Source organism: Chrysemys picta, chromosome 2 (assembly GCF_011386835.1).
Source record: "Chrysemys picta bellii isolate R12L10 chromosome 2, ASM1138683v2, whole genome shotgun sequence".
Lineage (NCBI taxonomy): Eukaryota > Metazoa > Chordata > Testudines > Emydidae > Chrysemys > Chrysemys picta.
The window spans coordinates 264,870,938-264,986,308 of NC_088792.1; the positions used below are offsets into that span (position 1 = coordinate 264,870,938).

Sequence of the window (115,371 nt, forward strand, 5' to 3'; positions counted from 1 at the left end):
GGGTTAGGGGTAAAGCTGGGGTGACAGCTCAAGCGAACAACGCAGTGAAGATAAGAGAGTATTATGCTGGATGGAATAACTCGTAGTATGTGTAGAAGGAAGATATGTCTTACTGCACATCATTAATTATAGCTCCCTCCTGATCAGCCAGTCCTTCAGGGTTCCCCACCATTCTGAAGGAATGCTTTGTAATGATAAAAAGGGTTTTCTTAGGATTTGAGGCTAATGCTGTTGGAATATTTAATTAAAATCCCTTTAATTTAGGGTTGTTTTTGCCTTGTCTCCAGTTGATCAGAGAAAACCAATTTGGAGTGTTATTACAATTTTTATTCAAGAGCACAAGCAACCACAAAATTAGATTATTTCTTATATTTCCCTAAAGTATTAAATAATATGATAATAAATATTGCTATGACAATAATTGTCAAGTCAAGGAGTTAACAATAATACAATTTAAAATTGGTTAACTATAAAAAGAACAGCATCAGACCAACAATTGGCCAAGTTATTGCATAAGCATAATCAGTAATCAAATTACAAAGTTAACATAATACCAATGACTTATTAAATTAATTTTTTTATCCCAATGCAATTTACTTAGCAGCTTATACTTTCCCATGTGTAAAGAATAGGTTAAAGTTTAAATCTTTATGTATGCCCGGTGACTCTTAGAAATCTGTAATGAGATTTGCCTCGAAGCTAGTTTAATCAGTACCTAATGGTAACTTACCCTATGAGTTTATATATGCACATGCTATTACTATTAATGGCCACACACGCACACACCTCCACACCTAAAATTGTTAGGACACATCTTGCCTGGCAGGGGTCCATTCACTGGTGTTTAAATGTCCTTTGAAAGAGACAAAAATGATATAAAGAACAAGTATCTGTTCTTTAGCTGGCTTGTATGTAGATATTCAGAATCAGTTGGGAACTGCACCTTGGGGAACCAGGTAATGTCTACTGGCTCAGGTACTATCTCGCTAACAAGCATCATTCTTGGGTCAGCAGGCTGGTCTGTGATGTCTTTGTCTCTACTTTCCTTGGGAGAGGAAGTAGGAATATCAGCCATCGAGTTGTCATTGTGGTGACTTCGAGAGGAGCACACTTCTTCCTCATTTATCTGGTCTTTTATGGCTGAAACTCAGGCTGGCATCATCCCACTGGGCTTTGCCTTACGACTTTCTGATCCAGTTGGGGAATCACAGGTTTCTCACCCCAACTGCATTGTCCAATCCTGAATAGATGTTGTCTGTCTGACTCTTGGTCCATTTTTGGGGTTCTCCTTTTAGGTTACTGTTTCTTAGTCATGTCTGTGAGTGTGTCCCCCCCCCCCCCAAATAAGCAACATTGAAGGAATAACAGGAGATTATGACTTTATCAGTGTCATCTACTTGTATTTAGGTGAACAACTGAGACTCTTCAGTGGCCTCTTGACTATTGGGTTTTGTTGTCTTCCTGGTCATTCTTATGATCCATTGTTCTCTGATTTACAAAACTACAAAAGTAGTTCCTTGCCCATTCACACATCTCACACTTCCTCTAGACAGGCAAGCTTTTGGAAACAAAATAAGAATTTGTGACATCATCATCACATCTGGGATACTGGGTAAAAGGTTATTTCGCTCTATGGCTCAAAATCAAGCTGCTTTAAAGCTTCTTATTAAATCCATTAACAAAGTTTTTAGAAGTATGCCCCATTCAAATTTATACTCGATGTCTACACGACTATATGTGTATATGTCCTACATCATTTTTTTGTGGACTCAGTTTTCTTTTCCATCCATCTCGACTCCCAGCACTTAGTTGAAAAGCATTAAGCAGGACTCATGACTCATAAAATATTTTCTCCTTAATCACTAATAGTCATAAACATGATTCTCTCTCAATCCTCATTAGGCATTTTATTTAGCTCCTGGTCCTATTTTTTTCTCAGTCCATCTATTTAAGAGACAGTAGTGCACGTAGAAGGTGCACGAATGATTGCACTGAAAACCACTTTTGCTAGGGAACACAGTGTAGGGAATGACTGAGCACCTTTCCATACACTGTCCCTGCAGTATATCTCCACCCTCATCTTTCATTTTAATAAGATTTTAGAAAATAAAACTTGTTCAGAAGGTTTCATATTTTATAGATGTTGAAGCACTTATTCAAACTATAGTTTTATTAAAATATTTAATGCACTAGTGTTAAGCATTAATAATATTCAGCATATTAATGTAGCACTTTATGCTGTGGTGGCATTAATAAAGAAAAACATGAGAGTTAGGCGAGATCTTTGTTTCAAAATTACATAATATCCGATTTTCTCTTCAGCAAAACTCAAATACCCAAGACAGTATTGACATTCTATATATACTTTTTTTTTTTAATGGTGAATGTAATCGACATTTATAACTTCTTACTTTCAGTTACAGAATTAATGATATTGCAAAAACAAAGCTAAAATTGTTTTTCAATTATTTATCCTGGATAATTTGTGGATATAGACATTAGAACATAATAAGAACATATGAACGGCTGTACCGGGTTAGAACAAAGGTCCATCTAGCCCAGTATCCTGTCTACCGACAGTGGCCAATGCCAGGTGCCCCAGAGGGAGTGGACCAACAGGCAATGATCAAGGGATCTCTCTCCTGCCATCCATCTCCATCCTCTGACAAACAGAGGCTAGGGACACCATTCCTTACCCATCCTGGTTAATAGCCATTAATGGACTTAACAACCATGATTAATAACACTGGTCTACAATTTTTGAGAAGTCGTCTGCTTCAGAGATAAAATGTGCTATTTATTATGTATTTTGATGTGCTGAATTCAAATATGACAATTAAAACAACTGATTGGCCACTATTTCTAAGATATTTAAGTTTTTACATTTTATGTCTATGTATACTGTGTAGATAGTAGAGTTTTAATCATAAATTGTAAACCTAGGTCTTTTCATGTGTTTATGGTTGCTTTACATGATGATAATATTTCACCTGTCCTGTTTATGTAACACTTTAAAAATCAGCAAAAGGGTTATATAAATAAAATTTATTAGGAAACAAAAGGCAAAAAACTATTATGTACATAGTTTAGTCCTATTCAGTGTCTACACGGCGCTTCTTGCCTTGTCTCTTGTATTCATTAAATGGAGCATCTCTTGTCACTATCCAGCAATAGTCTGCAAGCATTGATGGGCTCCATTTGCCCTGATAGCGTTTCTCCATTGTTGCAATGTCCTGGTGAAATCGCTCGCCGTGCTCGTCGCTCACTGCTCTGCAGTTCGGTGGAAAAAAATCTAGATGAGAGTGCAAAAAATGTATCTTTAGTGACATGTTGCAACCAAGGCTTTTGTATGCCTTGAGGAGGTTTTCCACCAACAACCTGTAGTTGTCTGCCTTGTTGTTTCCGAGAAAATTTATTGCCACTAACTGGAAGGCTTTCCATGCCATCTTTTCCTTGCAACGCAGTGCATGGTCAAATGCATCATCTCGAAGAAGTTGACGAATCTGAGGACCAACAAAGACACCTTCCTTTATCTTAGCTTCACTTAACCTTGGAAATTTTCCACGGAGGTACTTGAAAGCTGCTTGTGTTTTGTCAATGGCCTTGACAAAGTTCTTCATCAGACCCAGCTTGATGTGTAAGGGTGGTAACAAAATCTTCCTTGAGTCAACAAGTGGTGGATGCTGAACACTTTTCCTCCCAGGCTCCAATGACTGTCGGAGTGGCCAATTTTTCTTGATGTAGTGGGAATCTCTTGCACGACTATCCCATTCGCAGAGAAAACAGCAGTACTTTGTGTATCCAGTCTGCCGACCAAGCAAGAGAGCAACAACCTTCAGATCGCCACAAAGCTGCCACTGATGTTGGTCATAGTTTATGCACCTCAAAAGTTGTTTCATGTTGTCATAGGTTTCCTTCATATGGACTGCATGACCAACTGGAATTGATGGCAAAACATTGCCATTATGCAGTAAAACAGCTTTAAGACTCGTCTTCGATGAATCAATGAACAGTCTCCACTCATCTGGATCGTGAACGATGTTGAGGGCTGCCATCGATGTTGTTGCAGGCTACAAGATCACCTTCCATGAACAAGAATGGGACAAGATCCTTTTGACGGTCACGGCACATAGAAACCCTAACATCACCTGCTAGGAGATTCCACTGCTGTAGTCTGGAGCCCAACAGCTCTGCCTTACTCTTGGGTAGTTCCAAATCCCTGACAAGGTCATTCAGTTTACCTTGTGTTATGAGGTGTGGTTCAGAGGAGGAGGATGGGAGAAAATGTGGGTCCTGTGACATTGATGGTTCAGGACCAGAAGTTTCATCCTCTTCCTCTTCCTCGTCTGACTCAAGTGAGAATGATTCTGGTGCATCAGGAACCGGCAGTCCTTCTCCGTGGGGTACTGGGCGCATAGCTGATGGAATGTTTGGATAATGCACAGTCCACTTTTTCTTCTTTGACACACCTTTCCCAACTGGAGGCACCATGCAGAAGTAACAATGGCTGGTATGATCTGTTGGCTCTCTCCAAATCATTGGCACTGCAAAAGGCATAGATTTCCTTTTCCTGTTCAACCACTGGCGAAGATTTGTTGCACAAGTGTTGCAGCACATATGTGGGGCCCACCTCTTGTCCTGATCTCCAATTTTGCAGCCAAAATAAAGGTGATAGGCTTTCTTAACCATAGTGGTTATACTGCACTTTTGTGATGCAAAAGTCACTTCACCACAAACATAGCAGAAGTTATCTGCACTGTTCACACAAGTACGAGGCATCTCTGCTCACTTTGGCTAAACAGAAATGTATCTCTTTGCAAAATCAAACACTGACAAATAAGAGAGCACGACACTGTATGATTTCTAGAGCTGATCTAGGGCAATTTGTTCAGCAGAGTGATGTAAGCTTCGTTATGATTGCATCATCCATGACTTCTAGGAATAACATGATGCAATTCTAGCAATTCATATCATGTATGACGCAATACCAGCTTCAGATTGCATCATTCATTGTTTTGCCTAAAAAGCAAGTACTGTCCAAACCCAGTCATAGATTTATTCATAGATCCAGTCAAAGATGTATTTTAGTCCTTTCTGGTTTAAATTGAGATCCCTTCCCTTTATAACTCACTTATCCTCCGCCATTCCCAAGTCAAGGGTCGTATATACTGACCCAATAGCATATCTTGAAAACTAGAGCCAATCAACAATTTTAAGCATCATTTTCGTTCTCAGTGACCCAGAATTAGTAAAGTTTGACTACATTTATTTCAGAAGCATTTTGGCTGTAGAGCAGTGTAATACATACAAAAAAAACCCCTTGAAATGTTAAGATTGCAATGTAAAGCACTCAAAAGTTAGGAAAAGCCATTATTATGGCTGCGTGTTCAACTAAGGTTCAGCTGCCATGTGCATATATATTATGTTTGGTCTGGTCTACACTTAAAATGTAGTTTGACATAGCTATAGTGCTCAGGGATATGGAAAATCCACACCTGTGAGTGCCACAGCTATACCAACCCTTGGTGTACACATGGCTAGCTAGTGTTGCTCAGGGCAGTGGTGTTCCTACAGCAATGGAAAAACCCCTTTCATTTCTCTAGGCTGCTTCTATGCTATGGAGTTACAATGGCATAGCTACGGTGCTGTAACTGGGCATCTATACCATCCATGGTATAGCCATGACCACAGTCTCTCCCAACTTCACATACGAAGTCTGTGGCTGAGCCACGAAGATAACCTCTCTCTCCTGGGTCCCAGTGCAGTGGTCAGAACAGAAGAACGTCCTTTCTCTTCTTGCAACCATCTTCCTGATTTACTGTGATCCAGTGTGCTGAATTAGGCAGAACCTCAGCACATCTAAGGTGTGTATGTAGGACTCAATCTTGCCAGGTGCTGCGCTCTGTGACTCTGATCCAACAAACCACTTAAAACACATGTTTAAAGTTAAATCCCAGTGGGACTACTCACATGCTTAAAGTGTTTTACTGGATTGGGACCATAGTGCTCAGCAGTTTTCAGAATCGAGCCCCATATTAACTAATAAATTTGCACCCTTTTGTGTGTTTCAGCTTATATATTTCACAACATCATACTGTTTTCTTGAGGATCAGCTATTTTTCCTTTCTTTTCCTATCAATTTAGGAAGTCTGTTTATAAGTATCCACTAGAGAAGTCCACTTCTCTAATACAGAATTTTTTGGCTATCTATAAATAGCCAGTAAGAAGAGCATATCACTTGAAAACTTGGGTTACCTAGGGAGGTGGTGGAATCTCCTTCCTTAGAGGTTTTTAAGGTCAGGCTTGACAAAGCCCTGGCTGGGATGATTTAGTTGGGAATTGGTCCTGCTTTGAGCAGGGGGTTGGACTAGATGACCTCTTGAGGTCCTTTCCAACCCTGATATTCTATGATTCTATGAAAACAGGATGAGAATATTTTCCTAACATTTTATATAAGTTACCTTTATCTTTCCATGCAGATTTATCTATCTGTCCTATCAAGAATCATGTAGCAATTTAGTTTGATGGTTATCTCTACTCATAAAAATCTCCTCTTTTGTGTTTCTAGCTGGAGATTCGCTCTCAGAACCATCATCTTGCCAAAACTTTACTGGATTTAAACATGGAAATGCAGAGACTGAGAAATGAAAATGAACTGTCAGCAGCTTCAGAATCCAAGGCACTGAACATTGCTGTAAGCCCAGAATAATAAACTGCATTTCAAGACATAAACCCTGAAGATGAAATATACATTCCATAAATGATTCTGACAACAACATTATGGATAAGCTGCAAAAACTTCTAGATCTAATTTGGTAGCAGAATACATGGCATTATTTGAAAATTACAGCAAAGTTCAAGTGTGAATCTTGGGGGTGGGGAATGCTGTATGTATTAGGGTTTGAAATCTTCCTGTCTTGTGGGAAATGGGGGTGGAGGGAGAAGTAATGTCTATAAAGTGTGGGATCATTCTGCTTCATTCCCCATTCCTCTATATGTTTACTGTTCTGCCAGTTTTATTGCCTAGGGTTACCTTAGCATTCAGAACCCAGGCCCATTTTATTTCATTACCGTCACTTCAAGTTTTCATTAGTTTAAATGTTTTTTCCTCCAGAGTGAAAATTTTTAAGTGTGCCCTGGAATTAATTCATTTTATGTTGTTTTTTTTAAAACAACATATTTTAGTACCAAATAACAATTTAATTTTCTTTACTAGACTCAAATAACTGAAAGATCTGAGGATGATTCATAAAAGCAGACATATCTAGGCCATAAAACTCCAGTGTATTTAAAATGTATATAACTGTAATTGAACTTTTAGCAATAAAAACTAGTGTCTAAATGCTGAGGAGAAGGTGACTTTTTAACCCTTTTATTGCACTCATGGCCTGTATTGAAGTTGGTAGAATGAACATGTTTTATGTTCATTTTGGTAAGTATGCCAACAAAAGTCTGTATTATCTTCTTCGGGGAAAAAATCTACTAGAAACTCCATATTTACCTCCAAATTATCTTAGAGTAGATGACCAGGGCATGGAGGAAGCAGGCAGCTTGTCTTTCGGAACATGTAGCTGTACTAAGATCTGTGGGATTTCACTGCAGAGCTGTGGGCATTTGTAGAGGGCCGAGAAATTTACACACAGGCCCCAGTGCCTCTATGCTGCTCCTTTTCCCTGATAGTATGGTTCCCTAAAGAACGCTGCAGGTCTTGGCATTGTTCGGCAGGTTTCAGTCTCTGGAAGGGGAGAGTTTGTAAGATAATGCTGATACGATTTTACTGCGGAGGATCCTTATTGGTGTGCCGGAGGATGATGCTATGTCACAGTCCCATTTTTGGTGGGATCAGGAGGACAGAGCATGCTGCATTGTTCCTGCTCCATCCTTCTTCACACCAGGAGTCCTGGTTCTTTTAACTTTGGCTTCCCTCTGCCTGTGGTAGCCAAAGGGAGCATAGAAGCCAAATGTAGCTGCCGATAGTACAGCCATTACACACATGTGTAATTCGTATTTAAATCAGTGTGAACTTTGGCTACCTCAGTGCTTCAGGGCCCTAACTTACCTTGTGAACTTTTGGATGAGGGGAGCTAACAAGCATTTTACTTAAGTGTGCAAATGCTTCAGGCTTGCTCCTGCTGATGGCAATAAGAGCTTTTATCATTGATTTCAGTTGAAGCAGGATTGGGGTTATGATGTTATTTCCTACACAGTGACAACTGTGACTGCATAGGATTGGGGAGAGGATTGGGCCCAGACTAGGAAGAAGTTGTAATCTGTGAAAGAAGCTTATTGAAACATCTTTGAGGGTGAGATATTACCAGTAATCAGTTTCTTAATGTATTAGGCTTAGACTGGGGTGTTTTGTTTTATTTTGCTTGGTAACTTACTTTGTTCTGTCTATTATTACTTGAAACCACTTAAATCCTACTTTTTATGCTTAATAAAATCACTTTTGTTTATTAATATACCCAGAGTAAGTGATTAATACCCGGGGGAGCAAACAGCTTTGCATATCTCTCTATCAGTGTTATAAAGGGTGGACAATTCATGAATTTATCCTGTATAAGCTTTGTACAGAGTAAAATGGTTTTATTTGGGGTTTGGATCCCATTGGGAGCTGGGTATCTGGGTGCTGGTGTTAGGTACCTGCTGAGCTGTTTTCAGTTAAGTCTGCAGCTTTGGGGGTGTGGACCAGACCCTGGGTCTGTGTTGCAGCAGACTAGCGTATCTGGCTCAACAAGACAGGGTTCTGGAGTCCCAAGATGGCAGGGAAAACGGGATCAGAGGTAAGTTTAGCACATCAGGTGACACTCCCAAGGGGGTCTCTGTGACCGAACCCATCACAGGGCCCTTACATACTATAGGAACAGGGCCCATATAGGTACCAAAATAGACTTCTGCCAAGCTTCCCTACCTTGAACATGTGCTAAGAATATGCAAAATGTTTTATTGGATGTACATCTTGTTAGGGTTTGACAGTTTTGTTGTGACCAAGGAATCTAATACTGCTTCACTGAGGTTTGCTCTTGATTTCAATAGGATTGAACTACGTGTGAAGGTGCGTACCTTTCAGACATCGTAATGTGTCAAATGCAAGAAATGTAACATGCTTATTTGGATGTCAGGTGCAGAGCTCCAAGCATATGCACACACTGTACACACTGACTTAGGTATATCCACGTGGAATCTATATATAAATGCAGGTGTGGTACTCCAGAGGTTTGTGCATCTGCATGCAGTTAAATAACGGTGCATTGAAATAAATACATTCATGTCTGAGTATATTTGGAGCACCACACCTGTATATATCATGAGACAGCCAAGTATATCCACTAAGTATAAAAACTTGCCTGATGAAAACAGATGTCCTACTGCTTGGCTCCAGACATCTGGGTGTTTTATCCAGTATGGTCACTTGGCTTATTTTAGCTATGAGCTCTATCACTCTGGATAGGTCAGGGGCTGGAATTCTTGGTAAGGCTGGGTGAGTGGTTGAAAAAGAATTCCTAACTAGTTGCCAGATGCAGATATTTGGGTCCTGGGGCGGCAAAAAAGCCAGAGCCGGCCCTGTTACCTAGTAAATAAACAAAACCACAAACTGAGTTTAACATATTAGGTAGGTAGGATATGAATTAGCAAATTCTCATCCTAAGTGATAAACAGGCTGGCAGTTTTCATACTCAGGCTAGAAATCCCTTTAGCCTGGGACCATAGATTCATAGATTCTAGGACTGGAAGGGACCTCGAGAGGTCATTGAGTCCAGTCCCCTGCCCGCATGGCAGGACCAAATACTGTCTAGACCATCCCTGATAGACATTTATCTAACCTACTCTTAAATATCTCCAGAGATCGAGATTCCACAACCTCCCTAGGAAGTTTATTCCAGTGTTTAACCACCCTGACAGTTAGGAACTTTTTCCTAATGTCCAACCTAAACCTCCCTTGCTGCAGTTTAAGCCCATTGCTTCTTGTTCTATCCTTAGAGGCTAAGGTGAACAAGTTTTCTCCCTCCTCCTTATGACACCCTTTTAGATACCTGAAAACTGCTATCATGTCCCCTCTCAGTCTTCTCTTTTCCAAACTAAACAAACCCAATTCCTTCAGCCTTCCTTCATAGGTCAAGTTCTCAAGACCTTTAATCATTCTTGTTGCTCTTCTCTGGACCCTCTCCAATTTCTCCACATCTTTCTTGAAATGCGGTGCCCAGAACTGGACACAATAGTCCAGCTGAGGCCTAACCAGAGCAGAGTAGAACGGAAGAAAATGACTTCTCATGTCTTGCTCACAGCACACCTGTTAATACATCCCAGAATCATGTTTGCTTTTTTTGCAACAGCATCACACTGTTGACTCATATTTAGCTTGTGGTCCACTATAACCCCTAGATCCCTTTCTGCCGTACTCCTTCCTAGACAGTCTCTTCCCATTCTGTATGTGTGAAACTGATTTTTTCTTCCTAAGTGGAGCACTTTGCATTTGTCTTTGTTAAACTTCATCCTGTTTAACTCAGACCATTTCTCCAATTTGTCCAGATCATTTTGAATTATGACCCTGTCCTCCAAAGCAGTTGCAATCCCTCCCAGTTTGGTATCATCCGCAAATTTAATAAGCGTACTTTCTATGCCAATATCTAAGTCACTAATGAAGATATTGAACAGGACCGGTCCCAAAACAGACCCCTGCGGAACCCCACTCGTTATGCCTTTCCAGCAGGATTGGGAACCATCACTTCCCCCAGTTCAGTCTTTGTTCCTCAGGTGTTTCCAGGTGTGTGGTTGTAGGGAGAATGAGATACCATCATGATGTCATTTCCCCCTTTTATATCTTCTTCCCACTTGCTGGAGAGTTCTTTCGCTGTGACCTGGGACAAACAGTTCCTATTGTGTAGTGCTATCTCTGAGAGGTTTCTGTTGTACACAGTTCCTGGAGTAATCCTTGTGCTTGTGTGAATTTCCTCAATAAACCATTAACATTGTTTGACCTTTTTACTGTTGTACCCGAAAGGCTGCTTGTGGGTGTTTTCAACATCACAGCTTGTTTCAGTAACACATACATAGCCAAACTTCATAACTTCACATACAATCCAATGAGATATTAATGTCTAGCAGATCAAGACTTTTAGAATGATACCTCACAAGGCATACTTTGTGCAAAGCATATCCTAATTATATGACAGTGGTGAATAAGGGGTTGCTGGGGTGTCACAGTGGATACCTGTGAGCTCCTGCCAGCATGTCACTGGTTTTAACGTGATCAAGGTAGCAATGCAAGCAAAGTAACAACGCAACACAAGCATAAAAGCAACAGAATGTCTCAGAGGTTTGTGTGTGCAAAGGGAGTGTTGGAAAAGGACACTAATAAGAGAAAAGCATAGAGAAATGTAATGGAGAAACAAAATAAATATACTCAGACATGTAGGTCTTAGGTTAGTGATCATATTTATTCATATTACTTCCACCTTTTATCATTGTTAACCTAATTATTTTAGCTCTGGATTTTTTCTTCTGTTGTGTATCATCTTAGAATTATCATAAAAAGCTATATTATTATTATCATTTGTATTTGTATTATCATAGCAGCTAGCAGCCCCAGTCATGGACCAGGATCCCATTGTGCTAGGTGCTGTACAAACACAGAACAAAAAGATCGCCCTTGCTGTAAAGAGCTTACAGTCTAACCCAGTAATATCTGCAAAAGTGTTATATCATTAGTTACAGTATAATAATGACTAGAAGCCCATTGTGCTAGGCACCACAGAAACAAATACATAGTAAGAGACAGTCCCGGCCCCTCAAAGAGCTTACAACCTAACAGCTAGATCCTGCAAATGAATCCTTATATGCATAGGCGCCGACTTTTACTGCCGTTGGTGGGTGCTCGACCCCCACTGCCACCGCCCCCTTCCAGGGCCACCAGAGGATTCAGGGGGCCTGGGGCAAAGCAATTTTGGGGGCCCCTTCCATAAAAAAAGTTGCAATACTATAGAATACTATATTCTCGGGGGGCCCCTGCGGGGCCTGGGGCAAATTGCTCCACTTGCCCCCCGCTCTGGGCAGCCCTGCCCCCTCCTGCCCCCATTCCAATCCCTTCCCCAAAGTCCCTGTCCCAACTCCGCCCCCTCCCTGCCCCATTCCGACTCCTTCCCCAAATCCCCGCCCCAGCCCCCCTCTTCCCCACCTCCTTCCCTGAGCTCACCACGTTCCTACTCCTCCCTCCTCCCTTCCGGAGCTTGCTACAGCTGTTTGGTGATGACAAGCACTGGGAGGTAGGTGGAGGAGTGGGGACGTGGCACGCTCAGGGGAGGAGGCAGAGGAGGAGGTGAGCTGGGGCGGGGAGCTTGGCTGCCGGTGGGTGCAGAGCACCAACTAATTTTTCCCCGTGGGTGCTCCAGCCCCGGAGCACCCACTGAGTCAGCGCGTATGCTTATGTGTGCCCTGACAGATCCGTTTGTGGGATCTAGCCCTAAACAAACAAGATAATGGGTGGGAGGAAAGAAGGAGTGTTACTCACCACCATTTTGCAGATGAAGAACTATCTATTTTACTGTGTGTGTTTCCCCAACATGCACATACTTTCAAGAAAACAATTTTGTTCAGAGCAGCAGCGTGGCAACCCACAGGGTGAGGAGCACCACAAGTCACACACAAATTGTGAAATATTTTTGCATATGAACTTTTAAAATTAAAATTGCTGCTCTCACCCTACTACTGGTGGCAGCTGTAAGATGACAAATTGCAGCATTTGCAACACAACGCAGTAGGGTGCTACACATTAGAGATTATAAAGCAGTATTAAATCTGTGAGAAAGCTGGTTTACAATCTCTTACACAGGGATCCCACCTAAATGATCCCATCTTTTAACACCGCTGCCACCAAGCTCAGAAATACCATAGTTATGAGGCTAGTGAGGCTTACAGTTACCCATATACTTACATACAGATCAGGCCTCTACATTAGATATATAGATAATAATAACATAGGACCCTGCAATGTGCTCTGTGTAGGCAGACTCCAGCTCAGATTTGATGGCATTTGCCATGGGAATAGGATCTCATGGCAAGACTGGGGCCATAGTTTGCACTTCTATACTGCCTTGCATCTGAAGATCTCAAAGTGCCTTTTATTTATTAACATTTATTATGCCTCATAACATTTATTACACCTCTTAACACCCCTTTGAGACACTATTCTACACATTTTGCATATAGACAAAGTGTGACCCAGAGAGTTTAGGGATCTTGCCAAAAACTGCATATTAAATTAGAGAAAAAGCTGGGAATAGAATCAGTCTTGAGTCACAGTCTCGTGGTTTAAGCTCTAGGTATACTTGCCTACTAAATGACCAATACCAGTTTGCTTCTTCCTGGCTCCAGGGGAAAAGTGAAGTGGGAACTGTGAGCAATTCCCTCAGTAGTCTGCTTCTGGAACAGTGCAACTATGCATTGCCCCTAACTCAGGATAGACTGTAAACTGACCTCTGAAAAATATTACTTATGCAGTGATGAGCACCACTGTGGTATGATCCAATTTTGTTCAGTAGGGGGTATGGAAGCAGAGAGGTTCAGCATCTTGTCTTAAGTCATAGAAGAAGTAATTGTCAGAGTTGGGATTAGAACTCAGAGTGTCTCAACTTCTAGTCCTGGATTTAGGCTAGGTCTATACTACCCGCCTGAATCGGCGGGTAGAAATCGACCTCTCGGGGATCGATTTATCGCGTCCCATCGGGACGCGACAATCGATCCCCGAATCGGCGCTCTTACTCCACCAGCGGAGGTGGTAGTAAGCGCCGCCGACAGAAAGCCGCAGAAGTCGATTTTGCCGCCGTCCTCACAACGGGGTAAGTCGGCTGCGATACGTCGAATTCATCTACGCTATTCACGTAGCTGAATTTGCGTATCTTAAATCGACTCCTCCCTGTAGTGTAGATGTACCCTTAGACTATGCTCCTCTCTCTTACTTATTAGCATTGTTAAATGAATGCAAATACACTCCATGATATCTAAACTGTTCAAGAGGGCAGTGTGGCCCCTGCAAAAAGCAGCTGGAAGTGGGGGAGGAAGGAGGAAAAGGGGAAAAAAATCAAAGATAAATTTCTCTAGGGTGTGTTTGTGTGTGTGTGTATAAACAGATAGATAGATAGATAATGTTAACTTGTTGACCAGCAGAGTTTCTCTCCGTCTCTCCTCATGCAGAATCCCTGCTGATTTCTCCAGGAGTTCTGTGTACGGAACAATGGTGAGGTATTGCCATTTAATTTATTTTGTCACTTTTCATTTTCAGAAAGTGCTGTACTAGAAACTAAATAGACACCTGCAGTTCATCTTCCTTCTCATCAAGGGCTGGCTTTTAGTCCTTCGCCTCTATTCTTGCATGACAAAATTGTGAATGTGTGATCAGACTTGTGCCTGCACTTCATAGGTGCAGGCACTGTGCATGTCCTTTAAGCAATCTAGTGCCTGAAGTTGCACAAGCCTTACACCTTTTGGTGCAAACTGTTTAAGAGGCATGGATGAGTGTTTGTACCTGCAGAATACAGGTGTGAGTTAGCTCATGCAAACTTTTGGGAGTCTCAATATCCCTAAGAAAACTGTCTTCTTGGGACAGAGACTCTTCAGTTCTCAGGATACTCCTTCAAAGAATCATTCAGCTCCATTTTAGTCTAATTTGCTATAGAAAACCCTTCTCTTTTCTGTCTCTGGTTTGAATTCTGACAAGGTTGTGAAAACGGAAAGTAGCTAGCATCCAGCAGCGGTTGAGTGGCCTGTGTACAATGATTCGGTGTTCTCAGTCCACGTTCTTCCTAGTGGCCAAGTATCCACATCATGAAAACCACCGCTCCCACTGGCATTAACTTACACTTTTGTTAGCAGCCTCAGCAAAGGTCAGCAGTTGAGGGAACATAGGGACATCACTGTCTCATCACTTCCCCTAGCAGTGGCCTCTCCAGGACAGAGTTAAAATAATTTGGATGAGTGGATTGGGGAATCTGGCCCTGTCTTTGCTCTGTCTGTTCTGTGGACAAACATCTGCCTTTTTGACAAGCTCTAACCACACTTATACATACATTTACCTTTAAAAAAATAAAATGGGTTTTAAAATATTTGGGACTTGCTCCAATGCCCGTCGAAGTCAGTGGGAGTCTCTGCATTGTGACTCAATGGGTTTTGGCTCAGGCTCTTAAGTCCTTAAGATTCTGTTCTAAAATGGTAGCCACCTCTGGTGCTGAGCTACTGAAGTGGGCATCCACAGTGACTGAGCACAAAGCTAGTGCCGGAGAGGGCATGACTGGCTGTATGGAATCAGAAGTGATGACCTGCATAGGAGGTGAATTATGAATGATTATTGTTTGTTGTTTGTATAGTGCCAGTAATGGGAGCACTGAAAGACCCCTCCCATGGATGACCAGTGCACAAACTGGTGGGTTGTATTAGAAAAATAACTTCATCCTAGCTCCAGGAAAGAAGACGTTATCATCTTTCAGAGGGGTAGCCATGTTAGTCTGGATCTGTAAAAGCAGCAAAGAGTCCTGTGGCACCTTATAGACTAACAGACGTATTAGAGCATGAGCTTTCGTGGGTGAATACCCACTTCATTGGATGCATGTGCCACAGAAGGTCAGTAACTTCTGCTGCTTAGACCCCTTCACTCTGGTCAATTGTAATTTGCAGTTAATTATTTTACAATACTGGCCTATTTAATTAGATTGGATTATTTAATGTACCTAAAGTACTTTGAAAATGTAAATCACACTGTGGGTCCAAACCTGCAAGGTGATAAGCACCCTCTGCCAGATTTGGAACACCCTGAATTTTTATCTAACAGGATAGGACCCTCTAGAAAAGCTAAATATTATTAGTCTTGAACAACTACTATATGTGTGAACTCTGTTTTAATTCCTTGCTCATATCACGTACCTTTAGGGAGAGAACTCTCAGAAATCAGTATTCTTTTGATGCCTGTTAAAATTGATACCCACTGTAAATGTTCTATTTGTTATCTGGACTATTTATAATTGTATACAGTTTTAGAAATTCTTATACTGTGTATGTACAGTACTAAATATAACAATCACATCAAAAATGACATGAAATACACTTATGGCAACATTATGTTATGGAGTGAGACTCCTGATTTGAGATGTGCAAAGCCATAGCTGTTTGGCAAGTTATCAGTAGAATATCATGGCATTGAACTTCTTCTGTAGGAGACCTTCCAGGAAGGCAATTCATGAAAGACAGGCCCTGATAACAAAACAACAGGGCAGGCACCTTCAGAGCTGGAATGGTTGCCGGCTGTGTCACAGTCTGACTCTATTGCCATCAAGTCACTGTAGTCCTGTTTCAGGTCTTGGATACCAGCATGAAGTTCCATTAGCTGTTTAATCAACATTTGGTCCAAATACCGAATCTCCATCTGTACAGATAAGAGAGTTCATTTCAACATGCTCATAGGATTTGATATGTATTTGGTCTCATAATATATTCATACACTATGTCAAAGGCTATGGTAGGGCAATGACTAGCAGTGTCCAGTGACTGTGTAAAGACAATTATGGCAACTCATGTATCCTTGTTACTGACAATGAGTGAACCTTGTAAAATTGCGAGAAGTCCTTATGGCACCTTAGAGACTAACATATTTATTTAGGCATAAGCTTTTGTGGGCTAAAACCCACTTCATCAGATGCATGGAGTGGAAAATACAGTAGGCAGGTATAAATACACAGCACATGAAAAGATGGGAGTTACCTTACCAAGTGGGGGGTCAGTGCTAATGAGCCAATTCAATTAAGGTGGAAGTGGCCTATTCTCAACAGTTGACAAGAAGGGGTGAATACTAAGGGAGGGAAAATCAAGTTGTAAAATTGGTTTCTCTGAGCATTAGGTTTGTGTGAAACATCTGCAAAGATTTCACTTGCAACCAGGATGGGTTTGAGGTTCAACTATGACTTTGAACCTTAACTCCGTATTTGTGAATGTTTGCCAAACCTCATTGTACAGTTTTCATAGTCCTCTTCGAGTATCCCTAAAGTATCCTTTCACCAGTCCCCTTGCCTCAGATCTTCTGTTTATTACTGGGGTGAACAGGGATTGTAGTTGCCTGCCCCTTCGGGCCCACTAGCAGGGCCTTTGATGATATTGCCATACCCTCGCTATTGTAAAGGATCTGCATGGGCAGGCAGGTATAGACAGCTGGAGATAGGTGGTGCATCCTGTCCTGATACAAGCAGCTCCCTAGTAGCCATATACTTGGAAAGCTGTATAATCCCTAGTTGCTTGAAGATTCCTGCCTTAATAGGGATTATGGGGCCATAGATTATCTGCAGCCAGCACATAGGGAGGAAAGGGAACATGTATAAAACTTCAAGAGTCCCTGCAGAGGTTGAGGGGTCTTTCCTGCTGTGAAAAGACCATCTGATTAATGTAGCTCGCATAGTTGTAGCCCTCTAACAAGCACCCCAAAGTAGAGATTATTATGTGAACAACCTGAATCTACAAAATTGGACTGGAAATCTTGGGGAGGTAGAAGCGGGAGGTTTTCTTGTGTGATTTCTAGGATGTCTTGGTTCCAGTTGGTCCAGACATGAGAGGAGAACAGGGAAGTAAAACTGGCTCTGAGATGATGGTCAATTAAAAGGCTTGCTTGCATGACTACATGTGAAAGAGACCCACAGGGAGACTTCAGCTCCAATCATTTGAGAGTCCAAAAATTATTAAGTCAGAGGAGGGACCGCTGACCAGCCTGATCCAGGGCCATCCATTTTCACAGCAGACAACCTGCCCTCCAACTTGGCAGGCATTACTATTGACAAGCCAGGGACCAAAGGGCTGTAATAATATCTTCACTTCAGCAGAGCTATAAAATTAACTCAAAATTTATAGCAATGGTAAAATACTTCTGTCTTTTTATGCTAGTTATTAACTAAGTGTATTTCTCACTGGAGATTTATTTTGCTAAAAAGCCCTGAAATTACTTGCATCAATGAACTATATTATAGGTAAAGCTCTATATAAATTATTTAGTAGGGAATTCAAAAACAACAAGATGGTGAAGCTTTGAAAACCAGTCTGCTGCTTTCCCCCTTTTGGTTTTGATTTGATTTGGGCCTCTCAAGCAATTTAGCTGCTTTTCTGAATTTAGCTACCAAGCAAAATAGAATACAAGAACAATTCCTGAATGTTTAACATGTACAGTTTTAATGCATTTGGGGCCACGGTAGAGCAAGTATCACATTATTTTGCATGGCTCAGAGGTCTCTTTTAATTAATACCAAACACTGCTATTTAGGGGAAATACATTAAAAAAGCAACATTAGATTTTCCCTCTCAATATTTTCTTGTTGGATGGGCTTTATCTTTTTGACTTGTGCTGATTAATAGCACTCCAGACATTAATTCTGATGATCCTGTGTTCCATATCTTAAGAGGCAAAAATGATCTGGGAATTAGAGCACAGGATTTGGTGGCAGGATTATTTATGAATTTCTTCCAGTGCATGACTTTGGATGATTACTTAAACCCTCTGTGCCTTAGTTTACCTGTCTCAAATGAGTTTAATAACTGCTTGCTTCACATGAGTGGTATGAGGGTTAATTAATGGCCCACATTTCACTTCCAGGCCCATGATAGCTTCTGCTGTCATAGTCCTTAGTTAAGAGCTCCGGTTGTGGAGAGCCTGAGTTGGGGAGGTAACCGCAGCAGAAGGGCAATAAACTGAAATCTCCCCATCAAAGCCTACAAAAATGGGTGTTGCTGGACAAGAAGAGGGTGTGGCCAGGGAATACAGTGATTCAGCAGTATGAGCACTGAAAAAGAAATGTGTTTTGGAATGTACATTACCCCAGGGCTCTCCTGAGTGAGGTGCAAGGTGTGCAAAAGGGTTATTAAAACAGAAGGAAAAGCTAAGTGACAGATTTTCAACTCTGGGCAGCTTAGTTGCAGCTTAAAGTAAATGCATGCACAAAACTCATTCTCTGTTTTGTGGTGTGCATGCAGTTTTTCTAGCTTCAAGTTATGTGGCTACATTTGAAAATGTAGCCCTAAGGTTTAAAGAAGAAATGTTGTGTTAAGTATAATGTTGCAATTGTTAAACAAAACCTTCATGGTTTGGGTTTATTTATTTGTTGGGGCCTGACATTTAATTTTGAAGATAGAACTACACAGGAGATTGGAGACATGGCCAAATTCCACGTGCTTTATTGCGTTGTGCCATTTTCTACATAGGAGACAATTAAAATGCAGCAGCCTATGCTGTTTCACTGTGGTGTAATCATTAAGCTTCAATTCACACTTAAGGATATGATTTAGCAAACAGAATATTTGCCATGGAAGACTGAACAAGAGAACACTAATCCCTGAATCCACACTTTTTAGGGCCTTGTGCTGGCTCCTGGAATGCTAAAGTATGGTGTGTGTACTGAAAAGGGATCTTAGTTTGACTTTGAACTTCAAAACTTTATGGTCCTGAGGCCAATGTGCAGCCAGGCCAATTGTTCTTTAAGGATTTTCATAATTAGATGGGAATAGAAGCACTCCTGATAATCTAATCTATAATTTATTATAGTTGAATGATAAAGTGGAAAAACATTAATTTTTACAACTCTGTCATTATTTTAAACGTTTCCCCTATTTCCTTAAGCAACTTCCTCTACCAAATGAATGGAATTGTTGCAGATGCTGGATTATTTACAGGATTATTGCTGTATAGTAGTATACTCCAGCCATTTAAAAAAGGAATAAAAAGTATAGTTAATAGTTCGTTTCTAATTTTTTCCTTGTTTATACAGCTCCCCAAGTTGAAGTTAAGATTGTGGCAACTTTCCTGTGATGGATCCTATTTTTCCATGGGTTTAGAGTTCAGCTATAAAGCCAGCCAGCTATTCCTGGCTGAAACGATCCTTATAGAAATCTTAGCCTGAGACCTTTTTTCTTTTCTTTTAGTCTCAAAACTAAAATTCTATGCTGAATAGGAAAATGTCAGGGCAGGTAAGTCGTGCAGGCATACCTGTACTCGTTACATATATCTAAATGTGTGAACTGTATTAATTTTTGGCTGGACTCTGAGTATAATGATTTTTCAATTCTTTAATAGTATGTTAATTTCCAGCTTTTCCTGCCACCACATGGTCCAAAGAAGTTGGCTGAGGGTTCTAAGGTAGTATACCTAGTATGGCTAGGTACACAGAAGAAAGTGCTAAGCATGTGGAAGTTGAAAGGGATGCTTCTTAGAGCTGGTCAGAAAATGTTATTTTTCTGCAGAAACTGTTGGGAAAAAAAACAAAACAGAAATCTCATGTCAAAATTTTCCATGGACATTTTTGAGTTTTTGGTGAAAATCAAAAATTGAATTATTTCAGCTGAACACGGGAACATTTCAGTTCTGAACTTCTTCCCTGGTGCCTCTTGGGTGTTGTTCTTTGACCTGGGAGTGTGGCCTGTAGAGGAGACTAGGAATATGTGGCAGCATACATACATCTCCCATGATGAACTAGTCTCCTTTCTTGGTGCAATGCATCATGGGAGTTGAAGTCCATCAGGGGAGCCTGGCCCATAGAAGAGAATGGGAACATGAGGCACCCAACTACAACTCCCAGGAGGCACCATGGTGGCATTTCAAAATTGAAATATTTCCATTTTTCAACAAAAAGTACATCATGATGAAGGGCTGGCTGGGCCAAACCTGAATGGCGCTGTGATCCCGTGTGCCCGGTTGCAATGTCTGGAGTAGGGAGCCAGGCCTAGCCCTGTGAGACAGGAGCTGCCACTGTGGTGTGATTGCAGGGCACTTGCTCACCAACCTCTGCTCTCTCAGGGTCTCTCTGCTGCACTGGGCCAGTATTAGGATTGCGGTGGTCAGTGCCCCTGAGTCCTCTACATATTTTTTCTAGGGGAACATTGAGAATGGAGGAGCAGGCAAAGCTTAGGCAGTGAGAGGTGGATAGGAGGAAAGCTGTGTTTAGAACTCCTATGTGCTGTACAGCTGGATATTTAGCATCCTGTCATATTTATCTCTCTGAACTAACTTAATTAAATGGGGGACTCTGTTATACAAATTGGTGTATTGGCTTCGCTTCTGTTTCTGTCCTCAGTCCAAGTACAACATGTTATTATATTTCAGTAACAGCTTTCACTTTAAGAATCTCTAGAAGGCATAATTGTAATGATTCTCAGCTATTGCATTTCTGGCTTTCTCTGGAGCTATTTAGAATCTTTTGCTTTAAAAAGTATTTCTGTATAATCATTTTGCCTCCTAAGATAGTTGTAAGTGCAGTCTGCCATCTGTTCACATAGAGATGAAAATGCATTCATCTGCCTTCTGGGATTCTGAAGTCAGCACCTGCATGGGAGATTTGTGGACATTTAGGTTGGCATTCACAAGGGGGACTTCTAAGTGCCCTATCACTTAGTGAAATTCACATCCCTGACTTAGGCATCCAGGCTCCCTATACAATGTATGGGAAAAGTTAGGCCCCTAAGAATGGGATTCACCAAAGCTGGCAGAGTGAGCAGGGAGCCCCCTAAACTAGTCAGTAGGAAATGTTGAGGAGATGGGTGTGGCCACCCCTCGACCGGAGTTAGGCATCTCTCTCCACTCAGGATTTACAGCCATGAACCCTCTCCTGGAGTTAGGAGTGACCCATCTTACGCACTTTTCTCAACAAAAAACGAGGAGGTAGTAGCACTCCCATTATAACTTTTAGCCCACTAGTTAGATCACTCACTCTGGATGTGGGAGACCTGGGTTCAAATCTACCCTGATCCTCATATGGAGCAGGGATTTGAATTTGGGCTTCCCACCTCCCAGGGGAGTGCAGGGCTCTGGACTCTCCTGTGGCAGGGTTGTTTCAATCTCTCCAGCTGAAGCTGTTCCATGTTGTATAAATATTCATTGAGCCAGAGTTTTAGAATGACCCCATAGCATAGTGGTTAGGACACTTATCAGAGAAGTGAGAGGTTCCAGTGCCTCTATTCCAATACATATTTATATACCCCTTGGGGACTCTAATGGTGGAAAAGTAGGTGCTTCAGGATATTAGGCGGCAACTGAACAGTGGGTTTGTGAATGCCAGTGGCACCTAAAATTTGGACATAAGTGCTTATAATGATATTTAGGTACCTTAGTGTCCCTGGCGAATTCCAATTATAGTAGTTTGAATAACATATGACAAGCACAGTCATATACCACTAAGACTAAATCTTTGGAAATTAATTCTAATAATCCTTAGGGGAATGAGGACATTATGATGATTGCACTGTTGTTGCAGCTGTGTTGGTACCAGGATACTAGAGGGATCAGATGGGTGAGGCAATGTTTTTTATTGGACTGTGATGGGGTGGACTAGGCCCTGAGGCCCCCTGCTGGAGGCCTTACTGCCCTGCCTCACCCTGCCCCAGAACAGAGCAGAGGAGAAGTTCTCCAGGTGGCCTGGAGTGGCTGCAGGGGAGAAGCCAATCAGAGGGGCTGCTGGAGCAGCCAATCAGGGGCCAGAAGGGCCATATAAAAAGGACCAGAAGCGGCAGAGCAGTCAGTTGCTGCCTGAAGCTGGAAGAGGGGAACTGGATGGCTGGAAGAGTAGCAGGACCATGGACAGTTCAGTGTGGGCAAGACTGAGCCCAGGGAGGGCTACTGAAGACCTGGGGAGCTAAGAAGGAGCTCTGGGCTGGCTAAGGAGACTGAACAAGGCCTGAACCCAGAACCTAGCCAGACCAGGTGAGGGTAACATGATGGGCCCTGTTGGTCTGGTTAAAGACTGAGCCCAGGTAGGTTTTCCAAAAAAGAACATACCAACTGAAAGTACTGTGATGGCCCCTTGTTGGACTGTTACATGATGACAGTGTCTCTAGGGAGGAAACCTTGACAGAAAGGTAAAGACTGTATACCCCAGAAGGGGTTTGTTTGTTTTTGTTCCATCTAGAGACAGCATGTGTGACTTGGATGGAGGGCTGAGTCACTGAAGACCTAACAAAGAAAATGTTGGCTGTGGGCTGCTTGTCAGAGGGGGGTGCCTCTCCATTCCCAAACTGAGAAGCTGCAGACATGGAATCTTCCAAAGGGGATGGGGGAAGTTCATGAGAAGTGGGTGCTGACCCCATTACATGGACCAACTTCTGCTGGTGAGAGACAAACTCTTGAGCTCTTCTTCAGATCTGGGAAGGTTGGAAGCTTGTCTTTCAACAGAAGCTGGTCCAATAAAAGATATTACCTCACCCACCTTTTCTTGACATTATGATGAGTTCATCAGAGAAATATTTGTTCCCAAGAATACGGGTGAAACCTTGGCCTCACTGAAGTGAAGAGTTTGCCATTGAGGTTAACTGGGGCCAGGATTTCATCTTAGATTAGTGGTTACATGAGCATAATCACAGAGCGGTGAGGAGGAGAGAAATGACTTAGCACTAAGCCCTGGTCTACACTACAGAGCTGGTTGATGCAAGGCAGCTTATGTCAACCTAACTCTGTAAGTATCTACACTAAAATTTTGCTCCCACCAACATAACGCGCACACTACACTGACTTAACTCCACCTCATGAGTGGCAAAGTCAATGTTGATGTAGTGTCAGTGTAGACACTGTGTTGCTTGCATCGACTGCTGCTGGCTTTCAGAAGCCTTCCCACAATGCCCCACTAGTTCAATTGGTGCAAGCACTCCTGGTGAAAATGTGCACCATCGACAGAACGGAGCAAAGTGTAGACATGCACAAGCAATGTAATTACTGTGGCAACAGTATGCCGACGTAAGTTAGGTTGACTTAATTTTGTAGTGTATACATGCCCTATGGCCAAGAAGCAATGACATGATTTTGGATTTCCTGATTTCTGAACCCAAATTCTATTTTTTCAATGAGGACCAATTCCTTTTACTCGTTTGTGAAAGTTTGGTGTGTTTTTTACGGTCTGAATCTGCAACCCTTACTTGTGCCAAATAGCACTTTCTCACTTTTGGAGTCCAAGTGAAGTTAAAGGGATTGTTTGCATGAGTAAGTCCTACTCAAATGGTAATGTGTCTTAAACTTGACAAGTGTGCGTTCCTAACAACTGCAAGCCAGCTTTAAGCATGCATGGTCTGATGCAGATATTAGTCTGCATCGTCTAATGTGGTCATTACAATATCTCCAATGGCTGTAATATCTTTGACTTCCTAAAGTTTATAGCTGATCTTCCAGAGGCTTCAGCATTCAAAAGAGTCCTGCCACTAAATGCTACAGAAATTCCTGCCACACCTGGAAACCCTGTATGCTGTCCTGATATACATACAAATCCTGCAAAAGTTGATGTGATGACTTATGCCACTTTAATGTTTCAGAAGAACAGCAACAAATCCCTTCCAATAATGGGAGTTAGTGTCAGAACAATTTATAAAATATCTTAAAAACTAATGGAATTTCCAGACAAATCTTTGTAAAACTGGAATTAAGATTGATGGGCTGGAGAAGGAAAATGCTGCAGTTAACAACAACAAAGCAGGAAACAGGTTAAGGTTAAAATTTAAAAAAACCTCAGCTCAGAGATACCCACATCACCCTGCTCTAATTCATCCAAAATGTGGCTGCCAGAATTATCTTTCTCATCTCACCTGTCAGTTTAACCACCTCCCCCACCTCCCAGGCATCCCTCAACTAGCTTTTAATCTAAGTTCAACCTTTTCCCTTCCTTCAAAATTCTCCATAAACTTCCCTGCTTTACACCTTGGTCTCTGTTATATCCTTCCTTGGAACTGTTGTAAGGGGAGATGTCAGCAAACCAGTAAAGTGCCTGAACCCCCTATTGCTTATTGCTAAAAGCAGCCAAGTCAGCAGGCTTAGCTTAACCAAGGAAGGAGGGAAGGGGGTTTTGGGTGCCACAGAAAGGGCAGCTTGACCACGCATACTTCCTGATAAGAATTGTGTTGAAGCTGTTGATACGTGCATTTTAGAAGAGCAGGCTGTGCCCTGAGGAATGTGTCTAACAGGGTCTCAAGGCTGCAAACTCTGGGAAAAACCCACACCTGGTTAATCAATAATCAAGGAAGCCTCTTGCTTGACCATTGGAACTGCTTGCTTAATGAATTTTCTTTAAGGGACATGTCATTCTATTGCTAATGTATAAATAAAGGGAAAAAGTTTGAGGTAGGGGAACTCTTCAGGACTGGACTCTCCCTCTGGATGCATCTTGTGTTCCCCACCGGCAGACGGGCTGCTGCTGTGCCACTCAAGAGCCACACTCAGCTTTGGTAATTATCGAGGGTTGGGGGTGTTTTACTAACCTGTTGCAGATGTGTAAGTGCTCGAGACTAAGTAAAGTTTAGCTTTAAGTGAAAGCCCTCTTGTGTTGTCCTGTTTGTGCCAGCCATCTAGCGGTCGGCCGTGTCTCCCCTGATTTATTTTCTGACACCACCTCACATAGAGTAAAAGTTACCAAGAGCTTTGGGTTGAAAGAACCCCGGGTAACACTGTGATCCCAGCCTTGTCTGTTAATTTCATCCCCTAACTCCCATCTCCATGCATTTTTCCCATGTGGCTACTTTTATGTGGGCATGACCTCCCAACTCCACTTCTGCAAGTCACCACCCACTCCTCATTCAGATCCCTCCTAAAACCCTACTCTTCCACAATGCCTGTAGAAAGTGAGCATATTATATCTGGGGGGAAAATCTTTAGCCTTATATCCATACTTAAAGCTACTGCTATATCTAGATCTAAAAACCAAATAAAGTTTAAATGAACCCCACTTCTGGATTCCCCAATGCATCCTGTCATTACTGAACTATAAACTCTTTGAAGCAGAGACTGTCTTTATTTCATGGCACAGAGAGCATTCGGTGAGAAACAAACAATAGATAAAATAAGTAGAGGGAAGTATGGAAATGCAGAGTTAAGGTAGCCAGTAAAACCTTAACTCTGTCCCAGGTATCCTTGCTGCTTCACAGTTTGGTGTGATTGTGTGATGTGGGAAAAATTAAAAAGGCAATATTTAGAAAAAGATAATCTTCAGTGTTAAGATAAGGGTGATAAATTAGTACTAAATGAAATGCTTTGTGCATATATATTTCCTGATGCCTGATAATATTATATGTGAAATATAATAAAATAAAAGATCTAGAATGTGCAGGCCTAAAAGTTGAAGTGGTGGAAAACAGCTTAATTTGCCTGGATGAGAGAAGTAAACATAAACATGATTGAAGTGCTCTACTTCTCTTTATAATTAAAAAAAAATGAACAAGAACAGTTTCCTGGAGAAACTGCTGATTGAGTCTGGGAGTGGTATCAAGTGATGCTTCATTTGCAATTTGGGATGGAAGCACAATAACTTTTCAGTGTTGTAGCTCCCTATTTCCGGCAATTTATGGCAGCTCTCACAATCCAACTTTGGCTGGATTAAGTGGCACTGCTGAGTTAATAAACATCATCTTCCCTTTATAAAAACAATGCAGCTAAATCTACTGCTGCAAAACACATAATGTGTGATTGATGTGAAATTGCATTGCTTAAAAAAAAGTTGTGGAAAAGTACTATTTTCCACTTAGGGCCTATTGTCACTTTATAAACACCAGTTAGTGTTAGGCTAGTCTTTTACCTCTGCAGGTCTGAATTTACATCACAAACTAATGGCATGTGTTTTGCCTGATGAGCTGTGTGTAATGATCTCAAATGTGATCTTTGCTAATGGATCCCATAAAACACAATAGCACAGATGATGGGGCCGGATCGAATTCTCAGTGGAGTCAATGGAAGTTGGCCTGAGCCCTCTCAGGGAAATTCAGTAGCTGCAGTTTGTGTGGAAGCAATGCCTGTCCATGCTAATACAAAGGGGCCAAATTCTGACCCACCTGTGGTGCAGATAAGCAGCCCTGCTATGGCTGTGCAACCCCACTGAGCCCCACTCCTGTGGGATGGTAAATGGATCAAAATGGTAGAGGCCAGCCTCTGGGTACAAAGCCAGCCTTGATGCTCCATTTGTTTCCTTCCAAACTCCCATTTCTGGGCATTTTTCCATGGGCACCCAGCTCCATCCCATTACCCAGAGGTAGAGTCCTTGATCCCATCACAGTCCACTGCGGTGTAAAGTGACATTAAGGGGAAGGGAGCTGTGCTTTCCCTAATGTCCCTCTATGAGGAGGTAGTCTTTCTGGTTCCATGACAGCTGTGGAGACAGTGAAAGGGCTGAATTACATGTTGCACAGGAGTTACTGCTGTCCTAGGGTGCTAGTAGTCTGTGTTTCCTTGAGCAGTGGACAGAGAGGAATTGGAGCCAGCAGAGACTTGGTGAACAGGTAGGGAACCAATTTGCATGGACTCCACACTCCTCTATGGGCCTCTACTGTTCCGGACTTCAGAGACTATCAAGCAGCCCTCGTGTGCCTCTTCATGGGAGTAAGGATGCTCATACAAAATAATCATCATAATTAAGCTCTCCATAGACCTGAGAGACTGAAAAATTGGGGCCTGAATCTCACCTGTTTGCACCTTGAGCAGTCACTTACACTTGTGTAAAATGCTACCAGAATGGCAATTTTGGTGGCGCAAGCACTGACTCTTAAGGTGTTGTGCACACCCTACAGTACTATGTTATTAATTAAGGCTATTTCTAATCTTCCACTCCCCAATTGCTCTCACTGCTAAGATGGTTTCTGGCATGGGAAGTAATTTTTGCTGAAAGCAGTTTTATACACTTAACCAGGAAAAGTAGGGAGGAATGATTTATTGTACCAGCTGCCTTCTTAATTTATTTTATGAAATTTTGATGGGTGCTCATGAATTTTAAGCTAGCAATTACTTTGCTGCATATAGATTTTTTTTTTAGAGTTAGCAAATGATATATCATTGTACTGTATTATTTGCCTTGTCTGATGTAATGTTTCTGTATGAGTTTATCATAGTGAAACACACACATACACCTGTTCTTGGTGGACAGATATCCCACTTTTTGGGGGTGGCCCTTCTTTAGAGATAAGGAATCAGAACAAGACCTTAACACAGCTCTTTCTTGCATTACTTTGAGTGCTGCATGTATAATGTAATTGTTAATTCTTGTAGGGGACATGCAATTTTGAAGGTTTTGGCAGGTAGGTAAATGACAGGACATAATGATTTTCAGATATCTTGTTTTAAAGATAACTACGTGTTTTTAATTCTGTATTTGATTTGACTAGTCTGAGATTCCATAGGTACATGTAGGCTTTCTATCAAAGTCCCACTTAATCCCTTGACGGGGGTAAATTTCACACCTCTTGATTTGTGATCTTAAATATTTTGAAAAGAAAATCATGTAGCAAAGCTTTTCAGTTCACCTTTGAAAGACTTGGTGGGTGTCTGTGATCCATCTGCCTTCTTTTACACTGAAGAACTGTCTCCTGATAGCAAGGGAAGTGCTGCTCTGGGGTAATTAACTGTAGTATGGACAGAGCAGTGGACTGCACATTACCGTATGAACGCTATTGTTAGTTAACTGAGCACTGTCCTAGCTCCTCTATCTGTATGTCAGGGGAATGCTGATTAAGTTTGGATAAACAAGGGTTTGGGATAATGTAGAGAAATCTTTACTTTAGATGCACCAGCACCAAAGGGGCTAGAAAAACTTTCTGCTTGGTTTTTCACAAGGCTAGGAGGGGAGATGTGCAGCCATTAGCCCCACTTCTGTCCCTCTCCCTCCTCCCAACTTGCCTCTTCCCTACTGTGAATATCCTTCCCCCTGGAGTGGGCTCTTTGGAGGGTCCACTCTCAGGGGGGATGGTGCCACTGTGGTGGCTGGCAACCCTGCACAGGAGGTAGCAATCCACGGAGAAGGACCTTTCTTTCCCTTAATATAGGCCTGATGATTTAGCCCCTTAGTATTGGTGGCCAGAACCATATTGACTCTGCAACATTTGATAGGCTGACAGTAAAGGGCTTCTCAGAACTCCTGCCCAATGCAAACAGCAGCATCTAGTGCCTGACAGATCAAAGCAACAATTGCTATAACTTCAACATATACAGTGCCTTTTTATGTCTTTGATGTGATACAAAGGCATACAACAGTTTAATAACAAGATAGTGGTTCCACCATAAACTCAACTAGGAAGGCTAAGTGTCCTACTTGTCCCATACGCCAGATTTTGAAATGCAGTCCACAGGTGCATGTCTTTGTGGAACATGTTTCACTGCTTGCCTTTTCTTATAGGGAGTGTATTTCGTTGGGTAATAACGAAGCCTGTGGCTAGGAGGATAGTACCCCAGGAGGACAACATTTGCAATTTTGGAAGATTTAGAGGATTTCTGCTGGGTGTCAGACAGGAAAGATGTGTTTTATTTTTCTTTCCAATAACTGCATCATTTGGTTTTTATTTTTGTGTCTATTGTTATTGGAAGTTATGTCAAGGGGAAGAGGAGGGAGAGAATTACTTATCTCTAACAGCAAGGAACAAAATGTTCATTCAGTGAATCTTGTTGATTACAATCTACTGGATGACTTCTGCATGCTTGACTTATAATTAACTTCCATATATTTTATTGGGATTAGTGACTTGTCAGCATTTTTTGGAACTTGTAGAAAGGATTTAAAGTAATAATAGCATTTATCATCTTTATGGGCATGTTTCAGTTTGGTTGATAAAGATAACTGAGGAGTTACAACAGGTTTTCCTGGGCTTTCATTTTTAAGGCAGAAAAACCCTATAAGCCTTTTAATTGAGTGGCATGTTAAGAACAGTTTCATCTAGTAAAAATCTTTCAAGTAGTAGGAGACACAAAGAGATTGCTTTAGAGCTTTCAGATCAGTGTTAAATACAGCCATAAACCTTTTGGTCTGCTGACCATCTTGTCCTTGCATTGCAATCCAAAGAGATGGAGAATCACTCTGAATTATATTTTACATTTATACAGTTCCATTTATTCCAAAGTGTTATAAACCAGTCAGGATTCTCTTTCCCCATCACTGAAATGCAATGACTTCTGGGGCAGAGTACAGCATCCATTTAATAGTGCACAGAAATACAAAGCAACAGCTTAGGGCAGGACATGAAGAGCACTATCTCCAACTGAAAATACAAGGAGAATTTAGGGAAGCAAAGAATAGCTAACACAATAAGTCCATCCAGGAATAATGTATTTGATTAATATGAGGGGATACCACCCCTAATCTTGCAAAGAGCAACTGGGGATATATCATGACCACATATCGGGCCCAGTTAATAAGAAAATGTCTTAATGGGAGCAGGATCAGGCCAATGGGTGGGACCTCAGTGTTATGCCTGACAGCACTTCCAGCAGCACAGTGCTGGCTAATCCTATGTTATGTAGAACACTGTTTCAGTGCATCACTGAATCACCTACATGACTTTCTCTAGTTGTAGCAGATAGCTGCTCCTTGAACATTTTTCTTCCAAGTACTAAACTAGCCCAATCCTACTTGCAGTTGCTTGAGAACTCTGATCAGATCATAGCCTAAGATGACATGGCTGCACTTGGTGTAGAGCACCATCCCTGTGGGTAGCAGTATGAGGCACTCTATTAAGGAGTACATGGTACGGCTCCCAGTCCAGCACCCCTGGCTGGAATGCTGGAGCAGGGCAAGCCCCAGACCCAGCTCCCCAGCGGGAGCTCGTGGGCCGGCTTAAAATGGCTCGTGGGCCGGATCCAGCCTGCGGGCTGTAGTTTGCCCACATCTGGTCTAGCCCCAAGTTTCTCATATGGCCCCTCTTCATAGTGTCTATAAACTCAAAGCTCCTGTGTCCGAATTAGGGAGGAGTCCAAGAAGGAGCATTCAGAGAAGTACTTATGCACATGCTTAAGTCCATCCCTATTCAGGACAGCACTTAGGCATCTTGAAAAATGGAGAGGGTTCAGAGAAGAGCCATGAGACTGGTTAAAGGATTAGAAAACATGCCTTACAGTGATAGACTCAAAAAGTTCAATCTATTTATCTTAACAAAGAAGGTTAAGGGGTGACTAGATTAGTGTATAAGTAACTTCATGGGGGAGAAATATTTGATAAAGGGCTCCAGTCTAGCAGAGAAAGACAAACTTATTCAATGGCTGGAAGTTGACTGGAAATTCAGACTGGAAATAAGGTATATATTTTTAATAGTAAGGGTAATTAGTCATTGGAACAATTTACTCAGGATTGTGGTGGATTCTCCATCATTGGCAATTTTAAAATCAAGATTGGACATTTTTCTAAAAGATCTGCTCTAAGAAGTATTGTGGGGAAGCTCTATTGCCTGGGTTATACAAGAGGTCAGACTAAACAATAAAAATGGCCTTGGAATCTACGAATCTTAACTTCAAGCACATGCTTAACCTTCGCTGATGTGAATGGGATTTAAGCATACACTTAACTTTAAGCATATGGTTGAGTCATCCTGAGTAGGGATATTTTTCTGAATTAGGGCCCAAATTAGCTCAACCAGTATCTTTAATTTGACAGTTTTTAAAGATCACTCTTTAACTTGGCTGTTTTTCTCCACACTTTGCCAACTAGCATGCTGGATTCTCCATCATTGGCAGTTTTTATATTTTATATTCATTTTATGACTGAACTGTTTTTCTACCTTTCCCTTTTTTGTACCAGTAAAATGTGTTTAGCCAAATAGGAATTGCTATACTGGATCTGACCCGCAGTAGATCTACACCAGTGTTCCATCTCCAAGACTGGCTAGGACCAGATGCTTGAGAGCGAGGTGCAAGAAACTTTGTATTGGGCATATGTGGGATAATCTGTCCCTCTAACCCCACATAAATCTCCTTCTAATCTTGAATAGCTAGTTGATGCATGGGGTTTTTAATATCTTCAATATTGTCTTGCATTTTATTGGAAAGCTGGGGGAAATGAATCTACAGATGTGTTGATGTAAAAATATTACTGGGAATTTTAATTAAATTAATTTTATTTTTCATTGTCAATATAAACATTTAAAAGTTTTATGGAGAGTTCCAGCAAGGTATTTACTTGTGTGCAATATGAATGTACCAAACTCTTCAAACTTTATACATAATGTAAGAGAAGCCAGACAGAATCCACTGGGTGCTACAGACAATGTGTCAAATTCTGATCTGATCTACACTGGAGATTAATTTAATTCAGTGAAGCTACACTTGTAAATCAGTTGTAACTGAGATCAGAATTTAGCCCACTGTGTTTAAATATTCTAATGCTTTATTCCCCATCACTTTTCATTATGATAATTAGTACCTCAATGAAACATTATCTCCATGCCCACTCTGTCCCTCACACATAAGGATGTCCATACTGGGTGAGACCAAAGGTCCATCTATCCCAGTAACCTGTCTTCCAATGGTGGCCAATATCAGGTGCCCCAGAGGGAATGAACAGAACAGGTAATCATCAAGTGATCCATCCGTTGCCCATTCCCAGCTTCTGGCAAACAGAGGCTAGGGACACCAGCCCTGCCCATCCTGGCTAATCGCCCTTGATGGACCTATCTTCCATGAACTTATCTAGTTCTTTTTTGAACCCTGTTATAGTCTTGGCCTTCACAACATCCTCTGTCAAGGAGTTCCACAGACTGAGTGTGCGTTGTATGAAAAAATACTTCCTTTTGTTTTAAACCTGCTGCCTATTAATTTCATGTGGTGACCCCTAGTTCTCATGTTACGACAAGGAGTAAATAACACTTCCTTATTTACTTTCTCCACACCGGTCATGGTTTCATAGACCTCTATCATATCCCCCCTTTTTTTCCCCCAAGCTGAAAAGTCTGTCTTATTATTTTTCCTCATATGGAAGCCATTCCATACCCCTAATAATTTGTTGCCCTTTTCTGAACCTTTTCCAATTCCAGTATATCTTTTTGAGATGGGGTGACCACATCTGCACACAGTATTCAAGATGTGGGCATACCATGAATTTAAATAGAGGCAATATGATATTTTGTCTTATTAGCTATCCCTTTCTTAATGATTCCCAATATTCTGTTCGCTTTTTTGACTGCTGCTGCACATTGAGTGGATGTTTTCAGAGAACTATCCACAATGACTCCAAGATCCTCCTTGAGTGGTAACAGCTAATTTAGACCCCATCATTTTATATGTATAGTTGGGATCATGTTTTACAATGTGCATTACTTTGCATTGATCAACATTGAATTTCATCTGCCATTTTGTTGCCCAGTCACCTCGTTTTGTGAGATCCTTTTGTAGCTCTTCGCAGTCTGCTTGGGACTTAACTATCTTGAGTAGTTTTGGATCATCTGTAAATTGTCACCTCACTGTTTACCCCTTTTTCCAGATCATTTATGAATGTTGAAAAGGACTGATCCCAGTACAAACACCTTGGGGACACAGCAATTTACCTCTCTCCATTCTGAAAACTGACCATTTATCCCTACACTATGTTTCCTATCTTTTAACCACTTACCGATCCATGAGAGAACCTTCCCTCTTATCCCATGACAGCTTACTTTGCTTAAGAGCCTTTCTGAAGGCTTTCTGAAAATCGAAGTACACTATATCCACTGGATCCCCCTTGTTCACATGGTGGTTGACCCCCTTAAAGGAGGTCATCTATAGCTCAGTGGTTTGAGCATTGGCTTGCTAAACCCAGAGTTGTAAGTTCAATCCTTGAGGGGGCCACTTAGGGATCTGGGACAAAATCAGTACTTGGTCCTGCTAGTGAAGGCAGGGGGCTGGACTCTATGACCTCAAGGTCCCTTCCAGTTCTAGGAGTTAAGATATCTCCATTAATTTTTTTTATAAAGAATTCTAGTAGATTGGTGAGGCATGATTGCCCTTTACAAAAACCATATTGACTCTTCCCCAACAAATTATGTTCATCTATGTGTCTGACAATTTTGTTCTTTACTATAGTTTCAACCAGCTTGCCTGATACTGAAGTCAGGTTTACTGGCCTGTAATTGCTGGGATCACCTCAGAAGCCCTTTTTAAAAATTAGCATAACATTAGATATCCTCCAGTCATTTGGTACAGAAGCTGATTTAAATGATAGGTTACAAACTACAGTTAGTAGGTCTGCAATTTCACATTTGAGTTCCTTCAGAACTCTTGGGTGAATATAATCTGGTCTGGTGACTTACTACTGTTTAGTTTAACAATTTATTCCAAAACCTCCTCTAATGGCACCTCAATCTGGGACAGTTCCTCAGATTTGTCACCTAAAAAGAATGTCTCAGGGAATCTCCCTCATATCCTCAACTGTGAAGATTGATGCAAAGACTCCATTTAGTTTCTCCACAATCCTTATTATTCTGGAGGGCTCCTTTAGCATCTTGATCATCCAGTGGCCCCACTGGTTGTTTAGCAGGCTTCCTGCTTCTGATGTACTTAAAATTTTTGTTATTACTTTGAGTCTTTGTCTAGCTGTTCTTCAAATTCCTTTTTGGCCTTCCTAATTATATTTTTACACTTCATTTGCTAGAGTTTATGCTCCTTTCTATTTTCCTCACTAGGATTTAACTTCCACTCTTTAAAGGATGCAAAGCAGTCTCTCACTGCTTCTCTAACTTTGTTTAGCCATGGTGGCACTTTTTTGGTTCTCTTAGTATGCTTTTTAATTTGGGATATACATTTAAGTTGAGCCTCTATTATGGTATCTTAAAGTTTCCATGCAGTTTGCGGGGATTTCACTTTTGGCACTATACTTTTTAATTTCAGTTTTACTAACTTCCTCATTTTTGTGTAGTCCTCCTTTCTGAAATTAAGTGCTACAGTGTTTGGCTGCTGTGGTGGTTTCCCCACCACAGGGATGTTAAATTTAATTATATTATGTTCACTATTGCCAAGCAGTCCTGCTATATTCATCCCTTGGACAAGTCCTGTGTTGCACTTAAGACTAAATCAAGAATTGCTTCTCCTCTTGTGGGTTCCAGGACTAGCTGCTCCAAGAAGCAGTCATTTAAGGTGTCAAGACACTTTATCTTTGCATCCTGTCCTGAGGTGACATGTACCCAGTCAATATGGGGATAGTTGAAATCCCCCATTATTATTGAATTTTTTATTTTTATAGCCTCTCTAATCTCCCTGAGCTTTTCAGTCACTATCACCATCCTGGTCAGGTGGTCAGTAATATATCCCTACTGCTATATTATTATTCAAGCATGGAGTTACTATCCATAGAGATTCTATGGATCAGTTTGGTTCATTTAAGATTTTTACTTCATTTGATTCTACACTTTCACATACAGTGCCACTTCCCCCACCAGCATGACCTTTCTGTCCTTCCGATATATTTTGTACCCTGGTATTACTGTGTCCCATTGATTATCCTCATTCCACCAATTTTCTGTGATGCCTGTTATATCAATGTCCTAATTTAATGAGGCACTCTAGTTTACCCATCTTATTTCAACTTCTAGCATTTGTATATAAGCACTTTAAAAACTAGTCACTTTTTAGCTGTCTGCCTTTTCATGATGCAATGTAATACAACAAAAATACATTGTTTTCCTCCATAAATTGTGGATTTACAGGAGTTTGTCTTCTCGCCAAATCTTTCCATTAGTGCTTTCATTCTGCATCAGCAATTTTTAAACTGTTGCTTTTTGAAAAATGAAATGTAGCACACTCCCTCTTTCAAATTTAGAGACCCCAAAAGAATCATAGGACTGGAAGGGACCTCGAGAGGTCAGTGAGTCCAGTCCTCTGCACTCATGGCAGGACTAAGTATTATCCACACCATCCCTGACAGGTGTTTTTGCCGAACCTGCTTGGTGGAATCTCCATCATTGGAGATTTTTAAATCTCTGTGAGCAAGTTTTCCAGTGCTTAACCACCCTGACAGTTAGGAAGTTTTTCCTAATGTCCAACCTAAACCGTCCTTGCTGCAAATTAAGCCCATTGCTTCTTGTCCTATCCTCAGAAGTTGAGAACATTTTTTCTCCCTCCTCCTTGTAACAACCTTTTATGTACTTGAAAACTTATCTGACTCCTCTGTCTTCTCTTCTCCAGACTAAACATACCCAATTTTTTCAAATCTTTCCTCATAGGTCATGTTTTTCTAGACCTTTGATCATTTTTGTTGCTCTTCTCTGGACTTTATCCAATTTGTCCATATTTTTCCTGAAATGTGGTGCCCAGAACAGGACACAATATTTAATTGAGACCTAATAAGCACAGATGATGCTTTTTATCATTTTTGGATAAATATAAAAAGCAATAATTTTAAGAATTTGAGAAAAGAAATGAAAAATGATCAAAACATAGACTGACTCCTGCAAAAAAAAAAAAAAAAAAAATTCAGAGGACAGGGCTATGATGCTGGTAAACCAGGTCAGATCAGGGCCACAGGCTAGTTCATTTGTGTTAGCATAGATCAAACGTGATTGTTAGATATAAGTATATTCAGGTCAATTTACTTGCTATTAGGATAGATCAAAGTAACTGAATGTTCAGATGTTTAAACTTCATGAAAACTAATGGGTCATTACCTCTGGTGTTCTTGCTTTTCTATTCCTATTGTACCAGCAAACATTTACATTTGTGTATAACCCTGTAACTAAATTACCCATCAAAGAAATCTTGTGAAATGCTAATGAAAGACTTAAGAACTTTAACAGAAAATGCTAATTTGAAAGCAAGTGGTCATTGTGTGTGATGATGGAGGTCAAGGACTCTGAATGCATTCCTCACTATCTTTCATCCAAGAAAAAACCCAATGTGAATACAGACACTTTCAACTGGCTTTCTGTGTAAAGGAGCTGTAAATATGGATTCAAGAAATGATCCATCATCTATGGACTGTTAGAATCCAAACAGAGCAGAATAACTGAATGAGAAGATGGAGCTCCCCAGAGTTATTCTGGGTAGCCCTGAGGGACTTTTGGGAAACTGGCAGTTTTGATTACACCACTGCCACTATTTGGAGTTACAAACTGTGATATACCTGCTACTATATTTCACCTGCTTTAACGTCTCAATAACTCATTTCTTTTTCTTAGCTAATAAACCTGTAGTTAGTTTACTATAGAATTGGTTTCCAGTGTTGTCTTTGGTATAAGATTTGGAGTATCAATTGATCTGGGGTAAGTGGTTAGGCCTTTGGGACTGAGAGCAACCTAATGTGGTGTGATTTTAGGTTTTAATAACCTTTCATCACAAAGTTCAGTTTGTCTGGATGGTAAGGTAAACTGGAGAGGCTAAGGGGACTGGCTGTAACTCCATGGTAAGACTGGTAGAGTGACCCAGGAGGTCACATTTGTTACTGGCTTGGTAAATTTTAATTATAGAACATATCACCACTTTGGGGTGTCTGCCCTGTTTTCTGATTATATCTGCCCTGAGATAGTCACTCGAAGTGGTGAGCTGCTCCAGACAGTGCGACAAGAGCTATGGGGGAAGAAGACAGTTAAGACTCCTCCAAATTCTTCCACTGGGATGAGAGAGAAAGTGTTTGTGGAGGGGGAGGGGTGGGGTGGGGGGGTTGTTCCTCCAGTGGTTTGATGTCAGGGACACAACCTGGCCCTATACCAGGTACTAAATGACTCCTTAGAGTAGCAGAGAAAAGTTGCAGCATATAAAGAGCCAATGGCTGGAAGCTGAAGCCAGACAAATTCAAATTAGAACTGAGGCACAGATTTTTAACAGAGTGATTTACCTGCAACAAACAACTGAAGGAAGGGGTGGATACTCTCTTTGTCTTCAGATCAAGACTAGATGCCTTTCTGGAAGATTCCCTATAGCCAAACACAACACAGGACTCAATACAGCCAGGGGTAGGGGTGTGTGAAATTCTATGGCCTGTGATATACAGGAGGTCAGAATGATTGATCTAATAGTCCAAGTGTTCCCCAACTTTTTGCCTGCATGATCCTATTTTGAGGCACACTGTTTCCTGTGATCCCAGACAGCAACAAACCAACACAGTGGCCAAGAAATCCAAGGGATTCACACTTTAAGTGTGTTATTTAATGCTCTCTAATGTGACATGGGCTCTGAGGGTGTTGTGACACAGCTTCTTGGAGTCCAATGGCATGGTGGATATTGCACATCTAATCTCTGTGACATCAACAGTAGATAAATACCGATGGACACAAGTGCACTGAATCCAACTTCACACACATGTGCTTGTGAATGGCACCATCAGTTTCAAGGCATGTGTTGAGAGTGCAGGATATTCATTTTTGATATTGAACCAGAACTCCAGGAGAGAAAGTTGGGTGCACATTCCTCACAAGAATCAATAGCAGGAAATTTTCTTGAGCTATTTTGATGCCATGCGTTTACCAGCAGCTGAAATCCACTTACACTGAAAGGGGTTTCACACCCAATCATACTTTGTCACGTCCAAGTTGGGTGGGAGGAAGGATGCAAAATGTTCCTCCAGCCAGCTGAGATGCTCAACCATCACCTGTGTGGGAGGCTGAATAATTTCACTGTCGGCCAGGAACTTGCAAAACTTCAGGAAGAATTCATCATTTGTTTACAATAAATTATTCTTGCAGAAAACAATTTTTCTTCCTGAATCCTGTTATTCAATACTTCAGCTGAAGGATGTGAGTGTTCTTTCCTTGCAGACTTGTGTTCAATTCATTCAGTTTCCCAAATGTGTGTGTGACACATAGGCAAGAAAACACATCTTCCTATGGTCACATAGAAAATCAATGTATTCACTCTTGTTCTTCTTTTTGCGGATACAGACTAACACAGCTGCTACTCTGAAACCTGTCACTCTTTGTAGTTCACTGTATAAGCACACAGCTCATCTCTCAGTTCAAAAAAATTGTCCAGTGCTTTTCCTCTTGAAAGCAAGAAGCTTCAGTGTGGAATAACACCACATCATGAATCAGACAGTTTCTTCACATGGATTTACAAACTGACACATGCAAGGAGGCGGAGTCTTAATGTAGTTCACAATAAAGAAACATGCTGCAAACTTCACCTAGCTCTGGACTCAGAGCTTTAGATGCCACTTGTTCTCTGTGTGAATCATGCAGTTCTTCCGCAAAAACAGACTGAGCAACTTGCTTTAGCAATACATGAAGACCTGCTTTGTGGCCTGACATAGACCAAGATCCATTTGTGCAAAAGCCCCACCATGTGATAACATGGTATATCTTTGTCTTTCATCTAGTACATCAAATATTCCTTGTGCTGGCTCATGTCTGGGAAGAGGGAGACAGAACTGATTTTTGGGGGGGAATTGCACCTTTTCTTGTGTATTTCGCAAAAGCCAAGAAATGTGCATCACTACCCTCAGTGCTCATATCAACTTGAAGAGCAAAAGTGTCTTTTTTGACACTCCACCAATGTGTTTTCCTGAACTGTGCTATCACGTCAATCCTTTGCTTCACTGTGTTGGAGAGTGGTATGCTTGTGTGGAGAAACTTAGCCACACAATATGTTCACCATATTGACTGCAGCTGGCAAAATCAAAGTTTCTCCAGTTTTGTGTGAGGTTTCTTGGCCTGTGCAATGGAGTAACTCACATCAAATGATGCCTTTTGAGTTGGTCAGAGATGGACATGGCTTTCTTGAAGTGCAATTATTGACACAAGTTCTCTTTTCTGCTGCTGGAAAAAATGATCTTGGTTTTCCTGTGTGTTCCTTGTGAAAGGGTTTCCAAGGGTTGAAATGTATTAGGCTTCATGCTTTTGCTAGATAACACCATGTGACATAGGCATTGTGATCTTTCTTCATTCTTGACCAAAACATTGGGGAAGCCATAATCAAAGAAAGCCTTGTCATATTTGAGCACGTTTCTTGGATGAGTTTTTAATTCATAACTGCATCACTAGATTCACTGCTGGAGGCTGAAGCAGATGAGTTCATTGTGCCTCTTCTCACAAATCAGAAAGCAGCAGAATTCACAGCTAAGCAAGTGAGGCCAGGACTTAGGAAAGCCCTGTGTGGGGACATTAGGGCAGCACAGAAACAGCAACTTAATATGATTCTTTATCCTTGAGTGCCAAAAGGGTACTCAGTGTGGCATAAAAGAAGATATGGGTCCTGCCTTAAGGAGGTTACAAGCCACTGCTGATTCCTGTCTCAGAAGAGGCTAGCAAAGGCTCCTACCAGCTGAAGCAAAGAGGATGCTTTGAGGCTGCTGCCCACAGATAAGGATCTTCTGCTTTCAAGTGCCTTAGATGGCTGCTTGTACACCTGGATGGTACAAATGGCCACACTGGTGTCTGCACAGCCACCTCTGCATAGCCAACATGTCCGCACCTGCTCCACCAACACCACACCAGAAGGCTGCCATTTTGATCTACAAAATGGCAGCCTCCATATAATGTGACCTCGCACACACTATATGTGCCAGGTCATACTGTGCAGAGGCTGGCCATTTGTAAATCAAAATGGCAACCTCCTGGTGTGGCATTTATGCAACCGGTCCAGACACATGCAGGGGCAGTTGCCATCATCTCACAGGCCAAATCTGGCCCATTGGACCTGCAACCCCATCTGCTGATGGTGTGACTCCAGTTAGGCTTGAAACCCACAGTTTGGGAACCTATGCAATAATCCCTTCTGGCTTTACACTCTATACATCTATACTATTGCATTAGAAATTAAGGCTGTGTATATACATTCACTTTTTTCTGCAAAAACATTCATATGGATTTTAGTTTTAAACTATTTATTAAAATTGTTCAGTGGCAAACTTTACACAGATTCTGCCACATGTTCATGTTGCGTGGTACCACACTCCTAGTAGTCCCACTGGGCCCAGTCCTCCAGTGTGTATCAGTGTACTTCCTTTGAAAGTCAATGGAGCTGTGCTACTTATACCAGTTTAGGATCTGGCACCTTAAGCTGAAAGCAAGGGGGGCCTAAGTCCATGTTTAAAGATTGCAGAATCTGGCTTTCAGCTCACAAGCATTATCAAAGGGTTTCTAAATGGCTGCACTAAACCTGCCATCAGTTCTAGAATAGTGTCACTTTCATTAGTTTCTGGTATTTTTGGCCTTATACTTATTGAAACTAAAGAATTACAGTGGGAGTGCATGGGAATCTCCCATAGGACAAGTGAAGATGTCCAAGACCATGAGAGATGAGATGAGCAGACAGGAAAGTGTTAATCCAATCTAAACTGTGTTCACCTTTATTTCAGCTTAAAATGCATTGACACTTTCCCATGACATGTCTGGCTAGACAGTCAGTATCATTCTGAAGGGAAGTCAATGCATGGAAAATGATTTTTTGACAAATGATTGTAAAGACAATGTTCACCACAGAATTGCAGACACAAGATACTGCAACATAGTAATTGCAAAAAGGTCAGATTACTAGTTTACAATATAATAAAATGCCTAAATGGATTTCTTATTAATTATTAGTATTATTGAGGTAGCACATTGAGGCCCAGTCAGGGATCAGGCCCCATTGTGCTAGACATGGCACACACCTGTAACAAGAAGATAGTCCTTGTCCTAAAGATCTAAGATTTTAAACATGTTTACTATACAAGGCTTGCATTTTGTAAGCCCTCCCTAAAGAGAAAATTTCCTGAAGTTGCTGTTAACCTCTCAATTTCTTTGAGGATCAATTTGTAAATTGTATATTAATATTCAAGATGAATTGTTGGTAACTGATAAATAAGGAATTGGACCAATTACAGAACTGCAAATAATCACTAACCAGTGTATGTGTTGACTTGGTGAATGATTATTCATATTGAAAGCAGTTACTTGACTTTGCGTGTATATTTTCTATCTGACAGCAAATATAGAAAGCTTGCTCATTACTGACTAACTTGTTCTCAGCTTTTAACAGAGAGCCTTTAGATAATCCAACTCACTTTCAGCAGCAATGCACCCAAACTGGAGGAGCTCCAGTTAATAATAGTTCAAAGGCTCTTACCAGTTCTTTTTTGAGTGAAGCCAAAGCACTTTCTATGTCTAAGCTCTGTCGACTTTGTCCATCTTCCGCTTGGTAATATCTGCAGGAAAAAACTTCTGTTGTATGTTGGCTATTAAATGTGGCAGATTTGGAAGAAAAATCTTTAAGCTGTGTTAGAATGAGTTCCATTTTTCTAACTTTAAATTCAGCTGAAAAGGATACAGCTTTGTCAAGGTTAACTTAGTTTTGTACAGGGATTTGGATGGGCTGGAATGAAAATCCTTGGAAGCTTGCAATGAATTGAATGTTAACACTGATGTAATAAAATAGCCAATAGGAAAGTGTACCATTATTTGTAACCTTGTTTCTCCCTTTCTACTTTTGTGATGTGATCACCAATGAAGTGTAGGGGTGGATCATCAAACAGACATTGCCTTTGTTTGTTAACACCAAGCCCAATTCTATGCTCATTGAAAACAACTCTGGTGAATTTGAAGTTGATTAGAACTTGTTCTATTATCACTGAATTTACAAGAAATACATAACACAAATACGCAGTAAAGTATTTGCACAGTTTTCCCTTTAAGTGCTATTAAGAGGAAAATAAAGATAAGATTTCCTAGATACAAACGAAAAAATTAATTTCCAAACTAACCATGGCTGTTTATGATGCTGAGAAACACAATCTAGCTATGCTGTCACTGAAAGTGACTTGTACCACTTGTCTGAAGAAGGCATAAAATTCCCATCATGCATTTGGACAATTGTGAAATACTACACCTTGGGTGCTCTGGAGATGGGGAAAGGAATTGCTTCCTGACATCAGCCAGTGGTGCTTCCTGAATCATGATGATTGACCCCCTTGTAATTATTATCCTATCTAGTATAACTGCAGATTCTGTTCTTACATGAAGTGTAGTTGTAGCTGTGTCAGTCCCAGGATATTAGAGAGAAGGTGAGTGAGGTAATATATTTTATTGGACCAGCTTCTGTTGGCTCAAAAGCTTCTCACTGTAGCAGATCACTGACTTACCAGTGCAGCACCTCCTGCTGGTTACCTCGGGAATTAACTCTTGTCCAGCCCAGAGCGTCCTCTGCTGGCCAGTGTCTCACCTGCCTTAAGCCCAGTGTCCCTCCCAGACCCCAGTGCCCCTCATATCTTGGGGTGCTGCCCCACCACAATACCCCTACTCTCTGGGTCTCCCCTCCAGGGGAACCCCCAACCCTCTAAGCCCACCTTACCTCAGTGGCGACTGCCAGTCGTCATCATCTAGCCCCCTTTCTCTGGGACAGACTGCAGTCTGTAATGGCCACTCTTCACTGGCAAGGGGGTAGGACCTGCTGCCTTTGCCTATCCCCAGCTGCCTCTCTGCAGCCCCACTACCTTTTTGGGCCTTTAACAAGGCCTGCAGCCTGGGGTTTTACCAGGCTGGAGCTCCCAAGCTCCCTTTTCCCTTTCCCAGCACTGCTCCACTTCAGGGATCTTGCTCCCTGGCAGCTAACCCTTCCCATTCCAGGGCTAGAGTGAAACTCCTTCTGCTCCTGGCCCCCAGCCCTCTTATCAGGGCCAGCTGGGCCCTGATTGAGCTGGCCACACCTGTGGTCAGCTACTCCCTCAGCTGCTTTCACTCTTTATCCCAGCTGCAGCCCTCTCCAGGACTGCTTTTAACCCCTTTTCTGTGGGAGTGGGCAGCTGCCCCACTACACTCACCCACAGACGTTTGTCCAATAAAAGATTCTGTTCTTATTCAGAGATTAGATGGGAGTGAATCTGAGGTAACTGTACTGGGCTATTCTGGATAATGGAGTTGCTCTGGATCTACCTCAGTCTATAAGCAGAATTTGACCCTCATGTTCTAATCTCATTTTGAACTTACGCAAGCCACTTTACCTCACTCGCTCGGCTCCATGAGCTGCACATGGTAATTCCACTTTTTACAAGGAAGGATTTCCTTTTGTCCACTCTAAACCAGTTGCCTCTAGCTTCATTGACTTTGATTCTTTCATAAAAGAAACAAATAAGGAGAACAGAATGTGCCCCACTCTGTACCATTTTAAATCATCTCTCCCAGAGGCACTGACTTTCTAATGTGCTGGGGGGTGCTCGACCCCCTGCTCTGCCCCAGGCTGTACCCCCACTCCACGCCTCCCCAAAGGCCCATCCCTGCCCTGCCTCTTCCCACCCTGCCTCTTCCTGCCCTGTTCCTCCCCTGAGCTCACCCTGCCCCTCGCTCTTCCCCCCCCCCCCCAGCGCCTCCTGCATGCCACTGAACAGCTGATCATGGTGGGTGGGAGGTTCTAGGGGGAGGGGAAGGAGCTGGTCAGCAGGGCTGTCTGTGGGTGCTGAGCACCTATCATTTCTTTTCTGTGGTGCTCCAGCTCCAGAGCACCCACGGAGTCGGCGCCTGTGAATTCTCCTTTTACTCTTCTTCTTTACATGTAAAATAATCCTAGGGCCAGATTCTCAGCCACACTCCACTTGCACTGCTCTGGCAGCGCCAAAGGACAGTAAAGCAAATTTAACCAGGCTTTTGAGGATTCCCAAGGTTGAGGGGCAAGGGCAGGGTGGCATGTCTGAAAAAGAGTTCCCCAGGTGGTGTAGAGACAGGGTAGCTGATGGCATACCATCCCTCTTGTCTGGATCTCTGCTGTACTCCAGCAATTCACCCTCTTGGGACCATGTGCAATCAGGCACAATTTAGAACACCCCCTGTCTGAATTGTTTCCCTGCTATTATTACAAATAGCTCCTAAATAACAGTGATTAGGAAAAAAATATTTGTCCGCCAGGGCAGCACTGAAATTACATCATTAGCCCACCAGGGGATGCTGTGGCACCAGAAGAGAGGCAGCTGGCTCACCACTAGAGCAGCCAGCCATGGAGAGGGAGGCGGCAGAGGCTGCCTTCCTCACAGCACCCTGCCCCTGGGGCTAGGTGAGGAGGCATAGGATATAGAGAGGATGGAGAGGGCGGGGCACACGAGACTGCTGGAGGTGGGGTCACATACTATATATTACATATATATTACAAATTTCAGAGTGGTAGCTGTGTTAGTCTGTATCAGCAAAAACAATGAGGAGTCCTTGTGGCACTTTAGAGACTAACAAATTTATTTGGGCAAAAGCTTTTGTGGGCTAAAACCCACTTCATTGGATGCATGAAGTGAAAATTACAGGAGCAGGTATAAAGACATGAAAGGATGGGGGTTGCTTTACAAAGTGTGAGGTCAGTCTAACGAGATAAATCAATTAACAGCAGGCGATCAAGGGAAGAAAAATAACTTTTGAAGTGGTAAGAGAGTGGCCCATTACAGACAGTTGACAAGAAGGTGTGAGTAACAGTAGGGAGAAATTAGTATTGGGGAAATTAAGTTTAGGTTTTGTAATGACCCAACCACTCCCAGTCTTTATTCAGGCCTAATCTGATGGTATGCACTTTGCAAATTAATTCCAGTTCTGCAGCTTCATGTTGGAGTCTCTGTTTGAAGTTTTTTTGTTGAAGAATTGCCACTTTTAGGTCTGTTATTGAGTGACCAGAGAGATTGAAGTGTTCTCCTACTGGTTTTTGAATGTTATGATTCCTGATGTCAGATTTGTGTCCATTTATTCTTTTGCGTAGAGACTGTATCGTGTGGCCAATGTACATGGCAGAGGGACATTAGGCCCTGCCCACATCAGCCACACCATCTGGGGCTCATTCAACTGCACATCTATCAATGTGATATATGGCATCATCTGCCAGCAATATATATTACAAAATGGCTACATTTTCTGTTCTGGTTATTTATGTTACAGTTGTACTCTGTGAGATATTTCAGTAGTATTTTAATCCCCCTGCCACTTTGGCCTCAGGCCCCTTCCCCAACTTCCACCAGGCTTCTGGCACCCTTGGGTAGTACCCAGTGTGGGCAAGGGCAGCAGAACTGAGCTTCATATGAATAATGTAAAGGTCTTCAAAGTAGATAAGAAATTACTTTTGGGAGGTGGTGGTGGGGAGAAGGCAACATCTAAGCAATGTTTAAATCCCATAAAGAATGAAACTTTATTACTGTGTCAAGCCTTTTCCCCACAATAGCATCCATTAGAAAGATAAAGAAGGATTTGAGGCTAATGAAATTCTGGGACTGGTTCTGAACCCCCAAAGCTAGTCCTTAGACAAGGGCCTGGCTGTTCAGAGTATAGGAACCAAAGCACCGATTGAAGACTCTGCTCTCTGCTTTGCTGACAGTGAACTGATTCTGCCAGCACAAATAACATGTATTTCACTTAGTGTCTTCCTTCTCCCTTTACTGTTCTCATTCAGTGAGTAGAAGCTGAAATACTGCCAATGAAGGAAAACATATTTTATGATGAATAGTCCTACACCATGAAAAATGAGATTAGAGGGATGCCTAAACTAATTTCAGGTTATTACGATCTTCATCTTGGACTAATTCTCAGTAGCTTTACTTCAGGTTTATGGACAGAAATGTAGAGCCAGTGCATTTTATTATCAGTATTATACAGTCTCGCTTTTTACTGAAGCTTTGCAATGTTCTCTTTAATTTCCAGGAGAATGAATTTCACCTTTTATAACATTCAAATACAAGTATACTGTCTTTATGATGAATGATGTCACCCTGATCCAAGTAATAAAAGAAAATGTACTAATGCCAATAAATACATTGACTGACTGTATCACTCATTCTTCTGATTTTATTTTATTTTATTTTGTTCAATAGAATGCAACCTTGAGGTTTTAATTGGTTAACATTTCCAAAAATAATACAGTGACTCTTTAAATCTTGATCTTGTCATAGGCTGGAGAAAACTGCACAAATAATTGAATACACAAAAAAAAAAAAAAAAAAAAAAAAACCACAGCCTTGATCTATGGGTCAGCCATCAACTGAATTTGGTTTAAAGATTTATTCAAACTCTTTGGGAAATGGTTGAGCTGTGCATGCTGGAAGTAACAGTACAATACAATGTGTTTTACATTATGTCTTTTGCAGCAGAAAAGTGCTTTGCAGTGAAGTATAATTCTGCATTTGGACATTGGTACAAAAACATGGGTTTGCTCCCATTGAAGTCAATGGGTCTGATTTGGCTCTTACATGGGATTAAATGAGAACTATCTTCATTGAAGTCAAAAGGATGACAAGAATGTGATAGCAGCATTAGGTCCAATAATGAGGCTGTTCTCTGGGGCTTCAGTGGGAGCAGCACTGGTATGTCTGCTTGGAGGGTGACTTCACATTAAGAGCATAATCTTGTCTTTCAGTCTCATTTTCCTTGTTTTTTTTCTATAGTAATTTGATCTACAAACCATTCCAAAAAGCATCAGTGTTTTGAAACTGGAAAAATAGAGGTTTCCCAGATCCATTTTTAATCTCAGTTCCAAAAACACCACACTCAAATAACACTGCGACTTCAAAAGCAAATTCAGTTCTACACTCTAACCAAGGTCTGAATCACCACCCCAACAAACAGAATACTAAAATATACTGCGTGAGTAGAAAGATGGTTCTTTTTTTGTTCATCAAAATATTTATCATGATAAAATGGCTGGAAAATTAAGTGGAAAATGCCTTTGATAAAAATCATTGTACAGACACATGTTGTATTGTTGCACATTTCCTTTAAAACGTAGACAGGTGCTGCCATCTTGTGTTGCAAATAAAACTGGAGGCAGAGGGCCTGCTGGAATCCTCCCACTATTATGTGGTTACACACTCTCTGGTTATGTCCCTGAGATCTACAAGCCAAATGTGAATCAGTGGAATTGGCTGTGTATTTACTGCATTGAACAGCAAGTACTTTCCCAAGACAACAATAGTATTGTCTGGTTTACTAACTGATGTTTGTGAAGCTCTTTGACGGCATAAACTAATTATTAAGAAGTAAATAATGTGTAGTATTCTTTTGATTTATTCCCTGCACTACTCTTCCTTTGTTTCCTCAATCTTTAGAAACAAGTGTTTATTCTCTTGGTAACCAAAGCTATTGTCTAGTTACAGATTGGGTTTTTTTCCCATAAGCATATTTGTATTTTCCCTTGAGCTGTGATAAATAGAACTCTCCCTCAAAAAATGATGCAAGTGTAAACTAATACATTGCAGGGAATCAGGCCTCCTTGGTTTGAGTTCTGGCTCTGCTTCTTGCTTGCTGTCTAACCTTGGGAAAGTTATTGAATTCCTCTGGACCACCTGTATGCTGCTGTAAAATCATGCATATGTCAGAAGGGTGATATAAGGTTTGACTAATTAGGATCAAAGTAAGGTGTCTAGGTTGTGATTTTCCAATGAACCTCTGGGGAGTTAATCACCCAACCCTACCCTCCCAAATTTCAACAGGGCCACCCGGAGGGGAGGAGGGGGGAAGTGGGGCAATTTGCCCCGGGCCCTGCAGGGGCCCCCACGAGAATATAGTATTCTATAGTATTGTAACCTTTTTTTATGGAAGGGGCCCCTGAAATTGCTTTGCCCCAGACCCCCTGAATCCTCTGGGCTGCCCTGAATTTCAATGGGAGTTGGGTGTCTTACACCCTTAGGCGCCTGTGGAAACCCCTACCCAAGAGTTTTGAGCAGCTCTGTAAGGAGGGATGCTGCCCAGGTAGCAATACCTGAATGCATTGTGCTTCCCAATCCTTTAGCTGAAATGTGCTCACTAGAGGCCCTTGCTACAGTAGTAGGGGAGCTCCCAGCACCCACCTCCAGGCTTTGTTTTGCAAGAGGATAGGATAATGGCCATGCGCCTGCTCCACCAAGACATGCCCTCTCTGGGCCAGCAGCACTTGCAGAGTGGTCCTCCTCTTCGGTCCACGTGAGCACAGAGAGACAAATTATGGCTGCCTACTTAGAATCACAGAATCATAGGGCTAGAAGGGACTGCAAGGGTCATCTAGTCCAGTGGTTCTCAAACTACGCTTGTTCAGGGAAAGCCCCTGGCGGGCCAAGCTGGTTTGTTTATCTGCCGTCTCCGCAGGTCCGGCTGATTGCGGCTCCCACTGGCTGTAGTTCACCGCTCCAGGCCAATGGGGGCTGCAGGAAGGGCGGCCAGCATGTCCCTCGGCCCGCGCCGCTTCCTGCAGCCCCCATTGGCCTGGAGCAGCGAACCGCAGCCAGTGGGAGCCGCGATTGGCCGAACCTGTGGATGCGGCAGGTAAACAAACTGGCCCGGCCCGCCAGGGGCTTTCCTTGAACAAGCGGCGGCCCTAGTTTGAGGACCACTGATCCAGTCTACCCCCTGCCAAGATGCAGGATTTGTTGTGTCTAAAATCCCAGACAGCCTCCTTTTGAAAACCTCCAGTGAAAGAGCTTCCATGAGTCCCCTGCATACACTGTCTTCCCACAATACCCAGAATGCTATACAGCCCTTAGGCCTTGGCTACACTCGGGACTTCACAGCACTGCCGTGGCAGCGCTGTGACGTGCGAGTGTAGTCGCGCCACCAGCACTGCGAGAGAGCTCTCGCAGCGCTGTATGTACTCCACCTCTCCGAGGGGAATAGCTTGCAGCGCTGCGAGCGAGCGTGCAGCACTGCAGGCTCTGATTACACTGGCGCTTTACAGCGCCGTACTCGCTGCACTCAGGGGGGTGTTTTTTCACACCCCTGAGCGCAGCAAGTTGCAGCGCTGTACACCGCCAATGTAGCCAAGGCCTTAGTGTGTGTTTAACCACTTTCAGATCCCCCTGGTGTTCTCAGCCAAGGGCCCAGCCATAATTGCACTTGTTGAGCTCCCATGAGCACAAGGAGTACTGCCAGTGGCACTCACCAGTGAAATGGGGTGGGCTGAAGGTGAGCCAGCGGCTCTGCCCCTTTGACAACTTGCTGCCACAATTTAGCCCTTTGATTATAAATTTTCTTGTGCGGGTGTAACCCATGGGTGTAACCTATTGGTGAGTGTGTGTTATAGGTTCCCTTTAGGGCTGATCAGCAGAGGGTATGAGCTGTGATAGCCCCTAGTTACAGAGGCTAGGCTCTTTAGATCAAGCTGGTACAGATCATGCTTTTAACTTTGGAGTGTTCCTGCTTCAATCCCTGAGGTCAGGCATTAAGGAAGCCATCACAGAGGGGTTTTATTTTCCTACCTTTCTGCAAAGTGTCAGGCAAACTACTAGCTATAATAGAAATAATATATGCTACTGGTTGGCTTGAGAATTAGAAATATAATAAAAATGCATTATAAATAGAAATAATGTAAATGTATCCTAAGAAATATTAAATTACCATTAGTGATTACCAATAAAGGCCAATATTTATCAATCGATGCCACATATTTATCAGAGTGGGGTCCTGTTTTAAGTATAGATAAATGGTTATATCTCAAACCCCACTGTCTGCTAACTGCTGACAAATGCTGACTTTTATTAATAGCAGCTACTATACCTAGCAATGGCAAAGACCACATAGGTGGCCCTTCTTCAAATCTCTGGAAACACAAAGCTAATTGGGCTAATAGCAGTTAGTGTTGGCAAAACATGACAATGCCAAAGCTGTGAACATCCACAAGACAGTCAATTTGCTTGCCTAATATCTGGTCTCTAAAACAAGCTAACAGCTGCCTGCTTCTTGTATGTAGTCATCCTATTAACTCCCCGGGGGTGCTAGTATCCACACCCACAGCCTGGGTCTGCAAAAGGAAGCTCCTGGCAGTTTTTATGATAATGGCAATAGGTTTAAGAAGTATTTCTTTTTGGGGGTGGGGGTGAGGGAATCCCAATATTGGAAAAATAGCCTGAGGTCACAAAGAGCTGTAAACAGTTTGTTGAATGTTCCTGAGATCTGTATGACTGCTGCTGCACAGGAATATGTTGTGAAGAGACTAAAGAATTTACTAAAGAGTGGGGGGGAGAGGGGGGAAAGTTTAGAGGGAGATTACACGTTCCTTGCCTGCTCTAAAATAGAAACATGCAAGTAAGGAAAGGAAATGATTTGCAAACTACACAGAAAAGAACACAGTGCAGTCATAAACTTGTCCGAAGTTCAGGGATGAGTGGAAAGCTTTGGGCATGCTAGTGGGGACACAGATCTTTCCTTTGTTCTTTATACATATCTGTAGCTTCTGAGTTAAAGCCAAATGGAAGGGAGACATGAGCTCAAGTCTGTTTCTCAAAGGGGAAATAAGGCACTGGATAACTTCGGCAGTATTGTTTGCTATAGCATAGGTTGAAGGGGGAGCAGGACAAGTTGATGTTGAATGCTAAGTAGGCTTGAGGCAAAGCCTACTCTCCTCCCCCTTCTTCATTAAAACAAATCCTTCTACCTGTACAGTGGCTATTGTGGATCACTTTTACAATCAGAGCATATAGGCAAATTGACAGTCTACAGGCTCCAAAACTGCAAGACGATGCACATGTGACTATGGCTGTATGAAGGTCTTGGATACTGTGTATCATTATCTTTCTCCTCTGTGAATTTCTAAAGCATCCTTTATCAATGGCTTTCCCTTCTTGATTAGTGGAGAAGCACTGGTTTTGTGTGCTTGTTAACGAACCCTATTCTCCCTTTGTTCCCTTCTCTACTTAGGATATTTCTTTCAGAGATACCATACTTACACTGGGTCTGATTTCATAGCTGCTCTGAGCATGGAAATCCTTTTAACTTCAACAGGAACTGTATGCACAGTGTAGTTCCAGAACTGGCCCATGTATATCTGAGAAAAGTATGTTGAACAGTAAAAGTGCAATAAGAAACTTCCTTCTTTAGCATTTTTGGCTACATCTTTCAAAGCTTCTCCTCCATACGTGGGACTCTTCCCCATCAGCAGCTGTGATCTTTCACTTCAGCCCTTACCATTTATATCATCATGTTCCTGGGGCTAAACTTTGGCATTTTGTGCTTCCTGTTTTGGTAGGCTGTATCCATGGACAGAATAGAAAATATCGCCCTTGTTCATTATCTGAATGAATAACAGACATGCTTAACTGTTAATATCTGAGAGTAGATAAATAAGCATTCATTGTAGTTATGAATGTTTCTCTTAGCTCTTCTTCTGCCACTCTGCAACGATTTATCCATTGTGTGCAACTTGATTATACGCTGTAATTCTGCACCTCTATCCCAGACCATGCCCTTAAGATCCATACAGGTTGAAGTACTTTTGGGTAAAGATTTCTCCCTTCCCTCCAGGGACCTGCTAGTGTGGGGAGGGAGTAAGGGATAAATAGGAAGTGGATGGGCAGATGAGGGCTAGGCTGTTTCAGTTATCTCTGCTACCCCTGCACATATTGTAAACAATAAAGGAAAGTTGAAGCATGCCCAGGGGACTCTCAGGAGGGACTCTGCCAATCTTGGACTCTCAGGAAAGGTGAGATCAGACAGCGGGAGGGGACATCTTAGGTAGCGTTACCATACGTCCGGATTTTCCCGGACATGTCTGGCTTTTTGCTCCTCAAATCCCCGTCCGGGAGGAATTTCCAAAAAGCCAAACATATCCGGGAAAATAGGGAGGCATGGTAAGGGGACCGCCTCCACCCTGGGCTCCAACTTTCCCGGCTCCCGCCACTCTCCACCGCGCACTGGGGCCAAAGCAACTTCCCCAGCCCAGCAGCAGCCGGACCCCGGGGAGGAGGCGGCTGCACGCTCGGATGCTGCCTGCTGCCTCTGTGCCCCCGCAGATCGGGGGAGTTGTTAATTTTGCTGCAGCCACTCGTACTCGGACAAAAGACACTCGGGGGACCCCGAGTGTGAGTGGAGTGGCTGCAGCAAAACTAACAACTCCCCCGATCTGCAGGGCCACAGAGGCGGTGGGCGGCATCCGAGCGCGCAGCCGCCTTCTCCCCGGGCTCCAACTTTCCCGGCTCCTGCCGCTGTCCACCGCGGCGGGGGCCGAAGCAACGTCCCCAGCGCAGCAGCAGCCGGAGCCCGGGGGGCGGGAGGGAGGAGGGGGAATGTGGGGTGCTCAGGGGAGGGGACGGAGTTGGGACGGGGACTTTGGAGAAGGGGCGGGGAAGGGGCGGAGTTGGGGCGGGGCCAGGGCCCCATGGAGTGTCCTCTTTTTTCAGTATTGAAATATGGTAACCTTATCTTAGGACTTTTGTTGTTTTCACAGATCTGTAACTTCTAGGTTCTTTAAGAATAATGTCACTGTGGTTAAGGGCATTCAGGGGTGTGAAAAATCCACACACCTGAGCATGTAGCTGTACTGACCTAACTCCTGGTGTGTAGATGGTAGGATGCTTCTGTCAACCTAGCCGTTTTCATCTAGGGAGGTGGTGCTCCTACACCAATGGAAATACCCTTCCATCTCTGCAAGCTCTGTCTGCACTATGAGGTTATGCTGGCCTAGCAACAGCATCTGAGCTATTTCCCTGTAGTCCCCATAGTGTAGAGGTGACCTTATTGATGTTAATGGGATTAGAGCACCTTCCTAGGTCAGGCCTTCACTCCTGCTGGGAACTAGGAAATCCAGAGGAATGCAGCAAAAGTGAAAAGTAATGGGAAAGTTTAACTCAAAAAAAGCAAAGTTCAAGAGATGACTAGGAAGGAGTATAAAAATACTGCTCGAGCATTTAGGGGTGTAATCAGGAAGGCCAAAACACAACTGGAGTTGCAGCTAGCAAGGGATGTGAAGGGTAACAAGAAGGGTTTCTACAGGTATGTTAGCAACAAGAAAAAGTTCAGGGAAAGCATGGGACCCTTAATGAATAGGGGAGGCAACCTAGTGACAAATAATGTGGAAAAAACTGAAGTACTCAATGCTTTTTTTCTCCTTGGTATTTACAGACAAGGGCAGCACCCACACTGCTGTCCTGGGCAACACAGTGTGGGGAGGAGGTGAGCAACCCTCAGTGGTGAAAGAACAGGTTAAGGAATATTTAGAAAAGCTGGACATGCACAAGTCCATGGGTCCGGATCTAATGCATTTGAGGATGCTGAGAGAGTTGGCTGATGTGATTGCAGAGCCATTGGCCATTATCTCTGAAAACTCGTGGCAATTGGGGAAGGTTCCAGATGATTGGAAAAAGACAAATATAGTGCTCATCTTTAAAAAAGAAGAAGGAGAATCCGGTCAGCCTCACCTCAGTCCCTGGAAAAATCATGGAGAAGGTCCTCAAGAAAACCATTTTGATGCACTTGGAGGAGAGGAAGGTGATCAGGAACAGTCAACGTGTATTCACCAAAGGCAAGTCATGCCTGACCAACCTGACTGCCTTCTATGATGAGACAACTGGCTCTGTGGATATGGGGAAAGCAGTGGACGTGATATATCTTGGATTAGACTGGGTTGGACTAGATGACCTCCTGAGATCTCTTCCAACCCTAATCTTCTATGATAAGGGATGGTGACAGTTTTGCTCGGTTATTTCATCCCAACCAATTTAATCATACGCATTCATGGAGAAGGGCTAACTCCTACAATGACATATTTAAAACCTGTGTGGGTTTTTTTGGCATGAGGGAATTTGGATTTCATGAAAGAAAGAGGCTTTAGCTAAGCAAAGGAGGCCAGGTGTCTTGCAAGCTTCCCCAACAGATCTCTGGCGATGTTCTTTATACTTGACTAGCAACATCCTTGTCATTGTGGTCTTGATCAGTCTGCCAAATGTGTTACATCATGGCAGACTGTCCGGAGGTTTTGTGGTGTGAAAGACGGGCAGCTAGGAGGAAACCACCAAAGTTGTGCACTGAGCTGATACCTGGAGGCAGAGATGAGTGGCTATTGCATATGACCAATTGTATTTTATGTATGACAAATCTTAATGAAACATGCATTGCATTTTTGAAGCAAGGAGTTTGTTCTTAGTTCAAGGACTGCTCCATTTAAAGCTTGTGTAATTTCAAGTCCCCATTTCACAGAGAGCCCTAAACAATTACTTAAATGGAAAGATCTAAGGACTTTAATGACAGGAGCAGCTAATAATCCACATAAGTGATGGGAACCTCATTCCTGAGCTGTACTCACCTCTGTGATTTTAACATTATTCCTAACTTGGCACATCGGAGGACACTTCTGCTGCATTGCAAAGGTCACCTTTATATTATTGAGACTGATGGCAGTATATCTGTGTGGTGCATCTTCAGCATCTGAAGTGACCACTGCCCATCAGTATTTTCTAATTCAACGAAGAGTGGAAATGCCAGGACTTCACACCAGCAGAATAGACTTGACCCTTGGAAAGCAACAGCATGAGCTCTTCCACATCATTACTTTTTATTATGCTCCCTGCTAGAGTTCTGCAAAACAGGGAGATGACAAACCATGGAGCTATTTTCATCCTTTGACAGAATGAGTCTCTAGCTTTGGCCCTACTTCATCGTGTGTGTGTGTGTGTGTGTGTGTGTGTGTGTGTTGGTGTGTGTGACCTGAAAAGCATTTTTCTCAGTGACTAGAAATTTAGAGTCAAAGTACTGTTGAAAAAGTCACAGTCACCATGGCAGACTAAATGAAATGTTTATTTGAAATGGAATATCAGTTGCAGGTATACTGGTGCTTTAAGTCACTTGTGTTTCTGTTTTCTTTTCCTTAAAGCTCAGTATAGTGTTGTAAGAGCCTTGGTGATGCATGACGGAGCCCTTCTGGAGAGGGCTTCATTTTTGTTTCTAAGGTCATGTACAGCGAGTCAAAGCTGACAGGACGAACTATGTCTTCTCTCCATGGGTTATGCAGATATCTTGAGAAAGGCAAGACATAACAGGACAAATTCTAACCTCAGTTATAGGGCTGGCTGGGAATTTTTCACCTAAATGTTTTTCTGTGGGAAAATGCCAATTCATAGAAACTACAGCTGGGTGAATAACTGATTTTATTTATTTATTGGTTTGGTGGCAATTGTGAAAAAATGAAGAACAAATTTTCAGTTCAGGTCAAACTGAAGCAAAAATTGTGAAAAGTTTTGGCCAATTGAAAAAAAAATCTTCATCAAACAAAACACATTTAGTTTGTTCTGAAATGGATTTTTCCAGGTGGGTAAGGAGACTTTCCTTCTGAACTAATGCTTAGTGCTAATAGTTAGTCCTTTTACCTAGGAGGTGAAAGACCCAGGTTCCCTTCCCTCTGCCTGGGGTAGGGAAGGGATTTGAACTTGCTTTTCTGCGTTGCAAGAAAGCACCCTAGCTAGTGGGCTGTAAAACAATAAGGGGTAAGACTATCTCAAACTTGCTGCTCCACTGTGTAGAAATATTTAGTCATTAGAGCAGGAACTTGAAATTGGGTCTTTCACAGCCCATGTGAGTGCCCTGGCAACAGTCACTCTCACTTACTAGCCCTGTCCTGGTGATTATTAATTATAATTAGGGTTGTCAAGCAAAAATTATATTATAAATTAAATATATATAAAATTATATATATAAATTAAAAAAATAATTGCAATTAATTGCATGATTTAAAAATAATTGCAATTAATCACACTATTAATAATAGAATACCATTTATTTAAATATTTTTGGATATTTTCTACATTTTCAAATATCTTGATTTCAATTACAACACAGAATGCAAAATATACAGTATTCACTTTATTTTTTATTACAAATATTTGGACTGTAAAAAACAAAAGAACCAGTATTTTTCAATTCACCTCATACAAGTACTGTAGTGCAATCTATTTATCATGAAAGTTGAACTTACAAATGTAGAATTATGTACAAAAAAATAACTGCACTCAAAAATAAAAGAATGTAAAACTTTAAAGCCTATAAGTCCACTCGGACTTGTTCAGCCAATCGCTCAGCTTCTTGTTCAGCCAATCGCTCAGACAAACAAGTTTGTTTACATTTGCAGGAGATAATTCTGTCCACTTCTTGTTTATAATGTCACCTGAAGGTGAGAACAAGAGGCGTTTGCATGGCACTGTGGTAGCCGGCATCCCAAGATATTTACGTGCCAGATGCACTAAAGATTCGTATGTCCCTTCATGCTTTGACCACCATTCCAGAAGACATTCGTCCATGTTGATGACGGACTCTGCTAGATAGTGATCCAATGCATGTTCATTTTCATCATCTGAGTCAGATGCCTCCAGAAGAAGGTTGATTTTCTTTTTTTGGTGGTTCAGGTTCTGTAGTTTCCACATTAGAGTGTTGCTCTTTTAAGACTTCTGAAAGCATGCTCCACACCTCATCCTTCTCAGATTTTGGAAGGCACTTCAGATTTTAAACCTTGGGTCGAGTGCTGTATCTATCTTTAGAAGTCTCACATTGGTACCTTCTTTGTGTTTTGTCAAATCTGCAGTGAAAATGTTCTTAAAATGAACAACATGTACGGGGTCATCATCCGAGACTGCTATAGCATGAAATATATGGCAGAATGCGGGTAAACACAGAGCAGGAGGCATACAATTCTCCCCCCAAGGAGTTCAATCACAAATTTAATTAACACATTTTTTAATGAGCATCATCAGCATGGAAGCATGTCCTCTGGAATGGTGGCCGAAGCATGAAGGTGCATACAAATGTTTAGCATATCGGGCACATAATACCTTGCAATGCCGGCTACAAAAGTGCCATGCAAATGCCTGCTCTCACTTTCAGGTGACGTATATAAGAAGAGGGTAGCATTATAAACAAACTTGTTTGTCTGAGCGATTGGACTTGTAGGCTCTAAAGTTTTATATTGTTTTGTTTTTAAATGCAATTATGTAACAAAAAAATCTACATTTGTAAGTTGTACTTTCATGATAAAGAGATTGCACTACAGTACTTGTATGAGATGAATGGAAAGACTATTTCTTTTGTTTATCATTTTTACAATGCAAATATTTGTAATAAAAATAATAATAATATAAAGTGAGCATTGTACTCTCTGTATTCTGTGTTGTAATTGAAATCAATATATTTGAAAATGTAGAAACACATCCAAAATATTTAATACATTTCAATTGGTATTCTATTGTTTAACAGTGTGATTTAAAACTGTGATTAATCGAGGTTTAAAAATTAATTTTTTTGAGTTAATCATGTGAGTTAACTGCGATTAATCGACAGCCCTAATTATGATTCATATGCTAAGTATCCAAATCCTCATATTTAAGTAAATAACTAAATGGCCTAGATTTCACAGGGCTTTGTATTTGAAGCACCCCCTACAGAAACATCCATAAGGGCTGCAGGATCAGGCCCCTTATTCCTCCAGCTCCCTAGTTTGCAAACTTTGCAGTGGAAGATAAACTATTGTGATTATTTTAAAATAGACTGGATACCCACTAGTCACATTTGACATTTATATTCTGTGTCCCCTAGACAGGAAAAGATGACAATGAAAAGAAGAGATGTGGCAGGAATGTGAAGGCTTAGTGATTCACACATGCACTCACAAAAAGTCCCCTTCTCTGCAGTATGCCTGCCAAGTTCCCAGTTTCAACTCCTGCTGCCCTTACTCTTAAACTACAGCCACTGAAGCAGATCCTAAATTGGTTCCCCAAAAGGGAGCCGCAGTTGCTTGGCTGAATGGCATGAGTCCTAATAGCAGCAGCAGCAATCACAGGAGCAGCAGGATCTCTGTTGTCGCTTTTTGGATGTCATCTTGATTTAATCTCTTGATGTCACTTCCACTCTGGGCTTCTTGTTCGGTGTTTCTCCAGCTAATGTGTCCATTAAATATGCTCTCTCTCCTCTCTCTTATGCTACTCTCATTCCACAATTTACCATAGGTAAACTAGCCTCTCTGTAATGGGAGTGTTTCTGTGAAGTGTTTCTCTGAAATGGGAGTATTTCTGTAAATGGGAGTGTTTCTGTTGTACAATGTAACTGAATGTTTCTGTAAAGAATGAGCCCCAGTGATCCTATGTGGGCCTATTAGAGGTGCAAGCACAGAGCTTGCATCTCAGCAGTGGGGTATGTTAAGATAGCTTTAAGCCCCATTTGTACCCTCTTGATTCTGGCCTGCTTAGGGGGCAGGAGAGATCCCTGATGTAACATAACTTAGATAGGCCTCTATGACTGTTTTAAGATACCCGCTGGACCTGCACTATCATAGACTCATAGAAGATTAGGGTTGGAAGGGACCTCGGGAGGTCATCTAGTACAACCCCCTGCTTAAAGCAGGACCAATTCCCAACTAAATCATCCCAGCCAGGGCTCTGTCTATGTCTCCCATGTCTGCGCTTTCAGCTTTACATCTGTCTCCTACAGTGCTTGTGCCAAGGGAGTTCTCCCCTAGCCAGAACTAGGCTTTTAGGGTCCCTCTACGCTTCTCTGGTAGAGACATAAATGGGCCAGGGAAGGGGTGAGGATCCCACCCCATCCCTTGTGTTGTGTTGAGATGTGACCTGTTTGAGATGCAGTCTGTATTCATGAAGTGAATATCTCCTTATAATCAATCTAGGACCTTAGCCAAAAGCAACATTTTCAATAGCACATAAAGACTTAAGAACATAAGTCCATTTTCAAAAGTGACTTGGGCACCAAGGAGCCTAAATCTCACTGACAGTGAGTGGGACATAGCCTCTGACATCATTTAAGCTCTTCTGAAAAAAATCTCCCTATTCTCTGAAGGTAGGAGAAAATTATCAAATGAACCATGTTCTTGTACACACCTGGTGGGTGTCCCTTACTGAGAAGTGGCAGAGGGTTTTCAAATATAAACATGGCAGAAACTAATATATTTTTCAGGAGCAAAAAATGGACCATCTGCAAACTGCAGATGGCAAAGCAGATGCAAAAGAGTGTGTGTACAAGGCAGGTCTCTGTTAAAATGCTAACATTGTATAATGCGTGTGAGAGTAAGCTCAGTGGCCTCAAAACAGCCGCTGTAGTTGCTGGCTCATGGAAGAGCTATGGGCCCCCTATGTGTCACAGAAAGTTACTGACAGTTCTGAGGAGGTAAATAGCCCTTCTCCAATGGCCTGGCAGTGCTTAATTCACATTTAAAAAAAAAAAAGGCTCTGCAAAAGGCAGCAGCTAGAGCTGTGCGAAACTCAGTGGTTCCAGTCAAACACGAGTTCTATGAGGCTTGTCTTTGGTATTGATTTGCTTCAGTGTGCACCTGTGAGGTTTGCTTTGGGTTCACTCTGGAGCCACCTGCTTCTTTTTCCCAGACTTGATCCTGATGGATCAGATTCTCCTATCCTTTACCCTCTTTAAGGAGTCCTTTACTCTGTGAGACATCCCATTGAACTCAGTGGGGCAGAATGTCTCCTGGTGCTCTTCCTAGGTTGGGATTACTCCATCCACATGCAGGTATGGGACATGATCTAGCCCTAAGTTAGATGGATAACATAACTAGTGATATCAGCAGACTGTGGGGAGGACGGGAACCAACCAAATGAAATGAAAGGGAGGCCTGCTTTTGTGAGCGCATGTCTACAGGGAACCAGAGCATCTGTATACCACTGCTAAATGTTGGGGAAGGTGGGGGGGCTGGAGAGGGACTTAGGATAAAGGTGGTTACTTTGCCTGGTCTTGATTCTGGTACCCTTTCTCACCATCTCCTCCATAAGTAATCCCATCTTGATTGCTTCCACTGTGCACCCTCATAAGGAACAGACAGACTCCTGCCCTTATAAAGGGTAGGGAGTGTCACCGAGTGGATTGAGCACTGGACTGGCACTCGGGAGAACTGGGTTGTACTCATGGATCTGTCAGTAGCTTGCTGGGTGTTCTTGGCAAGTCACTTCACCTCTCTGTGCTTCAGTTTCCCCATCTGTAAAATGGGGTTAATGAGACTGTCCTCCGTTGAGTTTGCTTGGAGAGTCCTTGATCCAATATCTGAGAAGAACATTAAGGATGCTATGCTGGGGCTTACAGACCCCACTGTAAACCACAGCAAGGCATGGGGCAGTGCTGGGCCAGAGAGGAGGCCCTGCCCCTTAGCAGCTGCAGGGAATGCTCCAGGTGGGACTGTTTAAAAGGGCACCAGTAGGCGAGTGATGGGGGGGAAGGAGTTACAGTTCTGCAGTAGGAAGTGAGGCCGATGCCTGGAGCTGTTGGCAGAGTAACTATAGCATTGGTAAGGCCACTCTGGGAATGGTGATCTATATCCTCCCCCCCTCCTCACTTTTGGAGCTGGAAACTCATGAGAGGCCCTGAAGAATGGGACATCGATCCCTGGCAGATGAAGTTGGCACTGCTAAGACTGGGACCATGCCCCAGATGGAGGAGTCACAGCTTGGTAGGAAGTGACCTGGGGGAGTGAAATCTGGGGTTGACCAATGGGTGGTCTGGCATTGCAACATCTCTTTAGGGCCCTGGGTCAAGACCCGGTGGAGTAGGAGGGCCTGGGTTCTCTTTCCCTCTGTTGTGACAGAACCCTGAAGAGTGGACATACAGGAGAGACTGAAGCCCACTGGACCCTCTCTAGAATGAGCAATCTAGAAAGAACTCTGAAGCTACTGCCTGATCATTAGGCCAGCTGTCTGTCAGGCTGACCAATACAGATGCTAAGAACCAAAACTGCTGTGCGTTTCCTTGACTGAAAGGTCCATTCCCGAGATGAGCCAAGGGTTTCACTTTGCCATGGATTGGTATTTATTTACTTAATTTTGATTCGGGGAGTGGGGGAGGTAAGAACCAATGCTAAATATCTATCTTTGGCTGACCTGGGGAATGTACCTGTCAGCAAGGATAGATTTTGAGGATATCATAGGACAGAATTGAAGTTAGCTGTTCTCCAACATGTAGCCACAGAGAAGAATTACTCTAGCTTAAAGCTGTGCATAAGCACCTCTCTTCTTGGGCAGTTCTTTAGCCTGCATCTTCAGTTGGTTAGAGCAGGGGACAGGGAGCAGGGGACAGGGAGTCAGGACTGCTGGATTATATTCTGGGCTCTGCAATTGATTTATTACGTGATTTTGGGCATGCCATTTCACTTCTCAAATCCTGTTTGCCCACCAAGAAAATGCATAGACTATTTACTCTGTAGAGAGAGTTGTGGAAATGGGGAAAGGAAATATTGCAAAAATCTGCATGAAATTTCATTTGTTTTTCATTGAAATTTCATTTGTCAAAATGTTCCAGACAACTCTAAGCAGAGATTAGGGTGGTTAGTGATTAGTGAGAGCCTCAGATGTGAAATACCATAGAAATAGAAACTATATATATATATTTTTTTTTTGCAGCTGTGGAGGCAGGTTTCTCTTTTCAAGGGTTGCAGGGAGAGAACTAACACAATAAACCGAACCTTCCTATTGAATTAAATTGACCTTCTGTCTATTCAGCTTATTCATGCCTAAGAAACTGGTGGATATTCTTGATTGGTTCACCCTCACTTTGAAGGATTGTGTCAGGCAGAATATATAATTGCAGATATTTCTTTATCAATTCATAGTCATTTTTCACCAGAATGGACTGAATGATGGCATAACAAACTTACCTGATACATTTTACCTCCTTTTCTGTTCATGGAATGTCTATGAACAGATCTACATTTTTCCTCAAATGCATTAAATTCTCAAACTTTTAATAATTTGTTTTCCCCATGCCTTGCTCTTTGAGCTGTTGTTTAACCGTGATTGATCACAGACATGAATTACATGGCATTGATTCTGTTTCCTCATTGGGGGACTGTAATTAAGTTTCCTGTGGAAATGCTTGCAGGAAGCAAAAGTAAAAATAGCTTTATGCAAGTATTTAATGTAAGAACATAAGAATGGCAACACTGGGTCAGACCAATGGTCCATCTAGCCCAGTATCCTGTCTTCCAATATATTGGAATTGGAAAAGGTTCAGAAAAGGGCAGCAAAAATGATTAGGGGTATAGAATGGCTTCCGTATGATGAGAGATTAATAAGACTGGGACACTTCAGCATGGAAAAGAGGCAACTAAGGGGGCATATGATAGAGGTCTATAAAATCATGAGTGGTATAGAGAAAGTAAATAAGGAAGTGGTATTTACTCCTTTTCATAATACAAGAACAAGGGGCCACCAAATGAAATTAATAGGTAGCAGGTTTAAACAAACAGAAGAAAATATTTTTTCACGCAATGCACTGTCAACCTCTGGAACTCCTTGCCAGAGGGTGTTGTGAAGGCCAGTACTTATAACGGGGTTCAAAAGGGAGCTAGATAGGTCCATCAATGGCTATCTTCCATGAAACTATTAGCCAGGATGGGCAGGAATGGTGTCCCTAGCCTCTGTTTGCCAGAAGCTGGGATTGTGTGACAGGGCATGGATCACTTGATGATAACCTGTCTGCTCATTCCCTTTGAGGCACCTGCCATTGGCCACCTGTCAAAGGACAGGATACTTGGCTTGATGGACCTTTGGTCTGACCCAGTATGGCGGTTCTTATGTTCTTCCAACTGTGGCCAGTGCCAGATGCTTCAGAGGGAATGAACAGAACAGGACAATTATCATCCAGTCCCAGATTCTGGCAGTAGGAGGTTTAGGGATACCTGGAGCATAGTGTTGCATCCCTGACCATCTTACTTTTGGGCTTCACAACATCCCCTAGCAATGAGTTCCACAAGTCCACTCTGCATTGCATTATGTGAAGAATTACTTCCTTTTGTTCATTTTAAACCTGCTGCCTATTAGCTTCATTGGGTGATTCCTGGTTCTTGTGTATGTCAAAGGGTAAACAAAACTTCCTTATTCACTTTCCCCACATCATTCATGATTTTACATGAGACATCTATCATATCTCCCCTTAGTTGTCTCTTTTTTAAACTGAACAGTGCCCGTCTTTTTAATCTCTCCTCATGTAGAAGTTATTCCTTACTCCTAATCATTTGGGTTGCCCTTCTCTGTACCTTCTCCGATTCTAATATCTTTTTTGAGATGGGACAACCAGAACTGCATGCAGTGTTCACGGTGTGGCTTACCTTGGATTTATATAGTGGCATTATATTATGTTCTGTCGTATTCTCTATCCCTTCCCTAATGGGTCCTAACAATCCATTAGCTTTGACTGCTGCTGCATATGCAGCAGATGTTTTCAGAGAACTATCCATGATGACTCCAAGATCTTTCTTGAGTGGTAACAGCTAATTTAGAACCCATCATTTTGTATGTATAATTGGGATGTATAATTGTATTATAGCTTATGTACGGCTGCTTAGATTTTGCTTTTCATGAATATTCAGCCTGGAATACTCAAATGCCTGCAGAAAGCACAGACAAAAGGGGGTTGACCAGGGCCTAATGGAACTAGCTTAAACATTGAAATGAATAGTCATAGAGAACTGTTTGTAGTAATCTCTATTTTTAACTAGGCAGATATATAAAGGCTATTTAGAACAATACTTAGGCAATGAGTGATTAATAAATAACTATCACATCTCTGCCTGCACTAAGGGTTTCTTCAGTACAGTATAGAGCTGAATTCCGGGATGAGTAGGCAATGAAAATATATTTGTAACATAGTAATTATGGGTAACAATTTATAGGAATAATAACTAGAGTGGATCCAGAAGAAAGCCCAGTGTGTCAGCCTTCCTGTAGGCAGTGGGAAGAGAAAAATGCCAGAGACGACATGAATTCCAGTAGGGACTTCCCTATTACATATTGGTTTTATGTGCCAGATACTTTGTTGATGGACAGCAGTGTTATCACCTAAGACAGGCAGTAGGGGAAATATATCAGCATACTGTAGATAGGTGAATCTGTTTTACACGGTGATGGAGTACCAGCTTAACGCATGGTAAAATAGAGTGAGCTACCATGCTTACCAGAAATATATTGTAAACATCACTGCTTTGAGAACATTGCCTATTTTTTCCAAATGTTTGTTTGTTTGTTCTTTCAGATTGCCTCTCCAGTCATTGCTGCAATTACAGCGGGTCAGAAATGGAAATATTTGTTCCATGGGAGTGTAGCAAAAATCACTGTCCTGGGGTATCCTCTCCTGACACAGTGGGATGTTGCAGCTTCCCCATGGTCTTCCTTGACTCCGCCCACTGACCAATGCCTTTTGGGCTGCTTTGGTGACTTACAGGATCAAGTCACTGCAGCACCACATGTAAGTCATTAACAGACTTGGGCATCCAAGTCCAAGACAAAGAAAGTCTTTGTCCTAGTCTCGAACTGGGTCCACCCTCCTTCCGGTTTGTCTTCCATCCTCTGATTCAAGCACTCTTCTGCCCACCCTCTGGAATCAGCTTTCACTCTTCCTGGGCTCCATTCTATCTCTACCCTCAGTCCCTCCTGGGCTCCTTTGGTTTGCTCCCTGCTTCTTCCCAAGCAACCACTCCCAGGCCTTCCTGCTTGGAGACTTCCCTAGGTCTTGCCTGCCTTGTGCTCTTCTCTGGCTCCTCACAACTTTCTGCTCTCCCCTCCAGCCAGCCCCCATTGCTGGCCTCTTCCTCTCAAGTCCAACCCTGCACAGGTATAGCTGGGCAGGGCTAATTGAACAGGGCTGACTGGCCCAAGGCCCCTGGTTCCTTAAAAGGACAGGCCACATTGTTACAGGGAAATTTGTTTTCATTTAGTATCTCAACAAAAAGCTGACATTTCAAAATTTCCCCGGAACAAAAATTCTGAAAAAGTTCATTTCAGAACAATGGAATCACTTCATTTCAATAATGTGGAAACATTTTTTTGATAATGTGAAAACGTTATACCATAAAAGATATATACAATTTGAAACAAATGTATTGAAATGTTTCAACTTTGTCCCATCAAAAATGTTGTGCAAATAGACACATGCTCACAAAGCACTTTGATTTAGACAAACTACATTTTTCCAGTGGAAACCTGTCTCAACAAAAGTGTTTCGACCAGGTGCGGGCCCCGCATGTGGAAGCCTTGATATTTGTATGAAACTCCTGGGCTGAGCTTGCAGAGCTTTGTGTGACCTTCCCTTAAGTTTTTATTTGCGGAGGTTCACAAATCCTGCGCTCAGTCCTTTAACGGCAGGATATGAGTATATGAGTAACCAATGGGAGTTAATTGTGTCCTGCAATGGGATTCTGGTGACTCTAGTCTATTCATCACTATTTGTGCTTCTTCGCATGTGTTCTTGAGAACACAAGGATTCAAACCAATCCCAGGGATTTCACTTCTGGTGCCCCACATGTGGCTCTGGAGCCACAAACTATCAGTGGTATAAACTGCAGCAGGGACACAGTGACTATTTCTTTTGTTGCCTCACAAATCCAGAGACAGAAATAAATAATTTACTCCTCAAAGGCTCTCCTGTCTCATGAACTTTTTGCGGAGATCTTTGCTCTCTTGAAATCTGATTGAATTTAAATCCCTGCCTACTCAGTTATGCCCTTCTGACTATCTTTCCTCTTCAACAAGTCAAAATCCAGGTGCAGAAACCTTAAAAATTGATGTTTTTCCCAGCATGGTACAGGCTATTTTTCAGCTGATCCTATTTAACTTTTAAATCCAACACCAAGGCCTTTATCTCCACATTCATTTTATAGCAGAACAAATACAGAAAATAAAAGCATTTCAACCAATTTCATCATGTTCCCTGCCCTTCATCTTCCATCTCCCTTGTTCTTTCTGACCCTCTCAGAACCAGAATTGGCCTGCCTGATTTTCCAACAATAAAATAAAATGGAACAAATGAGTACAAAATAAAATTCATATCTCAAAGGCAAAGTAATCATGGAAAAAACCAGTAGTTCAAGAGGTCTTGCTATTAGCTCAACTCTTGTTGTCACCACCTCCACAGTGATCCAACTGCTCTACAGCTCTGTTCTGTAACATATGATTCTATAACATTGTGCAACGTGTGAACAATGTTCTGATAACCTTCAAATACAGTGCACTGTAGGTTTGTAAATAGGAAAGAACATGCCATGAGGGAGCAAGCATGATTTGTAAACATCTTTCACTGTTTTCTGGCCTTGCAGAGTTCACAAAGCTAGTGCAAGTTCACAAACCTTTTTTTGCAATAATTTAAGCTCATGCTATTTTTCAAGGGTGATTTCTTTTTTTAAGCTTTCTCTAGCTCAAGGGAAGTCTGTGCTATGTGTTACGGATGGACTGTTCCTCTTCAAAAGCTAAACTGAAGTTGAGAGGAAGCCTGAAATGTACTTGGAAGAAGAGGACTCTGACAAGGAAGGAAGTTTTTGAGGCCCCACAACTATAGAAACCAAAGCATACATTGGTTGATGCTACCTATACCTGCCTAATCAATTTTGGGAAACAATTCCAAAGGCACAAAGGGCAGTTAAGCATCTAGCTTTCATTGGAAGCTGTTGAGAGTTGGGTGTTTAACTCCTACTTGAATATCTCCCCCTCTACTTCTAAAGCGCCAGTCTCTTCAGTATCTCCTCACTGCTGGCCACGCTCTCATAAGAAAAGGTTTATATTTGTTACGATGAAGGTGGACGTTAAAGATGTTGTGCCAAACAAGACCTGTTAGATCATACGGGCTGGAATGAGCATCCTATCCGCATTCTCTTTTTAAATCCCAGGAGAGCCTTCACAATTAAGCTGAAATGGTATGCAAAGCAGCATTCATGGAGAAACCCACAATTAGAGACTCAACATCCCCTTGCCACTCAGGTGGGAGGAAGGAAAGCAGCAGCTCAGATTCTAATCTTGTGTGACACACTGTTCAGATACTCCAAAAGTCTTGGCAAAGTCCCCTCCCAGAAGGAAAGAGGTAAAGACCTACCACTCTTGATTTTGTAATTGTAACTTACTGAGTAGCAATGAAAGGCAAAACCAAGCATGATGATGTTTTTACTTTGCCTATAACTCAAGCTTATATGGGTAGTTGGGCATTGGCCAAACATAGTGAAGGGATGTCTGATATTTTTTCCTAATGCATTTATCCCATCTAAGCAGATCTGGGGTATAGCTTCTGGTGGGATATAACTTCTGCTGCAAAAGTTTATTTCAAAAAAGCTATTTTAATGAAAGGCAATGGAAAATGGTAAAAATCATTCTTAATGCACAGTTCTCCCTTTTGTTCTATTATGCATTGATGAGGGAAGTTGCATGATCATTAGGGATGTTTGAAATTTGGAATCTTTTTAATGAATTTTACATTTCCATCAATTAATGGGAGAAATGACAGTAGACTCCTCTTGTACCCAATTTCTGCCATCTGTGTAACTTTTTTCCTGGAGGGTTTCTAAGAACTAAGTCAAGAGGGGTTCCTACACAGTGCCCAGGAAAAAATCTGAATGTGCAGGGAAATTAAGATTTAGCCCACTTCCCACATGGTCAGTTACCTTGCCTTTCTTCCTCCATTTGCTTTCTCGCTTCTCATTTTGCAAATTGCCTGCTTCTCTAGCAGCTTAATTGCCCTTCCTTCATATTCCTTTCTTATTTTTGTCCCTTGCTTACTAAAATATCTTTCATCTTCTTTCATAGCTTTCCTAGCAATATGGCTGAGAGAAATTATGGCCTGGGTCAGCGGTTCAGAATATTACCAACCCTTCTAGGGCTTCTGTTTCTTCTGAGGCCCCACTAAAAACAAGTTTTTTATTATGTTCACAGGTTAATAGCCTTTAAGGCCACACAAGACCATCTAGTCCGACCTCTTGGATAGTCCAGATCATAGTTTCACCGTGATTCCTGAATCCAGCCCAACAACTTGTGGCTGAACTAGAGCAAATCTTTTAGAAAGATATCCAGTCTTGACTAAAAAACTAAGTGATAGAGAATTTATCATATCTCTTGGTAGTCTGTTCCAGTTAGGAAGCCTGGCCAGAAAATGTTTTTTTCCATGGAAAAGTCAACTTTTTGGTTAAAAAATTGAAATGCAAGATATTTTGGCTGAAAAATGAAATAGTTTGATTCAGAGATGTTGCTGTGAGGCCTTATGGGGGTTGTAGTTCAGGCGCCTCATTTTCCAATTCTTTTCTGTAGGCTGGGTTACCTAGTCAGCCTACATCTCCCACGATGCATCAGTCTCCCATCTGCAGAGAGGTGATACATCATGGGAGCCCCGGCCATGGTGCATCTGTGGAAATAGGAGTGTGGCTGCATAGCCTGGCCCATAGAGGACCATGAGGACATAAGGCAACTAAATTAGAGCTACCATGAGGAGCTGCAGTAGTAGCATATCTGAACTGTAATACTTCTTGGGTTTGGGATGTTCATTTGTTTGATGAAAACTTGATAACTTCCATGGAAAACAAACATTTTTTTTGCAAATATTTTGTGTATTCAAAAACCCATTTTTTGGTCAAAATATAGTAGCATGGAAAACTTTTGACCAGTCCCAGTTCCAATGGTTGATTCACCTCTCTGTTAAAAAATTTGCATCTTATTTGCAGTTTGAACTTGGCTTTCAGAAAACTTCCAGCCGTTGGATATTATTCTGCAATTGTCTGGTATTAAATTAAAGGTTGAAAAGCTCTCTGGTATCAGAAATCTTCTCTTGTAGATCACAGTTAATAGTTTCTTTGGCTTTTGTAAGCTACATACATTGGGACTCCTTAGTTTCTCATTGTTGGGTGTGGCCTCTAGACCACAAATCCCTTTTAAAATGTTTTATATTTTAAAAATGTTCATCTGTCTTTCATACACATTTCTCAAGTGCCTTTCACTCTAGTATCTAGGTGCTGTGTGAGGCATGTAGATGCCACTGATAGATGCAACTGACTGTTTACCTAAGTTTCAGTAGACTGTTGAGTAGACACTGGACCCAGGATTGATTTTTCGCTTAATTGCTTATTTAAAAAATACATTTAGAATGAATTAAATAACTGAGATATGGGACCCTATGTTTGACTATGTTATGGCCACTTTCAGCTGCTCCACCAGACAAAAGCAGATGTAAAGCTACCATAGCTGGCTATGGGAGTATCACTCTGGTGTGGGAGGATCCCTCCATTGTCATGGAGCTCAGGAATTGGTATAACAGCTCCTACTCAATCCCCTCAAGTCGGAGGTATGGCTATGGCTTATCCTATGCTGTGGTGATCCCCAGTTGCTATACTGGCCCTTTGAGGTTACTGGCAGCTGTCACATATTAGAGCAGCCTTCAGGCTCCTTTAACAACTTGTGCTGGGGACACAGCCCAGTGCTTTGTCAGCTAGGACTGCATGAGTGCAAATGTCACTAAAGCCATCCTGTCTATCCTAGATACTTGTATGTCCCCAACTATCATCGCATTGGAGCACTTTGCAATCTTAATGTGTTTACCTGAACAACATCCCAGGGAGGTAGGGCAGTCCGATTATCCCCATTTTACACATAAGGAACTGAGTCACAGATAGACTAAGTGACTTGCCCAAGGTCACACAGGAAGTCTGTGTTGGAGCAGAGAATTGAACCCAGGTCTCTAGCTAGCACCCTAACCACTAGGCCACCCTAGCACCCTCTCCTGAATTGCCCTATGTGCATCTATGCTGCAGCCATGTTTTAGGGCTATCAGCTCTTAAGCTTGCAAGACAAAATTCCCTTTCAATAACTTTATTCCATGTGCTCCTCTGTGCAAAAATGGGTGGAGAGGAAGAAATGAATGCAAAAGTTCTACTGCACCAATGGAGACTGCACATTCTGGGCCCGAATCTGCAGGGCAGGAGAGCAGACTAGGCAGGGATGGGGCTTGAGAAAATGAGAGTGGGAGTCCGGAATCTATGGGAATCCTGGCAACTAACCCTATGGCCCTGAGGGAGCTGTGTGGAGGGATTACCATCCATACAGCTGCTGTCTCCCTACCACACATGGCAGCACAGCAAGACTAATAGCCATGTTGCCATTGCCTATTGTCCCCCAGCTTGCATTCTGCTTCTGCCAGAGTGTGCAATGGGAGATAACAGCATTGACTCTCTGTGAATGTTACCTCGGATCTGCCACACTCTGCAGGGGAAACTTGCCACTAAGAGTTTGTCTACACTGCAAACGAAGATGTGATTGCAGCACATGTAGACGTCCCTGAGCTAGTATAATCTAGCAGTAGCAGTGAAGCCATGGCAGCACAGGCTGAAGCAGCCCATGTTGCCTTGGCTTAATGGCTATTGGTACCTGAGATTGCTAGATGAATTCCTGTGGATAAACATGTACATACAGTGTTTAGATTTTGATCAGTCACTTGACATCTTCACTAGGCTCACTCTAAAAGGCCTTTATTCACTACGAATAAAGATGCATTTTTTACATTAGCTAATGTGTTAAAATCCTTGTGCGGGCAACGTAAATTGTAGATTTAACACATTAGCTGATTAAAGGGAACCCAAGGCTCCTACCAGCTAACATGTTAAAACTACAACTTGTTCTGCCTTCACTAGAGTTTAAAATAAGCTAGCTAGCACAATTAAAAAAAACACCCACATTCTTTTTATCCTAGTGGAGACAAGGCTTAGGAATAATGGTGTATTTTTAAAGCAAGATGTTTTAATATCTTTCTGACATGTGTTAAAATCCTACCATACAGGGCGGATTGTATTGTAAATCATTGTTCACCAGCCAAGGTGAATCCTAGTGGGGAGTCTCTACTACAACAAAACCAGCTAGCACATATTAAAGTCCAACTTGTCTCAAACCATGTTAAAATACATCATTATTCCTTGTGTGGACAGACCCTTGTAGTGTTTGTGTTCTTTGCTCTAGTCCAAATATTGATGGCCTGGAAAAAATGGTTGAAGAGTGCCCCCCCACTAGCCTTCACAGATGTGTTAACTACCTCAAGTTAATTGACAATCAATTAATTCAGAAGTTAAAAAGTCTAGTGTTCAACTCTAGAGACCTGGATTCTATTCCTGGCTCTGGCCTGCTGGGTGATCTTGGGAACATCCCTTCACATCTGTGTGCCTCAGGGATAATGATCTCTTATTTATAAAGCATGTTGAGACCTACCGATGAAAAGTGCTATGTGAGAGCTAAGTACACCTCTACCCCGATATAATGCGACCTGATATAACACGAATTCTGATATAACTGGGTAAAGCAGTGCTCGGGGTGTGTGTGTGGGGGGGAGTTTCCACACTCCGGCGGATCAAAGCAAGTTCAATATAACGCGGTTTCACCTATAACACGGTAAAATTTTTTGGCTCCCGAGGACAGCGTTATCAGAGATCTGTCTGAAACAGTTTCACCCAATGTCTAGCTTACAACACTCCTGCTAATATATCCCAGAATTATGCTTGCTTTTTTTTTTTTTTTTGCATCAGTATTGTCTTATTGACTGTTATTTCCAGTCCTCCATGAGTTTGGTCCTACTTACTACCTGAATGGAAGGTATTCTTCTGTTGCTGTAGTAAATCCACCTTTCCCAGAGTTGGTAGCTAGGTCAATGGAAGACTTGTTGCATTGCGCTAGCAGCGTCTACGCTGGGGCTTAGACTGGTTTAATTACATTGCACGGGGAGGTGAACATTTTCACTGCCCTGAGCAATGTAGTTAAGCTGACCTAACTTTATAGCGTAGACCAGCCCTAGGTCAGTAACCTCCCCAGGAACGGATTTAGCTATGGCTGACTCAATTCTGCCCTCACTTACACCCATGCAACACCCATACAGGCAGGGAAACTGCACAGATGTAACTGGAGGTGTAAGCGGTTATGACACTGGGTCACAGTTTGGTAAGGTGCCTTTTTATAAAGGATTATTAAATAATTAATAGATGTTATAAGCATATTACAGACATGAGTGGCATTTGCTAGTGATGATGATCCGTAAATCAACAGAAGGTGTTATAGATGGCTGTTGCTTATTACTAAAGTTTACCTGTTGGACTTGACAACAATCTAGAACAATTGGTTAATCCCTTATAACACATCTACTGACCTCATTAACCCTTTATAAACTATTTATGCAAAACAGTGCTTCACTTTCCACTGTGCAAGATGGGGCAGAAGGTATTGCCCTGGCCTGATGTTCATCTCTAAAGATGATACAGGCACACTGATACCCACATTGCCGCTTGTCCTTGATGACTTCCTGAACAACCAGCACAGACCAGTTCTGACCCAAATAAGCATTTTAATCCCAGTTCCCTGCTCACACCTGCCACCATGCTAGAACTTCAAAAAAAGCAGAGTGGTCCAATTTCACTATGACTGTAGAGCATACAATTTCCTGCATTCCCCCAATGCTGAAGACTTTTGACTGTTTTCCTGAACTCTTAATCTCCACTGCAAAGAATAACATCCCCCGGGGACAAAGGTCATTGTACACACACTGCTGTAATGCAGAGAGCCAAGAGCTCCTCCACAAATATGACAAATGTAGAGACCCAGAAATTGGAAAAGCCCTCGTGGAGGCACTGGATGCAGCAAAGCAGAAAAGGTGGCTTGAATGCATAGAAGATCTAAACTTCACACACTCAAGCAGATGAACCTGGAACCTGCTGAGACATCTGGGAGCTGCAAACCCCACACATGAGGCTGCAGGTAAAAGCCAATGCCATTGCTTCTAAACTTTTGTGGACATCAAAACAGCCAGAGGATAAAGTATTGGAGATAAGTCCGGCATCAACGCTGGTAGGTGATGTCCTCATGTGTGCCATCATCCCAATGGTCTGGACCATTTGCAAGTCAGAAGATCATTGCAGCTACAAAACTGGGAAAAGCAGCAGGGAAAGATGGCACCAATCCTGAGTTCCTATATAACCTGGGTCCACTGGCATGGAAGTGGATGATGCAGCTTTTCACCAACACCCTGGAGACCAGTGAAATCCCCTGCATGTGGAGAGAAGCCAAGGTCATTGCACTCCTAAAGCCTGGAAAACCAGCAGATGACCCTTCTAGCTATAGCTCAAGCTCCCTCCTGAGTACCACCTACCAGGTGATAGGGGAATGTCTGATTCTGAACCAAAACTGGGCCCGCTGTGGATGCTAGGCTACCTAAGGAGCAAGCTGGTTCCTGAGTGTACAGAAGTTGCTGCGACCAGGTCCTGGCCTTCACTATAAACATTGAGGCCGGATTCCAATGAAAACTCAAGACCGGTATTGCTTTTATCAATCTGTCAGTGGCATATGACAACTTGGAAGGATGGGCTGCTACTGAAACTGGCAAAAGTGATTCCCCTGCATGTGGATTCCCCAGCTGCTAAACACCATGCTTAGCAACCTCATCCACCATTCCAAACAAGTACATTATCACTGGGACAACAAGTTACCCTCCCAGTTTCGACCTGACTTGGGACGCACTGAGCTACATCTGAACGAACCCTGGAAGATGAGCCTACCGGTTTATCTCATGCAGTAAACTGTATATGTATATTATGGAAGTGAAAGCTTATTGGAAAATTATCTCTCCTGTTTGTACTCTGGCATTTTACATTTGAATTTGCTATATATTTGTCAATCCCATTGATTTCAATGAAAGTTAGGCACCTAGGTGCTTTTGAAAATCCCACTCGCTGTCTGTCTGCACCTTTTATGCACCTAAAAAAAATCTGACCCTGGCGCTTGATTCAGGGTCAGTTGTAAGTCAGTTAATAGAGTTGTACTGATGTAAAACTGTTATAAAATAAAATCAGAATCTGTCCCCAAGTAAGAATATATTTCACGTACAGCTGTATGTGTGAGACCTATATGTAAGCGCCTTCTAAAAGGAAAACAAACCCTATTGATCTAAAAAGACATAGCAGTAATTAGGACAAAATAAAATGGACACCTTGGGATTTAAGATAACGATAAGTAACAAATATAAAACAAACATGTTGTATAATGTAAAACAAAGATATTACCTCACCCAGTTTGTCTCGATGAACAACAAGGCAGAAGATATGCATCATTGTAAAAACGAAGGTAGTGTAAAAGAGACATTGGAAATCCATAGGTCAGTACGCTGATGTGGTCAGCTTGAGTACAGGTAATATAAATCAGTAAACTGTGGAACAGCTCTCTCTGAGCAGTACAGAACTCCTCTGAAAGCAATTAAAGCCGTCTAGTCTGTAAGTTAATCACTGATAATAACTTTTCTTTCCCAAGTTTCTTTAAGGTCTTCAGTGACTCCATCATAGAAGGAGTGGAGATAGACAGAGCCAAATTCTTCTCTCACATCTGTGCAACCCCAGTGATTTCAGTCAAGTTGAACTTTTGTAAGCGAGATTATAATATGGTCCATAATGTGGAAGCAGTGCGTAGAGAGAGCTCCACTCAACATTATACAGCACAGCAACTAACAGTATTTCTGCAGTAAATGTTTCATAAAGACAAGCAGGTGGAAGCTGCAGGGGAGCAGGGCAGACTGTTATGTTGAAATAAGCCTTATAAGGAGTTTGAATCACCTCCCAATAGGACCCATTGGAAATGGAGCAAGATGACTCAGAAATGCAACCTGATACTACTGGTCAATTGCTTGTACTATGGAAAAGAACATGTTTTTCATAGGTGAAGTAGTTATAATCCTCCTTAAATCTGGAAACTAGGATATTAGCTCAAAAGCTTGTCTCTTTCACCAACAGAAGTTGGTCCAATAAAAGATATTACCTCACCCACTTTATCTCTCTAATATCCTGGGACCAACATGGCTACAACAACTCTGCAAGCACCAGTGACTTTTTCAGTCAGGTAAATATTAACACTATTGTTTTTACCCTTATCCTTACAAAATTATAACCCTTTTTTTGTGTGTGTGCACAAAAGATGCTGGATTCACCACCCTGGAGCCTAATATACTCTGAGCCACAAAAGAGACAGTAGAATGTTTATCCATATGAATCAGCAGGGACCACCTTGTGTGTTTCAGTCTCCATGCCCATTCAATCCTCCGTCTCTCTGCTGAGACTGCCAGTTATAATGATGGCTTTGGAATCTGGAAGCCTGCCTATCAATTAGGCACTTCTCTATGGCCATCAACCTATTTCATACAGACTACTGACATCAGATTATCAGTAGTTACCAAAACTCATTGCTGTCTTATTGGAACTTTATGCACTCACGAAGTCCCAGAGGCCATGCAGTATCACTGTAGTATTACAATATTACTGTAGTGAGATGGCAATATTGTGGAGTAAGGGCCCAAAACAGTTTCTGCTGTTTCTTTGTGCATTTTATGTCTCTAATATATTCTTAAAAAGTGCTGAGTAAAACTGGGCAAATTTTTTTGGACAAATAGATTGTTGTTTTTTTTTTTTTAAATTAAAAACGCAGTTTTAGTCGACCTGAAACTATTTGTGAATTTGACACTAATAGCTTTGGCTATTTAAAAAAAAAAATGGGTAGAGGGAGAGAGGAGGAGGAGGAGGAGGGTGGTGGTAGTAGAGGAGTCAGTGAAAAAGTAGATGCTGCTGTCTCCCCACCCCCAACCTCCCCGGGTAAACTTTAGCTCACTCTCAGGAACATGAGAGACCCCGATTCAACATCCCTCCCCAGCCCCGGAACAGACCCAGAATAGACTCTCAATTCTTGGGTCACCCAAAATTCTAAATTTTCAAGTTCAATCCGAATCGATGTGTTTTCAATTTTTTTGGAATTGCCACCCAACCAAAAAAAAAGCAGTTGTTCACCCACCTCTATTGCTGAACACCATCAGCTTCCATTGTTTTCCAGGATTAAATAAGAGGTCCTAATACTGCAACAGCTGAAGAAGATTCGCTTTTAGTTCAAATGGCCTCTGTTGTTGAGGCTGATCCAAACCTCACTGAAGTCATTGGAAAGACTCAGGACACAAGCTCTGTCCCTGCTGTTGCTGTTGCCATGATGTCTTGAATGGACATAGTTTGCAGGATGGTAACACATGGGAAGTTCTTTGTAGTCATGCAGCTACAGACTAAATTCTCGATTCAGGTACCATGATGTTGAGTACAGCATGAATACCTTGATAGCTAAATAGTAGAGCTATTTAGGAAAAGTGGAAAAATAACAAAAGATATTGCACAAAATTTATCCTGTGTTTTTAATTTACAGACATTTTGAAATTTGAACTTTTTCAACCAGCTATTATAAGTAGTCAGATGACAGTCAATGAGTAGATATTTAGATAGATTGACAAATAGGAGTTCCCAATCTGTACCATACTATGTTTCCTGTATTTTTTTTTAATAATAAAGTAATAAATAATAATATAATATCTGGCTGTTATAGCATTTTTCATCAGCAGATTCTGAGCACTTTAGAAAGGAGGGAACAGATGGGGAAACAAAATCTTTCAAAGCTTTATTACAGATATTTTCTCCTGACCAATAAAATTTAAATTTGAAAAGAGTTCTCGGTCCTCACACCCCTGTCTCATTAAGTTTCCAACAAGCAGGATCTAAAATAAGACTACTTGAGGAATTTTGTCATTCCAGATGAGCAGTTGCTGATAGCCATAGGATATGAGTTGTCAGGTAAAGAGAAATTACATGTATTCATTGAGTTGGTTCACATTAGGGCCAATGGGCGTTTCATCAATGTAAGTGAAATCAGAATGCACTCCAGTAAAGTTAATGTTTTTTAGTTTGGTTTCTGGTTAGGAAAGGTGAGTGAGAAGACTGGCACCAGTCTATTCTCCTTTCAAAGGGTAGCATTGCCTAGATCTCTGATTCTTAACCTTTTACACGTAGCAACCCCCTTTTTCATACTTAGACCTCTCCTCCCATCTCGCCAGGACCCGCCTTCCATTCAGAAATGTGGAAGGGCAGAATGGGCAGGATGTCCTGAAACTTTTTACATCCCCCAATGTTGAGACCCCTTGGCATAGACATTAGCCTCACCTAGTTACATAGATAAAGATAAAAGGTAGAATTGAAGGTCTTCTAAAGGCTGGTGGAAGGGGATATAAAGTAGGATCCAAAAATATTGTGAACACCATATGTTTTTCCATTAAATGTAACATTAAATATGCTAGTAGGTCTTGGAGAAAGTCTTGAGAGACCATCAGCAGCATGAATAGCATCCTCAAAGGCGGTGGGGGAGATATATGATCTGTCCTAGGAGTCTGAGAGTTGCATATAAAAGAATTATTAGTAAAATACAGACAGGCCTTTATATTTGCGATAACCAGCACTCTACTTAGGTTAGGAAGTTTAGTTTACATCCTTGTGTGAGATGAGCAGCCCTTTATCTCCCAGCCCTGAAATACTCATTTTAAACTAGAACATCTCTATTACTGTCTGGTGCAGGCATGCTATAATTAAGTGGGAAAATTGCTATCTCATCAGGCTTATATGCTTCTTAGTTTTGTCTAGCAAGCTAAGCCCTTAACAAAGAGCCTCAGTTCCATGATGACAAATACTGAAAGCACAAAGGAATTCTTGGGAGGAAGAAATTTAATAGTAAAAGCACCATCACAAAAACTAATAAGAGAAATAGACTCATAGTCAGCTCTTTTGAGGCTCCATTTTGTGAGTATAGGTGTGTGGTTTGGATCACCCCAGAATCAGGTACAATGCATCTGGGAGCACTAAGAGAATATGCATGGTAGCAGCCACTGATAAACCCTCTAACAAGGTAAAATCTCTGGTTCCCCCTGCCCAGGATCAGCTCTTCTGGTTAATGCAGAAGGGGAACAAAGCCATGGGCTCATCAATGTTCCCCTTTGCAATTCCTTTGGGGTTTCTAGTGCCAGCAGCATTCTAGCCTCTCCCTGTTCTTGGATGTTCCAAGCATCAAGAGTAGGATTGTGATTGGCCTTGGTACGGGGTACAAAGAAGTGAATGATCTTTGTAGCCTTTCCCCCCTTGTATATTCGCATAGGGTAATCCAGCATCTAACCCTCAGAATCCAAGACAAGTATTACACACAGTCCTTACTCAGGCAAAACTCCCAGTATCATGCAAAAGAAAAAGCACTGGAGAGAAAGCTATACGCAGTGAGCCAAGTTCTGATGTAGTGCACACCCACACAATCCCAAGAGGGGAGAATTCTCCTCTGACACCCAGTGGGTCAGGGGGATCTCACAGGGGCAAATGAAAGCAGAGTTTGGTCCCATATGCTCAAAGGCCAGGCTGAAAGGAAAGCCCTGTACAGGATAGTACCAGGAATGCCAATATGCAATTGCACTCACAGTTCTTTTGCAAAATGTCACCTTTTTCACTGAGCACAACATATGTGGCTGGAATGACATAATGGAAACTGAGTGACTCCAGATATATTATTGTCTGAGAATGCAGTTTATCTTTACACCTTCATGTGGGCAATCTGCACATTCACTTCAAACCTGGGACTGTCCATTTCCAAGCTAATAACATGGATGGGTGAAATTCTGCTCTGTTACCCTTGAGTAATTCCAATGAAGTTAGTGGAATTATTCCAGAGTAACACTGCAGTAATTAAGAGCAGAAATTGATTTCTCTTTATATCTTTGTTTTATCATTGCTAAACTCTTTAGTGGCAATTGAACACTTCTCCTTCTTTGGCAGATTCAAGAAAGGAATCATTCAGGAATTTTTCAGTCAGGGTGGTTTTGGATTCTCATTTCCTCCTGGAATTACACATAGCAGTGGTAGTGGTAAGTTCCTTTAAGTTTATCTCTCTCTGCTGAGACATCTGTAGCCTTTCCTCTTGGACATCATGCTACTATTATCCACGTTTTTGTAGCTTCTGCATTGGATCAATGTAATATGCTCCACATAGGGACACACTTGAAAACGAGATGAAAGTTACAGCTGGTGCAGAATGTGTCTGCCTGACTGCATAGCACTGTTCACAGTTTAAGTGACATATTGGGCCTATTCTGTGACAGCTGCTCTGGTTTTCTATTTGCTTCCAGGTGCAATTCAAGTGTCAACTTTGAAGTATGTTATAATTGGTTTGGACCCTAGCTGTGTGAGTATCATCTCCCTGTGAATAGCATGGCAGCTGAGTTCAGCTGGGATTAGTGTTCCCTTGATTTTCATCATTGTGGGCCTGGTAGCCAAAGGTTCTCAGTGGAGATCTCTTGAATTTGAAATTCACTGCCTCTGCTAGTCCAACAACTCCTGAGTTGTTTGAACATTGGAACTGCCATGCTGGATCAGCCATCATATCCATCTAGTCCAGTATCCTGTCTCTGACAGTACAGATGCTGCAGAGGGAAGGTGTAAGAACCCCATAATAGGCAGATGTGGGATAATCTGCCCTCCCCCACCTAGTGTTAGATTTCATTCTGGTTTCCAATTGGCTTATGCCCAGAAGCATGAGATTTAATAACTCTTCCAAAAGGTTTCTTATCATTAATTATGATAATTCTGGATATTCTTGGTATTCACAGGAATGTCCAAACCTTTTTTGACTCTTGCAAAGTTCTTGGCCTCAATGACTTCCTATGGCAGTGAGTTCCACAGTCCTTCACTGTGTGAAGGAATTTCTTTTATCAGTTTTGAATTTTCCCACCTTTTAATTTTATTGAATGCCCCCTTAGTCTTGTGTTCAGGGAAACCAGAAGTTCTGATCTCCTTTACTGTGGCTATTCCTTATATTATATATTTTACTCCAGTATGATTAGTCCACTTCCATAGTTCAACAATTACCCTAAAGCAGATTAATTATACTGAGATGAAGTCACATTTATGCTAGAATAGAGTGTTGACATGAGGTATTTTATCAGTTTAGCTTTAGTGGTATAATTATTCTGCTATAGCTATGCCAGTCAGTCCTTAGGCACTTGCTCATATGTCTTAAAAATGATTTAGGCTCATCAATGTTTATGAACATTTTACCGTAGAGGTCTCGCTCCGTTTATCTTTGTGACATGGAAGCTTGTGCCCTTTGTTGATATAATGTAATAATCTATATGATTTTATGGACATTTCACTTACACGTTAGACTGATCATTTACTTTTACTGTTTTTAATAATAATTGGAGGTAGAGAGGAAAGAAAGTTCCTCATTTTCCTTTTCTTACAGCATTTGGTCAGCTACTGTGTAGCCTTTTGCTGCTACCTCTGAAGAGGGCAAAAGAAGCTATAAAGGACCTTTCCAGCAAGAATGTAACAAATATGTTCAATTTAAAATGAAGAACTGTGCAATAGGCAGGTAGGAGTTTAGAACTGATCTGTGGGCAGGGGAAATTGACTGCCATAGCTACTTTGCTGTTCAGATTTTTAACAATAAAAATAATTACTCAAGATTAATTTTTTTCCACTAAACCTCCCCACATCTTTGACAAAACCTAGAGTTTCAGCTCTTCCAATCATTTACCCTCTGGAAATTCAGCAACAGCTCTTTCTTTGAATATATCTGGCTCACAATATTAAGCCAGGATAGCAAAGATGATGTTAACATACCAGGCTGTGGAGTCTAAAGAAACCCATGGTAAATTCAGTGCAAATCCTCCCATTTTAATTCATTGTTAACGTGGTAAATGAAACATACAAAAGAGAAGAGATCTGGAATTCAAGCTCCTGTTCTGTTCTTACTTGTTCTGGTGTAAATCTGGAGTAACTCTACTGAAGTCTGTTCCTCAGCTGGTATAAATCAGTTATACTAGCTGAAGATGTGGCCCATAATGCCAAAACTGGTGTGAGTGAGAAGAGAATAAGGACCAAAGCACCTACGGCAACTGTACTCCTCTGCCTTTTATGGGATGCATTACTTTTGCATAGGGTTTTCATGACACAGTCACATAACATGGGAATGTGACATGGCATATGGATGATGTTGAAGAGGTCATGTTCAGTAGTGTCCCCCACCAGGCCAGGACCCTGTTGTGGTAGGCACTGTACAGATATAGATAGATAGATAGATAGTCCTTGCCCCAAGTAGCTATTTAGACTGTAAGCTAATAGTTAACAGGCGGATGAGATGGACAGATTAGCGGAAGAATGGGACCGTTAGGCAAGACAGGAAGTTTTAGCCTAAGTTAACTGTGTGCACAATAAAGTAGTCATGCTAATGACTTGTCAATGCTAATTAATAGTTCTTATTTTGATCTGCAAACAGTAGTTTTTATCACAATTCTGAAATGAAATCAGAGTGTTTTTATTTCCAAATCTAATATCAAGCATCCCTTTTGAGTTTGCTGAATTATGTTTTCTAAAACACCATATTTTGGACATGATGTACTTGAAATGGGATTGTTTTTCTGTCGAGCAGGCATGTCTGTATTGCAGTAAGCTCTACAAAGGTTTTTGTGTTTACTTAGTACTAAACAAAACTGCATTTTTATGACTGTTATAAATACATGGCACCAAGCTTTTCAGAAGTGACTAGTGATTTTGGGCACCCAACTTCTGCGTCATTGTAAAAGGGCCTGGTCAAATCAGGCCCCTTTAAGTTGTCTCAGGTGAGGCACCCACTAATGACTTGGGAAAGTCTTGGCTCTGATTTATTATACAAGGGGAATAAGCTATACCAGTAAAAGGCACCTTTATCCTGGCATAGCTGCATCCTCACTACAGGTTGTAAAGTATAACTATTTTAGGTAAAAAAAAAAAAACACCCTTAACAGGACTAGTTATACTGGTACAAAATTTTCAGCCTGCTCTTAACTAGGCCCCCCTTTTTCCACTTGCAGTTTTGCATTCACAGTTATTTGTGGACACAATTTAGATCTTTACAGGTTTCTGTACCTGATCTGTGTAAACAGTCACATATTGAGATGTCTAAATGACCTAAAATATGCCTTAACTTACAACTCTGTATCTCATTCTGCATATTCTGAGCCATCCAGGCCCCCTGAATTCCGCAATCCTTTAACTGGATTCTCCAGAGGGAAAAGAGGGAAGGAATGATCTGATGGGTAAGGCAATGGACTGGGGTGCAGAAGAGCTCCATTCTATTCCTGGCTCTGCCACGGGCCTGCTGTGTGACCGTGGGGAAAGGACTTCACATCTCTGCTTCTCCTTCTACCGAACAGAGGTAATGATACTGACCTCCTTTGGTGAAGTGCTTTGAGATGTAGGAATGCAGAGTGTTGTATAAGAATGCAATTAATTTTATGGTTGTTGTAAGGTTCTAAAATCTGTTTTCATATGAACGGTGTAATTTTAACCTGTTAATTCCAAAGTATCTACCACCCGAAAATGACACCTTAGGAACAGTGTCTTTGATGAAATGACTGTAGCACTGACACTATTGGAGGGTTGCCAGTTTTGGTTGGACGTATTCCTGGAGGTTTCAACACATAACATAATCTTTAATTAAAGATTAATCTTTAATTCCTGAAGACTCCGGGACAATCCTGAAGGGTTGGCAACCCTACAGTACTGCCATAGGCCATTTAACATGCTGCATGGAGCGGTGGCTGCTCCCCTCTATTGGCCAATATAGTTTCCTAGGCTGGAGTGGAGACTCTCTGGGTGTGCTTGCACTCTAGATCCCTCTGCTTGTGTTTGTCTGCCTACCTCCTTTCTGACTCACCTCTGGCTTCTCTAGTGGCAAAGATACTCCCTCCCCCAGCTGACTCCTGTTCCCTTAGAAACTACCCAGCTTCTCTCCCTTATCCCTGGGTTTTGAGAAAGGGTGAACCATGGCAGTTGGGAAGGAGGAAATTCTCCATGCCAGGCTGCAAAGTATCAGTGGAACTGCTCTAAATCTTAGGGCTGCAGTAGGCTGCCATCTGCATAGAAGGATTTAGTTGGTTGGATCTATGAAGTCACAGATCCATTGACCACACCACTTCCTCTCCTCTACTCCCCACACAAAACCTCTGCTCTTCTGGTGCAAATGCAGTCCCTACAGAACACAGCTCCATGATACTATGAGGTTGCATGGCCCTCCTCTGGTTCCCTCTCAGATCCCAGCCTCCACTTGTGCACACCAGAACTCCGCTGGTTCTGCTATCTTTTGTGCTTGCTCACCGAGGGCTAACAGGAGACAGGATTTATTCCTTCATGCTTAGTTAACCACAGCTATAGACAAACATCTTGTACCAGTAGGAAGATTTGGGGTCCTTCAGTTTGTAAATGTTTATCACTGCATGCTACTGGCAAAAAAAATGTTCTGTCTTCTAACTTTACTATGCATCTTTGATGCAACATTCCAAACTACGATCGTTCAAAGCTACCATTACAATTTGATTCTGAGCTCTTCAGAAGTATTGGGAGCATAAGCTTTTGTGGGTAAGAACCTCACTTCTTCAGATGCAAGTAATGGAAATCTCCAGAGGCAAGTATAAATCAGTATGGAGATAACGAGGTTAGTTCAATCAGGGAGGGTGAGGTGCTCTGCTAGCAGCTGAGGTGTGAACACCAAGGGAGGAGAAACTGCTTCTGTAGTTGGATAGAGTTAACAGCACCCTATACTGAAAACCCACCGACCGCTACACCTACCTTCATGCCTCCAGCTTCCACCCCGGTCACACCACACGATCCATCGTCTACAGCCAAGCACTGAGGTACAATCACATCTGCTGCAACCCCTCAGCCAGAGACCAACACCTACAAGCTCTTCACCAAGCATTCTCAAAACTACGATACCCACACAAGGAAATAAAGAAACAAATCAACAGAGCCAGACGTGTACCCAGAAGCTTCCTGCTACAAGACAGGCCCAAAAGAGAAACCAACAGAACTCCACTGGCCATCACCTACAGTCCTCAGCTTAAACCTCTCCAACGCATCATCAGTGATCTACAACCCATCCTGGACAATGATCCCTCACTTTCACAGACCTTGGGAGGCAGGCCAGTCCTCTCCCACAGACAACCTGCCAACCTTAAGCATATCCTCACCAGCAACCACGCACCGCACCGTAACAACTCTAACTCAGGAACCAACCCATGCAACAAACCTCGATGCCAACTCTGCCCACATATCTACACCAGCAACACCATCACAGGACCTAACCAGATCAGCTACAACATCACCGGCTTATTCACCTGCACGTCCACCAATGTTATATATGCCATCATATGCCAGCAATGCCCCTCTGCTATGTACATTGGCCAAACTGGACAGTCACTACGCAAGAGGATAAATGGACACAAGTCAGATATCAGGAATGGCAATATACAAAAACCTGTAGGAGAACACTTCAACCTCCCTGGTCACACAATAGCAGATGTAAAGGTAGCCATCTTACAGCAAAAAAACTTCAGGACCAGACTCCAAAAGAGAAACTGCTGAGCTCCAGTTCATTTGCAAATTTGACACCATCAGATCAGGATTAAACAAAGACTGTGAATGGCTATCCAACTACAGAAACAGTTTCTCCTCCCTTGGTGTTCACACCTCAACTGCTAGCAGAGCACCTCACCCTCCCTGATTGAACTAACCTCGTAATCTCCATACTGATTTATACCTGCCTCTGGAGATTTCCATTACTTGCATCTGAAGAAGTGAGGTTCTTACCCACAAAAGCGTATGCTCCCAATACTTCTGTTAGTCTTAAAGGTGCCACAGGACCCTCTGTTGCTTTTTACAGATTCAGACTAACACGGCTACCCCTCTGATACTTGAGCTCTTCAGACTCTCTTCTATTATGTGTCTGTGTTAGGAACACTACAATGGGGTCCAATCCTATCTGGTATCTCTGGGTGCTACCATAATACAAATAATAAATAAAAATAGTTGTTAAATACTTGCCTGAATTATTTGTAAAAGCCCTGCCCAGCAAAAATATGGGACTTCGGCTACTACTACAGTTAGTTATTGCTGGCAAAGGTGGCTGGCTTTTTTTTTAAACTCCCTGATAAGTCATTCAAAATATGAGCTCTGCAGAGTGTTTTAGTTCATTATGCTTTTAAGTGAGCTAACCTAAATTAGAATCTCCTGAAATCAATAGTTCATTTTTATCACCGAATTTTCTAACTGTCTCATATAGATCATATAAATTATCTCTCACGGCACTTAAAAGTTTATAACAACATAAAACTACTGCAAATTTGGTGTTAGGAAAATCGATATTTTATGGCTGTTCCTTATATAACTGCCATATTAAAGGACAACAACTATTCCAATTGCAGATTTAGCCGTAGAATGCACTATATGCTGCCCTTTAATATAGCAGGCTTGAACCATTATTATTTGCAATGTCACAGGATGAAATGGTGCACTGCTTAGCCATACTGACATTATTACAACAAAAAATAAAGATAAATTCTTTGTGTCGCAGAACAATGCAGACTAGGAAATTCAAAGTGGAAGTTAAAAGCACTGTCATGGTCTATCGTATTAGACATAAGAACATTTTGCTTTCCAAAAATTGCTACTGTCTGAGTTTGATACTGCTTCAGTTCCCATCTTAAACTAAATGTTTCTGTGGCTGTTCCAAAGCTGTCACACCAGAGGTGATTACATTTCATTGGTGGATGATGTAATCAGAACAGGATGCAATTTTTTCATCAAAACATTGATTTTCCAATGAAAAATGGCTTCTTGACCACAACAAAACTTTTCAGAGAAAATTTTCATTTTAGTTATAATTTTCCATTTTTTTGACCAACACTGGAAAATGAAAGCTTTTTGGGAAAACAAAAAACAATTCCTGGGTTTGGGTTTCATGAATGTCAAAAAATTAAAAAAGAATGACAGGACATGATTAATTATTTTTAATTTCCCATGAAAAATAATTGGAATCTTTTGACTTTTTACAGATATGTCCTTTGGCATCAGATAAATCCCTCTGCAGGAAAACCCCACAGAGGGGATTGGGAACTCTGTGATGGCATATATGGAATGCACCTCCCACCCAAAATGCGCAAAGGGTAGGGTTTCAGAAGGCAATTGGATGGAGGCGTTCTGAAAATTCTCCCATGTTTTCATACATAGATGTGGAGGAAAAAGCTGAGGGCTACTTCCTGCATGCCTTCCCTTATACCAATCAGAATATGGCTCCCCGAGGAAAAGTAGTCTCATGGGACCCTACTTGCAACTGCCTTTAGCCTGTGAGAGGAGCTGCGGGTTAATTGGTAGAGGGAATTTCCAAAGTTTTTCACCAGCTAGGCACTTAAATCTGTACTTTGGCACCTACTTCAGCATTAAGTGGAAGGCCAGCCTAAGGGTCATTCAGCATTTAAAGCCCTACTTCTAGTGTTTAAGTGGATGTGGTGCACAGGCTCTGGGCTGCAGGGTGCATCTGACTATTGTAATAACACATGTGTTGCTACCCTGAGACCTTTCTGCCCAATGTCAGCATGCAATGACTTTTTTTAAATCTAGATTTGAAAACTCCTGGGTGTGGTGGGGAGTTATTTTTATCATGGAAACTGTAGGAGTGTGTGGCCATCCTTCCCTGTCAATCTAGGATGGAGGCCATGCCTCCTTGCTGTCCCGTTCCTAGAAAGGCAATCTGAAAAGGGGGAATCATAGAATCATAGAATCATAGATTATAGGACTGGAAGGGACCTCGAGAGGTCATCGAGTCCAGTCCCCTGCCCGCATGGCAGGACCAAATACTGTCTAGACCATCCCTGATAGACATTTATCTAACCTACTCTTAAATATCTCCAGAGACGGAGATTCCACAACCTCCCTAGGCAATTTATTCCAGTGTTTAACCACCCTGACAGTTAGGAACTTTTTCCTAATGTCCAACCTAGACCTCCCTTGCTGCAGTTTAAACCCATTGTTTCTGGTTCTATCCTTAGAGGCTAAGATGAACAAGTTCTCTCCCTCCTCCTCATGACACCCTTTTAGATACCTGTAAACTGCTATCATGTCCCCTCTCAGTCTTCTCTTCTCCAGACTAAACAAACCCAGTTCTTTCAGCCTTCCTTCATAGGTCATGTTCTCAAGACCTTTAATCATTCTTGTTGCTCTTCTTTGGACCCTTTCCAATTTCTCCACATCTTTTTTAAAATGCGGCGCCCAGAACTGGACACAATACTCCAGCTGAGGCCTAACCAGAGCAGAGTAGAGCGGAAGAATGACTTCTCGTGTCTTGCTCACAACACACCTGTTAATGCATCCCAGAATCATGTTTGCTTTTTTTGCAACAGCATCACACTGTTGACTCATATTTAGCTTGTGGTCCACTATAACCCCTAGATCCCTTTCTGCCGTACTCCTTCCTAGACAGTCTTTTCCCATTCTGTATGTGTGAAATTGATTTTTCCTTCCTAAGTGGAGCACTTTGCATTTGTCTTTGTTAAACTTCATCCTGTTTAACTCAGACCATTTCTCCAATTTGTCCAGATCATTTTGAATTATGACCCTGTCCTCCAAAGTAGTTGCAATCCCTCCCAGTTTGGTATCATCCGCAAACTTAATAAGCGTACTTTCTATGCCAATATCTAAGTCGAAATTAGCTGTCTCTGGCATCCAGGGCCTCTGAGCTGGGCTGGGCAGTAATCAGGCTCTTGGGCTCAAGCCCTCAGGCAGGGTGAACCCCCAGACTGTCTAGGGATCTGGCCCTCAAGCAGGGCAGAGCAGTAAATAGTTTAGGAGCCAAGCCCTCAGGCAGCGGAACACCAACAGTCTAGGGGGCTCTGACCCTCAGGCAGGGCAGAGCAGTAATTTGTCTACGGGCCCAGGCTCTCAGGTAGGGTGGGGTGCCAAATAGTCTAGGGGGCTCTGGCCCTGTGGCAGGGCCAAGCAGTAAAGAGTCTAATGTACTAGCTCTGGCAGACTGTAGAGCAACACAGGCCTCCTGGCCTTAGGTGGTGTAGCCTATAGAGCTAGTTTGCTTGCTTGCTTCCATATAGATCTTTTCTTATGAGTTTAATCGTTTGTTACATTATAGGTTTGTTATTATAATAGGTTTATCAGTTTGTATTAGAATATTTTAGCTATAATGCAAAGAACCTACAAGCAACATCCAGTATGTTAAGCTAAGGCAAGTTAACATATATCTGTTTGAGACCTTTATCTTAGATAGGTTGCGATGAGCTAAAACATACAGTGTATATATGTTTGTGAATTTCAATAGATAAGTGGGCAGGTTAAAGCAAGTTGGTAGGTAAGACCACCCAAGTTCATGGCCTTTTTCAGACTTAACAGGTACACCACAAAGAAAATGGAAATAACCGGTTAGGACAGAAATAACAGAAGTGAGGATGAGCTGATGGTTTCTAATAGTTACGAATATGTCATTAATATGCATGACCATGGCAGCCTATAGAGTAAGTGTACCCTAACATTTTGTGAGTGAGGAAGTTAAGTTTGGACATGGAAGAAGGGCACTTAGAGCTCAGACCCTATCATAGGGCAACCCACCATGTTGGGCAGGATCAGCTTGTTTATTGTTAGTTCGTCATTGTTAGCTCTTAATTGTTAGTTTTAAGTAAATTCTAAGTTAGCATTTCTAGTCTTTCTATAAAAAGAACAGGAGGACTTGTGGCACCTTAGAGACTAACAAATTTATTAGAGCATAAGCTTTCGTGGACTACAGCCCACTTCTTCGGATGCATATAGAGTGAAACATATATTGAGGAGATATATATACACACATACAGAGAGCATGAACAGGTGGGAGTTGTCTTACCAACTCTGAGAGGCCAATTAAGTAAGAGAAAAAAACTTTTGAAGTGATAATCAAGATAGCCCAGTACAGACAGTTTGATAAGAATTGTGAGAATACTTACAAGGGGAGATAGATTCAATGTTTGTAATGGCTCAGCCATTCCCAGTCCTTATTCAATCCTGAGTTGATTGTATCTAGTTTGAATATCAATTCCAGCTCAGCAGTCTCTCATTGGAGTCTGTTTTTGAAGTTTTTCTGTTGTAAGATAGCCACCCGCAGGTCTGTCATTGAATGGCCAGACAGGTTAAAGTGTTCTCCCACTGGTTTTTGAGCATTATGATTCCTGATGTCAGATTTGTGTCCATTAATTCTTTTGCGGAGAGACTGTCCGGTTTGGCCAATGTACATGGCAGAGGGGCATTGCTGGCACATGATGGCATATATCACATTGGTAGATGTGCAGGTGAACGAGCCCCTGATGGTATGGCTGATGTGGTTAGGTCCTATGATGATGTCACTTGAATAGATATGTGGACAGTTGGCATCGGGCTTTGTTACAAGGATAGGTTCCTCGGTCAGTGTTTTTGTTCAGTGATGTGTGGTTGCTGGTGAGTATTTGCTTTAGGTTGGGGGGTTGTCTGTAAGCGAGGACAGGTCTGTCTCCCAAGATCTGTGAGAGTAAAGGATCATCTTTCAGGATAGGTTGTAGTTCTCTGATGATGCGCTGGAGAGGTTTTAGTTGGGGGCTGAAGGTGACAGCCAGTGGTGTTCTGTTATTTTCTTTGTTGGGCCTGTCTTGTAGGAGGTGGCTTCTGGGTACTCGTCTGGCTCTGTCAATCTGTTTTTTCACTTCAGCAGGTGGGTATTGTAGTTTTAAGAATGCTTGATAGAGATCTTGTAGGTGCTTGTTTCTATCTGAGGGATTGGAGCAAATGCGGTTATATCTTAGAGCTTGGCTGTAGACAATGGATCGTGTGGTGTGTCCCGGATGGAAGCTGGAGGCATGTAGGTAAGTGTAGCGGTCAGTAGGTTTCCGGTATAGGGTGGTATTTATGTGACCATCGCTCATTAGCACAGTAGTGTCCAGGAAATGGACCGCTTGTGTGGATTGATCTAGGCTGAGGTTGATGGTGGGATGGAAATTATTGAAATCATGGTGGAATTCCTCAAGGGCTTCTTTTCCATGGGTCCAGATGATGAAGACAACACGGCTGCTACTCTGAAACCAGTCTTTCTATAGCTTTTAGCTCTAGCTTCTTCTAAGTTCTTCACCTCCCACTCAAGACTTGAAGAACCTTGACCATCAAACTCACTTGACATGCCAGAGGCAATGCTAGTCCTTTGTCGCTTATCAAGGAAGGGTGCAAGTATATTAATGGAGAATCTTTTATAGCATATAATACTACATGTACTGCTAGAACAATATAATTGCTTTTGTAATTGGTTGATTATTTGATTACTACTCCATTACTATTCTATTTATCTCAATAAAAGGCTTAGAGCTGCCTTTTCTTCTCAGTGTAAGTTTCCTTGTCATACATCCCAAGGGTCTCTGCAAATTCTTTTATCAGATTAATTGGCGAGCCTATAACCCATATTATCTAAACAATATTATTAATCTCCCATAAAATCAGGCAACCGTGGGGAGGCTGCCACCTCAGGGGTGGGGCTGGCAGCAGAGGGTAAGGCCCAGGGCCCTGACGGGGGCAGAGGGTTCCACCATTGTGTCAGCGGGGAATCCAGCCGCAACATGATGACCTGGATTCAGGCAGCAATGCAGCCGGACTAGAATCATTTGTCCCTGGGCTACTTCCTCCCTCCCCTCATGGTGTACCTGGATCCTGGGGTACATCTCCCTGGGGTACACCCCCAGTGACAGTCCCAGCAGCTCCTCGGTGTCTGGGGTGTCTGGCAGCTCTTGTAGGTCTGGTGAGTCCTCGGTGCAGCAGAGGTCCTCTTTGGGTTCCCATTCCAGCAGCAGGTGGGGACATCTGTCTCCCTTGGCAGCTCCAGCCCAACTAAGCTGCACAGCCTTCCTTTTGTACTTCCTGTCCCACCCTTCCGCTTCCCATGTGGCAGGCCTGGCCTTCCTGGTTTCACCCACCAGGGGGCTGGCGGTGGTGCCTCCCTGTCAATATCAGAGGGAGGCCACAAACCCTTGCTATAGAGACACTAACTCTTATTTTACTAGATCAGCTCAAATGATAATGCTATAACGATAAGTCCAGAACCTTAATACATTGAAAACAGGAAGCTGGTGCCAAATTTATCAACAGACTTTTAATAGACTCTTCAAATGTCATATTAAATAGAAAAATATCAGTATTTACCAGTTTCATACTATCCATGGTATCATCAGATAGCTGAGGGACTTGATTACAGTCATCATGACAATGCTATAATAAAGGATTATGAATTGTTTGTTGCTGACTTGGGACCAATCTTAAAAGATTGTATTGTAAGACCAGAATTCAGTCTCTTTTAACTTTATTGTATTAAAAAGTTACAAAAACTCACTGTATGATTTTTACTATGCCCCAGCCATGAGAGACCCATTATTTAATTCTTCGTTTATTTTCCAGATGCTGTATATGCACAATGTAAAGGGTGCCCAGAGAATGCAAGCAGGAAACAGGCATATGGTAGGCATCTATAACTTATATGCATGTGGAAAACGCCATTAAAATTAGAACTTGTACTGTGTGTGTGTGGTGGCCTCTCCAAACTAGAATTCATTAACTATTGTCACAACCGGATAGCTCCAGTTTACAGTGCACCATTTCTTTCATGCTGGCAGGGTACCAAGGAATCTCACTATCTACCATGGGCCTCCAGAACCAGCCACAGCAGCAGCAAGAAAGGCAGGGTGATCTAGGCCTATTACTTGTAGTGTGCAACATATCATGGAGGTGTCCTCCTGGACTGCTCCTTGATGATAGACACCCAATAGCAGCAGCAAAATTCACCACTGTTCCTTTGTCTGGCTAGGAGATTGCCGCCCATCCTATGGAATGCAGACCTAGCTACATCAGTGCATGCATGTGTTGCCAATTCTCATGATATTTGGTGGTTTTCATAAAGCCCCAGCTCCTGAAGTCATCTGAACATGTGAGACCCTCAGCTTTCATTTAAACACGCTTCCTCTACATTTCTAGCCCTCATGGTTGCAGAGAAAAGCTTGTGAATGTGACCCAAGCGCTCTGTGAAAGGTTTAGAAACCAGAAACCAAAAAGAAACCAAAAATGTATTTTATAAAACTTCCTGATTTTAAACAAATATCATGATTATTGAATGCTTGGGGTTGGCAATGCTGTATCCATGACTTCCAAGCTTTGATTATTAAAATACCCTACACCTGGAGGTGAATCCATAGTCATCAAAATTCCATCTGGTACAGAACAAGCACATTATTTCAGTTCTGCCATCATTGCACGGTTACCTATTGAATCTTGGAGCAAGTTTAAAATTCTGCTCTTGTTTTTCAGTGCTCTCCACCCTGCCTGAGACCACCTCTCCCACTGCTAGCAAGACTTCCCGATGAAGCGATGATCTTTCAGGGGTAATGACATTCCCAGATGATAGGTTAGAATAGTAAGCCGAAACCCAGCCTGTTTGGCTGCTGGCCTATGGCTAAGGGTCTCCCCCAATCATAAAATCATAAAGTATCAGGGTTGGAAGGGACCTCAGGAGGTCATCTAGTCCAACCCCCTGCTCAAAGCAGGACTAATTCCCAACTTTATCAAGAGGATCATCAGAAAACCTGACCAGGGCACAATACAACAATACAACACCCCCATCTGCTGTAGCATGTCTTCCCATAACACTGATGAGAATGACATCATAGTCTTACTCTGCCTGCCGTCAGGATAGGGCCAGAACATAACTAGGAACAAAAGATTAGTGAGGTGCATATGTGAAGACATGCACAGGCAATCTTTAAGGGACTATATTGAGAGGGCGCCTGTCTCATTCAGTGCACAAAGTGTGCACTCAGTGACGCAAGGCTCTGCTTCTATGACAGCCTGACCCAAAGCTCATTGGAGTCAATCTGGAACACATGGAGGTCAGTGAGCGCTGGATCAGGACCAGTATGTGCATTTCATGTAGGGCAGAGCGTTCTAGTGCTGTCTGGCAAATAGTTCCACAGAATGAAATTTATTTTGTCTATTATGTTTCCTTTTTGAAAAATCTAAGAAATTCCCTTTGAGAAAAAACTGGTAAAAGCATGTTAATTTTGGAAAGTGAAGCACTCAAAAATCAGAAAAGGCCGAGGTTAAAGTTGCCTCTTTAGGCACGACTCTGCCCCCTGGTGCAGATGCATTATAGTCTTTCATTGTGTAAACTTATGCTGTTATTGCTATGGGACCACTGCCTCACTCACTTTAGCTTGTAGCTGTTTTGTTGGAATTTTATAGCATTTGCTGATGAAATCATTAGAGGAAGAGGCAAGTGAAGGTAGCCACCCTGAGGAGGGTGAAACCACCAATGCCTAAAGCTAGCATGGAGTAGTCTCTCTGAGCCCCAGCGCAATTTAGGCTGGCTCCTTTAGTTTTGCTTCCGGCCAGTCATAATCTGGCTCTAACTTCCCCAGTGAATCTTGGGCCATTCAAGTATATGTATTAGGAGCTGAATTCTGCTCTGTTATGCTATAGCAAATGTCATTGATTTCAATGGAGATACTCCTCAACTTACACTGGTTTTAACCAAGAGCAGTCTTGGGCCCTAGGCATTAGGTGTTACTGAAAAGGGAAGTTTACAAGTTTAATGTGAATAGAAACATGCTTTGGAAAATGGATAGTGTGAATGGTATGGACAAGTGTGAAATGGACACAGTTTAAACATCAACAGCAGCCTGACTGGCTTGAGGAACCCTGGTTGCTGAGAAGCCTTAAAGTACAATGCCACCTGTGTAGGCTTTTGCCAGGTTGCCGTGTCCTTTCCTAATTCAAATTGCAACTATAAGGATGATAAAATGGAAAATAAATATTTGTGCAATGGCTGGGAAAAGCCAATTAGTTTTGCACCAGTGAGAAATAATGCACAGCTCCCTGTGTCTTTAACAAGCTGGCTCTCAACATCTAGTGTAAAATATATCTTCACTACCCAAATGTACTTACAAATTTAAGTAGCATGAGAACAAAATGTATTCTGCAAGTGGTAATAAAAGAAATAATGCAATAAAGTTTCCGTATTTTATTGGAAGAAGAAAACAATTAAAACAAGATCCAGGTAATAACTTATCTACCAAATGTCATAATTATCTCTTTTGCAGCCAAAACATGTATATTCTTTCCCTAACAGTCCCTTTCCCCAAGGAAAAATAAATGTATCTAAGAAATACTTGTTAGCAATGCAATTACAGGCTTAATTCCCCAATCAACTCCACACACAATAAAAACAAAAACAAGCAAAAAAACCCCATTGCAATAACAATGCAAAATGAAGGGGGAGAGGGAAAGAGAGCAAGGGGGAGAGAGAGACTGACTGATTAAGTGTTTAGAAAAAATATATTTTTAATAAGAAATGCTGACACACACTATTGCAATAGCATTTGAAAGAACCATTATCATTTACTTTTCAGCCACACCTCTGTCTCTTTCTTCTAGCCAACAGGTTGGAATACATGGCTGGGGGTGACAACACCCCTGCGTACTGACCAGATCTTCAAAACTGCTCAGCTTCCATTTAGGCACTAAAAGAACTGGCCAGATTGTCAAAAGAGCTGAGCACATTGAAGCTAATCTGGGTGTCAGCATCACAGTGAGAACAGCTGGGTGTTGAGCACTTCTGAAAATCTGGTGTTTATTTAGCTGCCTAAATGGAAGCTGATCTCTGGAAAATCTGGCCGCAACGGTAGGTGTTGAGACCCTGGATGCCTGGCTCTGAGGCGCTTTGAAAATTTGACCCTAAGTGTCCAGCTCAATATGCTAAACCACTTCCCTTCAGCAATCCTGAAAAACACAGCTGATGTCCACTAGAGCTGGAAGCAGGTGTCTGAGGTCACTCCCAAATGCAAGTCTCCAGCATCTGTGTATGGGATTGTATCTCCTGATATTCACTGGCCCCATCAGGCATAAGAGCCTGCTACTTACAAACTGCCAGCAAAGTTGCTTCTTTAGAATAGGGTTACCATATTTTGTGCCTCCAAATGGAGGACACTCCACGGCCCCGCCCCCAGCCCCGCCCAACCCCTCCCCCTCCCCAAAGTCTCCGCCCCCTCCCCTGCTTCCCGCGAATATTTGATTCGCGGGAAGCCTGAAGCAGGTAAGGGGGCTGTGGGGGGAGGAGGCCCCCCGGCGTTTCCAGCCTGGGTCAGCTCGGGCCCTGGGGTGCCAGCCCCGGCCGACCACCCCCGGCCCGCCCAGCACTGCCGGCCCCCGGCGGCCCGGCGCACCCCCCCGGCTCCCGGCCCCCCGCGGGCCCGGCTCCCCGCGGGCCCGGCGGACCCGGCTCCCCGCGGGCCCGGCGGACCCGGCTCCCCGCCGGCCCGGCTCCCCGCGGGCCCGGCCGACCCGGCTCCCCGCGGGCCGGGCCGACCCGGCTCCCCGCCGGCCCGGCTCCCCGCCGGCCCGGCCGACCCGGCTCCCCGCGGGCCCGGCCGACCCGGCTCCCCGCCGGCCGGCTGACCTCCCGATTTTCCCGGACATGCCCAGCTTTTGGGGATTTCCCCCCGGACGGGGATTTGAGCCCCCAAAAGCCGGACATGTCCGGGAAAATCCGGACGTATGGTAACCCTACGGGTGGGGGTGTGGGGTCTGGGAGGGATTAGGGTACAGGAGGGGATTCCGACCTGGGGCAGGGGGTTGGGGTGCCGGGTGTGAGGTCTGGGAGGGAATTTGGGTGTGGGAGGGGGTTCCAACCTGGGGCAGGGTTTCTGGGTGCGAGCTCCAGCCAGGCGGCACTTACCTCAGCCAGCTCCTGATCAATGGCACACGGGTGCTAATGCAGGCTCCTGACCCCTGGTCTCCCTCCGCTGGCAGGCTCTGAGCAAGGCCTGCGCCGAGAACATGGATGACGAGCTCTCGATCCTGCTGACAGCACCCCCCAGCACAGACAAACTCCAGCACATCTTGGAGGTGAGCAGAATGGGGAGGGGCAGCAGGGGTTTTACCTTAGCCCTGGGGACTCCTAGAAAGAAGAGACTGGAAAATCCATGTTTCTATTGGATCCTTCCGAGTATGCATTCGTGATATAAACTCACTGGGTGACCTTGGGGTAACTCACTTCCCCCTTACAGCATCAGTCTTCTCCACTATCAAATCTACACTGGGGAAGAAGGACAGAAGCCCCGACAATCACCTTCACCTCTGGGTGTCTGGTCCTGGGAGCCGAAACCAACTGGACTATCTGCCCCATCTCCTAAACTGCCCTGTCTTTCCCTCCTAGGGCCTGGTCCTTAGTGCTCAACCTGGCCCCTTCCCAGCTTGTCCCTGACCTTTAAAGGACTCTCCAAGCCCCTCCCATGCCTGCTTCCCTTGGGGTCTCTCTCCTGGCTGAGCACAGGCTGCCCTTCTATCTCTCAGCAGGCCTGGGTCCTAATCACAGGCTGCGTCTTGTCACGTGACCCCCACACTTATTCCCTTCACCCTAGGGAGCTGCATCACCTGGGCCAGGTGCAGTTGAGCTCCAACCCCTTTCCTGGCCATCTCACCCTGGGACAGGTTGAAACTGGAAACCTGTGGGTAACAGTAACTGGTTGCTCGCAAAGGTGCTGAAGACACAATGGAAGAGGAAATCCTTTGGCCTGGATTGAAATTATTCCGACTGAAAGTGAATGAGAGAAAATAGGTCCAGAGTTCTCTTCCTAGCAGCAGAAAATGTAGCGATTGATAGAGGTTCAGGTCAGAAAGGACCATTATGTGCATCTAGTCGCCCCTCCTGTATAACTCAGGGCCTAGAATGTGACCAAGTGGTTCCTTCAGCCAACCATAGCATGGGACTGAGCCAGAGCATGTCTTTTGGAACAACATCCACATGCAGGAGAGCCAGCTGGCTACCAGAAAATCTCTCTTCTGCAGTGACGTGGGGTTAAGGGACACGGGGGAAAAGACATGGAGGCTGTGACTAAACTTAGAGCAGCAAGGCCAGGAAAACCAGGGTTAGGTCCCAGGCCTGGCTATCAGATCTACTGTTTTCTATTCCTGGCTTTGGGACCATGAGCGAGTCTCTGCACCGCTGGGTGCCTCGGTTTCCCCAGCTATCAAATGGAGCTAATCAAGGTTTTGTTTGTTCTCCCCATTTTACAGGGTGGGAAACCGAGACACAGTTGGGACCTGTCTACACTACAGGTCTGTCGTGCGTTTGTAATCTGCTGACCCCCACATGTTGTTCAGAGCCTATGGACAACACAGCTCCTAAAGGTACGTTTGTTCTGTGCTTATCCCCTATGTACCAGCAGGGCTGGACAGCATTTCTCACTGTGATGTGGGGAGCAGGTCCTGGGTACTAAGGGTCTGAAGAAGCTCTCAAGGACTAATTTTTTAAAATAATTGTTATCAATGAATTGGGAGAAAACATACAATCACTGCGGATAAGATTGGGGGGTGACAAAATACAGGCAGAGTGGTAATTCCTGATGGGGAGAGGGCAGTGATACAGAGCGATCTGGCTCATTCGGCCAGCTGGACCCATTCAAAGAAAACAAGTTTGAGCAGAGCCCAATGCAAGGTCCTATGCGTGGCAACAAGGCACGCCGGCCACACCTCCAGAATGGGGACGTGTATCCAGGAAAGCAGTGACTCTGAAAAGGATTTAGGGGCCAGAGTGGAGAAGCCACTCAACATGAGCTCCCAGTGTGATGCTGTGGTGAACAGGGCTAAAGCCATCATTAGACGAAGGAGCAGAGCCGTGAGTAGGATAGGGAGGTGACACAGCAGCAGTGAGACTGCTATTGGAATACTGCCTCCAGTGTTGGTGTCCTCCTTTGAAAAAGATGGTCCTAGAAATTGGAGCTGGGGCAGCAAAGAGCCACCAAATGTTCTGAGGGCTGGAGAAAAATGCCTTCTAGTGAGCTATTGAAAGAGCTCAACCTGTTTAGCTTATCAAAAGAAGATTGAAGGGGACTTCATTGAAGTGTTGATGTGCCTTAATGGAGAGAAAATACTGGGGATTAAAGGGCTCTCTAGTCTAGCAGAGAAAGGCAGAACAAAACCCAATGGCTGGAAGGTGAAAAGAGACAAATTCCTATGACAAATAAGGCACAAATATTCAACAGCGAGGATGATTGAACACAGGAAGAAGCTACCAAGGAAAGTGGTGGATTCTCCATCTCTTGATGTCATTAATAAAGACTAGATGCCTTTCCGGAATGTGTTTGCCCCAAAAGTAGCTATTGTGATAGACAGGAGGCCTGTGATATGCAGGGGGTCAGATTAGATGCTCTAACTGTCTCTTCTGGCCATAAAGTCTACTCATTTCTGAGAAACCGAGTGTAGCATTGGGAGCAGCTTGTGATGTTTTACTGTCTAGCCGGCTTGCTTCCTAGAATGAACACTCATTGAGCGGGGTGATCCCCAGAGAGTAGCTCAAACCTCCAAAGTGTCTGCCCTGTGGCAGGACATTAACACTGCAGGGGAGGGGTGGGTGTGGCAGTGACATCACAAAGGCCTTTTGCAGGACCTCGGCCTATTGGCCAAAGGTGCAGGGGAGGTGGTGACCTCACAGAGGGATGCTGACATCAGCCAGGCAGGACAGGGGCGCAGGGCCAAGGAAACCTCAGAGACCCCTGTGGCTTTGCTTCAGCAAGTCTCCTCTCGAGATCTCTCTTTGAGGTCTGAGAGAGTATTTGGGTTCCTGTATGTGAGCACCAGGAGGAACCTCTTTTGAGTTTTCTCCTTTCTTTTTCCTGATTTCATTAGAAATCTGACGTCCCTGTTTAGAAGGTAAGAGCCTCCGAGAGGTTTGGAACCTGTTCAGTCTGCTGCATCTGGCTCCAGCTGAATTTTAGGCATGGAAAACACTAGCTTAAGGTGGCCAAATTTTATTCCCCACCTGGGATTTTGTCCCTTAGAATCTCTGGGGACATTAAGGTTTGTCCTTTTTCTTTTACCTTTTCCTCTATCCCTCCCTCCTTTCTTTTCATCTCTTACTTCTTTTGTCCTTTCCCTGTTCCCCTCCCACCACCAGGAGGGGTGTGTGTGTGTCATGGGGGTTGCTCTACAACTCCCATTGTGGGAGGTCCACCGAAAAATGTGGGGCTGAAATAGTGCTCAGACAGTGATCCCCAGCGGTGACCTGGGCCATCCTTTGGGCTCTCTGGTGAGAACCCTCATCCTCCCGCCCCTCGGTCTCTACCCTGATTGGCTGAGCAGGGGGTTATTGACAGGGAGGAGACTCAGGTCCCTGTTGTTTTCTTTTAAGACCAAGTAAATAGTCATAACCAGTCATATGTTCGACAAATTTTGCTGCGTCTCTGCAGTTCATTATTTTCTCTAACATTCCAGTTCTCCTAAAATACTTGCTGAATAATTACTATGAACTCTTGCTGGTCTGGAACTCACTTGAGAGCACTTTATTCAGGTCATTCAATGTCTGAAATTCAAGATCCGATGGTTAGTTTGAAAATCAGGGCTCTTGGGTCCTATTCCCAACTCTGCCACGGACTGGCTGTGTGACCTAAGACAAGTCAATTCTCCTTTCTCAGCCTCAGCTTCTCCCTCTTTCAAGTAGGGATAACAATCCGCCCTATTTACCTCCCGGCAGGTGGAGAATGGGGATCTATTGGAGAGTGTCACTAGGAGCAGTGCATAAGATGAGGTGTCCTATCCTGTTTACTCAGATCAGATTAGGACATAATAGAATGGCTGAAATAGTCTATTTTATTTGTATTTTATTATGTTGCAATTGTTAAAAGCAGCACCTACTTAGCTCAGACTGAAACATCTTATCTAATTTTTGAGATCTAAGTATCTCCTCTTTGTGTAGCTCAAACCTCCAAAGTGTCTGCCCTGTGGCAGGACATTAACACTGCAGGGGAGGAGTGGGTATGGCAGTGACATCACAAAGGCCTTTTGCAGGACCTCAGCCTATTGGTCAAAGGTGCTGGGGAGGTGGTGATCTCACAGAGAGATGCTGACATCAGCCAGGCAGGACAGGGGCGCAGGGCCAGGGAAACCTCAGAGTCCCCTGTAGCTTTGCTTCAGCAAGTCTCCTTCTCGAGGTCTCTCTTTGAGGACTGAGAGAGTATTTAGGTTCATGTACATGAGCGCCAGGAGGAACCTCTTTTGAGTTTTCTCTTTTCTTTTTCCTGATTTTACTAGAAAACAGACGTCCCTGTTTAGAAGGTAAGAGCCTCCGAGAGGTTTGGAACCTGTTCAGTCTGATGCATCTGGCGCCAGCTGAATTCTAGGCATGGAAAACACTAGCTTAAGGTGGTCGAATTTTATTCCTCACCTGGGATTTTGTCCCTTAGAATCACTGGGGACATTAGGGTTTGTTCTTTTTGTTTGACCTTTTCCTCCATCCCTTCCTCCTTTCTCTTCATCTCTTAAGTCTTCTGTCCTTTCCTCTGTTCCCCTCCCACCACCAGGAGGACTCTGTGTGTGTGTCGTGGGGGGTGCTCTGCAGTGGGAACAGGGGACAATTCTCCAACTTTGGGCAGTCGAGAGCCTGGGTGAGATAAGGGGCGTTAAAGCCCTTTGTGAAGGAGAAAGGGGAGTTTCACAGTGTTGAGCACCAAGGAATTCTAAACTTTGCTAAAACATCTAGTCTGCAGAAACCAGAAATGGTTGGGCCACATTGTAACCATTGTCTTTTTTAAGCCCATTGAGGGATGTGAGTCCCACCCTTTTAGGTATCTGGGGTGCTGGGAGAAGAGAAGAGGTGCCTGTCTCCATTTTATGGCCTCAACAAACTAAGTGCTGTGCCCCAGTTCTCGTCAGAGATCCCTGAAAAAGAACATCTTCCCATCCATTAACATACCTGGAAAGATACTGGAACCCCTTATTAAACATCAGTTTGTCAGCACCTACAGGACAATTTGGGTTCTTAGGACTAGTGAGCATGGACTTGTCAAGAACAAATCATTCCAAACCAATCCTAGCTCCTTCTTTGGCAGGGTTACGGGCCTAGTGAAGTAAACAGTAGATGTGATCCATCTTGGTGTTAATAAGGACATTCTCACAAACAAACTAGGGAGATGTGGTCTAGATGCAATTAGTATAATATGTGTGCACAGATGGTTGCAAGCCCGTACTCCAACAGCCCAGAACCAAACACTCCTTCTCCTGGGCAGTGCGCTCCGACCTCTAATGGTCAGATGCTGCTTAGCACTGTCAGAGCAGCTTTTGCTGGGGGATTCTCCCAGCACTTTCCAATAGTGGGAAAGTATGAAATCCCCATTTGACTGCTGGGGACAGAGCCTAGAGCGGGGAGCAACTTACCCAAAGTCCCACAGGTCAATAGGAAACTCAGGCGCAGGGCTGGGAGTCACTGCCCCTCCCACTCCCAGGTCACCGCCCAAGGGTGGCTCCTCTGGCAGAGGTGCGGGGAAGGGTCACTCTCTCCTGGCTGGGCTGTTCTTTTCACTCCAGTAACATTGCAACGGCTTTGGGGAGAGGCTCACTCCCAGGATCAGATACAGGAGGGGCAGCAGGGTCCAGGGAACAGGGGCTATTCCTGCCCTGCCACTGTCTGTCTGAGAAACCTTGGCCTTGTCATTCCCTGGCTCGGTGCCTCAGTTTCCATTCTCGCCAGCCTGTGCCTATTTCCCTGCAGTTTCACCTGCGTGTTGGTGCCAGTCCCATCCCCGCACTGCACAGTCTAATACCGGCTCCTCTCTCTTGCCAGCACTATGACACCTGCCGTGGAGCCAGAGCTGGAGACCCACCTCCTCCGAGCTGCCCTGCACGCCGTCTTCACCCTGGGCATGGAGAAGGACACCACCCAAGTGCAGGTAGATCATGCTAAAGTCATGGATTGAAGAGCCAGCTGTCATCCTGCCATGAGTCCTTGCTAATTGCCTGCAGTGGGATGTGAATGAGAGAGGCCAGGATATGTGTTTGGGGGTCTCACCAGTGTTTCCCAGAGACCCCACTTCCCATCCTGTGGCAGGTGTAGCCCCACTTTCCCTAACTCTGACCCATGGCTCTCCCTTGCTTTCAGGATCTGCCTAGGGTCTTGCCAGACCTCCTGGATGCCATGCTGGGGAACCTGCTGGCAGAGTCCCCAGACACCGACAGGCTCCAGTACATCTTGGAGGTGAGCCCAATGAGAGAGGTGGGGACAATTTTACCTTCACTCTTAGATCCATTTTCCAGTCTGTCCTCCTAGCCGGGCCCCAAGTGGGCATCCTTGGTCAGGGCAGTCAGTGCAATGCCTCCTTTCCCCACAGCACATTAACTACTAGATCGTGTCCACGGTGCCGCGAGAGAGAGCCAGGGCCGTTAAGAGCAGCACTGCCCTGCTCAGATTCACCATCACCCTCCCTGAGTTTGACGTAAGTGACCTCTGACCCCAGCTTCCTGACTCCAGGCGTAGGTGATCTGGCTCCGACGGGCTGTAGGATCTGCTGCTGCAGGGGCTGTGGGTTAGGAGTGTTCCTCTTGGGGAGGCAGAGTCAGAGCAGAGAGTGAGCCTGGCTTGAGTCAAGTTCTTCTTGTCCTAGTTAAGTGGTGACTCTGGGCTTTTAAGGGGACTGTGCTCCAGGTTCATGCCTCCCTGTCATCCTGGAGCAGCTGGGGAAGCAAATCCTCATGGAGGGCCCTGCAGAGGGGCTGAGGGGAAGGAGAGTCCTGGCCCGGGGGGGACTGGGAGCTGACAGGAAAATGCTGATGGAGTCCCCTCTCCCTCTCCTGTCCATTAGAACTCAGCGGAATTCCCCAGGATGGGTCACCACATGGCACAGCTAGCTCTGTCCGTCAGTGACCCAGCCAAGGACATCAGCCGGCAGGCCAGGGAGGGGGTTTACCGGCTCTACCAGCTGCTGCTGCACCAGAGGAGTAAGGAACCCAGCTGGGAAATGGCACCCGCTAGAAGAGTGAGACTGGGACCCCAGCCAATTTCTCTCAGATTGACCCCGGCTGGAGGATGAGTCTCTCTATCTCTTTCTGTGTTCCACACCACGCCCTGCAATTCTGTTGTGCCGGGTACGCAGCGAGGACTCTGCCCACTGTGCAGCCACCAATGGGATTGGAAGGACACAAGCCCTGCAACCAGAAGGACAAATGTGTGTGTGTGTGTCTCTCTCCCTGTCACCTACTCCCTCCTGGGGGAAACCCAGCAGCTGATGGGGGACAAGGTGAGCAGCTGCATTAGACTCAGGAGATTGGGGCGCGGCCCAGGCCTCATTCCCATCCTGTGGCCATTCGCTGGCCTGGCACAAGAAGCCTGGTGGGGAATGAAAGGGAAAGCAGGTGCTCCTGGGAAGGGAGATGAATTCACCTCCATGAGCAGGAGCGAGCCAGCTTGTCCCCGGAGCAGCTCCAGCCAGCTCTTTAGCCAGGCTAATTAATGACAAGCTTTGCCTCATCCCAGACTTATGTTCTTAGGACAGGGTGCTATCGCTCTTGGGAAGGGCAGGAGAGTCCCCCAAGTGCCCTCTGCGAGACTCTCCTGTCCCACAGGGCCGCACCCAATTCCTAGTGGTCTGGTGTCTGTGTCACCCGAGCCACCACCCAGAGTTGCTCCCATCACTGGCAGCCTGGGAGGCCAAGGACTGATGGGTGATGGCGTCTGACCAGGCAGGGCTGAGGCACATGGGCAGGGGACGCTTGCCCTGCTGCTGGCAAGGCTGGACCCGTTCTGGAGAGAACAGGAGGATTCAGTCAGCAGTAGGGTTACCATGTCTAATAAATAAAAAAAGAGGACCCTCCACGGGCCCTGGCCCCGCCCATTTTCCCACCCCTAGCCCCGCCCCAACTCCGCTCCTTCCCCGCCCTAACTCCGCCCCCTCCTCCCTCCCACTCCCAGCCATGGGGAGAGGGCTGCCACAGCGCTACCGGCTTCACGGTTTGCCATGCAGCCCCCAGACCCTGCGCCCCCGGCCGGCACTTCCCCAGCGCAGCTGGAGCACGGGAGGGGAAGCGCCCACCCGGTAGCGCTGGCTCGTGCAGCTCGGCTCTTAAAGTCTGAGAGGGGAGGAGCGGAGCAGCTCAGCTGGAGCCCGGGAAGGGAAGTGCCTGGCCGGCGGCTCGGGGTCTGGAGGAAGGGGGGGGTGCTGCCCGAAGCAAGTAGCGCTGGCTCGGGCAGCTCGGCTCTTAAAGTCTGAGAGGGGAGGAGCGGAGCAGAGCAGCCGCGGGAGAGGAAGTACCCGGCCAGCATTTTCCCGGACATGTTTGGCTTTTCGGCAATTCCCCCCGGACGGGGGTTTGATTGCCGAAAAGCAGGACATGTCCGGGAAAAAAACGGACGTATGGTAACCCTAGTCAGCAGGGGCTGCCGATCCGTCCCATTCACCAGGGCTGCCATCCTGCGGCTTCAGCATTACTGGCTGGGTGACTTGGGGAAAGGTCTCAACCTCCCCACATCCCACTTCACTGCTGCCAGAATCCCTCCTGCCCCCCCCCGCTACAGTCCCCTCCCTACCCAACCTGCATGGGGCTGGAGGAGAGGGGTCTGAGAACTTGAGCTGTGGATTGGAGGTGGAACAGCTGTCAGGGGCACTGAGGGGGAAGTGGCAGGAGCTCCCCGTACAAGGAAGGGGGTTGCCACTGGAGGTCACTAGGAAGGACAACAAGACTCCATCCTGGGGGTCAGGAGGGGAAATCCATCCCTCAGAGGTGGGCAGAGGCTGGGTGGAAATGCTGCTGGTTCCAGGGGCCGTTAATCCCCCCTGATTCCTCCGAGGCGTCTGAGTCTCAGACAGGTTCTCATTCCCTTGCAGCAGGAGGACGTCACGGCCAATGTGATGCGCCAGCTCCGTATCATGCGGCACTTGCGCCAGGTGCCCGAGGAGCTGCAGGGCCTGTGCCTCCCAGGACACCAGCAACTCCCGCTCTCTGCTGCAGGTACTGCTCTGGCTCTCTGTAAATGGGGAGCTAGTGGAAGGGGAAATGGAGCCCCCTGGCACTCACAGAAACCCTCTCCCCTCTCTGTGGAGCAGGGTCCTTTCCTCTGCCCCCAAATTCCTTCATCTGGGACAGGAGCTCTTTCCCTCACACCCATTCCCCTCCCCTCTTTCCTTGATCTACCCCCATCCCATTCCCCCTGCGCCCAGGCAGAGCTCTGCCTGCCCCATATGGTGCAGAAAGGCCTGTGATATGTAGGGGATCAGATTAGGTGCTCTAACTGTCTCTTCTGCCCATAAATTCTACTCATTTCTGAGAAACCGAGTGTAGCATTGGGAGCAGCCTCTGCTGTTTTACTGTCTAGCCGGCTTGCTTCCTAGAATGAACACTCATTGAGTGGGGTGATCCCCAGAGAGTAGCTCAAACCTCCAAAGGGTCTGGCCTGTGGCAGGACATTAGCACTGCAGGGGATGGGTGGGTGTGACAGTGACATCACAAAGGCCTTTTGCAGGACCTCCGCCTATTGGTCAAAGGTGGTGACCTCACAGAGAGATGCTGACATCAGCCAGGCAGGACAGGGGCGCAGGACCAGGGAAACCTCTGAGTCCCCTGTAGCTTTCCTTCAGCAAGTCTCCTTCTCGAGGTCTCTCTTTGAGGACTGAGAGAGTATTAGGGGTCACGTACGTGAGCGCCAGGAGGAACCTCTTTTGAGTTTTCTCCTTTCTTTTTCCTGATTTTACTAGAAAACTGACGTCCCTGTTTAGAAGGTAAGAGCCTCCGAGAGGTTTGGAACTTGTTCAGTCTGATCCATCTGTTCCACAAGTCCTTCAGTCCAATCCACTTCCCTAACTAATTTCCTTAATTTTTTAAAGTTAGCCCTTTTGAAAAAAAAAACCCTAGTCACAGATCTATTTTTGTTTACCCTTCCATTTAGTTTAAACTGAATTAGCTCACGATCGCTCAAATGAAGGCTGTCCCCTACAACCATTTCTTCTAAGAGATCCTCACTACTCACCAAAACCAAATCTAAAATGGCATCCCCTCTTGTTGGTTCAGCAACTACTTGGTGAAGGAATCCATCAGCTATCACATCTAGGAAAATCTGAGCCCTATTATATTACTAGCACTTGTCCTCCAGTCTATATCTGGGAAGTTAAAATCTCCCATGATCACACAATTCCCATTAGTATTTACTTCATTAAAAACATTGAAGAGGTCTCGATCCCTATCCAAATCAGACTCCAGTTCTAACAGACAGCAACCTCCCCCCCCCCCCCCCCCCGAAAGGCAGAGATAGAGCCCAGGAATCGAGATGGTGGGGAAATTTCATTGAAACCGTTTCTGACCGAAAATCCTATTCAAACTAAACCAGTTTGTTTCTTGAAATCATAACAAGTGGCAATGAAAATTCTTTGTCACAATGTGTTAAATTGTCTCGTCGCACTCAAAGAGGAGACACTTAGATCTCAAAAATTAGATAAGATGCTTCAGTCTGAGCTAAGTAGATGCTGATCTTAACAATTGCAAAATAATACAATACAAATAAAATAAACTATTTCAGCCATTCTATTATGTCCTAATCTGATCTGAGTAAACATGATAGGACACCTCATCTTATGCACTGCTCCTAGTGACACTCTCCAATAGACCCAGCAGTCCTTATTTCCAGGCCCCTTAACTAACCACTGCTGCACACTCCCTCCCACAGCTGGCAATTACAACCAATCATGTCCGGTCCCCCTGCTTTGAGAGGGAGTGTGCTCCGCTGGAGAGACTTCCCTCACGGATCACAGGGGGAACTCAATCCTGCCAACGATGCCAATCATAAATGAATCTACTCATCGTTAGGTGCCCCCCGGCAGCCAGGCATGGCATCACAGCCCTCTCGCTGGGCTAGCGTCCCCCATCCATGGTCGCTCCAGCACCACGGCAGTTTCTCTGCCTGGTAACTCCGGCCAGGTCACCACCTTTAGTCCACCCTTCTGGGGCCCAGCTTGCCTCACACTAAAAGTCCAAAGAGGTCTTTCCACAGACAGAAGTCCTTCTGCCATCGCTGGGGCATTTGCTCTGCCTGTAGCCCCCTTGCTGGGCTTGGGAACCCTCTCCAGGTGCGTGTACGCCGCCTCCTCTGGGGCCGGTAGGGGAACCCAGTCCCACCCTGACATTGATAGCAGCTCAGGGCCCTGGACCCAACAGCTAGGTCTGCACCTTTCTCTTTGCTGCACTTTTCCAACCTCTCTTCTCAAGTTCCCCTCCAGGCTTTCCTTGCTGCTCTGAACTTCCTACCTCGTTCTTAATCCTGTTGCTACCCCAGCTGGGCTGTATCACCACTGAAGTCTGGCTCTTTACGGGGGCGGATATGGTGCCTCTCAGTTCGGGCTCATTCTATAATCAGCTTTCTGTGAGTGCCGGGGGGCTCCATTTCCCCTTCCACTAGCTCCCCATTTACAGAGAGCCAGAGCAGTACCTGCAGCAGGGAGCGGGAGTTGCTGGTGGCCGCAGAGGCACAGGCCCTGCAGTGCCTCGGGCACCTGGCACAAGTGCCGCATGATACGGAGCTGGCGCATCACATTGGCTGTGACGTCCTCCTGCTGCAAGGGAACGAGAACCTGTCTGAGACTCAGACGCCTCGGAGGAATCAGGGGGGATTAACGGCCCCTGGAACCAGCAGCATTTCCACCCAGCCTCTGCCCACCTCTGAGGGATGGATTCCCCCTCCTGATCCCCAGGATGGAGTCTTGTCCTTCCTAGTGACCTCCACTGGCAACCCCCCTCCTTGTACGGGGAGCTCCTGCCACCTCCCCCTCAGTGCCCCTGACAGCTGTTCCACCTCCAATCCACAGCTCAAGTTCTCAGACCCCTCTTCTCCAGCCCCACCCAGGTTGGGTAGGGAGGGGACTGTAGCGGGGGGGGGGAAAGGAGGGATTCTGGCAGCAGTGAAGTGGGATGTGGGGAGGTTGAGACCTTTCCCCAAGTCACCCCAGCCACTAATGCTGAAGCCGCAGGATGGCAGCCCTGGTGAATGGGACGGATCGGCAGCCCCTGCTGACTGAATCCTCCTGTTCTCTCCAGCAGGGCCGGCTTTAGGAAGGGCGGGGCCCAATTCAAACATTTTTGGCGGGGCCCCGGCAGGGATGACAAAAAAAATAATGTAAAAAAAAGCCTTTCATTTCTTCCATGTATTATTTACTTTCCATAACTGTATAAATAATAAAATTATACATTAAGTACATTGCATCATATATGCTGTTGATCAGTTATTAATGAGCTCCGTTTCACATGTGTGGGTCCCCGCCACTCCCTGGGGGTGTGCTAGGGTGACCAGATGTCCTGATTTTATAGGGACAGTCCCGATTTTTGGGTCTTTTTCTTATAGGATCCTATTATCCCCCACCACCTGTCCCGATTTTTCACACTTGCTGTCTGGTCACGCTAGTGGTGTGCACATGTGTGGGTCCCAGCTGCTCCCTGCCCTCCTCATTGAAGCAGGTGTGCAGGGTCACTGCCCTGGGAACTGCAGGGCACCAGTGGACATGGGGCTGGCTGGAGGCAGGGCAGGGGCTCACTGGAGGTAGGGTCTGGCTGCAGGCAGGGCAAGGGGTGCGGGGCTGGCTGGAAACAGGGGTGTGTGGGGCTGGCTGGCTTTGGGCAGGGCCGCAGGGGGGTTGCGGCAGGGGTTGCCTGGAGACAGGGCAGGGGGTGCGGCAGAGGCTGGCTGTGGGCAGGGGGTGCAGGGCTGGCTGGAGACGGGGCTGGCTGTGGGCAGGGCAGGGGGTGCAGGGCTGGTGCGGGGACGGGGTGCAGCAGAGGCAGCTTTAAATATCCCCTGAGTCCCCCGCTATCCCAGGGCTCTGGGGGCTATTTAAAGGGCCCAGGGCTCCCCTGCTTCTACCGACCCGGCCCTTTAAATAGCCGCGGGAGCCCTGGGGAAGCAGCGGGGCTCCAGTGGCTATTTAAAGGGCCAGGGAGGTAGAGGCAGCGGGAGCCCCGGACTTTTTAAATAGCCCCCAGAGCCCCGCAGCCCTACCCCAGGGCTCCAGCAGTGGGGGTCTGGTAGCAATTTAAAGAGCCTGGGGCTCCGGCCCCTGCTGGGAGCCCTAGGTCCTTTAAATTGCCCCCTGGGGAAGCCGGGCCACCCTGGTACAGCGCACCGGCTCTTGCCGGTACACCGTACTGGGGCTTGGGCCCGGGGCCCGATTCAGGGGAATTGGTTGAATTGGCCTAAAGCCGGCCCTGGTGGGGGTATGGCCACAGAGCCGCAGGGAGGGGAACCCTGAGGTGTGGCGGCTGGGTGGGTACTGGGAGTTCCTCCTGAAGGGACGGGGGTTGGCCAAGGTCACTCAGCCCCGGGGTCTGGGAGGGGGACAGGCTGAGGGCACTCAGAGCCCCATGAAGTGGGGGGGGGGGCTGAGGGGAGGGACTGGCCAGGGGCACTCAGAGCTCGGGGGGGGGGCTGTCCGGGGGGGCACTCACAGCCCCAGGAGGTGGGTGGGGGAGGGCACACAGGATTTCAGGAATTCCCTGGCAGTGAAGAGCTGCTGGCGGCAGGGAGGAGCCAGCCGTGACAATCCCCACTTGGGATCCCTGGCTGGGCTAGTGGCTATGGGGGCCTGTGGCCAAGCTGCAGCGGAAGGTGACCTGAAGGAAATGCCTCGGCCTCGGCCTCCGGCTAGGAAGGGCCTGGGCCAGACAATGACCCACCGCGCAGTGTCCCAGTTCCTTGCCCCACACCTGCGGGGCACGGCCCCTCCTCTGTAGGGAGGTTGGCATGTACCTTAGTGCTGCTTCCTCCATCCCCAAAGGCCTCTCCCAGCCAGTCTCTGGCAACCCCTGCCATTCAATACGCACATTACCCTGCTGTGACATACCCGGGTTGGGGGGGGAACCCCTCGGGGATGGGGGGGCGTCACACAGCTGGGCAATTTAACCCAGCTGGGCAGGAGTGACTGTCTCCCTGGAGCTGGGGTCTCAGCCCAGGTGTCTCTCTGCCCTTCCCCCTAGTCGCCCCCGGGCGAGGTGGGAGTGCCCCACGTTGCGTTCCAGCCCCACATTCGCACCCACAAGTGCTGGTGGGTTCCAATCCCAGCTGAACACGCCCACCCGGCCCTAGTGCGGAGCAGAAGGGCCCAGCGCTGCCCCACAGACCCTCTGGCTCTCCGAGCCCGCTCTTACCCATCACCCCAGCACGTCTGGCCCAGGCTGAACGCTGCTGCTCTGTGCAGAGAGGCTGGCACTTCTCGCTCCTGCCGTACGAGGGGCTGCTACCGACTGCTCCCCCTAACCCCCGCCCTGCTGCGCTCTGGGGATGTTGCCCTGCTGTGGAGCTCTGAGGTGTCTTGAACTGGAATTTGTTTGGAAAGAAACTGCTAAGGAGCCTTATCAGCCCCGGTCAGAGAGTACCTGGGAGCCTGCCTGGGTCGGGCGGGTCTGGTACAGCCTCCCCCCAGATAAGGCTCTTCCCTGGACCTGCCACCCATTGGAATCTGGAACGATTCCCTCCGAGGTAACACCCAGGGCAGCCAGGGCAGGGCAGGGCATGGCCTGCTCCCCTGGAGCGTTAGGACTTTCAGGAGTCAGAGGTGTCAGCGGAGCAGGTTGTGATTGTACGTTAAAGCAGTGAAGAAAGTTGGGGGGACAGAGGAATTGGGTGCTGTGGCCCCCCCATGCCTGGGGCCTATTTGAAAGGCAGCTGTCACACTGTCCCCTTTATCGGGAGTGCCCACTACACCCATCTCACGCAGTCCTCGGCACGAGAAGGGGGAGCATGTTCCCAGCTGAACGGCGTTCGTCCAGGACTCACCGACCCCTATTCCAGGATGGGGGAGTGACCTGAGAGAGAGGTCACCATGTAGCCTGCAATTATCAGTGGCTTCTGGATTCCTCTGGGAAAGGGTTAACCAGGGGCTTAGTTTAGTCCACACTTGGCTTTCTCGGCAGTGCTGGACTCTGGTGGCAGGGAGGTGTCCAGCTCGCACCCTTTCACCTGGCAGGGAAAGTGCCCTAAAGGTTAGGATGTTCTCACAGGCTGTCGTAGTTACTGGGACCTTGGCAGGGAGGATTGGTGGCTTGTGGGGCATCGGATACCTCCCCTCCTCCTAGAGCTGTGCAGTAACCAGAACATTACCCCCGCGAGGAGAGGGTTTCGGGGACCCTGGGATCTTGGGAGCCAGGGCTTCTCTCAGCAGCCTGGAAGCCCAGGCCCCCCATCAGCCTGTCAAGCAGGTGGGCAGGCGGGCGAGCTGGCAGGGAGCTAAGCAGCTTTCCGTGCTAAACCTGCCTGCTTTCTGTCTGAAGGTTTGTCCAAATCGACGTGTTCCCACGAAACGTTTGGATTTTGACAAGCTGGCAATTTCTGATGGAAAAACGGTTCCACTGGCAAATTCTGACCAGCGCCTCTCCTGACCGCACAGCTCCCTGCATCTTTGCTGAGCGTGGAATCAGAATGGACTTGACACAGGTGGTTGTGCCCTGGGATGCCATCTCAGGCCAGCTCCCCCAGTGCTCCGGCGCTCACATTCTCCTAGTGGTGACGTCTGACCCTGGGGAGATGAAAGGCCTCTGCGGGTTGTTTCCTGCAGTGTGAGCTTTGGCTGCAGGCTTCTGTCCCCAGCCATGGCACGAAGGAATCTGTCTAGCCAAGCTGGGCGTCCTCCCTCATCTGTGGTCAGAGGTCACACGGGCCCTTCCAGTGACAAGGTGGCAGCATCTGGCCCTGGGAAAACAGACATCTGCTGTGTGCTCACCTCAGAGATTTCTTTCTTTCTGCAAACTGAAGAGGCCTCTCTCCTGTAGCCTCAGCAGAGGCTGCGAGGAGGCCAGCAGACCCGGTGGCCCCCTGCAGACTGGGGGAGGCCCTGACCAGTAGCTCTAAAGGCCAGAAGACCCCACAGGACAGGTGGGGAATGGGACTGTGACGTTACGTTGCTGTTCCATGGTTCCTTTCTCCTAGGGTTACCATATTTAAAAAAATAAAAAAAAGAGGACACTCCACGGGCCCTGGCCCCGCCCCAAGTCCACCCCTACTCCGCCCATTCCCCCAAAGTCCCCGCCCTAACTCCCCCTTCTCCCTCCCAGCCACACGAAAAAGGCTGCCCAAGCACTACCAGCTTCACGGTTTGCCGGGCAGCCGCCAGACCCTGCGCCCCCGGCCAGCGCTTCCCCAGCACAGCTGGAGCCCGGGAGGGGAAGAGCCCAGCCGGGGGCGCAGGGTCTGGAGGCTGCCCGGCAAACCCGTGAAGCCGGTAGCGCTCGGGCTTTGGGCAGCCCCTATGCCTCCGGACCCTGCGTCCCCGGCCGGGCACTTTCCCTCCTGGGCTCCAGCTGCTCTGCTCCTCCCCTGACTCTTTGTCTCTGTTTAAGAGCCAAGCTGCCCGAGCCAGCGCTACGGGCTTCGGGCAGCCCCCTTGCCTCCGGACCCTGCGTCCCCGGCCGGGCACTTTCCCTCCTGGGCTCCAGCTGCTCTGCTCCTCCCCTGACTCTTTGGCTCTGTTTAAGAGCCAAGCTGCCCGAGCCAGCGCTACCGGCTTCGGGCAGCCCCCTTGCCTCCAGACCCTGCGCCGCCGGAGCAGAGCAGCTGGAGCCCAGGAAGGGAAGTGCCCGGCCTGCAGCTCGGGGTCCGGAGACACGGGTGCTGCCCGAAGCCAGTAGCGCTGGCTTGGGCGCTTGGCTCTTAAACAGAGCCGAAGTCTGAGTCAGGGGAGGAGCAGAGCAGAGGGAGAGGAAGTGCCCGTCCGGTATTTTTCCCGGACATGTTCGGCTTTTTGGCAATTCCCCCCGGACGGGGGTTTGATTGCGGAAAAACCGGACGTATCGGTAACCCTACGTGACTGGTGCCCGGGGCCGGGGGCGCAGCTCCAGCCCCAGGGGGATCCAAATCCGGACAGTGCCGGCTCCCCGCAACGCGCTGGCGTCCACAACCCCCGGAGGGCGCCCCCCAGCCCTGCGATGGCTGCCAAGCGGTGCCCAGAGACACCCCCGACCCAAAGGACAGGGGCTTGCTGCCTCACGGGGCAGGTTGGTCGCGTCGCAGGAGCCGCTTGGAGTTCTAGTTCTCGGCCGCTCCCCTCTCCCGGCTCTCCCTGGAGCGTGAGGCCCGGCCGGACTACAGCCCCCAGCATGCCCTGGGCAGGAGCGAGTGTCGCACCGAGATGATGTCACAGCGGGCGACCAACACACACAGATTCGGAGATCCTAGCCTCCCTATTTCCCCGGACATGTCCGGCTTTTTGGCAATTCCCCCCGGACGGGGATTTGGGGACCAAAAAGCCGGACATGTCCGGGGAAATCCGGACGTATGGTAACTCTACTTTAGAAGCATGTGCTCTTGCTGCTTAAGGTGTCAGGTCACTGACTACCATGATATCTATATGTGGCCATAGTTTGTTTTGGTAACATACCATCCTGGTGTCAGATTGTGGTTACAAAGAAGAATGCCATGTTCTCAGCCCACAATCTGAAAGGTAAAAGAGTGCTGTTCACTATAACTAATCTGTAGAACCTGAAATCCAGCCATGGCTTTGGTATGTGTCCCAACTTTGTGCTTCAAGCTGATCTCTAGTTTTAATTAAAATAGGTACTTCATAGCTTGCTGCTGATGGCAGTCACCTTTGTGGAAGTGAGGGGTCATTGGTAGCCCTGGCAATGCGGGAGCTCAGTGGAAGAGTCTGTCAAAAGTTTTCATCCTCTGAGCACTGACTACAAAAAAAAATCAGAAGAAAAATGTTAATGTTTAAAAATTCAGTACTTTAAAATATTAAACATTAGCATCCTATTAATGATTTTTAAATTGGCACTAAGTCAGGATAGAGACATTCTCTCTGCTAGTCTCATACTTTGGGCCCCTATATTTTCAATGCCACACAAAAATGTCACCCCTATTTCTACTGATTTGTCCTGTCTAAGACCCCAGTCCTAAATGACACCTACATGGAGAGACAGCTGAAGTCACTAGAGCTCCACATAGGTTAACAGGTAGTTCCATACTTACAGTAGGTGAAGAGAATCACAGTAATCAAGCTGGAAAATGCCTGGATCACCACATTAAAGGCAATCCTGAATAGAGCCATATGAATTGCTGATACACAATGGCAAAGAAAAACTTGCAGATGATCTGTAAGATGTCTCATGTCAAGTAAAATTGACTGACTTTCCTGGCATTTTCTATTAATAGATGCACTGAATTTCACACTGTACATTTAAGCTGTCAATATCTCCCCCCATCATGACAAGATGAAAGTTTTGTATTTTAAAGCATGCTTGATTGGAGTTGAAATGGGATCAAGAATATGCTTCTTTTACTGGCTGAGATTTTGGATGATAATAATGATAAGGGACTTTCATTTGCGAAAGCCAATGTGATGTCTCACTTATCTCCGTTGGATGCAAATTTGGAGAAATGTCCTTGACTTGGGTCATTAGAATTGCTATGATTGGATTTGTGACACTTTTAATATAGACTCAGAAAAACAAAATGCATTATTACTGAAAGAGGGAGATGAATTTATTGAGATGGTCTGAATAATTTCTCTGAATTTCTCTGCTGTCTGTGTCTTGATGAGCTTTGGATTCTGTATAAAGAGGAACACCCCTGCCTTTGTGAAAAAAATCTGAAAAGATTTCTTTATAACATGCTTCTCAACCCACTTCCTAAGAGGTATGACCATCAGCACAAACAACAGTAGACATAAAACAAAGGTCTAGATTAAATAGAGTGAATAATCTGTGGCTGTTTTCCTAGCATCCAGCTGAGGCCTGAGACCCCTTTGCAAAATGATGGAAACAAAAGTTACAGGCGCCCAGTGCTTTTAAACAGAAATGGGCATGAGCTGTAGCACTGCAAAATGGATTTTAAATTTGCTTTAATTGTAGGGTCTTGGATCTGACATTTTGATTCAGCCCTTTACAGATATAAGGGATGGTTGTGGGGTCCAGATCCAGACTTATACGCCCAACACCCCTGATCTTTGAGGGTATTTTGCTCTGTGGTCCTTTCTACTTAAAGGAAAACATACTTATGAGAAGCAGACAATAGCATAGCAACAGCTGGACACCTTCAAATGTCACCCTTCCATCTAGGAGACAATAAACTCTTCCTTTCATATGCTTTAGACCCTTCCTAGCTCAGCTATGAGGATAAAACTGGTATTTCACTGTCATTCCCAGGTGGTGAGAAACTTGGCATTTTCATTTTGTAGGACTCCTGCAGAGATGCCTGATTCGCAGCCTCTAGCGGCGCCCACCACCTGTAACGGCATGTGAGCTCTCATTGCACATGGTGGTCATGAAATAAAATGTCACACACAGCCAGCTGCATTGATCCAGTTATCGCAGGACATTATTCTAATAGTGTCTTCTAATAATAATAATAATTATTATTATTATTATTAATAATTTTCTTTTAAAATATTTAAATTAAATGCGACTTCTCCGCTCTTGGTGTTATCAAGGGCTAGGCCTAGTGTGGAGGAAGCACACCAAGTTCAGAATGAAAGACTTGTGTGTTTCTCTTGATGTGATTACGCACTGACCAGTGAATTACACAAGCACTTAGATTTCATGCTTGATCTGATCCAGGGAAGAGCTAAATGGGGGCACTGAAAGGTGCAAGGTTCCAAGAGGAACGTTTTCCCATAGATAAGAAGATGTAGTTTAGAAGATTTATCATCTGAAGGACCAAATAAAGAGGGGAAAACACTGATCACTCGCGGCATCTGGTTTGTGATATACATGGGGTAGATTAAGACCATATCCTTAACATCTGGGGATGGCTGCTTGAGGCGGTAGGGTGACCAGTTGAGAATTCCAAAATATTGGGA

At 44.3% G+C, this 115,371-nt stretch overlaps 2 long non-coding RNA genes across 5 annotated transcripts; both read left to right on the forward strand.

Moving 5' to 3' along the window:
• Window positions 1-25,068: 25,068 nt before the first annotated feature.
• On the forward strand, window positions 25,069-93,870 carry LOC122172536 (uncharacterized). Of its 2 annotated transcripts, none has more exons than XR_010598962.1 (5): window positions 25,069-25,209; window positions 78,713-78,801; window positions 80,178-82,130; window positions 91,196-91,255; window positions 92,099-93,870. It is a non-coding gene; the product is annotated as an uncharacterized LOC122172536 (long non-coding RNA). The 2 variants fall into 2 exon arrangements; XR_010598961.1 differs by lacking the exon at window positions 25,069-25,209 and adding an exon at window positions 74,242-74,939.
• Window positions 93,871-95,245: 1,375 nt separating this feature from the next.
• On the forward strand, window positions 95,246-104,024 carry LOC135981802 (uncharacterized). 3 transcript variants are annotated; one of them, XR_010598964.1, is made up of 5 exons: window positions 95,246-95,689; window positions 96,860-96,973; window positions 101,400-101,810; window positions 101,944-102,048; window positions 102,415-104,024. It is a non-coding gene; the product is annotated as an uncharacterized LOC135981802 (long non-coding RNA). The 3 variants fall into 3 exon arrangements; XR_010598963.1 differs by lacking the exon at window positions 95,246-95,689 and having other exon boundaries at window positions 96,606-96,973; XR_010598965.1 differs by lacking the exons at window positions 95,246-95,689; window positions 101,944-102,048 and having other exon boundaries at window positions 96,606-96,973; window positions 102,415-104,023.
• The last annotated feature ends 11,347 nt before the right edge of the window (window positions 104,025-115,371 follow it).